General features: G+C 42.4%; 2 protein-coding genes, 1 long non-coding RNA gene and 5 pseudogenes across 3 annotated transcripts; all 8 read left to right on the top strand.

Annotated features, from left to right (window-relative positions):
* The first annotated feature begins 21,231 nt into the window (after window positions 1–21,231).
* On the top strand, window positions 21,232–22,476 carry LOC115180105 (fish-egg lectin-like; annotated as a pseudogene).
* An 8,379-nt stretch (window positions 22,477–30,855) lies between these two features.
* LOC115180268 (fish-egg lectin-like) lies at window positions 30,856–33,174 on the top strand. The gene is made up of 5 exons (XM_029742219.1): window positions 30,856–30,964; window positions 31,054–31,287; window positions 31,474–31,691; window positions 31,825–31,943; window positions 32,611–33,174. The coding sequence occupies exons 1-5, from the start codon at window positions 30,910–30,912 to the stop codon at window positions 32,750–32,752; spliced, it is 768 nt and encodes a 255-aa protein (XP_029598079.1). The 5' UTR covers window positions 30,856–30,909; the 3' UTR covers window positions 32,753–33,174.
* A 1,928-nt stretch (window positions 33,175–35,102) lies between these two features.
* On the top strand, window positions 35,103–35,834 carry LOC115180056 (uncharacterized). Its single transcript, XR_003873025.1, has 3 exons — window positions 35,103–35,166; window positions 35,364–35,581; window positions 35,713–35,834. It is a non-coding gene; the product is annotated as an uncharacterized LOC115180056 (long non-coding RNA).
* A 23,491-nt stretch (window positions 35,835–59,325) lies between these two features.
* LOC115180104 (fish-egg lectin-like) lies at window positions 59,326–60,570 on the top strand (annotated as a pseudogene).
* An 8,336-nt stretch (window positions 60,571–68,906) lies between these two features.
* LOC115180054 (fish-egg lectin-like) lies at window positions 68,907–71,268 on the top strand (annotated as a pseudogene).
* Window positions 71,269–73,234: 1,966 nt separating this feature from the next.
* LOC115180103 (fish-egg lectin-like) lies at window positions 73,235–90,152 on the top strand (annotated as a pseudogene).
* A 1,926-nt stretch (window positions 90,153–92,078) lies between these two features.
* Window positions 92,079–93,068, top strand: LOC115180055 (fish-egg lectin-like; annotated as a pseudogene).
* A 9,606-nt stretch (window positions 93,069–102,674) lies between these two features.
* On the top strand, window positions 102,675–105,011 carry LOC115180051 (fish-egg lectin-like). The gene is made up of 5 exons (XM_029741947.1): window positions 102,675–102,782; window positions 102,898–103,131; window positions 103,303–103,520; window positions 103,654–103,772; window positions 104,448–105,011. The coding sequence occupies exons 1-5, from the start codon at window positions 102,728–102,730 to the stop codon at window positions 104,587–104,589; spliced, it is 768 nt and encodes a 255-aa protein (XP_029597807.1). The 5' UTR covers window positions 102,675–102,727; the 3' UTR covers window positions 104,590–105,011.
* The last annotated feature ends 445 nt before the right edge of the window (window positions 105,012–105,456 follow it).

The raw sequence follows: 105,456 nt of genomic DNA, 5'->3' as shown, positions 1-105,456 counted from the left end.
GAGTTCGAATAACAGACTGGAAGCTTCAAAAGGAGGGTGGTGCTTGGAATCATTGTTCTTTCTCTGTAAATCATGGTTACCTGCAAGGAAACACATGCTGGCATCATTGCTTTGCACAAAAAGGGCTTCACAGGTGTCGTGTCTTTGGCTATGCCGGATTAAGTGATATGACATGCTAACTTATAAAATGATTTCTCTGTAATTAATATTACCTGATTAAGCTAATCATGTAAATGTAATTAACTAGAAAGTCGGGGCACCACGGAAGAACGTTTATAGAGCCGTTATCTTCCGAATAACCTCTTAAAATACTTAGTAATATTTTACATCGATAGCAGTCAATATTAACCCTTATCTTATGTTCAGTCTCATAATGAAAGTTGTAAATTCTTGGTTATCTTCACGAACCCTGGCTAACAAGTTGAATCAGCAATACAAAATTGGGTTTAATTATTTATTTACTAAATACCTAACTAATCACACAGAATTACAAATACACAGAACACCAATGATGTCATACAGAAAACGTCCCGGTGGACGGAACCTGGTTACACAAAGGAAAGGGGGTTGGGCTTGAATGAAGGAGCGGGAAGATTTAGGAACAAAGAAACAGCAGCTATGCTATCGTAAATACATTATCTTATGCATTCTAAATTACCGCCCATTTGGAAAAGGAAAATGCAATAAATATTTACTCTGAGCTGCGCTTCGGTAGATTGGTCGTAGATGCTGGCCGGGTTGGCCAACAGATCTTCCTGTAGTGGAAGAATGTCAATGGTGGTAAATTGGATACATGGTGGTATCTTCGTCTGTTTGTTAGACTGAATCCGTCGTCCGTCCTTTCCTAGCCCCCGTCGACAGCGGCTAGGAAGTATCACTTCTGTAGTGAATAAGCTCAAAGTTCATACCATTCGCCATCAAAGCTCACGCCGAGGTTGGCTTAGTTCTGTCCTTGATATGGTTTAGTTGACATGTGTGTCCTTCTAACGTAGAGGCTGCAGACCTCCCGCACTGGAACTCCTGAATGTCTTTTCGTCAAAGGCTTATATAGTGGAGAGGGGGGAAGGAGGTGTTTCATCGTTTATAACCCCTGTCTCTTCACAGGGTTGGGCCACTGATCGAGCAGGGCACTTTCCTTATGAAAACCCAATTCTCTCATTTGGAAGCTAAAATTACATTTAATCTCCTAACAAACAATTTCAATATCAAACATTTCAATTGCATAACAATTCCATGTGACTCTGATAACTAGAGGGTGTATACTTTCTCAGGTACAGTTTATGTCGTCCTGTCATCAATCATAATGTCCCAGATAAAATGAACTGACCTCCATACTCATTACGTTATCAAGCATTTTTCCAACTGGTTTTATTACCAAAATATGGTTCCTTTTCCCCATTTGTTTGATGTTCCCAGACTCTCTATATCTAACACAGGCTATTCAAGTCCTTCAGTAGGGTCAGAGAGAGAGGAGAAGGGAGAAAGGTATTTATGGGGGGGTCATAAACCTTACCCACAGGCCAACATCATGACACAGGCAAGGATATTGCTGCCAGTAAGATTGCACCTAAATCAACCATTTATCGGATCATCAAGAACTTCAAGGAGAGCGGTTCAATTGTTGTGAAGAAGGCTTCAGGGCGCCCAAGAAAGTCCAGCAAGCGCCAGGACCATCTCTTACAGTTGATTAAGCTGCGGGATCTGGGCACCACCAGTACAGAGCTTGCTCAGGAATGGCAGCAGGCAGGTGTGAGTGCATCTGCACGCACAGTGAGGTGAAGACTTTTGGAGGATGGCCTGGTGTCAAGAAGGGCAGCAAAGAAACCACTTCTCTCCAGGAAAAACATCAGGGATAGACTAACATTCTGCAAAAGGTTCAGGGATTGGACTGCTGAGGACTGGGGTAAAGTCATTTTCTCTGATGAATCCCCTTTCCGATTGTTTGGGGCATCCGGAAAAAAGCTTGTCTGGAGAAGACAAGGTGAGCGCTACCATCAGTCCTGTGTCATGCCAACAGTAAAGCATACTGAGACCATTCATGTTTGGGGTGTCTTCTCAGCCAAGGGAGTGGGCTCACTCACAATTTTGCCTAAGAACACAGCCATGAATAAAAAAAATGGTACCAACCACATCCTCCGAGAGCAACTTCTCCCAACCATCCAGGAACAGTTTGGTGACGAACAATGACTTTTCCAGCATGATGGAGCACCTTGCCATAAGGCAAAAGTGGTAACTAAGTGGCTCGGGGAACAAAACATCGATATTTTGGGACCATTGTCAGGAAACTCCCCAGACCTTAATCCCATTGAGAACTTGTGGTCAATCCTCAAGAGGCGGGTGGACAAATAAAAACCCACAAATTCTGACAAACTCCAAGCATTGATTATGCAAGAATGGGCTGCCATCAGTCAGGATGTGGCCCAGAAGTTAATTGACAGCATGCCAGGGTGGATTGCAGAGGTCTTGAAAAATAAGGGTCAACACTGCAAATATTGACTCTTTGCATCAACTTCATGTAATTGTCAATAAAAGCCTTTGACACTTATGAAATGATTTTTTTATACTTCAGTGTTCCATAGTAAGATCTGACAAAAATATCTAAAGACACTGAGGCAGCACACTTTGTGAAAATGTATATTTTTTGTCATTCTCAAAATGTTTGGCCACGACTGTACATGTTGGTGGGGCAAACTGAACAAATTGTTTTAGATACATTCCAGCAAAACCACCACACAACACAATATTAAACCAGTGGTGTAAAAAGTACTCAATTGTCATACTTGAGTAAAAGTAAAGATACCTTAATAGAAAATGACTCAAGTAAAAGTGAAAGTCACCAAGTAAAATACTACTTGATTAAAAGTCTAAGTATTAAAGGTAAAGTCTAAGTATTAAAAGTAAATGGAATTACTAAAAATGTACATAAGTATCAAAAGTAAAAGTACAAGTAAAGATTCCTTATTTTAAGCAAACCAGACGGCACAATAAAAAATTGACGGATCGTTAGGGTCACACTTTAACACTGAGACAACATTTACAAACGATGCATTTGTGTTTAGTGAGTCCACCAGTTCAGAGGCAGTAGGGATGACCAGGGATGTTCTCTGATAAGGGTGTGAATCGGACCATTTGCTTTTGGGTGTCAGGGAAAATGTATGGAGTAAAAGCACATTATTTTCTTTAGGAATGTAGTGAAGTAAAAGTACAAGTTGGCAAAAATATAAATAGTGAAGTAAAGTACAGATACCCCCAAAAATACTTAAGTAGTAATTTAAAGTATTTTTACTTAAGTACTTTACACCACTGCATTCAACAATCCATTAATTGCAGTATAAGGGTGACAGACGCTGCCCACAAACTAGGGCCTACATACAGCTATCCCGACAGCAGAGCTTTCCTTTCAGCACCGTGGAGTGAATCCTTACCACCAATACACTTGGCTATCAGCGGAGCCTGGCAACCTGGTCTCAGAGTAATTCGTATTATTCTGTACGTAAATCCGAGACCACTATTTAGTATGATATGTTACATTTCGTATGGGATGTATTCATTTGTGGATGTCCATTACCATTTTCACACAATATGTTATTAATTATAATTTGTATTATATGTTACGAACTTGCAAAGCGTACAATATGTTACATATTCTGGTAAGGTGGCTAACGTTAGCTAGCTGGCTAATGTTAGCTAGGCTAGGTTAGGGATTAAGTTTAGGAGTTAGGTTAAAGGGTTAAGGTTAGGGGAACGGTTAGCTAAAAGGTTTAAGGTTAGGGGAAGGGTTAGCTAACATGTTAAGTAGTTGTAAAGTACCTAATAAATAGTAAGTAGTTGAAGTTGCTAATTAGCTAAATTGCTAAAGCTAGCTGTGATGAGATTCAAACACGTTATACGCCCACCCATCCACCCAGACTTAAGTAATCATATGTCATACCAAACCTAAAATATCATACTAATTTGAGTGTCCCAGACTTACGTTTATGAGACCAGGCTGAGCCTCGTCTGGCAGCAATACAGTTCATTCGGCCTAATTTACTGCATTTTTAAAATCTTGGCTGATATGGCTGATTTGCTTAAATAAATATGGTTTCCATGGATTCTTTGTGGATTTGTGTAACTTGATAAGAATCACTATCTGCTTCAATAATAGTGAATGCCGACATGAGTTTAGACTTTGAACCATACACGAACATTATTACATTTATGTTCAGTAAATTAAGGTTTGTTCTTATCATTAGCAAACGAGCTACGACGAGGTAGGTCTATTCCTTCAGTACTTTCAAAATGGACACCGACAGAAATTCAGATGTTAGTTCAGATAAATTCAGCAATGTGTTGAGGCCTTAATACCTTTACTCTTCTTTTAATCACCACACACACAGAGAGAGAGAGAGAGACGGTTAGCCTACCATTTGAAGTATTTTATTAGGCCTTTGTGGTCTAAAAAGGAAGGAAAATACAATCACGAGGATGCACTTTTATAGGCAATATATTGACTCTCAGACAGCGCATTGAGCAAACAAAACAACCCTTGCTAAATCAACTGGAATTACATGGGTCTATAAACAAACTCTTTGTTGAAAATAAATATTTGAATGGAAAGAGACTGTCACTGGCAAACATGGTTACAGACCCAACAACATTGTATAGTGTCCCCTCCTCATGGAGAAAAACACCTGAGCTAATTATAATACACAAAGTAAGCAAAACAATTAAATGCATAAGTCAAAAATTACTTAAAATTATGAACAAGATACTAATGAGAAAGACCTATATAAGCAATATAACAATTGAGATGTACAAAATACGGCATAAGGGAACAATGAGCGGATAAGAGGGAAGCCATCATTTTGATTAAGACATTAATGAGCAAGTTTAAATGCCTATTTGTTTCAGCACTTTTGAAATGGACAGTAACAGAATGGGCCGTTCTTACAGTATTCTCCCTATACACCAAGTCAGAACCGTAGGATAAATAACAGGGGCATATAAGCAGACAATAAAAGCTCCTACAATATTCAATGATGACAGTTCTCTAAAACTGGCTATTGGCTACAGGTGCACCACCCGTCAGAACATTCAGCTACGTTTTGAGGGGGAGAGGGACCAAATTGTTATTGTGAGACACATGGGCTACCGGCTTACTACACAACATACATTTAGTGTTACTTTCTCAGCTACAGTTTACATATCTCCCTGGCATACTACATAATTTATGCAGCCGTTTACAATAAATATTTTTGGACTCACCATTGTTGTGCTGTGCTCACTTGAACAGGAAGGTGGCATGGCAGTCCCTCTTGTGGGCAAACTTTGTCATCATGAAACTTTGTCATCAAAGTCTGGCATTCTCTGGATGAAGTCATGCTGGATTGATGCATGGCCAATGATTTCAACCTTTTCTGGCCCATAGTGTTGCGTGTGAATGTTTATCCTTTTAAGCTTGATAATGAGACCCTTTCAGACAGATGTTTTCAAGCCTTAAACCCAGACTTGGACCACACACCCTCTCCACCGAATAGCAGGCAAAATAGTGATTGCTTTGCGGCACTTGCAGTTAGCCACTGATTCCTTCCAAACCACTCATTGTTGAATTTGTGATTTCCGACTTGTCGTGTAATGTTTATGTCCAGCGGCCGATGAGCACAGAGATGTTTTATTTATAATTTATCTTCATATGACAAGGATTGTAAAGTATTTCCCAGTAGATTGTCAATGTGATTCATGATGATGAATGCTTGTCTAGCTAGCTAGCATGCTTGCTAAGATTTGGAAGGTATGATGTTGACATGATCAGTCCAATCAAAGCTACGGTATAACGTGTTTTGACGTCATTTTATCTGAACCAAAGATAGACATCTATGAGTGGTTCAGATTTTGGTTTGGACCGGACTAAAAACCAATGTCCGTGGACATGGAAATCAAGACCAGTCCAGACAGGACAAAATAAAAGGCGTCCAAAAGGTGTCGGCATCGATCCGTGCTTATTGGGGTGTAGCCTACAGTGTCGCCTGAAACTGCATTTTATGAATGGCCATCTATATGGTAGGCCTACCATTGTGAAACACCCAAAAAAGAATGTCAGGTCCAACAGGACCAAAAAAAGACGTCCAGGGGACAATGGCGTCGGCCTGTGCTTACTGGGGTGTAGCGTACCATGTGGGCCATCAAATGAATTTGATAAATATTGTGTTTGGCCCACCATTTGTAAAACAGGCTGTTGTGTCATACATTATATCTCCTGCCTGTAGGCTACAGAAAAGGTTACATACTATTTCTACCATATGCTATATCCACGTACGGGATCAAGCACATGCACCAACATTTTTTATGGGTTTAATCATAGAATTACATATACAGTCCCTAAGGATCTCTGTGGGCCTAGTCATAAAGATTTTTTAACTTTTCAAATATGTTACCTTCTATTGTGGCATAAACACAACCAATCAAGATGTTTTCATCTGATTGTCAAACTATAATTTCAAAGGGCTCCTTCATAGGCCACCCACACATATTTATCCACTTGCAAGATATTTCCAGCTTCCAAATAGTGTTGAGTGGAAAGAGACATCTGTTACACAAAACACCAAAAAGTTTAATGTCAAACTTGGCTATTGTCAGTAGTGTAGATTGTATGCGTCCACTGCTGTTCCCGCGCATTTCGGTGCCGGCCACTCATCTCTGCCTTGTTAAAATATCAGTGTTCTCGTTGAACCACATCGCATTTGAGTGTAGGCTATACCATTGTTTTTCAAGTCCATTCGCTCATTTGTCATGCCTCTGACATGCAGTAATCAGAAAAAGGTGTGTAATAGCCTACAGTTTTTTGTGAATGGCTCATGTTTCACCTTGGCTCTATCTCCTACATGATCTATGTTTGTGGAGCGTCACAGCGAAGCTTTTAGCCAACAGAGGTGCCGCTGGGAATGAACAAGCAAAATATTTTGCACCCCTGCCTTATCACAGGGCGGCATCAGCGCTCATCTAAAAAGCCCATATGCCGCTGGTTGAGAGAAATTGTAATGGTTTTTGTGCAGAATTACGTGAGGTTTTATGGGTTGTTGTTGAAGGTGGGTCTTGGTCAGTTTAGCTCAGAAAATGCCGCCCTCGTCCATGTGCTTCCATAGACGGCCGCATAAGAGTTCTGTATTACTATCCAAGTCTGTACCCAAACATTTTGAGCTTCTACTTCTAAAAATGCCTCTTTCCAGAAACAAGTCTCTCACTGTTGCCGCTTGCTATAGACCACCCTCTGCCCCCAGCTGTGCCCTCAACACCATATGTGAATTGATTGCCCCCCATCTATCTTCTGAGCTCGTGCTACTAGGTGACCTAAACTGGGACATGCTTAACACCCCGGCCATCCTACAATCTAAGCTTGATGCCCTCAATCTCACAAAAATGATCAACGTACCTACCAGGTACAACGCCAAATCCGTAAACACGGGCACCCTCATAGATATCATTCTAACTAACTCGCCCTCCAAATACACCTCTGCTGTTTTCTATCTCAGCGATCACTGCCTCATTGCCTGCATCCGTAATGGGTCTGCAACCAAACGACCACCCCTCATCACTGTCAAACGCTCCCTAAAACACTTCTGCGAGCAGGCCTTTCCAATCGGCCTGGCCGGGGTATCCTGGAATGACATTGACCTCATCCCGTCAGTAGAGGATGCCTGGTTATTCTTTAAAAGTGCCTTCCTCACCATCTTAAATAAGCATTCCCCATTCAAAAAATGTAGAACTAGGAATAGATATAGTCCTTGGTTCACTCCAGACCTGTCTGCCCTTGACCAGCACAAAAGCATCCTGTGGCGTTCTGCATTAGCATCGAATAGCCCCCGTGAAATGCATCTTTTAAGGGAAGTTAGGAACAAATATACACAGGCAGTTAGGAATGCTAAGACTAGCTTTTTCAAACAGAAATTTGCATCCTGTAGTACAAACTCAAAAATGTTCTGTGACACTGTAAAGTCCATTGAGAATAAGAGCACCTCCTCCCAGCTGCTCACTGCTCTGAGGCTAGGAAACACTGTTACCACAGATAAATCAACAATAATTGAGAATTTCATCAAGCATTTCTCTACGGCTGGCCATGCTTTCCACCTGGCTACCGCTACCCCGGTCAACTGCCCGGTACCCTCCACAGCAACCCACCAAAGCCCCCACCATTTCTCCTTCACCCAAATCCAGATAGCTGATTTTCTGAAAGAGCTGCAAAATCTGGACCCCTACAAATCTGCCAGGCTTGTCACGTCCTGACCAGTAAAGGGGTTATTTGTTCTTGTAGTTTGGTCAGGACGTGGCAGGGCAGTATTTGTTTTATGTGGTTCAGGGTGTGTTTGTATATGTGTTCATGTAGAGGGGGTATTTGGTTTATAAGGTTTGGGGTGGTTGTTTATGTAGAGGGGTATTTGATTTATTAGTCCAGGGTTTTGGTTATTGTTCTATGTTAGTTTAGTTCTATGTTCAGTCTAGTCATTTGTATTTCTATGTTTAGTTAATTGGTGTTGGGGCCTTCAGTTGGAGGCAGCTGTCTATCGTTGCCTCTGAATGAAGGTCCTATAAATAGGTATGTGTTTTGACATGGGATTTTGTGGGAGATTGTTGCTGTGTATAGCTTTGTGCCTTACCGGCCTGTTCTTTGTCGTCGTGTATTTTTTTGTACATGTGTTTGTTTTGGTTTTCCTTCTTTATCCTTTAATAAAAGAAGATGAGTATACATTTTCCCGCTGCGTTTTGGTCTAAACCCTACGACACCCGTGACAAGGCTAGACAATCTGGACCCTCTCTTTCTAAAATTATCTGCCGAAATTGTTGCAACCCCTATTACTAGCCTGTTCAACCTCTCTTTCGTATCGTCTGAGATTCCCAAAGATTGGAAAGCTGCCACGGTCATCCCCCTCTTCAAAGTGGGTGACACTCTAGACCCAAACTGCTACAGACCTATATCTATCCTACCCTGTCTTTCTAAGGTCTTCGAAAGCCAAGTTAACAAACAGATTTCTGACCATTTCGAATCCCACTGTACCTTCTCCGCTATGTAATCTGGTTTGAGAGCTGGTCATGGGAGCACCTCAGCCATGCTCAAGGTCCTAAACGACATCATAACCGCCATCGATAAGAGACATTACTGTGCAGCCGTATTCATCGACCTGGCCAAGGCTTTCGACCCTGTCAATCATCACATTCTTATTGGCAGACTCGACAGCTTTAGTTTCTCAAATGATTGCCTCGCCTGGTTTAACAAACACTTTTCTGATAGAGTTCAGTGTGTCAAATTGGAGGGCCTGTTGTCTGGACCTCTGGCAATCTCTATGGGGGTGCCACAGGGTTCAATTCTCGGGCCGACTCTCTTCTCTGTATACATCAATGATTTCGCTCTTGCTGCTGGTGATGCTCTGATCCACCTCTACGCAGACGACACTATTCTGTATACTTCTGGCCCCTCTTTGGACACTGTGTTAACTAACCTCCAGACGAGCTTCAATGACATGCAACTCTCCTTCTGTGGCCTCCAACTGCTCTTAAATGCAAGTAAAACTAAATGCATGCTATTCAATCGATCACTGCCCGCACCTACCCGCCCGTCCAGCATCACTACTCTGGACGGCTCTGACTTAGAATACGTGGACAACTACAAATACCTGGGTGTCTGGTGAGACTGTAAACTCTCCTTCCAGACTCACATTAAGCAGCTCCAATCCAAAATTAAATCTAGAACCGGCTTCCTATATCACAACAAAGCATCCTTCACTCATGCTGCCAAACTTACCCTCGTAAAATTGACCATCCTACCGATCCTCGACTTCGGCGATGTCATCTATAAAATAGCCTCCAACACTCTACTCAACAAATTGGATGCAGTCTATCACAGTGCCATCCATTTTGTCACCAAAGCCCCATACACTACCCACCACTGCGACCTGTACGCTCTCGTTGGTTGGCCCTCGCTTCATACTCGTCGGCAAACCCACTGGCTACAGGTAATCTAGTCTCTGCTAGGTAAAGCCCCGCCCTATCTCAGCTCACTGGTCACCATAGCAGCACCCACTCGTAGCACGCACTCCAGCAGGTATATCTCACTGGTCACCCCCAAAGCCAATTCCTCCTTTGGTCGCCTTTCCTTCCAGTTCTCTGCTGCCAGTGACTGGAACGAACTGCAAAAATCACTGAAGCTGGAGACTCATATCTCCCTCACTAGCTTTAAGCACAAGCTGTCAGAGCAGCTCACAGATCACTGCACCTGTACATAGCCCATCTGTAAAGAGCCCATCTACAGTGGGGCAAAAAAGTATTTAGTCAGCCACCAATTGTGCAAGTTCTCCCACTTAAAAAGATGAGAGAGGCCTGTAATTTTCATCATAGGTACACGTCAACTATGACAGACAAAATGAGAAAAAATATCCAGAAAACCACATTGTAGGATTTTTAATGAATTGGAAAATAAGTATTTGGTCACCTACAAGCAAGCAAGATTTCTGGCTCTCACAGACCTGTAAGACCAAAGAGCTGTCAAAGGACACCAAAAACAAAATTGTAGACCTGCACCAGGCTGGGAAGACTGAATCTGCAATAGGTAAGCAGCTTGGTTTGAAGAAATCAACTGTGGGAGCAATTATTAGGAAATGGAAGACATACAAGACCACTGATAATCTCCCTCGATCTGGGGCTCCACGCAAGATCTCACCCCGTGGGGTCAAAATGATCACAAGAACGGTGAGCAAAAATCCCAGAACCACACGGGGGGACCTAGTGAATGACCTGCAGAGAGCTGGGACCAAAGTAACAAAGCATACCATCAGTAACACACTACGCCGCCAGGGACTCAAACCCTGCAGTGCCAGACCTGTCCCCCTGCTTAAGCCAGTACATGTCCAGGCCCGTCTGAAGTTTGCTAGAGAGCATTTGGATGATCCAGAAGAGGATTGGGAGAATGTCATATGGTCAGATGAAACCAAAATATAACTTTTTGGTAAAAACTCAACTCGTCGTGTTTGGAGGACAAAGAATGCTGAGTTGCATCCAAAGAACACCATACCTACTGTGAAGCATGGGGGTGGAAACATCATGCTTTGGGGCTGTTTTTCTGCAAAGTGACCAGGACGACTGATCCGTGTAAAGGAAAGAATGAATGGGGCCATGTATCGTGAGATATTGAGTGAAAACCTCCTTCCATCAGCAAGGGCATAGAAGATGAAACGTGGCTGGGTCTTTCAGCATGACAATGATACCAAACACACCGCCCGGGCAACGAAGGAGGGGCTTCATAAGAAGCATTTGAAGGTCCTGGAGTGGCCTAGCCAGTCTCCAGATCTCAACCCCATAGAAAATCTTTGGAGGGAGTTGAAAGTCCGTGTTGCCCAGCGACAGCCCCAAAACATCACTGCTCTAGAGGAGATCTGCATGGAGGAATGGGCCAAAATACCAGCAACAGTGTGTGAAAACCTTGTGAAGACTTACAGAAAACGTTTGACCTGTGTCATTGCCAACAAAGGATATATAACAAAGTATTGAGATAAACTTTTGCTATTGACCAAATACTTATTTTCCACCATAATTTGCAAATAAATTCATTAAAAATCCTACAATTATTTTTTTTCCTCATTTTGTCTGTCATAGTTGAAGTGTACCTATGATTACAGGCCTCTCTCATCTTTTTAAGTGGGAGAACCTGCACAATTGGTGGCTGACTAAATACTTTTTTGCCCCACTGTATCTACCTCATCCCCTTACTGTATTTATTTTATTTATCTTGCTCCTTTGTACCCCAGTATCTCTACTTGCACATTCATCTTCTGCACATCTGCCATTCCAGTGTTTAATTGCTATATTGTAATTACTTCGCCACCATGGCCTATTTATTGCCTTATCTCCCTTATCTTACCTCATTTGAACTCACTGTATTTAGACTTTTTGTTTTCTTATTTTCTACTGTATTATTGACTGTATGTTTTGTTTATTCCATGTGTAACTCTGTGTTGTTGTATGTGTCGAATTGCTATGCTTTATCTTTAACAGGTCGCAGTTGCTGTTGAGAACTTGTTCTCAACTAGCCTACCTGGTTAAATATAGGTGAAATTAAAAATTAAAAAATAATCCTTCCTAATGAGCGGGCCGGCCCTGCTTAGAGGGTAGGTACAGGGTACGACTGCAGTAAAATAAAGCTATACACAATTAAGACAAGCACACAACCCAGAATGGAGTCTATTTCATAAAAATAAAGCAGTAATCATTTGTCGCTCAAACCCTTCAGACTTTACAGACGTTTTTGTGAGAAGAACCGTTTTCAGGATCTGCCCTGGTCTCACAAGCACTGCTCTAGCTCAGCCCCCATTAGTCACACAGGCTAATGGTTGGTCTCAATGGATGCAGAATAAATAGACTCATGCAATGCAGCTCAAACACTCCATTTTTCAAAGGGGTTGGAAGCACTAAATCACGGAAATGATATTGTGGGATTCAAGGCATTTTGAACACATGAACCCCACCTCTTTCTTCAACACAGAGTCAGCATCACAGCCAGTAAACCAGAGGGCACTGGATGGAGCAATGTCTAAATGTGCAGGGATTGACGGTAAGGATTGTCCTATTGCCTCCTGGGGAAAGTGAACTGACCAGTCACGCAAGTTAAGCCTGCTCTGAGGTAGCCCCACTGCTCTGAAGTAGCATCATTGGGCCGGTGATATAAAACAGTGAATTCAAGCCAACTGAAACTAACTCCAGTAGTCCTAACCTAAAACTAATCTTTCTGGTTCCTCTACATTTAAGTGTAGTGAAAGACAGACAATGTATGGCAGTCAGGCTATTTGAGCCTGTTCTGAGATTTCTTTGACATAACAACCAAAATACATACGTCCACCCCTATGTGTAGTTAAAGGCACTTCTGAGTGTAAACAGCTCATTTACATTTTCAGGCAAGTGATCCAATCTTCAGGTAAACAAAAAAATACTCCTGACTTGCCCAATGGGCAGGTGCCTTTCAGACTTTAATGTAAATCCCTGATGTGCATGAAGCACGTGACCTACGACCTGTGTCGTCTTTGGGTCGTCTCCCCGTCTGGCTTCACCATGCAGTGCACACATTGAGAATAATTAGTAGTGGGCAAAAACATCCATCATTCTGTATGAGCAAGGCATTTGAGAATGCAATCCTTGTCATAGCTCATCATCTCTCATATTACATCATGATCATAGCCCAATCTACTATTCGTGTGCAATAACTAGGCACTCAGTCAAGGTTCAAATGTTCATAGTTCAATGCTAGATGAGCAATCAGCATCTCATAATTACGCAGCATAATAGGCATCCCATAACTAGTCATCAATCAATGCTCAAATAGTTAGGTTGTTGACACGACATAAACACCTTACCTAAATGTACACTTTAAAACATTTCACTTGGAAAAATTCCAGTGAGCTTCGATATGGCTGTACTTAAAATTGGGTAATTGTTCAGCTGACATGGAATACTCCATCAACCCAATGATTTCTGCTCAGTGTAAAACAATTTTCAAGTTAAATATTGAAGTTTGCCTTTGCAACACAGATAGCTGAGTTGATCAAACAAGGGAGTATAATTTGCTGAGACTGACAACTTTAGAATACTCTGTTGGCTGAAAATGCATGTCTCATTAACATATTTCGCAGTGTGCAACCACTGAAATAACAGCCAAGTCTTGTCAATGTTGATATACCCTGTATGGTTGTGATGTCACGCCCTGACCTTAGAGAGATGTTTATTTTCCTCTAGTTTGGTTAGGTCAGGGTGTGATGTGGGGTGGGCAATCTAGTTTGTCTATTTCTTTGTGTTGAGCTGAGTATGGTTCCTAATCAGAGGCAGCTGGCTATTGTTGTCTCTGATTAGGAATCATACTTAGGCAACCCTTTTTCCCCCACCTTTAGCTGTGGGATCTTGTTTTTTTGTAGCTGCCTTTGAGCAGCCCCAGAACGTCACGTTTTCGGTTTGCGCCTGTTTGTTGTTTTGGTGAGTTTCATTTTCATTAAAAAGGTGTGGAATTCCATGCACGCTGCGCCTTGGTTTATTTATGATCGGGAGTTCGAAGATAGAGATCGTGACATGTGATTCATTGTGGTTAAATAAAAAGCAACAGATTTGGTTTCCTTCCCTGTTTCGGCAGCCTCCCTGAATCTCCATCCGACACTCTAAAATGTAGATGACTGTCTTTAGCAAATTGTTAAACAAATGATTCACTAGGTTTGTCAGTTGTTTGATCTGATCAAATGCCACTTGTCAAAACAACAGGGTTCTTGGCGCATATGCAGTTGATAATGTGTAAAAAAAAATACAAGTAATTTGAGTACATTAGCTTTTCAATGGATCACAAACTGTTTGTGCATATTGATTATTGATTTTTTAATTTTTTTTGTACAATAAATGGAACTAACTAGAAATCGTGAAAACGGGTTTGCCATGTCTACACTAGTGAGATTGTTGTATCTGGTCTGTGGTTACTCAGGCCAGGTTTCATAGAAGCCACAGTCTTGTCGTGCGTGGAGAAATAGTTATAACATTGTTTCGTGAATTAAGGTATCAATGTTCTTAAACCGAACTTAAATTAAACTACTTAGTCTGCCCCCCAGAGTGTGTAAGATTCTGGTTGAATGAAGCAGACGGATAGCCAGCCTACAAGGGTCAAAACGTTTATTTATGAGACCTCTGAAAATCCTTACAATGTACAAAGCCTTTTAGATTAACACACACACACACACACACACACACACACACACCAGTAGAGAACTCCACCCCACTTTAGGCGGCTGTATTTTTTTTCCACAGTACACATACATTCCTTATCAACCTTGGTACCTGTCTTCTAATCTCTTGCCCACTAGCCGTTCCCAGGCCGTTGTTACTCCCCCTAACTTAGGGAGGCCTCTTCTCCTGTTTCTTTCCCAAGGTCGTCTTATCAACTCTGCCCTGCTCATTTTAAGTGTCTTATTCACACACATCATTGGAATATAGTTTTTAACCCATTATTATAGCCTTATTTTGAATTAATATCAAATCAAATGTATTTATATAGCCCTTCTTACATCAGCTGATATCTCAAAGTGCTGTACAGAAACCCAGCCTAAAACCCCAAACAGCAAGCAATGCAGGTGTAGAAGCACGGTGGCTAGGAAAAACTCCCTAGAAATGCCAAAACCTAGGAAGAAACCTAGAGAGGAACCAGGCTATGAGGGGTGGCCAGTCCTCTTCTGGCTGTGCCGGGTGGAGATTATAACAGCACATGGCCTAGATGTTCAAATGTTCATAAATGACCAGCATTGTCAAATAATAATAATCATAGTAGTTGTCGGAGGTGCAACAAGTCAGTAACACAAGAGTAAGTGTCAGCTGGCTTTTTCAAAGCCGATCTTTGAGAGTATCTCTACCGCTCCTGCTGTCTCTAGAGAGTTGAAAACAGCAGGTCTGGGACAGGTAGCACGTCCGGTGAACAGGTCAGGGTTCCAGCAGGTCTGGGACAACAGGTCTGGGACAGGTAGCACGTCCGGTGAACAGGTCAGGGTTCCATAGTTGCAGGCAGAACAGTTGGAACTGGAGCAGCAGCACGGCCAGGTGAACTGGGGACAGCAAGGAGTCATCAAGCCAGGTAGTCCTGAGGTATGGTCCTAGGGCTCAGGTCCTCCGAGAGAGAAAGAGAATTAGAGGGAGCATATTTAAATTCACACAGGACACCCGAAAAGACAAGAGAAATAATCCAGATGTGACAGACTGACCCTAGCCCCCCGACATATAAACTACTGCAGCATAAATACTGGAGGCTGAGACAGGAGGGGTCAGGAGACACTGTGGCCCCATCCGATGAAACCCCCGGACAGGGCCAAACAGGTAGGATATAACCCCACCCACTTTGCCAAAATACAGCCTCCACACCACTGGAGGGATATCTCCAACCACCAACATACCATCCCGGGACAAGGCTGAGTATAGCCTACAAATATCTCCGCCACGGCACAGCCCAAGGGGGGGGCGCCAACCCAGACAGGAAGACCACGTCAGTGACTCAACCCACTCAAGTGACGCACCCCTCCCAGGGACGGCATGGAAGAACACCAGTAAGCCAGTGACTCAGCCCCCGTAATAGGGGTAGAGGCAGAGAATCCCAGTGGAAAGAGGGGAAACCGGCCAGGCAGAGACAGCAAGGGCGGTTCGTTGCTCCAACCTTTCCGTTCACCTTCACACCCCTGGGCCAGACTACACTTAATCATAGGACCTACTGAAGAGATGTGTCTTCAGCAAAGACTTAAAGGTTGAGACTGAGTCTGCGTCTCTCACATGGGTAGGCAGACTATTCCATAAAAATGGAGCTCTATAGGAGAAAGCCCTGCCTCCAGCTGTTTGCTTAGAAACTCTAGGAACGATTAGGAGGCCCGCGTCTTGTGACCGTAGCGTAAGTGTAGGTATGTACGGCAGGACCAAATCGGAAAGATAGGTAGGAGCAAGCCCATGTAATGCTTTGTAGGTTAGCAGTAAAACCTTGAAATCAGCCCTTGCCTTAACAGTAAGCCAGTGTAGGGAGGCTAGCACTGGAGTAATATGATCAAATTCTTTTGTTCTAGTCAGGATTCTAGCAGCCGTATTTCGCACTAACTGAAGTTTATTTAGTGCTTTATCCGGGTAGCCGGAAAGTAGAGCATTGCAGTAGTCCAACCTAGAAGTAACAAAGGCATGGATGAATTTTTCTGTGTCATTTTTGGACAAAAAGTTTCTGATTTTTGCAATGTTACGTAGATGGAAAAAAGCTGTCCTTGAAACAGTCTTGATATGTTCTTCAAAAGAGAGATCAGGGTCCAGAGTAACGCCGAGGTCCTTCACAGTTTTAATTGAGACGACTGTACAACCATCCAGATTAATTGTCAGATTCAACAGAAGATCTCTTTGTTTCTTGGGACCTAGAACAAGCATCTCTGTTTTGTCCGAGTTTAAGAGTAGAAAGTTTGCAGCCATCCACTTCCTTATGTCTGAGACACAGGCTTCTAGCAAGGTTAATTTTGGGGCTTCACCATGTTTGATTTAAATGTACAGCTGTGTGTCATCCGCATAGCAGTGAAATTTAACATTATGTTTTCGAATGACATCCCCAAGAGGTAAAATATATAGTGAAAACAATAGTGGTCCTAAAACAGAACCTTGAGGAACACTGAAATTTACAGTTGATTTGTCAGAGGACAAACCATTCACAGAGACAAACTAATATCTTTCCGACAGATAAGACCTAAACCAGGCCAGAACTTGTCCATGTAGACCAATTTGGGTTTCCAATCTCTCCAAAAGAATGTGGTGATTGATGGTATCAAAAGCAGCACTAAGATCTAGGAGCACGAGGACAGACGCAGAACCTCGGTCTGACGTCATTAAAAGGTCATTTACCACCTTCACAAGTGCAGTCTCAGTGCTATGATGGGGTCTAAAACCAGACTGAAGCGTTTCGTGTACATTGTTTGTCTTCAGGAAGGCAGTGAGTTGTTGCGCAACAGCTTTTTCTAAAATGTTTGAGAGGAATGGAAGATTCGATATAGGCCGATAGTTTTTTATAATTTCTGGGTCAAGATTTGGCTTTTTCAAGAGAGGCTTTATTACTGCCACTTTTAGTGAGTTTGGTACACATCCGGTGGATAGAGAGCCATTTATTATGTTCAACATAGGAGGGCCAAGCACAGAAAGCAACTCTTTCAGCAGTTTAGTTGGAGTAGGGTCCAGTATGCAGCTTGAAGGTTTAGAGGCCATGATTATTTTCATCTTTGTGTCAAGAGATATAGTACTAAAACACTTTAGTGTCTCCCTTGATCCTAGGTCCTGGCAGGGTTGTGCAGACTCAGGACAACGGAGCTTTGGAGGAATACGCAGATTTAAAGGTTATAGGGTTTCTGAGTGAAATCATTTAGTCAAACCTTTAATCATATAATTTCCATTACAATCCACCCGATTGACTAAATATTTCACATACACTATAACACATCTATTTTTATTGGATTCAGAAATGTCACACAAAATCTAACTAATTTGGTAATGTTACACAAAATCTAAATAATTCAGAAATGTCACCCAAAATCAAACTAATTCAGAACATCATAGAAAACAAATGCATATACTGTCACAAAATCAAAGTAATTCAGAATATCAAGGAAAACAAATGCATATGCTGTCAACACATACTTATCGATGACTGTTCTAAGCCTATCTCCAATCATAACACTTCGGATTAGGATTTTCGTCATGATCTTCATTTAAAGAAACAGTCTTACTAAGCTTTAAAGATAGTCTCATCTAACATGGGCTCCTCATAATTGAATGAATCCTCCACCAGGCTCGGCGGTAAGTTTTTGTCATCCCACTGGTCTGAACTTGGAATCGGTCCGTATCTCACCATCTGCTCCGTTATCGATCTCTCCAGAACCCTGGAAATGAGACCTCTCGCACACGGGACCAAACAACAACCACACAATACGAACACACTCATACAGGTGAAAGCAGCCCACACCACAGTGATTTTTTAGACCGGCCAGGGCCTTGGTCACTGATCCATCTGGAGCTGTGTTATCGGGGATGAAAGTACAGCACTCAGGCCCAAATATCACACACACACCACCCTTCTCAGCCAGAAGCATATCTAAAGCTATTCTATTCTGTAATACCATCAAAGTAGTCGCAGCTGTCTGTTCTGCTAACCCTTGAATCGCATCTCTGGTATAGTTGATGAAACGCTGCTGGTTATAATAGATGTAATTTATTCAGTCCACATTCTTATTGATATTTGACCACCAAAAAATACTTGATTCCAATCCAGCCCATATCTGATTCCTAGCTTTGAACTCATCAGGAACTCCCCTTGGAATCCCAATGCTATCAATGTAAATTCTATCGTCGAAGGACCCTGACGGAGCACTCCTTCTCTCTCTTCTACCTGGCACTAGGTCTTTGTGTCTGATAAGGGTGAAGGGCATGCCGAACTGTACCAATGCACAAGTACCGGTCCAATTCGTAGGCAGGCTAGGCCACAGCTTCATACCCCCACACAACCACCAGACATCCACTCTAGGCCTCTTATCTCACTAAAATCCTCAGGACTCAACCACCCAGTCAGATCCCTCATAGTCTCCGTCGTCGTTACGTTCTCTGTCCTATTGCATGTTCTTACTTCCCCTACATCCCGTATGTGAGTGTTGTACCGGGCCAGACAATAATATTCTCCTCCCGCGACTGTGAAAGGTGGAAGTCTGGACCTGATGGGTACATGGGGATACAAATAATGCAGATCAGTACAACTGTCGTTGTCTGGCTTCTCTGCCTTCATAAACAGCTTTACCATACACGCCACACCCCTGGGTGAATTACTTCCATCGAGTGGAAAGGGAATGGTTGTCAACTGAGGTTTGGCTGTTGCGCAGGCATAGCATTCTTCCTTGACCACTGACCTAGCTGTATACTGAATCCATTCCAGCCATAGATTAGAATCCCCAAACCCGGTTTCTACCTCAATCCCTTCCTTGAGATCTTTTGTCTGAGTTATCCTTACTGGTCCTTGACTCTGGACAGCACCATGGGGGACATCAATGTCCTCAGGGGTAGTGCTTGTATTCTGGCTAGTCCTGGAACCATCTCCTACCTCGAGCCTTGCTACTCTGAATGGTACCACAGTGTCAACCGAAGTCTGGTCAAATCCAACATACCATAACCCTAAATCCTCTTTCTTCACACTTAATGGCTATTCGTACCTTTATCCAATACTTCCCTCGTTCCGGATTACAGTCCAAAACCCTGACATTTACGATGCTCCATCTGTTTCTATATTGGGTGTGTGGATTGACATAGCCCTCTCTTTCTGTGTGAGCTATGACCTGATTCCATGAGTTACACGGGGATTTACATAGGTATCTTCCCCATGAAGTCAGAGTCCTAGACTGCCAGGAGGTTAGGGACCCAATTTGGTCTACATAGAACTCTATTGAGACATCCTTCCCTAACTCTACCCTCACTTCCTTTTTATCCAGATCGAGTGACCTTTTATACTTAGGTAATACAAAATCCTCATCTTCTACACAATGGGTTAAGTTACCACCTTCTGACTTCTCGAGTGGTGCATGACGTATTAGGAATATGGCTCCCACAATCAGACAGCCCAGACCAACCAGCACCCCTGTAAAGCCCCCCCTTTTCCCGGAGAACATATCACTGGCTAGAGGCCAACCCACACTTTCACTTCTATGAACGCACACAGTGAGGATCAGGCGGGTTAGGGAATCTTCGTTAGAGAGGTAACCCCCGAACCTTATTGGTATTCGGTTCTTCTCCTAACTCTGTGATTGTTCGACAGTGTCAGTGTGTCTTACCCTCTTACAGTGTGTGATATGCACCCAGGTAGCTCATTCCGCAATTCTCACCGCGAAGGCTGTCACCAGAAGTACTTGGTATGGCCCCTCCCACCGTGGCTGCTTCCAGTCCTTTTTCTTTAGGGATTGGACCCAGACCCAGTCTCCCGGCCAAATCTTGTGTGTAACCTCCTTTTGTAGTTCTCCTGTTGGGCATAAAATCTTTGACATACGGGTGTGGTTACTAAACAACTTTCTCATGTGTTCTGTTATAGTATTTTCTGCTTCTACATCCCCTTGTTCCGGTCCTCCTAGTTCTGGCATTCTATAAGGCCTTCCAAACACCTTCTCAAATGGAGATAATCCATCTCTATCAGGGGTAATCCTTATGGTCATTAACACTATGGGTAAGCATTGTACCCACTGTTTACCTGTGCTTATGTGAGCGTTTCTTAACTGTGACTTATTCACACACAGTTTTGGAATATCGTTTTTAACCCATTATTATAGCCTTATTTCGAATACATTTCAACAGGTTATAGGGTTTCTGAGTGAAATCATTTAGTCAAACCTTTAATCATATCATTTCCATTACAAACATTCCATTCCATTTCAACATGATACTGATCTGAGAGATTGACAAAACAGCGTTGTGTTTCCCTTTAAGTTGCAGCAGTAGCAGTTAGGTAGCAGGGCAGTAGCAGTTAGGTAGCGGGGCTGAAGCAGTTAGGTAGCGGGGCTGCAGTAGCAGTTATGTAGCGGGGTCTTTCACTTATCCATAAATTGTCTGTATTTACCCTAACCATTAGAGAACCAGAAAAGCCTGTCTCGGTCCAGCCTCCCATCAACTCTTTGATATACAGGTGGAACAGGAAGCCATCATTGCTGTTAAAGCTATGAGCAGGGCGATTAAAGCGCAAAGCCCTGCAATGGGACGATTGAAGTCTGGTGTAAAATCTCAATTTATACTGTAGATCTACAGAGACATCATGAGAGCCACTGCAGCCGTCCTATTGGTCCTCTGTCTCCTGACCATCAATCACGGTAAGTTACCATCATCTGAAACATGCTTGATCAACTTGGAATTGATCAAGATTTTATTGGTGCAATCTACTCATATGTCTTTGTCTCTATAGCATGGGACTGTCAGGAGCTAGTGGACATCAAGAATCTGATGCAGATTGATGTAGGACTGGGCAAGTGGTTGCAACGGACACAAGTAAAATTTCCTACTACCCGGTAGGTGATAAATGGGTCTGCCTGTCTGGTTCCCTGAATCATATCACTGTAGGACCAGCATGGATCTGGGGTATCAACAAGGCAGACTCAATTCACAAGTGTGTGGCCGGTAACCGGGTGCAAGCTGCATGCAGGTAAGTGGAGAGCACTGCTCAATATTTATCCAGAGGACACCTGCTTCTTAGCTTTCCTGATACCATCAGGGTGTTGAAAAAATGATGAATGTTTTACAATTTTAACATGTAAGTCATTTGGCAGAATTCACAGATACGTGCTCCCGTTTGCTTGTCTGTCCGTCTGTCTTTGTTGTCTTCAGGCCTTCTGAAGCAGGTGGATGCTGGAGGTGTTCAGTTTGTTGTTGGACGATACTCCATACTGTCGGACACGCACAAGGGACCAGACACCCCTTCCAAGGACAAGAGTGCCAGGAAGTACTACAGTTGTGGACCCTTTGGGTGCTGGGCAGTCAACAAGAATGATGGTATCTACTTAATGAGTGTAAGATCTGGGAAAGAGTGTGAGAGCTGGAGTAGAGTAGTAGAGGATGGAGAGTCTCAGTTATTTTAAAACTGTTTCATATTATAACTGTTGAAATTGTCCTAAAACCCTGATTGAATCTGTTTGTTTCCAGCTGAATCAAGACTGCCTAAACAACGGGTGGAGTCCCATTGACGGCAAGCTTTATATGATTGAGGTGGCAACTGATGGTAGGGGGGTCAACTTTTTTTATACCAGTAAGGTTGTGTTAGGTTCTGAACAAACAGAGTAAAAACTCACGAAAAGCTCAAACTAAGTTAATTCACCCACTGGGTTAAACAACTGCAAAATACAAAAACATGATTGCACATACACATATATTTTTGTCCTCCCACTAGCCGGAATCAACTCCTTGCACATCTAGACAGCCAATACATCTCTGTTGCTTATCAAGAACTTGTTTGGTTCCACTCACTGGTGTAGTCATGGCCCCGCCTGACGCTAAACCTTTGGTCTGTTCCTTCTCACTCCATCTGACCTGTGACCTGGGCCGAATTCCTCTCTCCTCCTTAATCCACACCTGTCCTCCCTTATCTGTGACTGAAACCAGAAATTTGCCCTGTGCCTCCCCCCTTAGGATACATGAGATTCAACAATAACATGTTTGACAGAATGTAAACTTTCTTCATTCCCATGTCTCAGTCAACAATTTTCCATACACCTACAGTACCAGTCAAAAGTTAGGACACAACTACTCATTCAAGGGTTTTTCTTTAGTTTTACTATTTTCTACATTGTAGAATAATAGTGAAGACATCAAAACTGTGAAGTAACATATGGTATCGTGTAGTTACCAAAAAAGTGTTAAACAAATCAAAATATATTTTAGATTCTTCAAAGTAGCATCACATAGTGATCCAAGATGGCGTAGCAGTGCAGACGTGTTTGTCCTGTGTAAATTGTCTTTTTTCGTCGTCTTTTGTATATATTTCAATCTCTTTTTCCATTTTTAAATAAATATACCTTCCGGCAACCCGCCTCACCCAATGTGATACGGATCCGCAATTTTTGTTAGACCTTACAGCTAGAACCTCCATCAGAAGATAGCCATCAGATGCTAGCCAGCTAATTATCTACTAGCTATTTAGTCATTGTTAGCCACTGCTAGCGACCTTTACATCTAGCTCAGAGACCAGCCGCTTTTACCCTGGATAATACCCGCCAGTCTGCTCAGTGCAATATCAACCCTGAGAATATTGGACTGCTTTTCTCCACCATTACTCCATTACGGGACCATTACTCCAGATCACCACAGGCCCATCTCCCGGCCTGCTCAGTGGACCCTATGATCACTCGGCTACACAGCTGATGCCCCCCGGACTCTTCACTAGCACGACTAGAAGCCACTACATTGCCGGATTCCTGCCGTAAGCTCTGGACCTTTGCATCGGATCATCGCAACTAGCTAGCTGCTACCGAGTGGCTATTGTGGCTAATGCCCTTGTCCCGAAGCTAGCACAAGTTAGCCCCGAGCCATGCGCATCTCCCAGCTAGTAAACAAAATTACTCCAGCTACAATACCTCTTTTGCCAATTGACCTGGACCCTTTGTCGACACGGAGCCCTGCCGATCCATCTCGTCTGGTCTGCCGACGTAATTCAGTCCGATGTTCCCTCAACCGCCCTTTGTCGGATGTCGGTGAAGACGCTTCTGCTAGCACCGGCCTGCTAATCTTTATGAACGCTGTGTCTCCCGCTTGTTAGCGTAGTAACGACTTCCCTGTTTCATTTATTGCTGTTCACTGGACCCTATGATATCTGGCTTCATAGCTGATGCCTGCTGGACTGTTCATTAATTACGGTACTCCATTTTGTTTATCTGTCGGCCCCAGACTTCGAACTCAGGCCCTGTGTGTAGTTAACTGACCCTCTCTGCCCATTCATCGCCATTTTACCTGTTGTTGTTGTCTTAGCTGATTAGCTGTTGCTGTCTTACTCGTTGTTGTCTTAGCTAGCTCTCCCAATCAACACCTGTGATTGCTTTATGTCTCTCTCTAATGTCAATATGCCATGTATACTGTTTAGGGTAGTTATCATTGTTTTATTTTACTGCGGAGCCCCTAGCCCCACTCAACATGACTCAGATACTGCTTTTGCCCCACCTCCCACAAATAGCATAACTAGCGCCTTTAGAGATGCATCCTCTCTTATACATACTCAATGCCTAGGTTTACCTCCACTGTACCTGCACCCTACCAAACCCCTGTCTGTACATTATGCCCTGAATCTTTTCTACCACGCCCAGAAATCTGCTCCTTTTATTCTCTGTCCCCAATGCACTAGACCACCAGATTTGATAGCCTTTAGCTGTAAATCAAATCAAAATCAAATGTATTTATATAGCCCTTCTTACATCAGCTGATATCTCAAAGTGCTGTACAGAAACCCAGCCTAAAACCCCAAACAGCAAGCAATGCAGGTGTAGAAGCACGGTGGCTAGGAAAAACTCCCTAGAAAGGCCAAAACCTAGGAAGAAACCTAGAGAGGAACCAGGCTATGAGGGGTGGCCAGTTCTCTTCTGGCTGTGCCGGGTGGAGATTATAACAGAACAAGGCCAAGATGTTCAAATGTTCATAATTGACCAGCATGGTCAAATAATAATAATCACAGTAGTTGTCGAGGGTGCAACAAGTCAGCACCTCAAGAGTAAATGTCAGTTGGCTTTTCATAGCCGATCATTGAGAGTATCTCTACCGCTCCTGCTGTCTCTAGAGAGTTGAAAAAAATCAGGTCTGGGACAGGTAGCACGTCCGGTGAACAGGTCAGGGTTCCATAGCCGCAGGCAGAACAGTTGAAACTGGAGCAGCAGCACGGCCAGGTGGACGGGGACAGCAAGGAGTCATCATGCCAGGTAGTCCTGAGGCATGGTCCCAGGGCTCAGGTCCTCCGAGAGAGAGAATTAGAGAGAGCATACTTAAATTCACACAGGACACCGGATAAGACAGTGGAAATACTCCAGATAAAACAGACTGGCCCTAGCCCCGCGACACACAAACTACTGCAGCATAAATACTGGAGGCTGAGACAGGAGGGGTCAGGAGACACTGTGGCCCCATCCGATGATACCCCCGGACAGGGCCAAACAGGCAGGATATAACCCTACCCACTTTGCCAAAGCACAGCCCCCACACCACTAGAGGGATAACTTCAACCACCAACGTACCATCTTGAGAAAAGGCCGAGTATAGCCCACAAAGATCTCTGGCACGGCACAACCCAAAGGGGGGCGCCAACCCAGACAGGAAGACCACGTTAGTGACTCAACCCACTCAAGTGACGCACCCCTCCTAGGGACGGCATGGAAGAACACCAATAAGCCAGTGACTCAGCCCCTGTAATAGGGTTAGACGCAGAAAATCCCAGTGGAGAGAGGGGAACTGGCCAGGCAGAGACAGCAAGGGCGGTCCGTTGCTCCAGAGCGTTTCCGTTCACCTCACACTCCTGGGCCAGACTACACTCATTCATAGGACCTACTGAAGAGATTAGTCTTCAGTAAAGACTTAAAGGTTGAGACTGAGTCTGCGTCTCACATGGGTAGGCAGACCATTCCATAAAAATGGAGCTCTATAGGAGAAAGCCCTGCCTCCAGCTGTTTGCTTAGAAATTCTAGGAACGATTAGGAGGCCTGCGTCTTGTGACCGTAGCGTACATGTAGGTATGTACGGCAGGACCAAATCGGAAAGATAGGTAGGAGCAAGCCCATGTAATGCTTTGTAGGTTAGCAGTAAAACCTTAATCAGACCTTGCCTTAACAGGAAGCCAGTGTAGGGAGGCTAGCACTGGAGTAATATGATCAAATTTTTTGGTTCTAGTCAGGAATCTAGCAGCCGTATTTAGCACTAACTGAAGTTTATTTAGCCATATTACAACCTATGTGTTGTGATAGTTGAGTTGTTTGCTCTATTACATGTTAGTTCTAATGCCTTGACACCTTGACATGTATGTCTAAGGCCGAGGCAATAAGAATACACCGTGACAGAATAAATTCAACCACACCTTTGTTTCATCATTTTCAGACCACTAAGCCTGTTGGGGATCTTATCCCGGTATTGGGATTCATTGTCATGTGACCATGGCGGGGAATTCAAAACTGCAAGAGTCTAATCATTTCAAATACTCAAATAATCAACTATTTTCCTCCATTTGAAAGATACACATCTCCTAAATCTAACCACGTTGTCCGATTTTCAAAGAGGCTTTACGGAGAATGCATAAAGTTATGTTATGTTAGGAGAGTACATTGACAATAGCTGTGTGTAATGTTTAGCCAATATAAAGAAGGGCATCAACTGAGACAGAAAACCAGCTAGAATTATGCACTTACCTTTGACAATCTGCATCAGATGACACTCATAGGACATTATGTTATACAATACATGCATTTTTAGTTCCATCAAGTTCATATTTATATCCAAAAACAGCATTTACAGTCGCGGTGAAATTCAGAATTTTTTTCGGCTCGAATGCTCCCAGTGAATCCAGCGTTACAAATCACGGAATTACTATTCGAAAACATTGGTAAATTATAATATTGTCATTCAAAGAATAATATATTATCATCTCGTAATTGCTACCGAATGGCCAGATCTCAAAATAACTTTACTGGGAAATCACATTTTGCAATAAACGGGGTACTATGCTAAGAACAATAGGCTAGGCTATACAGGTTAGCAGCATCTAATATCATAATAACATTGTAAATATCCCCTTACCTTTGATTATCTCCATCAGAAGGCACTGCCAGGAATCCCAGGTCCAGAACAAATGTGGTTTCTTTTGACAAAGTTCATAATTTATGTCCAAATAACACCAAGTAGTTAGCGTTCAGTAGGCTCCCACAAAACGTGGGGGGGTGTAAAATCACGCCGAAAAGCTAAAAAAACTAGTAAATAATCTATTTACGTTCGTTCAAACATGTCAAACGTTGTTTAGCATCAATCTTTTGGTCCATTTTTAATGTGAAACATCAGTAAATATCAGTAATATTTTCACACGACCTATCCTTTGTCTAGAAAAACGATTATGACAAATTCACTCTTCTCAGATTTATGCGCAGGCGTGAAAAAATGAAGTGACGACATGTCAACTTCCCTGCATTCTAATTTGCTCCCTGTTAGTCATAGACGCTTCAAACAACTTTATAAAGATCGTTGACATCTAGTGGAAGCCGTAGGAGTTGTGAAATGAATCCTTTCTCACTGTGGTATCTATAAAACAATGACACTAAATAGTACAGTCACAAAATTCACATATTTTTTTAATCTATTTTTCACAGGTTTTTGCCTGCAATATGAGTTTTGTTATACTTACAGACACCATTCAAACTGTTTTAGAAAATTCAGAGTGTTTTCTATCCGAATGTGTTCATAATATGCATATCCTAGCTTCTGAGTTGGTGTAGGAGGCAGTTAAAAATGGGCACATATTTTTTTCAAAATTTCTCAATACTGCCCCCTAGCCCCAACAGGTTCTAAACAACTATTGATTTAGAACCACGTTACCCGCAAGTATAAAAAAATAATCAGGAGCAGCCTTCACTATTCCAGCACCATTTAATCTTCAACATTTTAACATCCAATCCCCTATGCTTAGTCTAATACAGTGACAACTAATATACCAAAATATACCAAAAACGATTTAGTCCAATCAATGTCCAATAAATGTAATCACACTGTGTTCTTTGGGACCTTCAATGCTGCAGAAATGTGTTGGTATCCTTCCCTAGATCTGTGCCTCGCCACAATCCTGTCTCAGAGCTCTACAGACAATTCCTTTGATATCATGAATTGGTTTTTGCTCTGACATGCACTGTCAACTGTGGGACCTGATATAGACAGGTTTGTACTTTTCCAAATCATGTCCAATCAATTGAATTTACAACAGGTGGATGATCAATGGAAACAGGATGCACCTGAGCTCAAAACGAGTCTCGTATCAAAGGGTCTGAAAACTTGCGTAATTAAGGTATTTATATTTTTTATATTCAACAAATTTGAAGAAAAAAATCTTGCTTTCTCGTTATGGGGTATTGTGTGTGCCTGTGTCGTTTTGTGCCATCTGCTTTGCATAATATAAGGAATGCAAAATGATTTGAACTTTTAAGTTTGATAGTATATTTAGTTTATTACTCAAAGACTATTTTACTGGGTGACTTTCACTTGTAGGTGTGGACTCATCTAGTGGGCTGGATACTTTACTTTTTTACCATCAGAAGCCAGAGGTTGAGGGTAAATGGGTGCCTGTCAGGGGAGCTGGCATCATCAACAGGCTCACCTCTGGGACTTCCTCTCGCCACTCCGATATATACTGTATATTCTGTCGTAGCCACTACAGTCTTAGAAAAAAGGGTTCCAAAAGGGTTGTTTGGCTGTCCCCATAGAATAACTATTTTTGATTCAAAGTAGAACCCTTTTTGGTTGCAGATAGAACTCTTTTGGGCTCCATGTTGGACCTCCCAAAAGGGTTCTCCTGGAACCAAAAAGGGTTCTTCAAAGGATTTTCCTATGGGGACAGCTGAAGAACCCTTTTCGGATCTAGATCTCACCTTTTTTTTCCCTAAGAGTGTACGAGAACCAACTCAACCTGTTTGTGGACGACTCAGTAATAGTCCTTCATGCAGTTAAAAATGATGATGATTTTGTACATTCATGCGACAGTTTATTCTTATTCTAGCTGGTCTGACTAGCATGGTGTAGCTGGTTTTGCTAGTGACAGGCCTTCAGTGTATTTTGGACAATGGTGACAAGACTTCATTCACTGTGTTTTCGACACAGGTGACAAACCTTCACTGGATTTTGGACACAGACAAGCTTACAATGGTGATGCTGTTATACTGGTGACGAAGCTGGTCAAGCTGGTCTGACCACGTCCAACAGTTTGGGTAGTCGTATTTAGTATTATTTCTAACCCTGGCAGTCATTCTGGATGCATATTGTGTGAGAAGAAAAGTTCCAAATTGTTGATATCCCCACTCTGGCTGGATTCTGATAGGAATTAAACATCCCTTTTCAAGCTAGCATGACGTGACTTGATTCTGGTGACTGGCTTATTTTGGTCACCATCAAAAACACACTGAAGTATGGTCATCACAAAAACACAGCAAAGAGACCACGGAAACACAGCGAAGGCTGGTCACCAGCATCGTCAACAGTCTCGTCCTGGTCTAGGCTGTTTTTCTCAGCAGAGGAGGCTGCCATCTTTATGCATGTGAATACTCTACACTTCAATTGTGTAGGTTGACACAGCAAACGTACAGGCCTAAAGAAAGTCTACACCTCCATTTTGTTGTGTTACAAAGTGGGATTGAAAAATATGTAATTGTATTGTTTTTGTCATTTATCTACACAAAATACTCCATGAATACTCCATAATGTCAAAGTAAAAAAAACTAATCTGAAATGTTTTACAATAAAATAACAATTAATGAACTGAAATATAGTTGTTGCGTAAGTAGTTCAAAAGTAAAATGTGGCTTAACAAATCACATAAGTTATATGGACTCACTCTGTGTGAAATAATAGGGGTTGACCCTTCCTCTGTCCCCCATACATACAGTGGCGGATTTAGGTATAGGCGACATGGGCAGCCGCCCAGGGAGGCATCTTGCCGGGGGCGGCACTCAGACAACACTAAGAGACATCTACATTGGTTGGTTACCAAGAAGACAGTGAATGTTCCTGAGTGGCCAAGTTACAGTTTTGAGTTAAGTCTGCTTGAAAATCTATGGCAACACTTGCAAATTGCAGTCTAGCCATGATCCACAACACCTTTACATACATTATATGACCTAGTGGGGCCTAACCCAAACCACGAAAACCACCCCCAGACCATTATTTCTCCTCCACCAAACTTTACAGTTGGCAATATGCATTCGGGCAGGTAGCGCTCTCCTGGCATCCGCCAACCCCAGATTCATCCGTCAGACTGCCACCTCAATTACCTCGACTAACCTGTGCTACATATTGACTATGTACCGGTACCCCCTCTATATAGCCTCACTACTGTTATTTTACTGCTGCTCTTTAATTATTAGTTATTTTTATTTTTTACTTATCCATTTTTTATTTATTACTTATTTATTTCAACTAGTTTGTTGGTTAAGGGCTTGTAAGTAAGCATTTCACTGTAAGGTGAACAGGAAGAACCACTGTGGACCGCCACGACATCCAGATACCCACTGGTCCAGTGTTTTAGAACCTGGACACGTTTAGAACCTGGACAAAAGTTTATTTGAAAAGCTTACGAAAGCTCTGCTCCTGTTTGTTGGTAAGTCCAGCAGACATGTAAAATACAACCATACAATACATTATTCAAAAAGGTACCAAAAAGTACAGTAAAAATAACACTTCCATCTCCATCTCATGGGGGTGAAAACTTATATAATCGAGGTACATTTGTGTTTTATTTTGCATTAATTTAAAAGTATATCAGTTTTCTTTCACTTTGACACTACAGAGTATTTTGTGTAGATGGTTGACAATAAAATTGCTATTATATTGCTATTATATCCGTTTTGATCCCACTTTGTGAATACAATTTGAAGAAATCCAAGGTGGGTGTGGACTTTCTATAGGCACTGTATTTCAAAATGTAAACAGAGAAGACGTGAGAAGAACAAAGGAACTCTCCTCTCTCCTCTCTCCCAGACATCGGACACCATCAAGTCTTCGCTAAACAGGTGGAACAGGAGTCATCATTGCTGACAGCTGTGTGCAGGGCTATAAAAGCGCAAAGTCTTCCAAGGGACAATTGAAGTCTGGTGTACAACCAAACTTATACTGTAGATCTACAGAGACATCATGAGAGCCACTGCAGCCGTTCTATTGGTCCTCTGTCTCCTGGCCGTCAGTCATGGTAAGTTACCATCATCTGAAACATGCTTGATCAACTTGGAGTTGAAGTTTTTCTTGGTGTACTCTACTCATATGTCTTTGTCTCCATAGCATGGGACTGTCGGGAGGTAGTAAACATCAAGAATCTGATGCAGATCGATGCAGGACTGGGGCAAGTGGTTGCAACGGACACAAGTCAAATCCCCTACTACCTCGTAGGTGATAAATGGATCCGCATGCCTGGTTACCTGAAGCATATCACTGTAGGACCAGCAGGGATCTGGGGTGTCAACAAGGACTATGCAATCTACAAGTATGTGGCCGGTAACTGGGTGCAAGCTGCAGGTAAGTGGAGAGCATTACTCAATATCTATCCAGAGGACACATGCTTCTTAGCTTTCCTGATACCATCAGGATGTTGAAAAAACGATTGAGATTTTAAATTGTAACTTGTAGGTAATTTGGCAGTACTCACAGATATGTGCTCCTTGTTTGCTTGTCCGTCCGTCTGTCTGTCTTTGTGGTCTTCAGGCCTTCTGAAACAGTTGGATGCTGGAGGTGACCAGTTTGTTGTGGGGGCTAACATGGACGATACTCCATACTGTCTGACAAGTAGTGCCACAGTTGGTTACAAGGGTCCAGGCTCACCCCTTCCATGGACAGGATTGCCAGGAGCTGTGAAGTACTACAGCTGTGGACCCTTTGGGTGCTGGGCAGTCAACAAGAATGATGATATCTTCTTAATGAGTGTAAGATCTGGGAAAGAGTGTGAGAGCTGGAGTAGAGTAGTAGAGGATGGAGAGTCTCAGTTATTTTAAAACTGTTTCATATTATAACTGGTGAAGTTGTCCTAAAACACTGATTGTATCTGTTTGTTTCCAGCTGAATCAAGACTGCCAAAACAAGGGGTGGAGTCACATTGACGGCAAGCTTTCCATGATTGAGGTGGCAACTGATGGTAGTGTCTTTGGGGTCAACTCTGCGGGTAGTGTTTATACCAGGTAAGGTTGCTACTGAACTATGTGTATGGTCCACCTCTCCCCCCAACAGTATTAACTTGAAAATGACTTGTAATAATAACTTAGAATAATGATGGTATACCTTTAATTATAACTCTTATCCTTACAGTACATGCCATGTGAATCTCTTTACACAAAAACAAAAATATTGTAGGTACATAAATAAAATCAGTTAAATTTAATCAGATCTAAACTTATAGGACTTATTAAGAAATGTGTAGCCAGTGTATGATAAAATATGTAAAAGTTGGATGTCCTGTAAAGCTACAGTTTGGGATAAAAAACAACAACTTCCCAGACACACCACCACTTGTTCTGGTAAACAGCTGAGGAATGTAGTTAGAGAAATGTAACCACTCTCACATTCATACATGGAGCTACGGATGCAAAGACACAACAATTTTTCTATTTTTTATTTTTAACATGTTTTTTAAAGCAATACATTGTTTGTTTACAATAACATTGTTTACAAACAATTGAGTAAAAGCTTATATTTTGGCTTCTAATGTGGTTGAATAAAGCTCAAGAGGCAGAAGTTATATTCTTCAAAAATCTATGGCTATATTTAATTATTAATGTCCAAAAATTGATGTACTTACAAAAATGGATAAGCTTTAAAACATGAACCCCAACCCTTTCTTCAACACAGAGACGGCATCACAGCCAGTAAACCAGAGGGCACCGGATGGAGCAATATCCCAATGGGCATGCTCATGGGCCACGTGACCTACGACCTGGGCCGTCTTTGGGTCGTCTCCAAGTCTGCCATCACCATGGTGTGCACACATTAGCCTCTTCTCTGCAGCTGAAGGCCGTTCGGGATCTGTCTAAAGTTCACTTGCTAACTCATTGATCTCTCTTTCAGGAAAAGCCTTTAGTTCATTAGTTCATAAAAATCCTTCATTTTAAAACCTATTGCTCTACCTATTATTTTCAGTTCTTCAATGATCTTATTGACATTTAAAAAAAATATCAATGAAGATTTTATATTTTCTTGACCACTCCTTGATTAATTCTTCAATAGATCTTTGCCATGGAGGCTATTTAAGTGTAGTGTATACTAGGGCACGGTCATGTTGCTCACAATCCACATGGGTTTTGCTGTGCTTCAGAGGTCATCAATAGGATTGGATGGAATCCTTGTCATTGTTTATTATCTCATTATATAATCATTTCCTGCAAAAATAAAGCATTCATTTTGAAACTATTGTAATTTCTGTGTTATTGTTTTTTTTAATGATATTGAACAGAGGGATTTTAGGTTGCTCTGCCAGTGGTGATTTTGCATCGAAATCTTGGTGGGGCAAACTCAACCATTTTTTTTTTTAGATACATGCCAGCAAAGCCACTGCACAACACAAACTGCCCACAAACTGTTAGGCCCTACATAAAGCTATCCCAACAGCAGAGCTTCCTTTCAGCACCATGGAGAGAATCCTTACCACCACTACACCTAGCTTTCAGCGGAGCCTGGCAACCTGGTCTCAGAGTATTTAGTATTATTCTGTACGTAAATCCGAGACACTCAATTTAGTATGACATGTTACATTTCATATGGGATGTATTCCTTTGTGGATGTCCATTACCATTTCGTATGATATGTTACGAATTACAATTGGTAGTATATGTTAAAAATGTGCAAGGCGTACAATATGTTACACATTCTGGCTAAATGTCTAACGTTAGCTAATTGTCTTTACTATTTTTAGTTAGGGGAATAACTTTTTCTTCCCTCCAAGCCTGAGGGCGCACACTTTCTAATGAAGATACGGCAAATAGGAGTAGCAATATCGTCCGCTATTATCCTAAGTAATTTTCCATCCAAGTTGTCAGACCTCGGTGACTTGTCATTGTTGATAGACAATAAAAAAAAAAAAATTGTTTCTGGCATGTCATGCCTAAGTTTGCTATTCTTGCCAATGAAAAATGCATTAAAGTAGTTGGCAATACCATTGGGTTTTGTGATGAACGAGCAATCTGATTCAATGAATGATGGAGAGGAGTTTGCTTTTTTGCCCAAACTTTCATTGAATGTACTCCAAAACATTTTACTATAATTCTTTATGCTATTTATCTTTGTTTCATAGTGTAGTTTCTTCTTCTTTCTATTCAGTTTAGTCACATGATTTCTCTATTTATGGTATGTTTGCCAATCGGTTGTACAGCCAGACCTATTTGCCATCTCTTTTGCCTCATCCCTCTCAACCATGCAACTTTTCAATTCCTCATGTGCCAGACTATAACACTTTGGTGCTTAGCAACCTTATCAAACAACTCTACAAATATACCACCTACCAAGTACAGTAGGTGGGTCACAAAGGAAAACAACGGAAGCTTTAAAATCACTTATCATGGCATCTTCGAATACTCGTTTTTAATTGTCTTGAAGGGCATTCTAGAGCGTGCATTATTTCTCTCTAACGAACGGTATATCAAAACATTACAATTCAATGGCAAGTTCATTCTTACTTGTTCTACATTTGAGCTGCTTTTGAACCTACAAAAGTTAAATTCAAAACATTATTGGCATTGTTGAATTTGATTATCATAATAGCAGGCCACGACTGATGGTTTGGTTAGCTAAACTGGTAAGTCTCTGTTTGGTTACCAAGACAACTATTGTAGCTATCTATACTGAACAAAAACATGCAACAATTTCAAAGATTTTACTGAGTTACAGTTCATTTTAGGAAATCATTAGGTCCTAATCTATGAATTTCACATGACTGGGAATACAGATATGAATCTGTTGGTCACAGATGCCATAAAAAAAGTGGGCCTCACAATGGGCCTCAGGATGTCATCATGGTATTTCTTTACATTGAAATTGCCATTGATAAAATGTACTTGTGTTCGCTGTCTGTAGCTTATGCCTGCGCATACTATAACCCTACCTGCACTCGTTTCACTGCAAACCGCTCGCCCACATAATGCCATACAGATGGACTGCATTAGGCCAGATTGACATACTGACAAATTCTCTAAAAAGACTTTGGAGGCGGCTTATGGTAGAGAAATTAACATAAAATGTCAGTCAGCTTGCCAAGTGCACGCTACCTCAAAACATGAGATATCTGTGACATTGTGTTGTGTGACAAAACTGACCTTTTATTCTCCCCAGCACCTGTGTAATGATGATGTTGTTTAATCAACAAGGCCAACTCAATCTACAAGTATGTGGCCGGTAACTGAGTGCAAGCTGCAGGTAAGTGGAGAGCATTACTCAATATTTATCCGGAGGACACATGCTTCTTAGTTTTCCTGATACCATCAGGGTGTTCTTGGAAAAATTATTCATGTTTCACAAGTTTAACATTGTTATTGCAAGTCATTTTTTAGTACTCACACATAAGTGCTACTTGTTTGATTGTCCGTCCGTCTGTCTGTCTTTGTGGTCTTCAGGCCTTCTGAAACAGTTGGATGCTGGAGGTGACCAGTTTGTTGTGGGGGCTAACATGGACGATACTCCATTCTGTCTGACAAGTAGTGCCACAGTTGGTTACAAGGGTCCAGGCTCACCCCTTCCATGGACAGGATTGCCAGGAGCTGTGAAGTACTACAGCTGTGGACCGTTTGGGTGCTGGGCAGTCAACAAGAATGATGATATCTACTTAATGAGTGTAAGATCTGGGAAAGAGTGTGAGAGCTGGAGTAGAGTAGTAGAGGATGGAGAGTCTCAGTTATTTTAAAACTGTTTCATATTATAACTGTTGAAATTGTCCTAAAACCCTGATTGAATCTGTTTTTCCAGTTGAATCAAGACTGCCAAAACAAGGGGTGGAGTCACATTGAAGGCAAGCTTTCCATGATTGAGGTGGCAACTGATGGTAGTGTCTTTGGGGTCAGCTCTGCGGGTAGTGTTTATACCAGGTAAGGTTGCTACTGAACTATGTGTATAGTTCCACCCTTTTTTCCCTCAAGTTGTAGTAATAACTTATACTTATTATTCTTTATGTATAAATCTTATCCTTACTGTACATGCTTTGTGAAGCTCTTTATAGAAACACTTAAATAGATACATTAATCAATTCCGGAAAGTGAAATCAGATCTAAACATATAATAGACTTATAAAGAAATGTGTAGACAGTGTAAGGTAAAATATGTAAAAGTTGGATGTCCTTTAAAGCTACAGTTTGTAGTACACAGACATCCCACCACTTGTTTTGGTAAACAGCTGAGGTATGTAGCGAGACAAATGTAACCACTCTCAAATTCATACATAGAGCTATGAATGCAAAGACAGACCCCACATGTTTTTTTGGGGAACATGTTTATCAAAGCTATACATTGTAAACAATGTTATTATAAACAAACAAACAAACAATTGAGTAAAAGCTTACATTTTGGCTTCTGATGCAGTTGTATTAATCTCAATAAGCATTTATAAGTTATATTGTTCAACAATCAATGGCTATATACAATTAATAAAGTCCAAAATTGGATGTACTTAAAAAATGCATAAGCTTTAAAACATGTGAACCTCATCCCTTTCTTCATCACAGAGATGGCATCACCACCAGTAAACCAGAGGGCACTGGATGGAGCAATATCCAATTGGGCATGCGCATGGGCCATGTGACCTATGACCTGAGCCGTCTTTGGGTCGTCTCCAAGTCTGGCGGCACCATGGTGTGCACACGTTAGCCTCTCCTCTGCATCTGATGGCCGTTCGGGAATTGTCTAAAGTTCACTTGCTAACCCATTGATCTCTCTTTCTGGAACAGCCTTCTGCTTGTGAATGCTCAACATTAGTTCATAAGAATCCTTCATTCTAAAACCTACTACTCTAACTATACTTTTCAGTACTTTATCTCTGTCAATAGTATTCACTGATCTTAATGATCTTGCTCACAAGCCACATGGGTTTTGCTGTGCTTCAGCGGTCATTCATAGAGATGGAGGGAATCCTTTTCAATGCTTATTATCTCATTATATAATCATTTCCCGCAAAAATAAATCATTCAGTTTGAAGCTATTGTAATTTCCGTTTTTCTTTTTTTTCTAATATTGAACAGGGGGGTTTTAGTTTGCTCTGCCAGTGGCGGTTTTAGCATGTACAGTCGTGGCCAAAAGTTTTGAGAATGACACCAATATTAATTTTCACAAAGTCTGTCACGTCCTGACCATAGTAAGTTGTTATTTTCTATGGTAGAGTAGGTCAGGGCGTGACAGGGGGTGTTTGTCTATGTTTTGTTTTTCTATGTTCAGTTTCTAGTTTTGTATTTCTATGTTGGTTTTGTTTGGTATGATCTCCAATTAGAGGCAGCCGGTTGTCTTTGTCTCTAATTGGAGGTCATATTTAAGTTGATGTTTGTCCCACCTGTTTTTGTGGGTGATTAATATTTGTGAGTAGTGTTTGTTTCTCCTCTGCGTCACGGTTTGTTGTTTTGTAATTTTCAGTTATTTGATGCATTGCATCATTTCACGGATTAAATAAATATGTGGAACGAAACACACGCTGCACTTTGGTCCGCTACTTTCGACAGCCGTGACAAAGTCTGCTGCCTCAGTTTGTATGATGGCAATTTGCATATACTCCAGAATGTTATGAAGAGTGATTAGATGAATTGCAATGAATTGCAAAGTCCCTCTTTGCCATGCAAATGAACTGAATGCCCCACATTTCCACTGCATTTCAGCCCTGCCACAAAAGGACCAGCTGACATCATGTCAGTGATTCTCTCATTAACACAGGTGTGAGTGTTGACGAGGACAAGGCCAGAGATCTCTCTGTCATGCTGATTGAGTTCGAATAACAGACTGGAAGCTTCAAAAGGAGGGTGGTGCTTGGAATCATTGTTCTTTCTCTGTAAATCATGGTTACCTGCAAGGAAACACATGCTGGCATCATTGCTTTGCACAAAAAGGGCTTCACAGGTGTCGTGTCTTTGGCTATGCCGGATTAAGTGATATGACATGCTAACTTATAAAATGATTTCTCTGTAATTAATATTACCTGATTAAGCTAATCATGTAAATGTAATTAACTAGAAAGTCGGGGCACCACGGAAGAACGTTTATAGAGCCGTTATCTTCCGAATAACCTCTTAAAATACTTAGTAATATTTTACATCGATAGCAGTCAATATTAACCCTTATCTTATGTTCAGTCTCATAATGAAAGTTGTAAATTCTTGGTTATCTTCACGAACCCTGGCTAACAAGTTGAATCAGCAATACAAAATTGGGTTTAATTATTTATTTACTAAATACCTAACTAATCACACAGAATTACAAATACACAGAACACCAATGATGTCATACAGAAAACGTCCCGGTGGACGGAACCTGGTTACACAAAGGAAAGGGGGTTGGGCTTGAATGAAAGAGCGGGAAGATTTAGGAACAAAGAAACAGCAGCTATGCTATCGTAAATACATTATCTTATGCATTCTAAATTACCGCCCATTTGGAAAAGGAAAATGCAATAAATATTTACTCTGAGCTGCGCTTCGGTAGATTGGTCGTAGATGCTGGCCGGGTTGGCCAACAGATCTTCCTGTAGTGGAAGAATGTCAATGGTGGTAAATTGGATACATGGTGGTATCTTCGTCTGTTTGTTAGACTGAATCCGTCGTCCGTCCTTTCCTAGCCCCCGTCGACAGCGGCTAGGAAGTATCACTTCTGTAGTGAATAAGCTCAAAGTTCATACCATTCGCCATCAAAGCTCACGCCGAGGTTGGCTTAGTTCTGTCCTTGATATGGTTTAGTTGACATGTGTGTCCTTCTAACGTAGAGGCTGCAGACCTCCCGCACTGGAACTCCTGAATGTCTTTTCGTCAAAGGCTTATATAGTGGAGAGGGGGGAAGGAGGTGTTTCATCGTTTATAACCCCTGTCTCTTCACAGGGTTGGGCCACTGATCGAGCAGGGCACTTTCCTTATGAAAACCCAATTCTCTCATTTGGAAGCTAAAATTACATTTAATCTCCTAACAAACAATTTCAATATCAAACATTTCAATTGCATAACAATTCCATGTGACTCTGATAACTAGAGGGTGTATACTTTCTCAGGTACAGTTTATGTCGTCCTGTCATCAATCATAATGTCCCAGATAAAATGAACTGACCTCCATACTCATTACGTTATCAAGCATTTTTCCAACTGGTTTTATTACCAAAATATGGTTCCTTTTCCCCATTTGTTTGATGTTCCCAGACTCTCTATATCTAACACAGGCTATTCAAGTCCTTCAGTAGGGTCAGAGAGAGAGGGGAAGGGAGAAAGGTATTTATGGGGGGGGTCATAAACCTTACCCACAGGCCAACATCATGACACAGGCAAGGATATTGCTGCCAGTAAGATTGCACCTAAATCAACCATTTATCGGATCATCAAGAACTTCAAGGAGAGCGGTTCAATTGTTGTGAAGAAGGCTTCAGGGCGCCCAAGAAAGTCCAGCAAGCGCCAGGACCATCTCTTACAGTTGATTAAGCTGCGGGATCTGGGCACCACCAGTACAGAGCTTGCTCAGGAATGGCAGCAGGCAGGTGTGAGTGCATCTGCACGCACAGTGAGGTGAAGACTTTTGGAGGATGGCCTGGTGTCAAGAAGGGCAGCAAAGAAACCACTTCTCTCCAGGAAAAACATCAGGGATAGACTAACATTCTGCAAAAGGTTCAGGGATTGGACTGCTGAGGACTGGGGTAAAGTCATTTTCTCTGATGAATCCCCTTTCCGATTGTTTGGGGCATCCGGAAAAAAGCTTGTCTGGAGAAGACAAGGTGAGCGCTACCATCAGTCCTGTGTCATGCCAACAGTAAAGCATACTGAGACCATTCATGTTTGGGGTGTCTTCTCAGCCAAGGGAGTGGGCTCACTCACAATTTTGCCTAAGAACACAGCCATGAATAAAAAAAATGGTACCAACCACATCCTCCGAGAGCAACTTCTCCCAACCATCCAGGAACAGTTTGGTGACGAACAATGACTTTTCCAGCATGATGGAGCACCTTGCCATAAGGCAAAAGTGGTAACTAAGTGGCTCGGGGAACAAAACATCGATATTTTGGGACCATTGTCAGGAAACTCCCCAGACCTTAATCCCATTGAGAACTTGTGGTCAATCCTCAAGAGGCGGGTGGACAAATAAAAACCCACAAATTCTGACAAACTCCAAGCATTGATTATGCAAGAATGGGCTGCCATCAGTCAGGATGTGGCCCAGAAGTTAATTGACAGCATGCCAGGGTGGATTGCAGAGGTCTTGAAAAATAAGGGTCAACACTGCAAATATTGACTCTTTGCATCAACTTCCTGTAATTGTCAATAAAAGCCTTTGACACTTATGAAATGATTTTTTTATACTTCAGTGTTCCATAGTACGATCTGACAAAAATATCTAAAGACACTGAGGCAGCACACTTTGTGAAAATGTATATTTTTTGTCATTCTCAAAATGTTTGGCCACGACTGTACATGTTGGTGGGGCAAACTGAACAAATTGTTTTAGATACATTCCAGCAAAACCACCACACAACACAACATTAAACCAGTGGTGTAAAAAGTACTCAATTGTCATACTTGAGTAAAAGTAAAGATACCTTAATAGAAAATGACTCAAGTAAAAGTGAAAGTCACCAAGTAAAATACTACTTGATTAAAAGTCTAAGTATTAAAGGTAAAGTCTAAGTATTAAAAGTAAATGGAATTACTAAAAATGTACATAAGTATCAAAAGTAAAAGTACAAGTAAAGATTCCTTATTTTAAGCAAACCAGACGGCACAATAAAAAATTGACGGATCGTTAGGGTCACACTTTAACACTGAGACAACATTTACAAACGATGCATTTGTGTTTAGTGAGTCCACCAGTTCAGAGGCAGTAGGGATGACCAGGGATGTTCTCTGATAAGGGTGTGAATCGGACCATTTGCTTTTGGGTGTCAGGGAAAATGTATGGAGTAAAAGCACATTATTTTCTTTAGGAATGTAGTGAAGTAAAAGTACAAGTTGGCAAAAATATAAATAGTAAAGTAAAGTACAGATACCCCCAAAAATACTTAAGTAGTAATTTAAAGTATTTTTACTTAAGTACTTTACACCACTGCATTCAACAATCCATTAATTGCAGTATAAGGGTGACAGACGCTGCCCACAAACTAGGGCCTACATACAGCTATCCCGACAGCAGAGCTTTCCTTTCAGCACCGTGGAGTGAATCCTTACCACCAATACACTTGGCTATCAGCGGAGCCTGGCAACCTGGTCTCAGAGTAATTCGTATTATTCTGTACGTAAATCCGAGACCACTATTTAGTATGATATGTTACATTTCGTATGGGATGTATTCATTTGTGGATGTCCATTACCATTTTCACACAATATGTTATTAATTATAATTTGTATTATATGTTACGAACTTGCAAAGCGTACAATATGTTACATATTCTGGTAAGGTGGCTAACGTTAGCTAGCTGGCTAATGTTAGCTAGGCTAGGTTAGGGATTAAGTTTAGGAGTTAGGTTAAAGGGTTAAGGTTAGGGGAACGGTTAGCTAAAAGGTTTAAGGTTAGGGGAAGGGTTAGCTAACATGTTAAGTAGTTGTAAAGTACCTAATAAATAGTAAGTAGTTGAAGTTGCTAATTAGCTAAATTGCTAAAGCTAGCTGTGATGAGATTCAAACACGTTATACGCCCACCCATCCACCCAGACTTAAGTAATCATATGTCATACCAAACCTAAAATATCATACTAATTTGAGTGTCCCAGACTTACGTTTATGAGACCAGGCTGAGCCTCGTCTGGCAGCAATACAGTTCATTCGGCCTAATTTACTGCATTTTTAAAATCTTGGCTGATATGGCTGATTTGCTTAAATAAATATGGTTTCCATGGATTCTTTGTGGATTTGTGTAACTTGATAAGAATCACTATCTGCTTCAATAATAGTGAATGCCGACATGAGTTTAGACTTTGAACCATACACGAACATTATTACATTTATGTTCAGTAAATTAAGGTTTGTTCTTATCATTAGCAAACGAGCTACGACGAGGTAGGTCTATTCCTACAGTACTTTCAAAATGGACACCGACAGAAATTCAGATGTTAGTTCAGATAAATTCAGCAATGTGTTGAGGCCTTAATACCTTTACTCTTCTTTTAATCACCACACACACAGAGAGAGAGAGAGAGACGGTTAGCCTACCATTTGAAGTATTTTATTAGGCCTTTGTGGTCTAAAAAGGAAGGAAAATACAATCACGAGGATGCACTTTTATAGGCAATATATTGACTCTCAGACAGCGCATTGAGCAAACAAAACAACCCTTGCTAAATCAACTGGAATTACATGGGTCTATAAACAAACTCTTTGTTGAAAATAAATATTTGAATGGAAAGAGACTGTCACTGGCAAACATGGTTACAGACCCAACAACATTGTATAGTGTCCCCTCCTCATGGAGAAAAACACCTGAGCTAATTATAATACACAAAGTAAGCAAAACAATTAAATGCATAAGTCAAAAATTACTTAAAATTATGAACAAGATACTAATGAGAAAGACCTATATAAGCAATATAACAATTGAGATGTACAAAATACGGCATAAGGGAACAATGAGCGGATAAGAGGGAAGCCATCATTTTGATTAAGACATTAATGAGCAAGTTTAAATGCCTATTTGTTTCAGCACTTTTGAAATGGACAGTAACAGAATGGGCCGTTCTTACAGTATTCTCCCTATACACCAAGTCAGAACCGTAGGATAAATAACAGGGGCATATAAGCAGACAATAAAAGCTCCTACAATATTCAATGATGACAGTTCTCTAAAACTGGCTATTGGCTACAGGTGCACCACCCGTCAGAACATTCAGCTACGTTTTGAGGGGGAGAGGGACCAAATTGTTATTGTGAGACACATGGGCTACCGGCTTACTACACAACATACAGTTAGTGTTACTTTCTCAGCTACAGTTTACATATCTCCCTGGCATACTACATAATTTATGCAGCCGTTTACAATAAATATTTTTGGACTCACCATTGTTGTGCTGTGCTCACTTGAACAGGAAGGTGGCATGGCAGTCCCTCTTGTGGGCAAACTTTGTCATCATGAAACTTTGTCATCAAAGTCTGGCATTCTCTGGATGAAGTCATGCTGGATTGATGCATGGCCAATGATTTCAACCTTTTCTGGCCCATAGTGTTGCGTGTGAATGTTTATCCTTTTAAGCTTGATAATGAGACCCTTTCAGACAGATGTTTTCAAGCCTTAAACCCAGACTTGGACCACACACCCTCTCCACCGAATAGCAGGCAAAATAGTGATTGCTTTGCGGCACTTGCAGTTAGCCACTGATTCCTTCCAAACCACTCATTGTTGAATTTGTGATTTCCGACTTGTCGTGTAATGTTTATGTCCAGCGGCCGATGAGCACAGAGATGTTTTATTTATAATTTATCTTCATATGACAAGGATTGTAAAGTATTTCCCAGTAGATTGTCAATGTGATTCATGATGATGAATGCTTGTCTAGCTAGCTAGCATGCTTGCTAAGATTTGGAAGGTATGATGTTGACATGATCAGTCCAATCAAAGCTACGGTATAACGTGTTTTGACGTCATTTTATCTGAACCAAAGATAGACATCTATGAGTGGTTCAGATTTTGGTTTGGACCGGACTAAAAACCAATGTCCGTGGACATGGAAATCAAGACCGGTCCAGACAGGACAAAATAAAAGACGTCCAAAAGGTGTCGGCATCGATCCGTGCTTATTGGGGTGTAGCCTACAGTGTCGCCTGAAACTGCATTTTATGAATGGCCATCTATATGGTAGGCCTACCATTGTGAAACACCCAAGAAAGAATGTCAGGTCCAACAGGACCAAAAAAAGACATCCAGTGGACAATGGCGTCGGCCTGTGCTTACTAGGGTGTAGCGTACCATGTGGGCCATCAAATGAATTTGATAAATATTGTGTTTGGCCCACCATTTGTAAAACAGGCTGTTGTGTCATACATTATATCTCCTGCCTGTAGGCTACAGAAAAGGTTACATACTATTTCTACCATATGCTATATCCACGTACGGGATCAAGCACATGCACCAACATTTTTTATGGGTTTAATCATAGAATTACATATACAGTCCCTAAGGATCTCTGTGGGCCTAGTCATAAAGATTTTTTAACTTTTCAAATATGTTACCTTCTATTGTGGCATAAACACAACCAATCAAGATGTTTTCATCTGATTGTCAAACTATAATTTCAAAGGGCTCCTTCATAGGCCACCCACACATATTTATCCACTTGCAAGATATTTCCAGCTTCCAAATAGTGTTGAGTGGAAAGAGACATCTGTTACACAAAACACCAAAAAGTTTAATGTCAAACTTGGCTATTGTCAGTAGGGTAGATTGTATGCGTCCACTGCTGTTCCCGCGCATTTCGGTGCCGGCCACTCATCTCTGCCTTGGCAAAATATCAGCCTTGGCAAAATATCAGGTCTCGTTGAACCACATCGCATTTGAGTGTAGGCTATACCATTGTTTTTCAAGTCCATTCGCTCATTTGTCATGCCTCTGACATGCAGTAATCAGAAAAAGGTGTGTAATAGCCTACAGTTTTTTGTGAATGGCTCATGTTTCACCTTGGCTCTATCTCCTACATGATATATGTTTGTGGAGCGTCACAGCGAAGCTTTTAGCCAACAGAGGTGCCGCTGGGAATGAACAAGCAAAATATTTTGCACCCCTGCCTTATCACAGGGCGGCATCAGCGCTCATCTAAAAAGCCCATATGCCGCTGGTTGAGAGAAATTGTAATGGTTTTTGTGCAGAATTACGTGAGGTTTTATGGGTTGTTGTTGAAGGTGGGTCTTGGTCAGTTTAGCTCAGAAAATGCCGCCCTCGTCCATGTGCTTCCATAGACGGCCGCATAAGAGTTCTGTATTACTATCCAAGTCTGTACCCAAACATTTTGAGCTTCTACTTCTAAAAATGCCTCTTTCCAGAAACAAGTCTCTAACTGTTGCCGCTTGCTATAGACCACCCTCTGCCCCCAGCTGTGCCCTCGACACCATATGTGAATTGATTGCCCCCCATCTATCTTCTGAGCTCGTGCTACTAGGTGACCTAAACTGGGATATGCTTAACACCCCGGCCATCCTACAATCTAAGCTTGATGCCCTCAATCTCACAAAAATGATCAACGTACCTACCAGGTACAACGCCAAATCCGTAAACACGGGCACCCTCATAGATATCATTCTAACTAACTCGCCCTCCAAATACACCTCTGCTGTTTTCTATCTCAGCGATCACTGCCTCATTGCCTGCATCCGTAATGGGTCTGCAACCAAACGACCACCCCTCATCACTGTCAAACGCTCCCTAAAACACTTCTGCGAGCAGGCCTTTCCAATCGGCCTGGCCGGGGTATCCTGGAATGACATTGACCTCATCCCGTCAGTAGAGGATGCCTGGTTATTCTTTAAAAGTGCCTTCCTCACCATCTTAAATAAGCATTCCCCATTCAAAAAATGTAGAACTAGGAATAGATATAGTCCTTGGTTCACTCCAGACCTGTCTGCCCTTGACCAGCACAAAAGCATCCTGTGGCGTTCTGCATTAGCATCGAATAGCCCCCGTGAAATGCAACTTTTAAGGGAAGTTAGGAACAAATATACACAGGCAGTTAGGAATGCTAAGACTAGCTTTTTAAAACAGAAATTTGCATCCTGTAGTACAAACTCAAAAATGTTCTGTGACACTGTAAAGTCCATTGAGAATATGAGCACCTCCTCCCAGCTGCTCACTGCTCTGAGGCTAGGAAACACTGTTACCACAGATAAATCAACTATAATTGAGAATTTCATCAAGCATTTCTCTACGGCTGGCCATGCTTTCCACCTGGCTACCGCTACCCCGGTCAACTGCCCGGTACCCTCCACAGCAACCCACCAAAGCCCCCACCATTTCTCCTTCACCCAAATCCAGATAGCTGATTTTCTGAAAGAGCTGCAAAATCTGGACCCCTACAAATCAGCCAGGCTTGTCACGTCCTGACCAGTAAAGGGGTTATTTGTTCTTGTAGTTTGGTCAGGACGTGGCAGGGGGTATTTGTTTTATGTGGTTCAGGGTGTGTTTGTAAATGTGTTCATGTAGAGGGGGTATTTGGTTTATAAGGTTTGGGGTGGTTGTTTATGTAGAGGGGTATTTGATTTATTAGTCCAGGGTTTTGGTTATTGTTCTATGTTAGTTTAGTTCTATGTTCAGTCTAGTCATTTGTATTTCTATGTTTAGTTAATTGGTGTTGGGGCCTTCAGTTGGAGGCAGCTGTCTATCGTTGCCTCTGAATGAAGGTCCTATAAATAGGTACAGTGCCTTGCGAAAGTATTCGGCCCCCTTGAACTTTTTGACCTTTTGCCACATTTTAGGCTTCTAACATAAAGATATAAAAATGTATTTTTTTGTGAAGAATCAACAACAAGTGGGACACAATTATGAAGTGGAACGAAATTTATTGGATATTTCAAACTTTTTTAACAAATAAAAAACAGAAAAATTGTCCGTGCAAAATTATTCAGCCCCTTTACTTTCAGTGCAGCAAACTCTCTCCAGAAGTTCAGTGAGGATCTCTGAATGATCCAATGTTGACCTAAATGACCTAAATGACTGAATGAAGGTCCTATAAATAGGTATGTGTTTTGACATGGGATTTTGTGGGAGATTGTTGCTGTGTATAGCTTTGTGCCTTACCGGCCTGTTCTTTGTCGTCGTGTATTTTTTTGTACATGTGTTTGTTTTGGTTTTCCTTCTTTATCCTTTAATAAAAGAAGATGAGTATACATTTTCCCGCTGCGTTTTGGTCTAAACCCTACGACACCCGTGACAAGGCTAGACAATCTGGACCCTCTCTTTCTAAAATTATCTGCCGAAATTGTTGCAACCCCTATTACTAGCCTGTTCAACCTCTCTTTCGTATCGTCTGAGATTCCCAAAGATTGGAAAGCTGCCACGGTCATCCCCCTCTTCAAAGTGGGTGACACTCTAGACCCAAACTGCTACAGACCTATATCTATCCTACCCTTTCTTTCTAAGGTCTTCGAAAGCCAAGTTAACAAACAGATTTCTGACCATTTCGAATCACATTGTACCTTCTCCGCTATGCAATCTGGTTTCAGAGCTGGTCATGGGAGCACCTCAGCCATGCTCAAGGTCCTAAACGACATCATAACCGCCATCGATAAGAGACATTACTGTGCAGCCGTATTCATCGACCTGGCCAAGGCTTTCGACCCTGTCAATCATCACAATCTTATTGGCAGACTCGACAGCTTTAGTTTCTCAAATGATTGCCTCACCTGGTTTAACAAACACTTTTCTGATAGAGTTCAGTGTGTCAAATTGGAGGGCCTGTTGTCTGGACCTCTGGCAATCTCTATGGGGGTGCCACAGGGTTCAATTCTCGGGCCGACTCTCTTCTCTGTATACATCAATGATTTCGCTCTTGCTGCTGGTGATGCTCTGATCCACCTCTACGCAGACGACACTATTCTGTATACTTCTGGCCCCTCTTTGGACACTGTGTTAACTAACCTCCAGACGAGCTTCAATGACATGCAACTCTCCTTCCGTGGCCTCCAACTGCTCTTAAATGCAAGTAAAACTAAATGCATGCTATTCAATCGATCACTGCCCGCACCTACCCGCCCATCCAGCATCACTACTCTGGACGGCTCTGACTTAGAATACGTGGACAACTACAAATACCTGGGTGTCTGGTGAGACTGTAAACTCTCCTTCCAGACTCACATTAAGCAGCTCCAATCCAAAATTAAATCTAGAACCGGCTTCCTATATCACAACAAAGCATCCTTCACTCATGCTGCCAAACTTACCCTCGTAAAATTGACCATCCTACCGATCCTCGACTTCGGCGATGTCATCTATAAAATAGCCTCCAACACTCTACTCAACAAATTGGATGCAGTCTATCACAGTGCCATCCATTTTGTCACCAAAGCCCCATACACTACCCACCACTGCGACCTGTACGCTCTCGTTGGTTGGCCCTCGCTTCATACTCGTCGGCAAACCCACTGGCTACAGGTAATCTAGTCTCTGCTAGGTAAAGCCCCGCCCTATCTCAGCTCACTGGTCACCATAGCAGCACCCACTCGTAGCACGCACTCCAGCAGGTATATCTCACTGGTCACCCCCAAAGCCAATTCCTCCTTTGGTCGCCTTTCCTTCCAGTTCTCTGCTGCCAGTGACTGGAACGAACTGCAAAAATCACTGAAGCTGGAGACTCATATCTCCCTCACTAGCTTTAAGCACAAGCTGTCAGAGCAGCTCACAGATCACTGCACCTGTACATAGCCCATCTGTAAAGAGCCCATCTACAGTGGGGCAAAAAAGTATTTAGTCAGCCACCAATTGTGCAAGTTCTCCCACTTAAAATAATGAGAGAGGCCTGTAATTTTCATCATAGGTACACGTCAACTATGACAGACAAAATGAGAAAAAATATCCAGAAAACCACATTGTAGGATTTTTAATGAATTGGAAAATAAGTATTTGGTCACCTACAAGCAAGCAAGATTTCTGGCTCTCACAGACCTGTAAGACCAAAGAGCTGTCAAAGGACACCAAAAACAAAATTGTAGACCAGCACCAGGCTGGGAAGACTGAATCTGCAATAGGTAAGCAGCTTGGTTTGAAGAAATCAACTGTGGGAGCAATTATTAGGAAATGGAAGACATACAAGACCACTGATAATCTCCCTCGATCTGGGGCTCCACGCAAGATCTCACCCCGTGTGGTCAAAATGATCACAAGAACGGTGAGCAAAAATCCCAGAACCACACGGGGGACCTAGTGAATGACCTGCAGAGAGCTGGGACCAAAGTAACAAAGCATACCATCAGTAACACACTACGCCGCCAGGGACTCAAACCCTGCAGTGCCAGACCTGTCCCCCTGCTTAAGCCAGTACATGTCCAGGCCCGTCTGAAGTTTGCTAGAGAGCATTTGGATGATCCAGAAGAGGATTGGGAGAATGTCATATGGTCAGATGAAACCAAAATATAACTTTTTGGTAAAAACTCAACTCGTCGTGTTTGGAGGACAAAGAATGCTGAGTTGCATCCAAAGAACACCATACCTACTGTGAAGCATGGGGGTGGAAACATCATGCTTTGGGGCTGTTTTTCTGCAAAGTGACCAGGACGACTGATCCGTGTAAAGGAAAGAATGAATGGGGCCATGTATCGTGAGATTTTGAGTGAAAACCTCCTTCCATCAGCAAGGGCATGGAAGATGAAACGTGCCTGGGTCTTTCAGCATGACAATGATACCAAACACACCGCCCGGGCAACGAAGGAGGGGCTTCATAAGAAGCATTTGAAGGTCCTGGAGTGGCCTAGCCAGTCTCCAGATCTCAACCCCATAGAAAATCTTTGGAGGGAGTTGAAAGTCCGTGTTGCCCAGCGACAGCCCCAAAACATCACTGCTCTAGAGGAGATCTGCATGGAGGAATGGGCCAAAATACCAGCAACAGTGTGTGAAAACCTTGTGAAGACTTACAGAAAACGTTTGACCTGTGTCATTGCCAACAAAGGATATATAACAAAGTATTGAGATAAACTTTTGCTATTGACCAAATACTTATTTTCCACCATAATTTGCAAATAAATTCATTAAAAATCCTACAATTATTTTTTCTTCCTCATTTTGTCTGTCATAGTTGAAGTGTACCTATGATTACAGGCCTCTCTCATCTTTTTAAGTGGGAGAACCTGCACAATTGGTGGCTGACTAAATACTTTTTTGCCCCACTGTATCTACCTCATCCCCTTACTGTATTTATTTTATTTATCTTGCTCCTTTGTACCCCAGTATCTCTACTTGCACATTCATCTTCTGCACATCTGCCATTCCAGTGTTTAATTGCTATATTGTAATTACTTCGCCACCATGGCCTATTTATTGCCTTATCTCCCTTATCTTACCTCATTTGAACTCACTGTATATAGACTTTTTGTTTTCTTATTTTCTACTGTATTATTGACTGTATGTTTTGTTTATTCCATGTGTAACTCTGTGTTGTTGTATGTGTCGAATTGCTATGCTTTATCTTTAACAGGTCGCAGTTGCTGTTGAGAACTTGTTCTCAACTAGCCTACCTGGTTAAATATAGGTGAAATTAAAAATTAAAAAATAATCCTTCCTAATGAGCGGGCCGGCCCTGCTTAGAGGGTAGGTACAGGGTACGACTGCAGTAAAATAAAGCTATACACAATTAAGACAAGCACACAACTCAGAATGGAGTCTATTTCATAAAAATAAAGCAGTAATCATTTGTCGCTCAAACCCTTCAGACTTTACAGACGTTTTTGTGAGAAGAACCGTTTTCAGGATCTGCCCTGGTCTCACAAGCACTGCTCTAGCTCAGCCCCCATTAGTCACACAGGCTAATGGTTGGTCTCAATGGATGCAGAATAAATAGACTCATGCAATGCAGCTCAAACACTCAATTTTTCAAAGGGGTTGGAAGCACTAAATCACGGAAATGATATTGTGGGATTCAAGGCATTTTGAACACATGAACCCCACCTCTTTCTTCAACACAGAGTCAGCATCACAGCCAGTAAACCAGAGGGCACTGGATGGAGCAATGTCTAAATGTGCAGGGATTGACGGTAAGGATTGTCCTATTGCCTCCTGGGGAAAGTGAACTGACCAGTCACGCAAGTTAAGCCTGCTCTGAGGTAGCCCCACTGCTCTGAGGTAGCATCATTGGGCCGGTGATATAAAACAGTGAATTCAAGCCAACTGAAACTAACTCCAGTAGTCCTAACCTAAAACTAATCTTTCTGGTTCCTCTACATTTAAGTGTAGTGAAAGACAGACAATGTATGGCAGTCAGGCTATTTGAGCCTGTTCTGAGATTTCTTTGACATAACAACCAAAATACATACGTCCACCCCTATGTGTAGTTAAAGGCACTTCTGAGTGTAAACAGCTCATTTACATTTTCAGGCAAGTGATCCAATCTTCAGGTAAACAAAAAAATACTCCTGACTTGCCCAATGGGCAGGTGCCTTTCAGACTTTAATGTAAATCCCTGATGTGCATGAAGCACGTGACCTACGACCTGTGTCGTCTTTGGGTCGTCTCCCCGTCTGGCTTCACCATGCAGTGCACACATTGAGAATAATTAGTAGTGGGCAAAAACATCCATCATTCTGTATGAGCAAGGCATTTGAGAATGCAATCCTTGTCATAGCTCATCATCTCTCATATTACATCATGATCATAGCCCAATCTACTATTTGTGTGCAATAACTAGGCACTCAGTCAAGGTTCAAATGTTCATAGTTCAATGCTAGATGAGCAATCAGCATCTCATAATTACGCAGCATAATAGGCATCCCATAACTAGTCATCAATCAATGCTCAAATAGTTAGGTTGTTGACACGACATAAACACCTTACCTAAATGTACACTTTAAAACATTTCACTTGGAAAAATTCCAGTGAGCTTCGATATGGCTGTACTTAAAATTGGGTAATTGTTCAGCTGACATGGAATACTCCATCAACCCAATGATTTCTGCTCAGTGTAAAACAATTTTCAAGTTAAATATTGAAGTTTGCCTTTGCAACACAGATAGCTGAGTTGATCAAACAAGGGAGTATAATTTGCTGAGACTGACAACTTTAGAATACTCTGTTGGCTGAAAATGCATGTCTCATTAACATATTTCGCAGTGTGCAACCACTGAAATAACAGGCAAGTCTTGTCAATGTTGATATACCCTGTATGGTTGTGATGTCACGCCCTGACCTTAGAGAGATGTTTATTTTCCTCTAGTTTGGTTAGGTCAGGGTGTGATGTGGCGTGGGCAATCTAGTTTGTCTATTTCTTTGTGTTGAGCTGAGTATGGTTCCTAATCAGAGGCAGCTGGCTATTGTTGTCTCTGATTAGGAATCATACTTAGGCAACCCTTTTTCCCCCACCTTTAGCTGTGGGATCTTGTTTTTTTGTAGCTGCCTTTGAGCAGCCCCAGAACGTCACGTTTTCGGTTTGCGCCTGTTTGTTGTTTTGGTGAGTTTCATTTTCATTAAAAAGGTGTGGAATTCCATGCACGCTGCGCCTTGGTTTATTTATGATTGGGAGTTCGAAGATAGAGATCGTGACATGTGATTCATTGTGGTTAAATAAAAAGCAACAGATTTGGTTTCCTTCCCTGTTTCGGCAGCCTCCCTGAATCTCCATCCGACACTCTAAAATGTAGATGACTGTCTTTAGCAAATTGTTAAACAAATGATTCACTAGGTTTGTCAGTTGTGTTTGATCTGATCAAATGCCACTTGTCAAAACAACAGGGTTCTTGGCGCATATGCAGTTGATAATGTGTAAAAAAAAATACAAGTAATTTGAGTACATTAGCTTTTCAATGGATCACAAACTGTTTGTGCATATTGATTATTGATTTTTTAAATTTTTTTGTACAATAAATGGAACTAACTAGAAATCGTGAAAACGGGTTTGCCCTGTCTACACTAGTGAGATTGTTGTATCTGGTCTGTGGTTACTCAGGCCAGGTTTCATAGAAGCCACAGTCTTGTCGTGCGTGGAGAAATAGTTATAACATTGTTTCGTGAATTAAGGTATCAATGTTCTTAAACCGAACTTCAATTAAACTACTCAGTCTGCCCCCCAGAGTGTGTAAGATTCTGGTTGAATGAAGCAGACGGATAGCCAGCCTACAAGGGTCAAAACGTTTATGAGACCTCTGAAAATCCTTACAATGTACAAAGCCTTTTAGATTAACACACACACACACACACACCAGTAGAGAACTCCACCCCACTTTAGGCGGCTGTATTTTTTTTCCACAGTACACATACATTCCTTATCAACCTTGGTACCTGTCTTCTAATCTCCTGCCCACTAGCCGTTCCCAGGCCGTTGTTACTCCCCCTAACTTAGGGAGGCCTCTTCTCCTGTTTCTTTCCCAAGGTCGTCTTATCAACTCTGCCCTGCTCATTTTAAGTGTCTTATTCACACACATCATTGGAATATAGTTTTTAACCCATTATTATAGCCTTATTTTGAATTAATATCAAATCAAATGTATTTATATAGCCCTTCTTACATCAGCTGATATCTCAAAGTGCTGTACAGAAACCCAGCCTAAAACCCCAAACAGCAAGCAATGCAGGTGTAGAAGCACGGTGGCTAGGAAAAACTCCCTAGAAATGCCAAAACCTAGGAAGAAACCTAGAGAGGAACCAGGCTATGAGGGGTGGCCAGTCCTCTTCTGGCTGTGCCGGGTGGAGATTATAACAGCACATGGCCTAGATGTTCAAATGTTCATAAATGACCAGCATTGTCAAATAATAATAATCATAGTAGTTGTCGGAGGTGCAACAAGTCAGTAACACAAGAGTAAGTGTCAGCTGGCTTTTTCAAAGCCGATCTTTGAGAGTATCTCTACCGCTCCTGCTGTCTCTAGAGAGTTGAAAACAGCAGGTCTGGGAGAGGTAGCACGTCCGGTGAACAGGTCAGGGTTCCAGCAGGTCTGGGACAACAGGTCTGGGACAGGTAGCACGTCCGGTGAACAGGTCAGGGTTCCATAGTTGCAGGCAGAACAGTTGGAACTGGAGCAGCAGCACGGCCAGGTGAACTGGGGACAGCAAGGAGTCATCAAGCCAGGTAGTCCTGAGGTATGGTCCTAGGGCTCAGGTCCTCCGAGAGAGAAAGAGAATTAGAGGGAGCATATTTAAATTCACACAGGACACCCGAAAAGACAAGAGAAATAATCCAGATGTGACAGACTGACCCTAGCCCCCCGACATATAAACTACTGCAGCATAAATACTGGAGGCTGAGACAGGAGGGGTCAGGAGACACTGTGGCCCCATCCGATGAAACCCCCGGACAGGGCCAAACAGGTAGGATATAACCCCACCCACTTTGCCAAAATACAGCCTCCACACCACTGGAGGGATATCTCCAACCACCAACATACCATCCCGGGACAAGGCTGAGTATAGCCCACAAAGATCTCCGCCACGGCACAGCCCAAGGGGGGGGCGCCAACCCAGACAGGAAGACCACGTCAGTGACTCAACCCACTCAAGTGACGCACCCCTCCCAGGGACGGCATGGAAGAACACCAGTAAGCCAGTGACTCAGCCCCCGTAATAGGGGTAGAGGCAGAGAATCCCAGTGGAAAGAGGGGAAACCGGCCAGGCAGAGACAGCAAGGGCGGTTCGTTGCTCCAACCTTTCCGTTCACCTTCACACCCCTGGGCCAGACTACACTTAATCATAGGACCTACTGAAGAGATGTGTCTTCAGCAAAGACTTAAAGGTTGAGACTGAGTCTGCGTCTCTCACATGGGTAGGCAGACTATTCCATAAAAATGGAGCTCTATAGGAGAAAGCCCTGCCTCCAGCTGTTTGCTTAGAAACTCTAGGAACGATTAGGAGGCCCGCGTCTTGTGACCGTAGCGTAAGTGTAGGTATGTACGGCAGGACCAAATCGGAAAGATAGGTAGGAGCAAGCCCATGTAATGCTTTGTAGGTTAGCAGTAAAACCTTGAAATCAGCCCTTGCCTTAACAGTAAGCCAGTGTAGGGAGGCTAGCACTGGAGTAATATGATCAAATTCTTTTGTTCTAGTCAGGATTCTAGCAGCCGTATTTCGCACTAACTGAAGTTTATTTAGTGCTTTATCCGGGTAGCCGGAAAGTAGAGCATTGCAGTAGTCCAACCTAGAAGTAACAAAGGCATGGATGAATTTTTCTGTGTCATTTTTGGACAAAAAGTTTCTGATTTTTGCAATGTTACGTAGATGGAAAAAAGCTGTCCTTGAAACAGTCTTGATATGTTCTTCAAAAGAGAGATCAGGGTCCAGAGTAACGCCGAGGTCCTTCACAGTTTTAATTGAGACGACTGTACAACCATCCAGATTAATTGTCAGATTCAACAGAAGATCTCTTTGTTTCTTGGGACCTAGAACAAGCATCTCTGTTTTGTCCGAGTTTAAGAGTAGAAAGTTTGCAGCCATCCACTTCCTTATGTCTGAGACACAGGCTTCTAGCAAGGTTAATTTTGGGGCTTCACCATGTTTGATTTAAATGTACAGCTGTGTGTCATCCGCATAGCAGTGAAATTTAACATTATGTTTTCGAATGACATCCCCAAGAGGTAAAATATATAGTGAAAACAATAGTGGTCCTAAAACAGAACCTTGAGGAACACTGAAATTTACAGTTGATTTGTCAGAGGACAAACCATTCACAGAGACAAACTAATATCTTTCCGACAGATAAGACCTAAACCAGGCCAGAACTTGTCCATGTAGACCAATTTGGGTTTCCAATCTCTCCAAAAGAATGTGGTGATTGATGGTATCAAAAGCAGCACTAAGATCTAGGAGCACGAGGACAGACGCAGAACCTCGGTCTGACGTCATTAAAAGGTCATTTACCACCTTCACAAGTGCAGTCTCAGTGCTATGATGGGGTCTAAAACCAGACTGAAGCGTTTCGTGTACATTGTTTGTCTTCAGGAAGGCAGTGAGTTGTTGCGCAACAGCTTTTTCTAAAATGTTTGAGAGGAATGGAAGATTCGATATAGGCCGATAGTTTTTTATAATTTCTGGGTCAAGATTTGGCTTTTTCAAGAGAGGCTTTATTACTGCCACTTTTAGTGAGTTTGGTACACATCCGGTGGATAGAGAGCCATTTATTATGTTCAACATAGGAGGGCCAAGCACAGAAAGCAACTCTTTCAGCAGTTTAGTTGGAGTAGGGTCCAGTATGCAGCTTGAAGGTTTAGAGGCCATGATTATTTTCATCTTTGTGTCAAGAGATATAGTACTAAAACACTTTAGTGTCTCCCTTGATCCTAGGTCCTGGCAGGGTTGTGCAGACTCAGGACAACGGAGCTTTGGAGGAATACGCAGATTTAAAGGTTATAGGGTTTCTGAGTGAAATCATTTAGTCAAACCTTTAATCATATAATTTCCATTACAATCCACCCGATTGACTAAATATTTCACATACACTATAACACATCTATTTTTATTGGATTCAGAAATGTCACACAAAATCTAACTAATTTGGTAATGTTACACAAAATCTAAATAATTCAGAAATGTCACCCAAAATCAAACTAATTCAGAACATCATAGAAAACAAATGCATATACTGTCACAAAATCAAAGTAATTCAGAATATCAAGGAAAACAAATGCATATGCTGTCAACACATACTTATCGATGACTGTTCTAAGCCTATCTCCAATCATAACACTTCGGATTAGGATTTTCGTCATGATCTTCATTTAAAGAAACAGTCTTACTAAGCTTTAAAGATAGTCTCATCTAACATGGGCTCCTCATAATTGAATGAATCCTCCACCAGGCTCGGCGGTAAGTTTTTGTCATCCCACTGGTCTGAACTTGGAATCGGTCCATATCTCACCATCTGCTCCGTTATCGATCTCTCCAGAACCCTGGAAATGAGACCTCTCGCACACGGGACCAAACAACAACCACACAATACGAACACACTCATACAGGTGAAAGCAGCCCACACCACAGTGATTTTTTAGACCGGCCAGGGCCTTGGTCACTGATCCATCTGGAGCTGTGTTATCGGGGATGAAAGTACAGCACTCAGGCCCAAATATCACACACACACCACCCTTCTCAGCCAGAAGCATATCTAAAGCTATTCTATTCTGTAATACCATCAAAGTAGTCGCAGCTGTCTGTTCTGCTAACCCTTGAATCGCATCTCTGGTATAGTTGATGAAACGCTGCTGGTTATAATAGATGTAATTTATTCAGTCCACATTCTTATTGATATTTGACCACCAAAAAATACTTGATTCCAATCCAGCCCATATCTGATTCCTAGCTTTGAACTCATCAGGAACTCCCCTTGGAACCCCAATGCTATCAATGTAAATTCTATCGTCGAAGGACCCTGACGGAGCACTCCTTCTCTCTCTTCTACCTGGCACTAGGTCTTTGTGTCTGATAAGGGTGAAGGGCATGCCGAACTGTACCAATGCACAAGTACCGGTCCAATTCGTAGGCAGGCTAGGCCACAGCTTCATACCCCCACACAACCACCAGACATCCACTCTAGGCCTCTTATCTCACTAAAATCCTCAGGACTCAACCACCCAGTCAGATCCCTCATAGTCTCCGTCGTCGTTACGTTCTCTGTCCTATTGCATGTTCTTACTTCCCCTACATCCCGTCTGTGAGTGTTGTACCGGGCCAGACAATAATATTCTCCTCCCGCGACTGTGAAAGGTGGAAGTCTGGACCTGATGGGTACATGGGGATACAAATAATGCAGATCAGTACAACTGTCGTTGTCTGGCTTCTCTGCCTTCATAAACAGCTTTACCATACACGCCACACCCCTGGGTGAATTACTTCCATCGAGTGGAAAGGGAATGGTTGTCAACTGAGGTTTGGCTGTTGCGCAGGCATAGCATTCTTCCTTGACCACTGACCTAGCTGTATACTGAATCCATTCCAGCCATAGATTAGAATCCCCAAACCCGGTTTCTACCTCAATCCCTTCCTTGAGATCTTTTGTCTGAGTTATCCTTACTGGTCCTTGACTCTGGACAGCACCATGGGGGACATCAATGTCCTCAGGGGTAGTGCTTGTATTCTGGCTAGTCCTGGAACCATCTCCTACCTCGAGCCTTGCTACTCTGAATGGTACCACAGTGTCAACCGAAGTCTGGTCAAATCCAACATACCATAACCCTAAATCCTCTTTCTTCACACTTAATGGCTATTCGTACCTTTATCCAATACTTCCCTCGTTCCGGATTACAGTCCAAAACCCTGACATTTACGATGCTCCATCTGTTTCTATATTGGGTGTGTGGATTGACATAGCCCTCTCTTTCTGTGTGAGCTATGACCTGATTCCATGAGTTACACGGGGATTTACATAGGTATCTTTCCCATGAAGTCAGAGTCCTAGACTGCCAGGAGGTTAGGGACCCAATTTGGTCTACATAGAACTCTATTGAGACATCCTTCCCTAACTCTACCCTCACTTCCTTTTTATCCAGATCGAGTGACCTTTTATACTTAGGTAATACAAAATCCTCATCTTCTACACAATGGGTTAAGTTACCACCTTCTGACTTCTCGAGTGGTGCATGACGTATTAGGAATATGGCTCCCACAATCAGACAGCCCAGACCAACCAGCACCCCTGTAAAGCCCCCCCTTTTCCCGGAGAACATATCACTGGCTAGAGGCCAACCCACACTTTCACTTCTATGAACGCACACAGTGAGGATCAGGCGGGTTAGGGAATCTTCGTTAGAGAGGTAACCCCCGAACCTTATTGGTATTCGGTTCTTCTCCTAACTCTGTGATTGTTCGACAGTGTCAGTGTGTCTTACCCTCTTACAGTGTGTGATATGCACCCAGGTAGCTCATTCCGCAATTCTCACCGCGAAGGCTGTCACCAGAAGTACTTGGTATGGCCCCTCCCACCGTGGCTGCTTCCAGTCCTTTTTCTTTAGGGATTGGACCCAGACCCAGTCTCCCGGCCAAATCTTGTGTGTAACCTCCTTTTGTAGTTCTCCTGTTGGGCATAAAATCTTTGACATACGGGTGTGGTTACTAAACAACTTTCTCATGTGTTCTGTTATAGTATTTTCTGCTTCTACATCCCCTTGTTCCGGTCCTCCTAGTTCTGGCATTCTATAAGGCCTTCCAAACACCTTCTCAAATGGAGATAATCCATCTCTATCAGGGGTAATCCTTATGGTCATTAACACTATGGGTAAGCATTGTACCCACTGTTTACCTGTGCTTATGTGAGCGTTTCTTAACTGTGACTTATTCACACACAGTTTTGGAATATCGTTTTTAACCCATTATTATAGCCTTATTTCGAATACATTTCAACAGGTTATAGGGTTTCTGAGTGAAATCATTTAGTCAAACCTTTAATCATATCATTTCCATTACAAACATTCCATTCCATTTCAACATGATACTGATCTGAGAGATTGACAAAACAGCGTTGTGTTTCCCTTTAAGTTGCAGCAGTAGCAGTTAGGTAGCAGGGCAGTAGCAGTTAGGTAGCAGGGCAGTAGCAGTTAGGTAGCGGGACAGTATCAGTTAGGTAGCAGGGCAGTAGCAGTTAGGTAGCGGGGCTGAAGCAGTTAGGTAGCGGGGCTGCAGTAGCAGTTATGTAGCGGGGTCTTTCACTTATCCATAAATTGTCTGTATTTACCCTAACCATTAGAGAACCAGAAAAGCCTGTCTCGGTCCAGCCTCCCATCAACTCTTTGATATACAGGTGGAACAGGAAGCCATCATTGCTGTTAAAGCTATGAGCAGGGCGATTAAAGCGCAAAGCCCTGCAATGGGACGATTGAAGTCTGGTGTAAAATCTCAATTTATACTGTAGATCTACAGAGACATCATGAGAGCCACTGCAGCCGTCCTATTGGTCCTCTGTCTCCTGACCATCAATCACGGTAAGTTACCATCATCTGAAACATGCTTGATCAACTTGGAATTGATCAAGATTTTATTGGTGCAATCTACTCATATGTCTTTGTCTCTATAGCATGGGACTGTCAGGAGCTAGTGGACATCAAGAATCTGATGCAGATTGATGTAGGACTGGGCAAGTGGTTGCAACGGACACAAGTAAAATTTCCTACTACCCGGTAGGTGATAAATGGGTGTGCCTGTCTGGTTCCCTGAATCATATCACTGTAGTACCAGCATGGATCTGGGGTATCAACAAGGCAGACTCAATTCACAAGTGTGTGGCCGGTAACCGGGTGCAAGCTGCATGCAGGTAAGTGGAGAGCACTGCTCAATATTTATCCAGAGGACACCTGCTTCTTAGCTTTCCTGATACCATCAGGGTGTTGAAAAAATGATGAATGTTTTACAATTTTAACATGTAAGTCATTTGGCAGAATTCACAGATACGTGCTCCCGTTTGCTTGTCTGTCCGTCTGTCTTTGTTGTCTTCAGGCCTTCTGAAGCAGGTGGATGCTGGAGGTGTTCAGTTTGTTGTTGGACGATACTCCATACTGTCGGACACGCACAAGGGACCAGACACCCCTTCCAAGGACAAGAGTGCCAGGAAGTACTACAGTTGTGGACCCTTTGGGTGCTGGGCAGTCAACAAGAATGATGATATCTACTTAATGAGTGTAAGATCTGGGAAAGAGTGTGAGAGCTGGAGTAGAGTAGTAGAGGATGGAGAGTCTCAGTTATTTTAAAACTGTTTCATATTATAACTGTTGAAATTGTCCTAAAACCCTGATTGAATCTGTTTGTTTCCAGCTGAATCAAGACTGCCTAAACAACGGGTGGAGTCCCATTGACGGCAAGCTTTATATGATTGAGGTGGCAACTGATGGTAGGGGGGTCAACTTTTTTTATACCAGTAAGGTTGTGTTAGGTTCTGAACAAACAGAGTAAAAACTCACGAAAAGCTCAAACTAAGTTAATTCACCCACTGGGTTAAACAACTGCAAAATACAAAAACATGATTGCACATACACATATATTTTTGTCCTCCCACTAGCCGGAATCAACTCCTTGCACATCTAGACAGCCAATACATCTCTGTTGCTTATCAAGAACTTGTTTGGTTCCACTCACTGGTGTAGTCATGGCCCCGCCTGACGCTAAACCTTTGGTCTGTTCCTTCTCACTCCATCTGACCTGTGACCTGGGCCGAATTCCTCTCTCCTCCTTAATCCACACCTGTCCTCCCTTATCTGTGACTGAAACCAGAAATTTGCCCTGTGCTTCCCCCCTTAGGATACATGAGATTCAACAATAACATGTTTGACAGAATGTAAACTTTCTTCATTCCCATGTCTCAGTCAACAATTTTCCATACACCTACAGTACCAGTCAAAAGTTAGGACACAACTACTCATTCAAGGGTTTTTCTTTAGTTTTACTATTTTCTACATTGTAGAATAATAGTGAAGACATCAAAACTGTGAAGTAACATATGGTATCGTGTAGTTACCAAAAAAGTGTTAAACAAATCAAAATATATTTTAGATTCTTCAAAGTAGCATCACATAGTGATCCAAGATGGCGTAGCAGTGCAGACGTGTTTGTCCTGTGTAAATTGTCTTTTTTCGTCGTCTTTTGTATATATTTCAATCTCTTTTTCCATTTTTAAATAAATATACCTTCCGGCAACCCGCCTCACCCAATGTGATACGGATCCGCAATTTTTGTTAGACCTTACAGCTAGAACCTCCATCAGAAGATAGCCATCAGATGCTAGCCAGCTAATTATCTACTAGCTATTTAGTCATTGTTAGCCACTGCTAGCGGCCTTTACATCTAGCTCAGAGACCAGCCGCTTTTACCCTGGATAATACCCGCCAGTCTGCTCAGTGCAATATCAACCCTGAGAATATTGGACTGCTTTTCTCCACCATTACTCCATTACGGGACCATTACTCCAGATCACCACAGGCCCATCTCCCGGCCTGCTCAGTGGACCCTATGATCACTCGGCTACACAGCTGATGCCCCCCGGACTCTTCACTAGCACGACTAGAAGCCACTACATTGCCGGATTCCTGCCGTAAGCTCTGGACCTTTGCATCGGATCATCGCAACTAGCTAGCTGCTACCGAGTGGCTATTGTGGCTAATGCCCTTGTCCCGAAGCTAGCACAAGTTAGCCCCGAGCCATGCGCATCTCCCAGCTAGTAAACAAAATTACTCCAGCTACAATACCTCTTTTGCCAATTGACCTGGACCCTTTGTCGACACGGAGCCCTGCCGATCCATCTCGTCTGGTCTGCCGACGTAATTCAGTCCGATGTTCCCTCAACCGCCCTTTGTCGGATGTCGGTGAAGACGCTTCTGCTAGCACCGGCCTGCTAATCTTTATGAACGCTGTGTCTCCCGCTTGTTAGCGTAGTAACGACTTCCCTGTTTCATTTATTGCTGTTCACTGGACCCTATGATATCTGGCTTCATAGCTGATGCCTGCTGGACTGTTCATTAATTACGGTACTCCATTTTGTTTATCTGTCGGCCCCAGACTTCGAACTCAGGCCCTGTGTGTAGTTAACTGACCCTCTCTGCCCATTCATCGCCATTTTACCTGTTGTTGTTGTCTTAGCTGATTAGCTGTTGCTGTCTTACTCGTTGTTGTCTTAGCTAGCTCTCCCAATCAACACCTGTGATTGCTTTATGTCTCTCTCTAATGTCAATATGCCATGTATACTGTTTAGGGTAGTTATCATTGTTTTATTTTACTGCGGAGCCCCTAGCCCCACTCAACATGAATCAGATACTGCTTTTGCCCCACCTCCCACAAATAGCATAACTAGCGCCTTTAGAGATGCATCCTCTCTTATACATACTCAATGCCTAGGTTTACCTCCACTGTACCTGCACCCTACCAAACCCCTGTCTGTACATTATGCCCTGAATCTTTTCTACCACGCCCAGAAATCTGCTCCTTTTATTCTCTGTCCCCAATGCACTAGACCACCAGATTTGATAGCTTTTAGCTGTAAATCAAATCAAAATCAAATGTATTTATATAGCCCTTCTTACATCAGCTGATATCTCAAAGTGCTGTACAGAAACCCAGCCTAAAACCCCAAACAGCAAGCAATGCAGGTGTAGAAGCACGGTGGCTAGGAAAAACTCCCTAGAAAGGCCAAAACCTAGGAAGAAACCTAGAGAGGAACCAGGCTATGAGGGTTGGCCAGTTCTCTTCTGGCTGTGCCGGGTGGAGATTATAACAGAACAAGGCCAAGATGTTCAAATGTTCATAATTGACCAGCATGGTCAAATAATAATAATCACAGTAGTTGTCGAGGGTGCAACAAGTCAGCACCTCAAGAGTAAATGTCAGTTGGCTTTTCATAGCCGATCATTGAGAGTATCTCTACCGCTCCTGCTGTCTCTAGAGAGTTGAAAAAAATCAGGTCTGGGACAGGTAGCACGTCCGGTGAACAGGTCAGGGTTCCATAGCCGCAGGCAGAACAGTTGAAACTGGAGCAGCAGCACGGCCAGGTGGACGGGGACAGCAAGGAGTCATCATGCCAGGTAGTCCTGAGGCATGGTCCCAGGGCTCAGGTCCTCCGAGAGAGAGAATTAGAGAGAGCATACTTAAATTCACACAGGACACCGGATAAGACAGGAGAAATACTCCAGATAAAACAGACTGGCCCTAGCCCCGCGACACACAAACTACTGCAGCATAAATACTGGAGGCTGAGACAGGAGGGGTCAGGAGACACTGTGGCCCCATCCGATGATACCCCCGGACAGGGCCAAACAGGCAGGATATAACCCTACCCACTTTGCCAAAGCACAGCCCCCACACCACTAGAGGGATAACTTCAACCACCAACGTACCATCTTGAGAAAAGGCCGAGTATAGCCCACAAAGATCTCTGGCACGGCACAACCCAAAGGGGGGCGCCAACCCAGACAGGAAGACCACGTTAGTGACTCAACCCACTCAAGTGACGCACCCCTCCTAGGGACGGCATGGAAGAACACCAATAAGCCAGTGACTCAGCCCCTGTAATAGGGTTAGACGCAGAAAATCCCAGTGGAGAGAGGGGAACTGGCCAGGCAGAGACAGCAAGGGCGGTCCGTTGCTCCAGAGCGTTTCCGTTCACCTCACACTCCTGGGCCAGACTACACTCATTCATAGGACCTACTGAAGAGATTAGTCTTCAGTAAAGACTTAAAGGTTGAGACTGAGTCTGCGTCTCACATGGGTAGGCAGACCATTCCATAAAAATGGAGCTCTATAGGAGAAAGCCCTGCCTCCAGCTGTTTGCTTAGAAATTCTAGGAACGATTAGGAGGCCTGCGTCTTGTGACCGTAGCGTACATGTAGGTATGTACGGCAGGACCAAATCGGAAAGATAGGTAGGAGCAAGCCCATGTAATGCTTTGTAGGTTAGCAGTAAAACCTTAATCAGACCTTGCCTTAACAGGAAGCCAGTGTAGGGAGGCTAGCACTGGAGTAATATGATCAAATTTTTTGGTTCTAGTCAGGAATCTAGCAGCCGTATTTAGCACTAACTGAAGTTTATTTAGCCATATTACAACCTATGTGTTGTGATAGTTGAGTTGTTTGCTCTATTACATGTTAGTTCTAATGCCTTGACACCTTGACATGTATGTCTAAGGCCGAGGCAATAAGAATACACCGTGACAGAATAAATTCAACCACACCTTTGTTTCATCATTTTCAGACCACTAAGCCTGTTGGGGATCTTATCCCGGTATTGGGATTCATTGTCATGTGACCATGGCGGGGAATTCAAAACTGCAAGAGTCTAATCATTTCAAATACTCAAATAATCAACTATTTTCCTCCATTTGAAAGATACACATCTCCTAAATCTAACCACGTTGTCCGATTTTCAAAGAGGCTTTACGGAGAATGCATAAAGTTATGTTATGTTAGGAGAGTACATTGACAATAGCTGTGTGTAATGTTTAGCCAATATAAAGAAGGGCATCAACTGAGACAGAAAACCAGCTAGAATTATGCACTTACCTTTGACAATCTGCATCAGATGACACTCATAGGACATTATGTTATACAATACATGCATTTTTAGTTCCATCAAGTTCATATTTATATCCAAAAACAGCATTTACAGTCGCGGTGAAATTCAGAATTTTTTTCGGCTCGAATGCTCCCAGTGAATCCAGCGTTACAAATCACGGAATTACTATTCGAAAACATTGGTAAATTATAATATTGTCATTCAAAGAATAATATATTATCATCTCGTAATTGCTACCGAATGGCCAGATCTCAAAATAACTTTACTGGGAAATCACATTTTGCAATAAACGGGGTACTATGCTAAGAACAATAGGCTAGGCTATACAGGTTAGCAGCATCTAATATCATAATAACATTGTAAATATCCCCTTACCTTTGATTATCTCCATCAGAAGGCACTGCCAGGAATCCCAGGTCCAGAACAAATGTGGTTTCTTTTGACAAAGTTCATAATTTATGTCCAAATAACACCAAGTAGTTAGCGTTCAGTAGGCTCCCACAAAACGTGGGGGGGTGTAAAATCACGCCGAAAAGCTAAAAAAACTAGTAAATAATCTATTTACGTTCGTTCAAACATGTCAAACGTTGTTTAGCATCAATCTTTTGGTCCATTTTTAATGTGAAACATCAGTAAACATCAGTAATATTTTCACACGACCTATCCTTTGTCTAGAAAAACGATTATGACAAAATCACTCTTCTCAGATTTATGCGCAGGCGTGAAAAAATGAAGTGACGACATGTCAACTTCCCTGCATTCTAATTTGCTCCCTGTTAGTCATAGACGCTTCAAACAACTTTATAAAGATCGTTGACATCTAGTGGAAGCCGTAGGAGTTGTGAAATGAATCCTTTCTCACTGTGGTATCTATAAAACAATGACACTAAATAGTACAGTCACAAAATTCACATATTTTTTTTAATCTATTTTTCACAGGTTTTTGCCTGCAATATGAGTTTTGTTATACTTACAGACACCATTCAAACTGTTTTAGAAAATTCAGAGTGTTTTCTATCCGAATGTGTTCATAATATGCATATCCTAGCTTCTGAGTTGGTGTAGGAGGCAGTTAAAAATGGGCACATATTTTTTTCAAAATTTCTCAATACTGCCCCCTAGCCCCAACAGGTTCTAAACAACTATTGATTTAGAACCACGTTACCCGCAAGTATAAAAAAATAATCAGGAGCAGCCTTCACTATTCCAGCACCATTTAATCTTCAACATTTTAACATCCAATCCCCTATGCTTAGTCTAATACAGTGACAACTAATATACCAAAATATACCAAAAACGATTTAGTCCAATCAATGTCCAATAAATGTAATCACACTGTGTTCTTTGGGACCTTCAATGCTGCAGAAATGTGTTGGTATCCTTCCCTAGATCTGTGCCTCGCCACAATCCTGTCTCAGAGCTCTACAGACAATTCCTTTGATATCATGAATTGGTTTTTGCTCTGACATGCACTGTCAACTGTGGGACCTGATATAGACAGGTTTGTACTTTTCCAAATCATGTCCAATCAATTGAATTTACAACAGGTGGATGATCAATGGAAACAGGATGCACCTGAGCTCAAAACGAGTCTCGTATCAAAGGGTCTGAAAACTTGCGTAATTAAGGTATTTATATTTTTTATATTCAACAAATTTGAAGAAAAAAATCTTGCTTTCTCTTTATGGGGTATTGTGTGTGCCTGTGTCGTTTTGTGCCATCTGCTTTGCATAATATAAGGAATGCAAAATGATTTGAACTTTTAAGTTTGATAGTATATTTAGTTTATTACTCAAAGACTATTTTACTGGGTGACTTTCACTTGTAGGTGTGGACTCATCTAGTGGGCTGGATACTTGACTTTTTTACCATCAGAAGCCAGAGGTTGAGGGTAAATGGGTGCCTGTCAGGGGAGCTGGCATCATCAACAGGCTCACCTCTGGGACTTCCTCTCGCCACTCCGATATATACTGTATATTCTGTCGTAGCCACTACAGTCTTAGAAAAAAGGGTTCCAAAAGGGTTGTTTGGCTGTCCCCATAGAATAACTATTTTTGATTCAAAGTAGAACCCTTTTTGGTTGCAGATAGAACTCTTTTGGGCTCCATGTTGGACCTCCCAAAAGGGTTCTCCTGGAACCAAAAAGGGTTCTTCAAAGGATTTTCCTATGGGGACAGCTGAAGAACCCTTTTCGGATCTAGATCTCACCTTTTTTTTCCCTAAGAGTGTACGAGAACCAACTCAACCTGTTTGTGGACGACTCAGTAATAGTCCTTCATGCAGTTAAAAATGATGATGATTTTGTACATTCATGCGACAGTTTATTCTTATTCTAGCTGGTCTGACTAGCATGGTGTAGCTGGTTTTGCTAGTGACAGGCCTTCAGTGTATTTTGGACAATGGTGACAAGACTTCATTCACTGTGTTTTCGACACAGGTGACAAACCTTCACTGGATTTTGGACACAGACAAGCTTACAATGGTGATGCTGTTATACTGGTGACGAAGCTGGTCAAGCTGGTCTGACCACGTCCAACAGTTTGGGTAGTCGTATTTAGTATTATTTCTAACCCTGGCAGTCATTCTGGATGCATATTGTGTGAGAAGAAAAGTTCCAAATTGTTGATATCCCCACTCTGGCTGGATTCTGATAGGAATTAAACATCCCTTTTCAAGCTAGCATGACGTGACTTGATTCTGGTGACTGGCTTATTTTGGTCACCATCAAAAACACACTGAAGTATGGTCATCACAAAAACACAGCAAAGAGACCACGGAAACACAGCGAAGGCTGGTCACCAGCATCGTCAACAGTCTCGTCCTGGTCTAGGCTGTTTTTCTCAGCAGAGGAGGCTGCCATCTTTATGCATGTGAATACTCTACACTTCAATTGTGTAGGTTGACACAGCAAACGTACAGGCCTAAAGAAAGTCTACACCTCCATTTTGTTGTGTTACAAAGTGGGATTGAAAAATATGTAATTGTATTGTTTTTGTCATTTATCTACACAAAATACTCCATGAATACTCCATAATGTCAAAGTAAAAAAAACTAATCTGAAATGTTTTACAATAAAATAACAATTAATGAACTGAAATATAGTTGTTGCGTAAGTAGTTCAAAAGTAAAATGTGGCTTAACAAATCACATAAGTTATATGGACTCACTCTGTGTGAAATAATAGGGGTTGACCCTTCCTCTGTCCCCCATACATACAGTGGCGGATTTAGGTATAGGCGACATGGGCAGCCGCCCAGGGAGGCATCTTGCCGGGGGCGGCACTCAGACAACACTAAGAGACATCTACATTGGTTGGTTACCAAGAAGACAGTGAATGTTCCTGAGTGGCCAAGTTACAGTTTTGAGTTAAGTCTGCTTGAAAATCTATGGCAACACTTGCAAATTGCAGTCTAGCCATGATCCACAACACCTTTACATACATTATATGACCTAGTGGGGCCTAACCCAAACCACGAAAACCACCCCCAGACCATTATTTCTCCTCCACCAAACTTTACAGTTGGCAATATGCATTCGGGCAGGTAGCGCTCTCCTGGCATCCGCCAACCCCAGATTCATCCGTCAGACTGCCACCTCAATTACCTCGACTAACCTGTGCTACATATTGACTATGTACCGGTACCCCCTCTATATAGCCTCACTACTGTTATTTTACTGCTGCTCTTTAATTATTAGTTATTTTTATTTTTTACTTATCCATTTTTTATTTATTACTTATTTATTTCAACTAGTTTGTTGGTTAAGGGCTTGTAAGTAAGCATTTCACTGTAAGGTGAACAGGAAGAACCACTGTGGACCGCCACGACATCCAGATACCCACTGGTCCAGTGTTTTAGAACCTGGACACGTTTAGAACCTGGACAAAAGTTTATTTGAAAAGCTTACGAAAGCTCTGCTCCTGTTTGTTGGTAAGTCCAGCAGACATGTAAAATACAACCATACAATACATTATTCAAAAAGGTACCAAAAAGTACAGTAAAAATAACACTTCCATCTCCATCTCATGGGGGTGAAAACTTATATAATCGAGGTACATTTGTGTTTTATTTTGCATTAATTTAAAAGTATATCAGTTTTCTTTCACTTTGACACTACAGAGTATTTTGTGTAGATGGTTGACAATAAAATTGCTATTATATTGCTATTATATCCGTTTTGATCCCACTTTGTGAATACAATTTGAAGAAATCCAAGGTGGGTGTGGACTTTCTATAGGCACTGTATTTCAAAATGTAAACAGAGAAGACGTGAGAAGAACAAAGGAACTCTCCTCTCTCCTCTCTCCCAGACATCGGACACCATCAAGTCTTCGCTAAACAGGTGGAACAGGAGTCATCATTGCTGACAGCTGTGTGCAGGGCTATAAAAGCGCAAAGTCTTCCAAGGGACAATTGAAGTCTGGTGTACAACCAAACTTATACTGTAGATCTACAGAGACATCATGAGAGCCACTGCAGCCGTTCTATTGGTCCTCTGTCTCCTGGCCGTCAGTCATGGTAAGTTACCATCATCTGAAACATGCTTGATCAACTTGGAGTTGAAGTTTTTCTTGGTGTACTCTACTCATATGTCTTTGTCTCCATAGCATGGGACTGTCGGGAGGTAGTAAACATCAAGAATCTGATGCAGATCGATGCAGGACTGGGGCAAGTGGTTGCAACGGACACAAGTCAAATCCCCTAATACCTCGTAGGTGATAAATGGATCCGCATGCCTGGTTACCTGAAGCATATCACTGTAGGACCAGCAGGGATCTGGGGTGTCAACAAGGACTATGCAATCTACAAGTATGTGGCCGGTAACTGGGTGCAAGCTGCAGGTAAGTGGAGAGCATTACTCAATATCTATCCAGAGGACACATGCTTCTTAGCTTTCCTGATACCATCAGGCTGTTGAAAAAACGATTGATATTTTAAATTGTAACTTGTAGGTAATTTGGCAGTACTCACAGATATGTGCTCCTTGTTTGCTTGTCCGTCCGTCTGTCTGTCTTTGTGGTCTTCAGGCTTTCTGAAACAGTTGGATGCTGGAGGTGACCAGTTTGTTGTGGGGGCTAACATGGACGATACTCCATTCTGTCTGACAAGTAGTGCCACAGTTGGCTACAAGGGTCCAGGCTCACCCCTTCCATGGACAGGATTGCCAGGAGCTGTGAAGTACTACAGCTGTGGGCCCTTTGGGTGCTGGGCAGTCAACAAGAATGATGATATCTACTTAATGAGTGTAAGATCTGGGAAAGAGTGTGAGAGCTGGAGTAGAGTAGTAGAGGATGGAGAGTCTCAGTTATTTTAAAACTGTTTCATATTATAACTGTTGAAATTGTCCTAAAACCCTGATTGTATCGTTTTGTTTCCAGCTGAATCAAGACTGCCAAAACAAGGGGTGGAGTCACATTGACGGCAAGCTTTCCATGATTGAGGTGGCAACTGATGGTAGTGTCTTTGGGGTCAACTCTGCGGGTAGTGTTTATACCAGGTAAGGTTGCTACTGAACTTTGTGTATGGTCCACCTCTCCCCCCAACAGTATTAACTTGAAAATGACTTGTAATAATAACTTAGAATAATGATGGTATACCTTTAATTATAACTCTTATCCTTACAGTACATGCCATGTGAATCTCTTTACACAAAAACAAAAATATTGTAGGTACATAAATAAAATCAGTTAAATATAATCAGATCTAAACTTATAGGACTTATAAAGAAATGTGTAGCCAGTGTATGATAAAATATGTAAAAGTTGGATGTCCTGTAAAGCTACAGTTTGGGATAAAAAACAACAACTTCCCAGACACACCACCACTTGTTCTGGTAAACAGCTGAGGAATGTAGTTAGAGAAATGTAACCACTCTCACATTCATACATGGAGCTACGGATGCAAAGACACAACAATTTTTCTATTTTTTATTTTTAACATGTTTTTTAAAGCAATACATTGTTTGTTTACAATAACATTGTTTACAAACAATTGAGTGAAAGCTTACATTTTGGCTTCTAATGTTGTTGAATAAAGCTCAAGATGCAGAAGTTATATTCTTCAAAAATCTATGGCTATATTTAATTATTAAAGTCCAAAAATTGATGTACTTACAAAAATGGATAAGCTTTAAAACATGAACCCCAACCCTTTCTTCAACACAGAGACGGCATCACAGCCAGTAAACCAGAGGGCACCGGATGGAGCAATATCCCAATGGGCATGCTCATGGGCCACGTGACCTACGACCTGGGCCGTCTTTGGGTCGTCTCCAAGTCTGCCGTCACCATGGTGTGCACACATTAGCCTCTTCTCTGTAGCTGAAGGCCGTTCGGGATCTGTCTAAAGTTCACTTGCTAACTCATTGATCTCTCTTTCAGGAAAAGCCTTTAGTTCATTAGTTCATAAAAATCCTTCATTTTAAAACCTATTGCTCTACCTATTATTTTCAGTTCTTCAATGATCTTATTGACATTTAAAAAAATATCAATGAAGATTTTATATTTTCTTGACCACTCCTTGATTAACTCTTCAATAGATCTTTGCCATGGAGGCTATTTAAGTGTAGTGTATACTAGGGCACGGTCATGTTGCTCACAATCCACATGGGTTTTGCTGTGCTTCAGAGGTCATCAATAGGATTGGGTGGAATCCTTGTAATTGTTTATTATCTCATTATATAATCATTTCCTGCAAAAATAAAGCACTCATTTTGAAACTATTGTAATTTCTGTGTTATTGCTTTTTTTAATGATATTGAACAGAGGGATTTTAGGTTGCTCTGCCAGTGGTGATTTTAGCATCGAAATCTTGGTGGGGCAAACTCAACCAATTTTATTTTTAGATACATGCCAGCAAAGTCACTGCACAACACAAACTGCCCACAAACTGTTAGGCCCTACATAAAGCTATCCCAACAGCAGAGCTTCCTTTCAGCACCATGGAGTGAATCCTTACCACCACTACACCTAGCTCTCAGCGGAGCCTGGCAACCTGGTCTCCGAGTATTTAGTATTATTCTGTATGTAAATCCGAGACACTCAATTTAATATGATATGTTACATTTCGTATGGGATGTATTCATTTGTGGATGTCCATTACCATTTCGTATGATATGTTACGAATTACAATTGGTAGTATATGTTAAAAATGTGCAAAGCGTACAATATGTTACACATTCTGGCTAAATGTCTAACGCTAGCTAATTGGCTTTACTATTTTTAGTTAGGGGAATAACTTCTTCTTCCCTCCAAGCCTGAGGGGGCACACTTTCTAATGAAGATACGGCAAATAGGAGTAGCAATATCGTCCGCTATTTTCCTAAGTCATTTTCCATCCAAGTTGTCAGGCCTCGGTGACTTGTCATTGTTGATAGACAATAAAAAATAAAAAAAATGTTTCTGGCATGTCATGCCTAAGTTTGCTATTCTTGCCAATGAAAAATGCATTAAAGTAGTTGGCAATACCAGTGGGTTTTGTGATGAATGAGCAATCTGATTCAATGAATGATGGAGAGGAGTTTGCCTTTTTGCCCAAATTTTCATTGAAGGTACTCCAAAACATTTTACTATAATTCTTTATGCTATTTATCTTTGTTTCATAGTGTAGTTTCTTCTTCTTTCTATTCAGTTTAGTCACATGATTTATCTATTTATGGTATGTTTGCCAATCGGTTGTACAGACAGACCTATTTGCCATCTCTTTTGCCTCATCACTCTCAACCATACAACTTTTCAATTCGTCATGTGCCAGACTATAACACTTTGGTGCTTAGCAACCTTATCAATCAACTCTACAAATATGCCACCTACCAAGTACAGTAGGTGGGTCACAAAGGAAAACAATGGAAGCTTTAAAATCACTTTTAACATGGCATCTTCGAATACTCGTTTTTAAATGTCTTGAAGGGCATTCAAGAGCGTGCATTATTTCTCTCTAACGAACGGTATATCAAAACATTACAATTCAATGGCAAGTTCATTCTTACATGCTCTACATTTGAGCTGCTTTTGTACCTGCAAAAGTTCAATTCAAAACATTATTGGCATTGTTGAATTTGATTATCATAATAGCAGGCCATGACTGATGGTTTGTTTAGCTAAACTGGTAAGTCTCTGTTTGGTTACCAAGACAACTATTGTAGCTATCTATACTGAACAAAAACATGCAACAATTTCAAAGATTTTACTGAGTTACAGTTCATTTTAGGAAATCATTAGGTCGTAATCTATGGATTTCACATGACTGGGAATACAGATATGAATCTGTTGATCACAGATGCCATAAAAAAAAGTGGGCCTCACAATGGGCCTCAGGATGTCATCATGGTATTTCTTTACATTGAAATTGCCATCGATAAAATGCACTTGTGTTTGTTGTCTGTAGCTTATGCCTGCACATACTATAACCCTACCTGCACTCTTTTCACTGCAAACCACTCGCACACAGAAAGCCATACAGATGGACTGCATTAGGCCAGATGGACATACTGACAAATTCTCTAAAAAGACTTGAGGCGGCTTATGATAGTGAAATTAACATAAAATGATCTTGCAGCAGCTCTGGTGAACATTACTGCAGTCAGCTTGCCAAGTGCACACTCCCTCAAAACATGAGATATCTGTGACATTGTGTTGTGTGACAAAACTGACATTTTATTCTCCCCAGCACCTGTGTAATGATTATGCTGTTTAATCAACAAGGCCAACTCAATCTACAAGTATGTCACCGGTAACTGAGTGCAAGCTGCAGGTAAGTGGAGAGCATTACTCAATATTTATCCAGAGGTGTCACGTCCTGACCAGCAGAGGGAGTAGTTGTTTAGTATTTTGGTCAGGACGTGGCAGAGGGATGTTTGTTTTGTATGGTGGGGGTTTTGTGTGTGTTGTAGAGGGGTGTTTGATTTATGTGTTCCTGGGTTTTGGGTGTATGTTCTAGGTTAGTATGTTCTAGGTTGTATTTCTGCATTCTATGTTTAGGTTTGGGTGCTGGACTCTCAATTGGAGGCAGGTGTTTCTCGTTGCCTCCGATTGAGAGTCCTATATATGGGTAATTGTTTGGTGTAGTGTTGTGGGAGATTGTTTCTTGTTTTGCGTGTGTGAGCATGACAAGACTGTTGTTCGTGAGTTCTTTGCTTGTTATTTTGGTGTTCTCTTGGTTGAAAATAAATACAAGATGAGCATCCACATTCCTGCTGCGTTTTGGTCCTCCATTCTCGACGACATCCATTACAAGAGGACACATGCTTCTTAACTTTCCTGATACCATCAGGGTGTTCTTGGCAAAATTATTCATGTTTTACAAGTTTAACATTGTTATTGCAAGTCATTTTGCAGTACTCACACATAAGTGCTACTTGTTTGATTGTCTGTGTGTCTGTCTGTCTTTGTGGTCTTCAGGCCTTCTGAGGCAGTTGGATGCTGGAGGTGACCAGTTTGTTGTGGGGGCTAACATGGACGATACTCCATACTGTCTGACAAGTAGTGCCACAGTTGGCTACAAGGGTCCAGGCTCACCCCTTCCATGGACAGGATTGCCAGGAGCTGTGAAGTACTACAGTTGTGGACCCTTTGGGTGCTGGGCAGTCAACAAGAATGATGATATCTACTTAATGAGTGTAAGATCTGGGAAAGAGTGTGAGAACTGAAGTAGAGTAGTAGAGGATGGAGAGTGTCAGTTATTTTAAAACTGTTTGATATTATAACTGTGGAAGTTGTCCTAAAACCCTGATTGAATCTGTTTGTTTCCAGCTGAATCAAGACTGCCAAAACAAGGGGTGGAGTCACATTGAAGGCAAGCTTTCCATGATTGAGGTGGCAACTGATGGTAGTGTCTTTGGGGTCAACTCTGCGGGTAGTGTTTATACCAGGTAAGGTTGCTACTGAACTATGTGTATAGTTCCACCCTTTTCCCCTCAAGTTGTAGTAATAACTTATACTTTTTATTCTTTATGTATAAATCTTATCCTTACTGTACATGCTTTGTGAAGCTCTTTACAGAAACACATAAATAGATACATTAATCAATTCTGGAAAGTGAAATCAGATCGAAACATATAATAGACTTATAAAGAAATGTGTAAACAGTGTAAGGTAAAATATGTAAAAGTTGGATGTCCTTTAAAGCTACAGTTTGTAGTACACAGACATCCCACCACTTGTTTTGGTAAACAGCTGAGGTATGTAGCTAGACAAATGTAACCACTCTCAAAGTCTGCTGACTCAGTTTGTATGATGGCAATTTGCATATACTCCAGAATGTTGTGAAGAGTGATCAGATGAATTGCAATTAATTGCAAAGTCCCTCTTTGCCATGCAAATGAACTGAATCCCCCACATTTCCACTGCATTTCAGTCCTGCCACAAAAGGACCAGCTGACATCATGTCAGTGATTCTCTCATTAACACAGGTGTGAGTGTTGACGAGGACAAGTCTGGAGATCACTCTGTCATGCTGATTGAGTTCGAATAACAGACTGGAAGCTTCAAAAGTAGGGTGGTGCTTGGAATCATTGTTCTTCCTCTGTCATTCATGGTTACCTGCAAGGAAACACGTGCTGGCATCACTGCTTTGCACAAAAAGGGCTTCACAGGCAAGGATATTGCTGCCAGTAAGATTGCACCTAAATCAACCATTTATCGGATCATCAAGAACTTCAAGCAGAGTGGTTCAATTGTTGTAAAGAAGGCTTCAGGGCGCCCAAGAAAGTCCAGCAAGCGCCAGGACCATCTCCTGAAGTTGATTCAGCTGAGGGATCTGGGCACCACCAGTACAGAGCTTGCTCAGGAATGGCAGCAGGCAGGTGTGAGTGCATCTGCACGCACAGTGAGGTGAAGACTTTTGGAGGATGGCCTGGTGTCAAGAAGGGCAGCAAAGAAACCACTTCTCTCCAAGAAAAACATCAGGGATAGACTAACATTCTGCAAAAGGTACAGGGATCGGACTGCTGAGGATTGGGGTAAAGTCATTTTCTTTGATGAATCCCCTTTCTGATTGTTTGGGGCATCCGGAAAAAAGCTTGTCCGGAGAAGACAAGGAGAGCGCTACCATCAGTCCTGTGTCATGCCAACAGTAAAGCATCCTGAGACCATTCATGTTTGGGGTTGCTTCTCAGCCAAGGGAGTGGGCTCACTCACAATTTTGCCTAAGAACACAGCCATGAATAAAAAATGGTATCTACCACATCCTCCGAGAGCAACTTCTTCTCCCAACCATCCAGGGACAGTTTGGTGACGAACAATGCCTTTTCCAGCATGATAGAGCACCTTGCCATAAGGCAAAAGTGGCAACTAAGTGGCTCGGGGAACAAAACATCAATATTTTGGGACCATTGCCAGGAAACTCCCCAGACCTTAATCCCATTGAGAACTTGTGGGCAATCCTCAAGAGGCAGGTGGAGAAACAAAAACCCACAAATTCTGACAAACTCCAAGCATTGATTATGCAAGAATGGGCTGCCATGAGTCAGGATGTGGCCCAGAAGTTAATTGACAGCATGCCAGGGTGGATTGCAGAGGTCTTGAAAAAGAAGGGTCAACACTGCAAATATTGACTCTTTGCATCAACTTAATGTAATTGTCAATAAAAGCCTTTGACACTTATGAAATGCTTTATTATACTTCAGTGTTCCATAGTAACATCTGACAAAAATATCTAAAGACACTGAGGCGGCAGACTTTGTGAAAATTTATATTTGTGTAATTCTCAAAATGTTTTGCCACGACTGTACATGTTGGTGGGGCAAACTGAACAAATTGTTTTTGATACATTCCAGCAAAGCCACCACACAACACAACATTAAACCAGTGGTGTAAAAAGTACTCAATTTTCATACTTGAGTAAAAGTAAAGATACCTTAATAGAAAATGACTCAAGTAAAAGTGAAAGTCACCAAGTAAAATACTACTTGATTAAAAGTCTAAAAGTATTTGGTTTGAAATATACTTAAGTATTAAAAGTAAATGGAATTGCTAAAATGTTGTCGTGTCTTTGGGGTACCATTAAACTGAAGACATGTTTATCAATTAACTCCCTGTAATTATTATCACGCGATTAAACTGATTAATCGTTTAATTGTAATTAACTAGGAGATCGGGGCACCAAGGAAAATATTCAGATTACAAAGTTATAATTTTCCTAATATAACTTTCCTATATTATAACATTATATATTATATTCTATTATAGTATAGGCAATTATCTTCTGGTTTAAATGGTGTATTTTACCTCTCGTCCAGTTTCCTTCCAAACCTTGTTAATTGTTGTATCTGCACGAACCCAGCCTTTACTAAGAGTCATCCATACATGAATTGTCTTAAAATCATTTATTTACTAAACTAAGTAATTCACAGAAATTATACAAACAGTAATTATCATCACAAAGAATTGGTAGAGTAATGTGCCCTAGTAGGCTAACAGGCAGGGCTGGTGTCTTGTAGAACAATGGGTCATAAAATGTTCAGCTGAGGATGCACACAGAGTTCATTAATATTAACAATTGATATGCTAATCCTTTGCACATGAAAGCTCACTCATTTGGGAACAATTGCAATCAATATATATTTACGCTCAGTGTGTCGTCGGGATCCTTGTTGAAGAGTCGTTCTGTTGGAGAGCTCTCTCTCTCTCTCTCTCTCTCTCTCTCTCTCTCGGTTAGAATGGATCTTTCAAAGCGACATTCATTAATGTCGTAATAGAATGGATGTTTCGTTGGTCTTCGCGTTCAATGATATAATTTCTAGCTGCAGACTATTAATTAATATCAAAGACTTGTTCTTATTCTGTCAATATCAATAGTCTAAAAGTTAACCACGTGGTATAGTTCACTTTCAGTAGAGTACTTGGATGGTCAAACCTATTGGCCAACTCGCAATGGAGTGGAGGCCTGGTCTAAAGAAATGTAAATCAGGGTGGGGTGTTATAGTGAACATAGAACAGGCTTGTCACATGACGCCTGGTCCTGTCTGTGTCCCTGGGGGCGTGCCGATGACTGAGTTAGAATTGTATTTCTGTACCAAGCCCATCACATTAACATCAGTACATAGCATCTCAATGTATTACAAATAGCTTTATCCTTATTCACTTCTTGGGGCTATGTGGGACGTTAGCGTGCCACCCGTGGCGCACCCTATCAACAGCAGGTGCATTTCAAGAGCGGCAAATTTGAAACCAAATAAATGTCAAAATTCAAATTTCTCAAACATACAACTAACTTACAGCCTTTGAAAGATAAACATCTCCTTAATCTAACCACATTTTCCGATTTCAAAAAGGTTTTACGGGGAAAGCATAAAGTTAGGTTATGTTAGGAGAGTACATTGACAATAGCTGTGTGTAGTGTATTGTCGATTCAAAGACAGGCGTCACCAAAACCATAAAATCAGCTAAAATTATGCACTAACCTTTTACAATCTCCATCAGATGACACTCCTAGGACATTATGTTAGACAATGCATGCATTTTTAGTTCTATCAAGTTCATATTTATATCTAAAAACAGTGTTTTACTATGGCGTTGATGTTCAGGAAATCGTTTCCCTCCAATACCGGCAGTCAAGTCATGACAACAAAATAATTAATTAATATTAGAAAACATTGGTAAAATATTATATTGTCATTCAAAGAATTATAGATTTACATCTCTTGAACGCAATGGACTTGCCAGATTTAAAATTAACCTTACTGGGAAATCACACTTTGCAATAATCTGAGCACTGCGCCAGAAAAATACGCATTGCAATACAGACTAACCGCCATGTTGGAGAGATCTAAAATCGAAAATACTATGTAAATAATCCATTACCTTTGATTCTCTTCATCAGATGTCACTTCCAAAGAATCCCAGGTCCATAACGAATGTAGTTTTGTTCAAAAAAGCTCATCATTTATGTCCAAAAACCTCCGTGTTGTAGCACATGATCTAAGCCAGCCGGACTTCACTTCACTTCAAGAACGGAAAAAATATATTTCCGTTCGTTCAAACATGTCAAACGTTGTATCGCATAAATCATTAGGGCCTTTTTTAACCAGAACATGAATAAAATTCAAGGCGGACCATTGGGTTCTCTTTTAAAACGTTTCGGAATGAGAGTACCCACCATCAACTCGCACGCCAGGTGTCTAATGGTCCATCACGTTCCAAGGCTCTTCTTCAATCAGATCTCACTGTAGAAGACTCAAAACACTTTGTAAAGGCTGGGGACATCTTGTGGAAGCAATAGGAAGTGCCAAAATATTCCTCAGCCCCTTTGTTTTTCAATGGTATAGGCTTAAAGTCAATTCAACACATCAGGTATCCACTTCCTGTCAGAATCTGTCTCAGGGTTTTGCCTGCCAAATGAGTTCTGTTATACTCAGACACCATTCAAGCAGTTTTTGAAACTTTAGGGTGTTTTCTATCCATATATAATAACTATATGCATATTGTAGTTACTGGGTAGGATTAGTAACCAGATTAAATCGGGTACATTTTTTTATCCAGCCGTGAAAATACTGCCCCCTATACCCTAACAGGTTAATACATTTTATACAACCATGTGGATGCAAGTCTCAAGGCTGAGGCTATTATATAAACCGTTTTATGGTAATATGGCTATATTGTCTCTTCTGAGTATTACAAAATTGTACCAAGCGGACCAGTTCGTAGCTGGATTCTTCACCAATCTTCCATACCTTCTCCAGAACACAAAGGTCACTTGGCTCCCCAATTCTGTGAGTTGGAAGAATTTCCTGTGTCTCTCTATGGGCCATGTGGCAAGAGATTCTCCTCTTAGAGTTTTTACAACTCCTTCACACAGGGACTGGGTGGGGGAAGGTAGGTTGGGGGATGGTGCAAGGGGGGAGGGGGTCAACTGTCCTCAAAGAGGCCAACGTCATGACAATGTACATAAGTATTAAAAGGAAAAGTACAAGTAAAAATTCCTTATTTTAAGCAAACCAGACGGCACAATAAATTGACGGATCGCTAGGGTCACACTTGAACACTGAGACAACATTTACAAACAATACATGTGTGTTTAGTGAGTCCACCAGTTCAGAGGCAGTAGGGATGACCAGGGATGTTCTCTGATAAGGGTGTGAATCAGACTATTTGCTTTTGGGTGTCAGTGAAAATGTATGGAGTAAAAGCACATTATTTTCTTTAGGAATGTAGTGAAGTAAAAGTACAAGTTGGCAAAAATATAAATAGTGAAGTAAAGTACAGATACCCCCAAAAATACTTAAGTAGTACTTTAAAGTATTTTTACTTAAGTACTTTACACCACTGCATTCAACAATCCATTAATTGCAGTATAAGGGTGACAGACGCTGCCCACAAACTAGGGCCTACATAAAGCTATCCCGACAGCAGAGCTTTCCTTTCAGCACCGTGGAGTGAATCCTTACCACCAATACACCTGGTTATCAGCGGAGCCTGGCAACCTGGTCTCAGAGTAATTAGTATTATTCTGTACGTAAATCCGAGACCACTATTTAGTACAATATGTTACATTTCATATGGGATTTATTCATTTGTGGATGTCCATTACCATTTTCACACGATATGTTACGAATTATAATTTGTATTATATGTTACAAACTTGCAAAGCGTACAATGTGTTACATATTCTGGTTAGGTGGCTAACGTTAGCTAGCTGGCTAATGTTAGCTAGGCTAGGTTAGAGATTAAGTTTAGGAGTTAGGTTAAAGGTTTAAGGTTAGGGGAATGGTTAGCTAAAAGATTGAAGGTTAGGCAAAGGGTTAGCTAACATGTTAAGTAGTTGGAATGTACCTAATAAATAGTAAGTAGTTGAAGTTGCTAATTAGCTAAATTGCTAAAGCTAGCCGTGATGAGATTCAAACGCGTTATACGCCCACCCATCCACCCAGACTTAAGTAATCATATGTTATACCAAACCTAACATATCATACTAATTTGAGTGTCCCAGACTTACGTTTATAAGACCAGGCTGAGCCTCGTCTGGCAGCAATACAGTTCATTCGGCCTAATTTACTGCATTTTTAAAAACATAGCTGATATGGCTGATTTACTTAAATTAATATGGTTTCCATGGATTCCTTGTGGATTTGTGTAACTTGATAAGAATCACTATCTGCTTCAATAATAGTGAATGCCGACATGAGTTTAGACTTTGAACCATACACGAACATTATTACATTTATGTTCAGTAAATTAATAATGTTTGTTCTGATCATTAGCAAACGAGCTGCGATGAGGTAGGCCTATTCCTTCAGTACTATCAAAATGGACACCGACAGAAATTCAGATGTTAGTTCAGATAAATTCAGCAATGTGTTGAGGCCTTAATACTTTTACTGTTCTTTAAATCACCACACACACACACACACACACACACAGAGAGAGAGAGACGGTTAGCCTACCATTTGAAGTCTTTCATTAGGCCTTTGTGGTCTAAAAAGGAAGGAAAATACAATCACGAGGATGCACTTTTATAGGCAATATACCGACTCTCAGACAGCGCATTGAGCAAACAAAACAACCCTTGCAAAATCAACTGGAATTACATGGGTCTATAAACAAACTTTTTGTTGAATATAAATATTTGAATGGAAAGAGACTGTCACTGGCAAACATGGTTACAGACCCAACAACATTTTATAGTGTCCCCCCCCATGGAGAAAAACACCAGAGCTAATTATAATACACAAAGTAAGCAAAACGATTAAACGCATAAGTCAAAAATGACCTAAAATTATGAACAATATACTAATGAGATAGACCTATATAAGCAATATAACAATTGAGATGTACAAAATACGGCATAAGGGAACAATGAGGGGATAAGAGGGAAGCCATCATTTTGATTAAGACATTAATGAGCGAGTTTAAATGGACATAGTTGATATGCCTATTTGTTTCAGCACTTTTGAAATGGACAGCATGTCACGCCCTGACCAGGTGAACTCTGCTATTTTGGTCAGGGTGTGGCATTTCTATGCTTTATTTTCTATGTTTTGGTTATAGCCTTTCTTTGTGTTTTATTTCTATGTTGGGCTCGGGGGTGATTTCCCAATCAGACAGCTGTCGCTTGTGAAGTCTGATTGGGAATCACATTTAAGTTCCTTTTCCCCCACGATGTTTGTGGGTTGTTGTCTCGTTATTTGAGCACGTAACGTATTGGCAGTTGTTCCTTGATTTTGTGTACATGTTTAATTCTAGTGTGTTAAATAAACATGTATTCGCTCCCAGCTGCGTTTTGGTCCGCTTCCTCGTCTCCCGACGACAAACGTTACAGAACAACCCACCGAACCAGGACCAAGCAGCGGGAGGAAAAGGAGCGCGAGAGATGGGCTCGCGAGGGAAAGGAGTTCTGGACCTGGGAGGAGATCATGTCGGGGAAAGGACCCTGGCGGACGGACTCCCAGGTCGAGGAGGAAAAGCCAGCCGGTAGACGGAGTCGCAGGCGGCGGTCGAGGAGGCCCGGAAAACAGCCCCAAGAAATTTTTTTGGGGGGGCTAATGGGGTGGTCCGGAAGGGCAGAGGAAGAGCCCAGACCACTGCTCTCGTGGGGGATGACGGCGGAGGAAGAGAAGGAGATGAGGCGTTTGATTGAGGACCTGCAGAGGGAAGATCTGGAGGAGGAGCCATGGTATGCTGAGTTGCGCGCTGTGTCGCCAGTGCGCCCGCACAGCCCAGTGCGTCCGGTGGACATGCCCAGCACATGCCGTGCTAGGATGGGCATCCAGCCAGGACGAGTGGCTAAACCGGCTCCACGCTTCAGGTCACCAGTGCGTGTTCACAGTCCTGTCTGGCCCGTTCCTGTTCACCGCACCAAGCCCACGGTGCGTGTCCCCAGTCCTGTCCGGCCCGTCCCTGCTTCCCGCACCAAGCCATGGTATGCAGAGTTGCGCGCTGTGTCGCCAGTGCGCCCGCACAGCCCAGTGCGTCCGGTGGACATGCCCAGCACATGCCGTGCTAGGATGGGCATCCAGCCAGGACGAGTGGCTAAACCGGCTCCACGCTTCAGGTCACCAGTACGTGTTCACAGTCCTGTCTGGCCCGTCCCTGCTCCCCGCACCAGGTTAGTGGTGCGTGTCCCCAGTCCTGTCTGGCCCGTCCCTGCTCCCCGCACCAAGTCAGTGGTGCGTGTCCCCAGTCCGGTCCGGCCCGTCCCTGCTCCCCGCACCAAGTCAGTGGTGCGTGTCCCCAGTCCTGTCCGGCCCGTCCCTGCTCCCCGCACCAGGTTAGTGGTGCGTGTCCCCAGTCCTGTCCGGCCCGTCCCTGCTCCCCGCACCAGGTTAGTGGTGCGTGTCCCCAGTCCGGCCCGGCCCGTCCCTGCTCCCCGCACCAGGTTAGTGGTGCGTGTCCCCAGTCCTGTCCGGCCCGTCCCTGCTCCCCACACCAGGTTAGTGGTGCGTGTCCCCAGTCCGGCCCGGCCCGTCCCTGCTCCCCGCACCAGGTTAGTGGTGCGTGTCCCCAGTCCTGTCCGGCCTGTCCCTGCTCCCCGCACCAGGTTAGTGGTGCGTGTCCCCAGTCCTGTCCGGCCCGTCCCTGCTCCCCGCACCAGGTTAGTGGTGCGTGTCCCCAGTCCTGTCCGGCCCATCCCTGTTCCCCGCACCAAGCCCACGGTGCGTGTCCACAGTCCTGTCCGGCCCGTCCCTGTTCCCCGCACCAAGCCCACGGTGCGTGTCCACAGTCCTGTCCGGCCCGTCCCTGTTCCCCGCACCAAGCCCACGGTGCGTGTCCACAGTCCTGTCCGGCCCGTTCCTGTTCCCCGCACCAAGCCCACGGTGCGTGTCCACAGTCCGGCACGGCCCGTGTCTGGTCCACCGGTGCCCAATCATGTTCCGGTCGACGGCTCCGCTCCGGAGCCTGAGCATGCCGCTCCACAGTGGTCCAGTCCGGGCCAGAGGGGTAGGGCTAGGGTGGAGGCAGGGGGAGAAACACGCCCGGGGCCAGAGCCTCCACCGAGGGTGAGGCGCCCACCCGGGTCCCCCCCCTAATAGACTTTAGTTTGGTGCGCCGGGAGTACGCACCGTTGGAGGGGGGGGTACTGTCACGCCCTGACCAGGTGAACTCTGCTATTTTGGTCAGGGTGTGGCATTTCTATGCTTTATTTTCTATGTTTTGGTTATAGCCTTTCTTTGTGTTTTATTTCTATGTTGGGCTCGGGGGTGATTTCCCAATCAGACAGCTGTCGCTTGTGAAGTCTGATTGGGAATCACATTTAAGTTCCTTTTCCCCCACGATGTTTGTGGGTTGTTGTCTCGTTATTTGAGCACGTAACGTATTGGCAGTTGTTCCTTGATTTTGAGTACATGTTTAATTCTAGTGTGTTAAATAAACATGTATTCGCTCCCAGCTGCGTTTTGGTCCGCTTCCTCGTCTCCCGACGACAAACGTTACACAGCAACAGAATGGGCCGTTCTTACAGTATTCTCCCTATACACCAAGTCAGAACCGTAGGATAAATAACAGGGGCATATAAGCAGACAATAAAAGCTCCTACAATATTCAATGATGACAGTTCTCTAAAACTGGCTATTGGCTACAGGTGCACCACCCGTCAGAATATTCAGCTAAGTTTTGAGGGGGAGAGGGACCAAATTCTTATGGTGAGACACATGGGCTACCGGCTTACTACACAACATACAGTAAGTGTTACTTTCTCAGCTACAGTTTACATATCTCCCTGACATACTACATAATTAATGCAGCAGTTTACAATAAATATTTTTGGACTCACCATTGTTGTGCTGTGCTCACTTGAACAGGAAGGTGGCATGGCAGTCCCTCTTGTGGGAAAACTTTGTCATCATCAAACTTTGTCATCAAAGTCTGGCATTCTCTGGATGAGGTCATGCTGGATTGATGCATGGCCAATGATTTCAACCTTTTCTGGCCCATAGTGTTGCGTGTGAATGTTTATCCTTTTAAGCTTGATAATGAGACCCTTTCAGACGGATGTTTTCAAACCTTAAACCAAGACTTGGACCACACACCCTCTCCACCGAATAGCAGGCAGGGAAAGCAAAATAGTGATTGCTTTGCAGCACTTGCAGTTAGCCACTGATTCCTTCCAAACCACTCATTGTTGAATTTGTGATTTTCGACTTGTCTTGTAATGTTTATGTCCAGTGGCCGATGAGCACAGAGATGTTTTATTTATAATTTATCTTCATATGACAAGGATTGCAAAGTATTTCCCAGTAGATTGTCAATGTGATTCATGATGATGAATGCTTGTCTAGCATGCTAGCTAAGATTTGGAAAGTATGATGTTGACATGATCAGTCCAATCAAAGCTACGGTATAACGTGTGTTGACGTCATTTTATCTGAACCAAAGATAGACATCTATGAGTGGTTCAGATTTTGGTTTGGACCGGACTAAAAACCAATGTCCGTGGACATGGAAATCAAGACCGGTCCAGACAGGACAAAAAAAAGACGTCCAAAATGTGTCGGCATCGATCCGTGCTTATTGTGGTGTAGCCTACAGTGTCGCCTGAAACGGCATTTTATGAATGGCCATCTATATGGTAGGCCTACCATTGTGAAACACCCAAAAAAAGAATGTCAGGTCCAACAGGACCAAAAAAAGACGTCCAGAGGACAATGGCGTCGGCCCGTGCTTACTGGGGTGTAGTGTACCATGTGGGCCATCAAATAAATTTTATAAATAATGTGTTAGGCACACCATTTGTAAAACAGGCTGTTGTGTCATACATTATATCTCCTCCCTGTAGGCTACAGAAAAGGTTACATACTATTTCTACCATTTGCTATATCCACGTACGGGATCAAGCACATGCACCAACATTTTTTATGGGTTTAATCATAGAATTACATATACAGTCCCTAAGGATCTCTGTGGGCCTAGTCATAAAGATTTTAACTTTTCAAATATGTTACCTTCTATTGTGGCATAAACACGACCAATCAAGATGTTTTCATCTGATTGTCAAACTATAATTTCAAAGGGCTCCTTCCACCCACACACATTTATCCACTTGCAAGATATTTCCAGCTTCCAAATAGTGTTGAGTGGAAAGAGACATCTGTTACACAAAACACCAAAATGTTTAATGTCAAATTTGGCTATTGTCAGTAGGGTAGATTTTATGCGCCCACTGCTGTTCCCGCGCATTTCGGTGCCGGCCACTCATCTCTGCCTTGGCAAAATATCATGTTCTCGTTGAACCACATCGCGTTTGAGTGTAGGCTATACCATTCTTTTTCAAGTCCATTCGCTCATTTGTCATGCCTCTGACATGCAGTAATCAGAAAAAGTTCTGTAATAGCCTACAGTTTTTTTTGACATTTTGTTTTAATTCTTGTGAATGGCTCATGTTTCACCTTGGCTCTATCTGCTACATGATCTATGTTTGTGGAGCGTCACAGCGAAGCTTTTAGCCAACAGAGGTGCCGCTGGGAATGAACAAGTAAAATATTTTGCACCCCTGCCTTATCACAGGGCGGCATCAGCGCTCATCTAAAAAGCCCATTTGCCACTGGTTGAGAGAAATTGTAATGGTTTTTGTGCAGAATTACATGAGGTTTTATGGGTTGTTGTTGAAGGTGGGTCTTGGTCAGTTTAGCTCAGAAAATGCCGCCCTCGTCCATGTGCTTCCATAGACGGCCGCATAAGAGTTCTGTATTACTATCCAAGTCTGTACCCAAACATTTCGAGCTTCTACTTCTAAAAATGCACCTTTCCAGAAACAAGTCTCTCACTGTTGCCGCTTGCTATAGACCACCCTCTGCCCCCAGCTGTGCCCTCGACACCATATGTGAATTGATTGCCCCCCATTTATCTTCTGAGCTCGTGCTACTAGGTGACCTAAACTGGGACATGCTTAACACCCCGGCCATCCTACAACCTAAGCTTGATGCCCTCAATCTCACACAAATTATCAATGAACCTACCAGGTACAACCTCAAATCCGTACACGGGCACCCTCATAGATATCACCCTAACTAACTCGCCCTCCAAATACACCTCTGCTGTTTTCTATCTCAGCGATCACTGCCTCATTGCCTGCAACCGTAATGGGTCTGCGACCAAACGACCACCCCTCATCACTGTCAAACGCTCCCTAAAACACTTCTGCGAGCAGGCCTTTCTAATCGGCCTGGCCGGGGTATACTGGAATGACATTGACCTCATCCCGTCAGTAGAGGATGCCTGGTTATTCTTTAAAAGTGCCTTCCTCACCATCTTAAATAAGCATGCCCCATTCAAAAAAATGTAGAACTAGGAATAGATAAAGTCGTTGGTTCACTCCAGACCTGTCTGCCCTTGACCAGCACAAAAGCATCCTGTGGCGTTCTGCATTAGCATCGAACAGCCCCTGTGATATGCAACTGTTCAGGGAAGTTAGGAACAAATATACACAGGCAGTTAGGAATGCTAAGACTAGCTTTTTCAAACAGAAATTTGCATCCTGTAGTACAAACTCAAAAAAGTTCTGGGACACTGTAAAGTCCATGGAGAATAAGAGCACCTCCTCCCAGCTGCCCACTGCTCTGAGGCTAGGAAACACTGTTACCACCGATAAATCCACTATAATTGAGAATTTCAACAAGCATTTCTCTACGGCTGGCCATGCTTTCCACCTGGCTATCGCTACCCCGGTCAACTGCCCGGCACCCTCCACAGCAACCCGCCAAAGCCCCCACCATTTCTCCTTCACCCAAATCCAGATAGCTGATGTTCTGAAAGAGCTGCAAAATCTGGACCCTACAAATCAGCCGGGCTAGACAATCTGGACAGTGTCTTTGCAAAATTATCTGCCGAAATTGTTGCAACCCCTATTACTAGCCTGTTCAACCTCTCTTTCGTATCGTCTGAGATTCCCAAAGATTGGAAAGCTGCCACGGTCATCCCCCTCTTCAAAGGTGGTGACACTCTAGACCCAAACTGCTACAGACCTATATCTATCCTACCCTGTCTTTCTAAGGTCTTCGAAAGCGAAGTTAACAAACAGATTACCGACCATTTCAAATCCCACCGTACCTTCTCCGCTATGCAATCTGGTTTCAGAGCTGGTCATGGGTGCACCTCAGCCACGCTCAAGGTCCTAAACGACATCATAACCGCCATCGATAAGAGACATTACTGTGCAGCCGTATTCATCGACCTGGCCAAGGCTTTCGACTCTGTCAATCACCACATTCTTATTGGCAGACTCGACAGCCTTGGTTTCTCAAATGATTGCCTCGCCTGGTTTACCAACTACTTCTCTGATAGAGTTCAGTGTGTCAAATTGGAGGGCCTGTTGTCCGGACCTCTGGCAGTCTCTATGGGGGTGCCGCAGGGTTCAATTCTCGGGCCGACTCTCTTCTCTGTATACATCAATGATTTCGCTCTTGCTGCTGGTGATTCTCTGATCCACCTCTACGCAGACGACACTATTCTGTATACTTCTGGCCCCTCTTTGGACACTGTGTTAACTAACCTCCAGACGAGCTTCAATGCCATGCAACTCTCCTTCCGTGGCCTCCAACTGCTCTTAAATGCAAGTAAAACTAAATGCATGCTATTCAATCGATCACTACCCGCCCGTCCAGCATCACTACTCCGGACGGCTCTGACTTAGAATACGTAGACAACTACAAATACCTGGGTGTCTGGTTAGACTGTAAACTCTCCTTCCAGACTCACATTAAGCATCTCCAATCCAAAATGAAATCTAGAATTGTCTTCCTATATCGCAACAAAGCATCCTTCACTCATGCTGCCAAACATACCCTCTTAAAACTGACCATCCTACCGATCCTCGACTTCGGCAATGTCATCTATAAAATAGCCTCCAACACTCTACTCAACAAATTGGATGCAGTCTATCACAGTGCCATCCGTTTTGTCACCAAAGCCCCATACACTACCCACCACTGCGACCTGTACACTCTCGTTGGTTGGCCCTCGCTTCATACACGTCGCCAAACCCACTGGCTACAGGTTATCTAGTCTCTGCAAGGTAAAGCCCCGCCTTATCTCAGCTCACTGGTCACCATAGCAGCACCCACTCGTAGCACGTGCTCCAGCAGGTATATCTCACTGGTCATCCCCAAAGCCAATTCCTCCTTTGGTCGCCTTTCTTTCCAGTTCTCTGCTGTCAGTGACTGGAACGAACTGCAAAAATCACTGAAGCTGGAGACTCATATCTCCCTCACTAGCTTTAAGCACCAGCTGTCAGAGCAGCTCACAGATCACTGCACCTGTACATAGCCCATCTGTAAACAGCCCATCTATCTACCTCATCCCCTTACTGTATTTATTTTATTTATCTTGCTCCTTTGCACCCCAGTATCTCTACTTGCACATTCATCTTCTGCACATCTACCATTCCAGTGTTTAATTGCTATATTGTAATTACTTCGCCACCATGGCCTATTTATTGCCTTATCTCCCTTATCTTACCTCATTTGCACTCACTGTATATAGACTTTTTGTTTTTCTTGTACTGTATTATTGACTGTGTTTTGTTTATTCCATGTGTAACTCTGTGTTGTTGTATGTGTCGAATTGCTATGCTTTATCTTGGCCAGGTCGCAGTTGCAAATGAGAACTTGTTCTCAACTAGCCTACCTGGTTAAATAAAGGTGAAATAAAAATATAAAAATATTCCTGCCTAATGAGCGGGCTGGCCCTGCTTAGAGGGTTGGTACAGGGTACGACTGCGGTAAAATAAAGCTATACATAATTAAGACAAGCACACAACTCAGAATGGAGTCTATCTCATAAAAATAAAACCCTTCAGACTTTATAGACGTTTTTGTGAGAAGAACCGTTTTCAGGATCTGCCCTGGTCTCACAAGCACTGCTCTAGCTCAGCCCCCGTTAGTCACACAGGCTAATGGTTGGTCTCAATGGATGCAGAATAAATAGACTCATGCAATGCAGCTCATACACTCCATTTTTCAAAGGGGTTGAAAGCACTAAATCACGGAATTGATATTGTGGGATTCAAGGCATTTTGAGCACATGAACCCCACCTCCTCCTTCAACACATAATCAGCATCACAGCCATTAAACCAGAGGGCACTGGATGGAGCTATGTCTAAATGTGTAGGGATTGACGTAAGGATTGTCCTATTGCCTCCTGGGGAAAGTGAACTGACCAGTCACGCAAGTTAAGCCTGCTCTGAGGTAGCCCCACTGCTCTGAGGTAGCCCCACTGCTCTGAGGTAGCCCCACTGCTCTGAGGTAGCCCCACTGCTCTGAGGTAGCATCATTGGGCCGGTGATATAAAAAAGTGAATTCAAGCCAACTGAAATTAACTCCAGTAGTCCTAACCTAAAACAAATCTTTCTGGTTCCTCTACATTTAAGTGTAGTGAAAGACAGACAATGTATGGCAGTCAGGCTAGTTGAGCCTGTTCTGAGATTTCTTTTACATAACAACCAAAATACATACGTCCACCCCTATGTGTAGTTAAAAGGCACTTCTGAGTATAAACAGCTCATTTACATTTTCAGGCAAGTGATCCAATCTTCAGGTAACCAACAAAATACTCCTGACTTGCCCGATGGCAGGTGCCTTTCAGACTTAATGTAAATCCCTGATGTGCATGAAGCACGTGACCTACGACCTGTGTCGTCTTTGGGTCGCCTCCACGTCTGGCTTCACCATGCAGTGCACACATTGAGAATAATTAGTAGCGGACAAAAACATCCATCATTCTGTATTAGCAAGGCATTTGAGAATGCAATCCTTGTAATAGCTCATCATCTCTCATATTACATCATGATCATAGCCCGATCTACCATCAGTGTCCAATAACTAGGTACTCAGTCAAGGTTCAAATGTTCATAGTTCAATCTTAGATGAGCAATCAGCATCCCATAACTAGGCAGCATAATAGGAATCCCATAACTAGTCATCAATCAATGTTCAAATAGTTAGGTCGCAGACACGACATAAACACCTTACCTAAATGTACACTTTAAAACGTTTCACTTGGAAAAAGTCCAGTGAGCTTCCATATTTGTAAGTCGCTCTGGATAAGAGCGTCTGCTAAATGACTTAAATGTTATGTAAATATGGCTGTACTTAAAATTGGTTAATTGTTCAGCTGACATGGACTACTCCATCAACCCAATGATTTCTGCTCAGTGTAAAACAATTTTGAACTTAAATATTGAAGTTTGCCTTTGCAACACAGATAGCTGAGTTGATCAAACAAGAGAGTATAATTTGCTGAGACTGACAACTTTAGAATACTCTGTTGGCTGAAAATACATGTCTAATTAACATATTTCCCAGTCTGCTACCACTGAAATAACAGCCAAGTCTTGTCAATGTTGATATACCCTGTATGGTTGTGATGTCACGCCCTGACCTTAGAGAGACGTTTATTTTCCTCTAGTTTGGTTAGGTCAGGGTGTGATGTGGGTTGGGCAATCTAGTTTGTCTATTTCTTTGTGTTGAGCCAAGTATGGTTCCTAATCAGAGGTAGCTGGCTATTGTTGTCTCCGATTAGGAATCATACTTAGGCAGCCCTTTTTTCCCCCCACCTTTAGTTGTGGGATCTTGTTTTTGTGTAGCTGAGCAGCCCCAGAACGTCACGTTTTCGGTTTGCTCCTGTTTGTTGTTTTGGTGAATTTCATTTTCATTAAAAGATGTGGAATTCCATGCACGCTGCGCCTTGGTTTATTTATGATCGGGAGTTCGAAGATAGCGATCGTGACATGTGGTTAAATAAAAAGCAACAGATTTGGTTTCGTTCCCTGTTTCGGCAGCCTCCCTGAATCTCCATCCGACACTCTAAAATGTAGATGACTGTCTTTAGCAAATTCTCTTCTTACCAGTGATAAACAAATGATTCACCAGATTTGTCAGTTGTGTTTGATCTGATGCGCCAACAACAGGGTTCTTAGCGCATATGCAGTTGATAATGTGTTAGTTAAAAAAGAATACAAGTAATCTGAGTACATTAGCTTTTCAATGGATCAAACTGTTTCTGCATATTGATAAAAAAAAAAAAAAATTGTACTATAAATGGAACTAACAGAAATTGTGAAAACGGGTTTGCCCTGTCTACACTAGTGAGATTGTTGTATCTGTTTATCTGGTCTGTGGTTACTCAGGCCAGGTTTCATAGAAGCCAGAGTCTTGTCGTGCCTGGAGAAATAGTTATAACATTCCATTTCAACATGATACTGATATGAGAGATTGACAAAACAGTGTTGCATTTCCCTTTAAGTTGCAGCAGTATCAGTTAGGTAGCAGGGCAGTAGCAGTTAGGTAGCGGGGCAGTATCAGTTAGGTAGATGGCCAGCAGCAGTTAGGTAGCGGGGCTGCAGCAGTTAGGTAGCGGGGCTGCAGTAGAAGGTAGGTAACGGGGTCTTTCACCTATCCATAAATTGTCTGTATTTACCCTAACCATTAAAGAAGAACCAGAAAAGCCTGTCTCGGTCCAGCCTCCCATCAACTCTTTGATATACAGGTGGAACAGGAAGCCATCATTGCTTTTAAAGCTATGTGCCGGGCTATTAAAGTGCAAAGCCCTGCAATGGGACGATTGAAGTCTGGTGTAAAATCTCACTTTATACTGTAGATCTACAGAGACATCATGAGAGCCGCTGCGGCCGTCCTATTGGTCCTCTGTCTCCTGACCATCAGTCACGGTAAGTTACCATCATCTGAAACATGCTTGATGAACTTGGAATTGATCAAGATTTTATTGGTGCAATCTACTCATATGTCTTTGTCCCTATAGCATGGGACTGTCAGGAGCTAGTGGACATCAAGAATCTGATGCAGATTGATGTAGGACTGGGCAAGTGGTTGCAACGGACACAAGTAAAATTTCCTACTACCCGGTAGGTGATAATTGGGTCTGCCTGTCTGGTTACCTGAATCATATTTCTGTAGGACCAGCAGGGATCTGGGGTATCAACAAGGCAGACTCAATTCACAAGTGTGTGGCCAGTAACTGGGTGCAAGCTGCAGGTAAGTGGAGAGCACTGCTCAATATTTATCCAGAGGACACCTGCATCTTAGCTTTCCTGATACCATCTGGGTGTTGAAAAAATTATTAATGTTTTACAATTTTAACATGTAAGTCATTTGGCAGAATTCACAGATACGTGCTCCCGTTTGCTTGTCTGTCTTTGTTGTCTTCAGGCCTTCTGAAGCAGGTGGATGCTGGAGGTGTTCAGTTTATTGTTGGACGATACTCCATACTGTCGGACACGCACAAGGGACCAGACACCCCTTCCATGGACAAGAGTGCCAGGAAGTATGAAGTACTACAGTTGTGGACCCTTTGGCTGCTGGGCAGTCAAGAATGATGATATCTACTTAATGAGTGTAAGATCTGGGAAAGAGTGTGAGAGCTGGAGTAGAGTAGTAGAGGATGGAGAGTCTCAGTTATTTTAAAACTGTTTCATATTATAACTGTTGAAATTGTCCTAAAACCCTGATTGTATCGTTTTGTTTCCAGCTGAATCAAGACTGCCAAAACAAGGGGTGGAGTCACATTGACGGCAAGCGTTTTATGATTGAGGTGGCAACTGATGGTAGTGGGGTCAACTTTTTGGGTGATGTTTATACTAGGTAACGTTGTGTTAGGTTCTGAACAAACAGAGTAAAAACTCACAAAAAGCTCAAACTAAGTTCATTCACCCACTGGGTTAAACAACTGCAAAATACAAAAACATGATTGCACATACACATATATTTTTGTCCTGCCACTAGCCGGAATCAACTCCTTGCACATCTAGACAGCCAATACATCTCTGTTGCTAGTCAAGAACTTGTTTGGTTCCACTCACTGGTGTAGTCATGGCCCCGCCTGACGCTAAACCTTTGGTCTGTTCCTTCTCACTCCATCTGACCTGTGACCTGGGCCGAATTCCTCTCTCCTCCTTAATCCACACCTGTCCTCCCTTATCTGTGACTGAAACCAGACATTTGCCCTGTGCTTCCCCCCTTAGGATACATGAGATTCAACAATAAAATGTTTGACAGAATGTAAACTTTCTTCATTCCCATGTCTCAGTCAACAATTTTCCATACACCTACAGTACCAGTCAAAAGTTAGGACACAACTACTCATTCAAGGGTTTTTCTTTAGTTTTACTATTTTCTACATTGTAGAATAATAGTGAAGACATCAAAACTGTGAAATAACACATATGGAATCATGTAGTTACCAAAAAAGTGTTAAACAAACCAAAATATATTTTAGATTCTTCAAAGTAGTATCACAGTGATCCAAGATGGCGTAGCAGTGCAGACGTGTTTGTTGTTGTCCCGTGTAAATTGTCTTTTTTCGTCTTTTGTATATATTTCAATCTCTTTTTCAATTTTTAAATAAATATACCTTCCGGCAACCCGCCTCACCCAATGTGATACGGATCTGCTATTTTTTTTAGACCTTACAGCTAGAACCTCCATCAGAAGATAGCCATCAGATGCTAGCCAGCTAATTAGCTACTAGCTATTTAGTCATTGTTAGCCACTGCTAGCGGCCTTTACCTCTAGCTCAGACACCAGCCGCTTTTACCCTGGATAAAACCCGCCAGTCTGCTCAGTGCAATATCAACCCTGAGAAAATTGGACTGCTTTTCTCCACCATTACTCCATTACCGGACCATTACTCCAGATCACCACAGCTAGCTAGCTGCTACCGAGTGGCCCAGCCCCGAAGCTAGCCTTTGAGCCAGGCCCATCTCCCGGCCTGCTCAGTGGACCCTATGATCACTCGGCTACACACTAGCACGACTAGAAGCCACTACATCGCCGTATTCCTGCCGTAAGCTCTGGACCTTTGCATCGGATCATCGCAACTAGCTAGCTGCTACCGAGTGGCTAACGCCCTTGTCCCGAAGCTAGCACAAGTTAGCCCCGAGCCAGGCGCATCTCCCGGCTAGCAAACAAAATTACTCCAGCTACAATACCTCTTTAGCCAATTGACCTGGACCCTTTGTCGACACCGAGCCCCGCCGATCCATCACGTCTGGTCTGCCGACGTAATTCAGTCCGATGTTCCCTCAACCACCCTTTGTCGGATGTCGGTGAAGAAGCTTCTGCTAGAACCGGCCTGCTAACCTTTATGAACGCCGTGTCTCCCGCTTGTTAGCGTAGTAACAACTTCTCTGTTTTATTTATTGCTGTTCACTGGACCCTATGATATCTGGCTTCATAGCTGATGCCTGCTGGACTGTTCATTAATTACGGTACTCCATTTTGTTTATCTGTCGGCCCCAGACTTCGAACTCAGGCCCTGTGTGTAGTTAACTGACCCTCTCTGCCCATTCATCGCCATTTTACCTGTTGTCTTAGCTGATTAGCTGTTGCTGTCTTACTCGTTGTTGTCTTAGCTAGCTTTCCCATTCAACACCTGTGATTGCTTTATGTCTCTCTCTATTGTCAATATGCCTTGTATACTGTTGTTTAGGGTAGTTATCATTGTTTTATTTTACTGTGGAGCCCCTAGCCCCACTCAACATGACTCAGATACCGCTTTTGCACCACCTCCCACAAATGGGGTGACCTCAACTAGAATAACTAGCGCCTCCAGAGATGCAACCTCTTATCGTCACTCAATGCCTAGGTTTACCTCCACTGTACCCGCACCCTACCAAACCCCTGTCTGTACATTATGCCCTGAATCTTTTCTACCACGCCCAGAAATCTGCTCCTTTTATTCTCTGTCCCCATTGCACTAGACGACCAGATTTGATAGCCTTTAGCTGTAAATCAAAATCAAATTTATATAGCCCTTCTTACATCAGCTGATATCTCAAAGTGCTGTACAGAAACCCAGCCTAAAACCCCAAACAGCAAGCAATGCAGGTGTAGAAGCACGGTGGCTAGGAAAAACTCCCTAGAAAGGCTAGAACCTAGGAAGAAACCTAGAGGAACCACAGGCTATGAGGGGTGGCCAGTCCTCTTCTGGCTGTGCCGGGTGATGATTATAACAGAACAAGGCCAAGATGTTCAAATGTTCATAAATGACCAGCATGGTCAAATAATAATCACAGTAGTTGTCGAGTGTGCAACAAGTCAGCACCTCAAGAGTAAATGTCAGTTGGCCTTTCATAGCTGATCATTGAGAGTATCTCTACCGCTCCTGCTGTCTCTAGCGAGTTGAGAACAGCAGGTCTGGGACAGGTAGCACGTCCGGTGAACAGGTCAGGGTTCCATAGCCGCAGGCAGAACAGTTGAAACTGGAGCAGCAGCACGGCCAGGTGGACTGGGGACAGCAAGGGGTCATCATGCCAGGAAGTCCTGAGGCATGGTCCTAGGGTTCAGGTCCTCCGAGTGAGAGAATTAGAGAGCATACTTAAATTCACACAGGACACCGGATAAGACAGGAGAAATACTCCAGATATAACAGACTGACCCTAGCCCCCCAACACACAAACTACTGCAGCTTAAATACTGGAGGCTGAGATAGGAGGGGTCAGGAGACACTGTGGTCCCATCCAATGATACCCCCGGACAGGGCCAAACAGGCAGGATATAACCCCACCCTCTTGCCAAAGCACAGCCCCCACACCACTAGAGGGATATCTTCAACCACCAATTTACCATCCTGAGACAAGGCCGAGTATAGCCCACAAAGATCTCCGCCACGGCACAACCCAAGGGGGTGTGCCAACCCAGACAGGAAGACCACGTCAGTGACTCAACCCACTCAAGTGACACACCCCTCCTAGGGACAGCATGGAAGAACACCAATAAGCCAGTGACTCTGCCCCTGTAATAGGGTTAGAGGCAGAGAATCCCAGTGGAGAGAGGGGAACCGGCCAGGCAGAGACAGCAAGGGCGGTTCGTTGCTCCAGAGCTTTTCCGTTCACCTTCACACTCCTGGGCCAGACTACACTCAATCATAGGACCTACTGAAGAGATGAGTCTTCAGTAAAGACTTAAAGGTTGAGACAGAGTCTGCGTCTCTCACATGGGTAGGCAGACCATTCCATAAAAATGGAGCTCTATAGGAGAAAGCCCTGCCTCCAGCTGTTTGCTTAGAAATTCTAGGGACAATTAGGAGGCCTGCGTCTTGTGACCGTAGCGTACGTGTAGGTATGTACGGCAGGACCAAATCGGAAAGATAGGTAGGAGCAAGTCCATGTAATGCTTTGTAGGTTAGCAGTAAAACCTTGAAATCAGCCCTTGCCTTAACAGGAAGCCAGTGTAGGGAGGCTAGCACTGGAGTAATATGATCAAATTCTTTGGTTCTAGTCAGGATTCTAGCAGCTGTATTTAGCACTAACTGAAGTTTATTTAGTGCTTTATCCGGGTAGCCGGAAAGTAGAGCATTCCAGTAGTCCAACCTAGAAGTAACAAAAGCAAAAAGGAGGAAACACAGTTAATCTACAAAAGAGTTCATCTGCCAAAATGAAGACAAAATGCTATGCATACATACTGTTTAAGTTTTTAGGACGTAGTAGAACAATTTACATGCAGTGGCTGTCAGCAGCAGCCGAAAGAGAGATAGATGCTCTGCCTCTGATAGTTCTGGGTTACTGCCAGACTGAGCAAAACATACAGTAGTGGTGCGTGGGTAAAATCACTGGGGAAGCCAGAAAAAAAGCCATATTACAACCTGTGTGTTGTGATAGTTGAGTTGTTTGCTCTATAACATGTTAGTTCATATGCCTTGACACCGTGACTGTCACTCCCTGACCTTAGAGAGACGTTTTGTTTTCCTCTAATTTGGTTAGGTCAGGGTGTGATATGGGGTGGGCAATCTAGGTTGATGTTTTCTATGTTCCATTCTATGTTTTCTATTTCTTTGTGTTCAGCCGAGTGTGGTTCCTAATCAGAGGCAGCTGTCTATCATTGTCTCTGATTAGGAATCATACTTAGGCAGGCCCTTTTTCCACCTTCAGTTGTGGGATCTTGTTTTTGTTCAGCTTAGTTAGCCTGCAGAACGTGACGTTTGTTTTCTCTTTTGTTTTAGTGTTCTGAGTTAAAATAAATTTATCATGAGCACTTTCCACGCTGCACCTTGGTCTACTCATTACGACGATCGTCACAGTGACAAATATGCCTAAGGCCGAGGCAATAAGAATACACCGTGACAGAATAAATTCAACCACACCATTGTTTCATCACGAAACCAGATAGCAACCTCAGTCCGGTGAAGTCCACAAAGCATATTTCATGTAACAAACAGTGACATGACATACAGCACGGTCAAGGAAGTACATTTTTCTGACATTTTCAGACCACTAAACTATTGATTTAGAACCACGTTACCCGCAAGTATAAAAAAATAAACAGGAGCTGCCTTCACTATTCCAGCACCATTTAATCTTCAACATTTTAACATCAAATCCCCTATGCTTAGTCTAATACAGTGACAACTAATATACCAAAATATACCAAAAGCGATTTAGTCCAATCAATGTAAGCTAAATATGATGTGGCTGTCCATGTTTCTGATTTCTGTGTGTGTGCGTGTTCGTGCAAGTAGAAAAAACATGTTGACTCACCCTACTTGTAAATAAACGCCAATGCCATCCTCTCTTTCATGTTGACAAAACGGTCTATCACTCTGTAATACAGTACATGCTTTTATTTTTTGTTGTCCTAGCTACCTACCTGGCTAAAATGCTTGCTCGCTAGCCTAATGTCCTTTCATGGGCAACGTTAGCTATTTAACATTAGCCTTCTACACGTAGCTACAGTGGGGGAAAAAAGTATTTAGTCAGCCACCAATTGTGCAAGTTCTCCCACTTAAAAAGATGAGAGAGGCCTGTAATTTTCATCATAGGTACACGTCAACAATGACAGACAAAATGAGAAAAAAAAATCCAGAAAATATCATTGTAGAATTTAATGAATTTATTTGCAAATTATGGTGGAAAATAAGTACAATAATAAAGGAAACACATATTATATACAGTATACAGTGCATTCAGAAAGTATTCAGACCCCTTGACCTTTTCCACATTTTGTTACGTTACAGCCTTATTCTAAAATGTATGAAATAAAACATTTTCCTCATCAACCTATACACAATACCCCATAATGACAAAGCAAAAACAGGTTTTTAGAAATGTTTGCCAATTCATAACCCACCGGAAATATCCTATTTACATAAGTATTCAGAGCCTTTATTCAGTACTTTGTTGAAGCATCTTTGGCAGCGATTACAGCCTCAAGTCTTCTTGAGTAGGTACCGTTCCCCAGATCTTTGCCTCGACACAATCCTGTCTCGGAGCTGTACAGACAATTCCTTCGACAACAAGGCTTGCTTTTTGCTCTGACATGCACTGTTAACTTTGGGACCTTTTACAGACAGGTATGTGCCTTTCCAAATCATGTGTAATCAATTGAATTTATCATAGGTGGACTCCAATCAAGTTGTAAAAACATCTCAAGGATGATCAATGGAAACAGGATGCACCTGAGCTCAATTTCGAGTCATAGCAAATGTCTGAATACTTATGTAAATAATGCTATTTCTGTATTTCTTTATACATTTGCAAACATTTCTAAAAACCTGTTTTTGCTTTGTCATGATGGGTTATTGTGTGTAGATTGCAAATAATTTTTATTTACTTAATCCATTTTAGAATAAGGCTGTAACCTAACAAAATGTGGAGAAAATCAAGGGGTCTGAATACTTTCTGAAGGCACTGTAGTTTGGAAATTTCAAATGAAATCAAATCATATTTGTCAAATGCGCAGAATACAACAGGTGTAGACCTTACAGTGAAATGCTTGCTTACAAGCCGTTTACCAGTAATGATTTCAGAATTTTAAAGAAAAAATGTGTTAAGTAAAAAAATAGAAAATAAAAGTAACAAATAATTAAACAGCAGCAGTAAAATAACAATAGCGAGGCTACATACAGGGGGTACTGGTACAGAGTCAACGTGCGGGGGCACCGGTTAGTTGAGGTAATATGTACATGTAGGTAGAGTTAAAGTAGCAATGCATAGATAATAAACAGAGAGTAGCAGCAGCGTAAAAGAGGGGCCTGGGTAGCCCTTTGATTAGCTGTTCAGGAGTCTTATGGCTTGGGGGTAGAAGCTGTTAAGAAGCCTTTTGGACCTTTTACTTGGCGCTCCGGTACCGCTTGCCATGCGGTAGCAGAGAGAACAGTCTATGACGAGGGTGGCTGGAGTCTTTGACAATTTTTAGGGTCTTCCTCTGACACCGCCTGGTATACAGGTGCTGGATGGCAGGAAGCTTGGTCCCGTGATGTACTGGGCCGTGCGCACTACCCTCTGTAGTGTCTTGCGGTCGGAGGCTGAGCAGTTGCCATACCAGGCAGTGATGCAACCAGTCAGGATGCTCTCGATGGTGCAGCTGTAGAACCTTTTGAGGAAACTTGATGATGGTGTTGGAGTTGTGCCCGGCCATGCAGTCATGAGTGAACAGGGAGTAGAGGAGGGAACTGAGCACGCACCCTTGAGGGGCCCCCGTGTTGAGGATCAGCGTGGCGGATGTGTTGTTACCTACCCTTACCACCTGTATAGTATATTTAGACTATTTCTCAAGGGCTATTTAACTGGGTGACTTTCACTTGTAGGTGTGGACTCATCTAGTGGGCTGGATACTTGACTTTTTTACCATCAGAAGCCAGAGGTTGAGGGTAAATGGGTGCCTGTCAGGGGAGCTGGCATCATCAACAGGCTCACCTCTGGGACTTCCTCTCGCCACTCCAATATATCCTGCATATTCTGTCGTAGCCACTACACTCTTAGAAAAAAGGGTTCCAAAAGGGTTGTTTGGCTGTCCCCATAGAATAACTATTTGATTTAAAGTAGAACCCTTAATGGTTCCAGATAGAACTCTTTTGGGCTCCATGTAGGACCTCCCAAAAGGGTTCTTCCTGGAACCAAAAAGGGTTCTTCAAAGGATTTTCCTATGGGGACAGCTGAAGAACCCTTTTCGGTTCTAGATCTCACCTTTTTTTCTAAGAGTGTATGAGAACCAACTCAACCTGTTGTTTGTGGACGACTCAGTAATAGTCCTTCATGCAGTTAAAACTGCTGATGATTTTGTACATTGATGTAACAGTTTATTCTTACAACTGAATGTGACAAACACTAAAGATATGTGTATAGATTTCAGGCATTAACCCCATACCGCTCAGAACACTATCATCAAGAGCCAGGTGGTAGACAGCAGGTGGTAGACATCATGTTCTAGCTGGTCTGACTAGCATGGTGTAGCTGGTTTTGCTAGTGACAAGCCTTCAGTGTATTTTGGACAATGGTGACAAGCCTTCATTCACTGTGTTTTCGACACAGGTGACAAACCTTCACTGGATTTTGGAAAAATGCAAGCTTATAATGGTGATGCTGTTATACTGGTGACGAAGCTGGTCAAGCTGGTCTGACCACGTCCAACAGTTTGGGTAGTCGTATTTAGTATTATTTCTAACCCTGGCAGTCATTCTGGATGCATATTGTGTGAGAAGAAAAGTTCCAAATTGTTGATATCCCCACTCTGGCTGGATTCTGATAGGAATTAAACATCCCTTTTCAAGCTAGCATGACGTGACTTGATTCTGGTGACTGGCTTATTTTGGTCACCATCAAAAACACACTGAAGTCTGGTCATCACAAAAACACAACAACGAGACCACGGAAACACAGTGAAGGCTGGTCACCAGCATCGTCAACAGTCTCGTCCTGGTCTAGGCTGTTTTTCTCAGCAGAGGAGGCAGCCATCTTTATGCATGTGAATACTCCACACTTCAATTCTGTAGGTTGACACAGCAAACGTACAGGCCTAAAGAAAGTCTACACCTCCATTTTGTTGTGTTACAAAGTGGGATTGAAAAATATGTAATTGTATTGTTTTTGTCATTTATCTACACAAAATACTCCATGAATACTCCATAATGTCAAAGTAAAAAAAACTAATGTGAAATGTTTTACAAATGAATAACAATTAATGAACTAACATATAGTTGTTGCGTAAGTAGTTCAAAAGTAAAATGTGGCTTAACAAATCACATAAGTTATATGGACTCACTCTGTGTGAAATAATAGGGGTTGACCCTTCCTCTGTCCCCCATACATACAGTGGCGGATTTAGGTATAGGCGACATGGGCAGCCGCCCAGGGAGGCATCTTGCCGGGGGCGGCACTAAGACAACACTAAGAGACATCTACATTGGTTGGTTACCAAGAAGACAGTGAATGTTCCTGAGTGGCCAAGTTACAGTTTTGAGTTAAGTCTGCTTGACAATCTATGGCAACACTTGCAAATTGCAGTCTAGCCATGATCCACAACACCTTTACATAAACTATATGACCTAGTGGGGCCAAACCCAAACCACGAAAACCACCCCCAGACCATTATTTCTCCTCCACCAAACTTTATAGTTGGCAATATGCATTCGGGCAGGTAGCGCTCTCCTGGCATCGCCAAACCCATATTCATCCGTCAGACTGCCACCTCAATTACCTCGACTAACCTGTGCTACATATTGACTATGTACCGGTACCCCCTCTATATAGCCTCACTACTGTTATTTTACTGCTACTCTTTAATTATTAGTTATTTTTATTTTTTACTTTATTTTTTACTTTATTTCAACTAGTTTGTTGGTTAAGGGCTTGTAAGTAAGCATTTCACTGTAAGGTGAACAGGAAGAACCACTGTGGACCGCCACGACATCCAGATACCCACTGGTCCAGTGTTTTAGAACCTGGACACGTTTAGAACCTGGACAAAAGTTTATTTGAAAAGCTTACGAAAGCTCTGCTCCTGTTTGTTGGTAAGTCCAGCAGACATGTAAAATACAACCATACAATACATTATTCAAAAAGGTACCAAAAAGTACAGTAAAAATAACACTTCCATCTCCATCTCAGGGGGGTGAAAACTTATATAATCGAGGTACACTTGTGTTTTATTTTGCATTAATTTAAAAGTATATCAGTTTTCTTTCACTTTGACACTACAGAGTATTTTGTGTAGATGGTTGACAATAAAATTGCTATTATATTGCTATTATATCCGTTTTGATCCCACTTTGTGAATACAATTTGAAGAAATCCAAGGTGGGTGTGGACTTTCTATAGGCACTGTATTTCAAAATACAGAGAAAACTTGAGAAGAACAAAGGAACTCTCCTCTCTCCCAGACACCGGACACCATCAAGTCTTCGGTAAACAGGTGGAACAGGAAGTAATCATTGCTGACAGCTGTGTGCAGGGCTATAAAAGCACAAAGTCTTCCAAGGGGACAATTGAAGTCTGGTGTACAACCAAACTTTTACTGTAGATCTACAGAGACATGAGAGCCACTGCAGCCGTCCTATTGGTCCTCTGTCTCCTGACCATCAGTCATGGTAAGTTACCATCATCTGAAACATGCTTGATCAACTTGGAGTTGATGAAGTTTGCTCCATAATGTCATCCTCCTTTTTCTTGGTGTACTCTACTCATATGTCTTTGTCTCCATAGCATGGGACTGTCGGGAGGTAGTAAACATCAAGAATCTGATGCAGATCGATGCAGGACTGGGGCAAGTGGTTGCAACGGACACAAGTCAAATCCCCTACTACCTGGTAGGTGATGAATGGATCCGCATGCCTGGTTACCTGAAGCATATCACTGTAGGACCAGCAGGGATCTGGGGTGTCAACAAGGACTATGCAATCTACAAGTATGTGGCCGGTAACTGGGTGCAAGCTGCAGGTAAGTGGAGAGCATTACTCATTATTTATCCAGAGGACAGCCATCAGCCATCAGGCTGTTGAAAAAGCAATTGATGTTTTAAATTGTAACTTGTAGGGAATTCGGCAGTACTCACAGATATGTGCTCCTTGTTTGCTTGTCCTTCCGTCTGTCTGTCTTTGTGGTCTTCAGGCCTTCTGAAACAGTTGGATGCTGGAGGTGACCAGTTTGTTGTGGGGGCTAACATGGACGATACTCCATTCTGTCTGCCAAGTAGTGCCACAGTTGGCTACAAGGGTCCAGGCTCACCCCTTCCATGGACAGGATTGCCAGGAGCTGTGAAGTACTACAGCTGCGGACCGTTTGGGTGCTGGGCAGTCAACAAGAATGATGATATCTTCTTAATGAGTGTAAGATCTGGGAAAGAGTGTGAGAGCTGGAGTAGAGTAGTAGAGGATGGAGAGTCTCAGTTATTTTAAAACTGTTTCATATTATAACTGTTGAAATTGTCCTAAAACCCTGATTGTATCGTTTTGTTTCCAGCTGAATCAAGACTGCCAAAACAAGGGGTGGAGTCCCATTGACGGCAAGCTTTCCATGATTGAGGTGGCAACTGATGGTAGTGTCTTTGGGGTCAACTCTGCGGGTAGTGTTTATACCAGGTAAGTTTGCTACTGAACTATGTGTATGGTCCACCACTACCCCCCCCTCCCAAAACGTATTAACTTGAAAATGACTTGTAATAATAACTTAGAATAATAATGGTGTACCTTTAATTATAACTCTTAACCTTACAGTACATGCTATATGAAGCTCTTTATACAAAAACTAAAATAATGTAGATACATAAATAAAATCTGTTAAATATAATCAGATATAAAGTTATAGGACTTATAAAGAAATGTGTAGCCAGTGTATGATAAAATATGTAAAAGTTGGATGTCCTGTAAAGCTACAGTTTGGGATAAAAAACAACAACTTCCCAGACACCCCACCACTTGTTCTGGTAAACAGCTGAGGAATGTAGTTAGAGAAATGTAACCACTCTCACATTCATACATGGAGCTACGGATGCAAAGACACAACAATTTTTTGTTTTTAATTTTTGAACATGTTTTTTAAAGCAATACATTGTTTGTTTACAATAACATTGTTTACAAACAATTGAGTAAAAGCTTACATTTTGGCTTCTGATGTGGTTGAATAAAGCTCAAGATGCAGAAGTTATATTCTTCAAAAATCTATGGCTATATTTAATGATTAAAGTCCAAAAATGGATGTACTTAAAAAAATGGATAAGCTTTAAAACATGAACCCCAACCCTTTCTTCAACACAGAGACGGCATCACAGCCAGTAAACCAGAGGGCACCGGATGGAGCAATATCCCAATGTGCATGCTCATGGGCCACGTGACCTACGACCTGGGCCATCTTTGGGTCGTCTCCAAGTCTGCCGTCACCATGGTGTGCACACAATAGCCTCTTCTCTGTAGCTGAAGGCTGTTAGGGATCTGTCTAAAGTTCACTTGCTAACTCATTGATCTCTCTTTCTGGAAAAGCCTTTAGTTCATTAGTTCATAAAAATCCTTCATTTTAAAACCTATTGCTCTACCGATTATTTTCAGTTCTTCAATGATCTTATTGACATTTAAAAAAAATATCAATGAAGATTTTATATTTTCTTGACAACTCCTTGATTAACTCTTCAATAGATCTTTGCCATGGAGGCTATTTAAGTGTAGTGTATACTAGGGCACGGTCATGTTGCTCACAATCCACATGGGTTTTGCTGTGCTTCAGAGGTCATCAATAGGATTGGATGGAATCCTTGTCATTGTTTATTATCTCATTATATAATCATTTCCTGCAAAAATAAAGCATTCATTTTGAAACTATTGTAATTTCTGTGTTATTGCTTTTTTTTTATGATATTGAACAGAGGGATTTTAGGTTGCTCTGCCAGTGGTGATTTTAGCATGGAAATCTTGGTGGGGCAAACTCAACCAATTTTATTTTTAGATACATGCCAGCAAAGCCATTGCACAACACAAACTGCCCACAAACTGTTAGGCCCTACATAAAGCTGTCCCAACAGCGGAGCTTTCCTTTCAGCACCATGGAGAGAATCCTTACCACCACTACACCTAGCTCTCAGCGGAGCCTGGCAACCTGGTCTCAGAGTATTTAGTATTATTCTGTACGTAAATCCGATACTCAATTTAATATGATATGTTACATTTCGTATGGGATGTATTCATTTGTGGATGTCCATTACCATTTCGTATGATATGTTACGAATTACAATTGGTATTATATGTTAATTTGCAAAGCGTACAATATGTTACA

This window comes from Salmo trutta, chromosome 40, assembly GCF_901001165.1.
Source record: "Salmo trutta chromosome 40, fSalTru1.1, whole genome shotgun sequence".
Taxonomy (NCBI): domain Eukaryota; kingdom Metazoa; phylum Chordata; class Actinopteri; order Salmoniformes; family Salmonidae; genus Salmo; species Salmo trutta.
This window is presented reverse-complemented; position numbering and strand designations above follow the sequence as displayed.

Bases quoted from the DNA above. Each gene is read 5' to 3' on its own strand.
- LOC115180051 (XM_029741947.1), top strand. From the start codon at position 102,728: ATGAGAGCCACTGCAGCCGTCCTATTGGTCCTCTGTCTCCTGACCATC. The intron at 102,783-102,897 runs GTAAGTTACCAT...TTGTCTCCATAG, and splicing joins TCTCCTGACCATCAGTCATG to CATGGGACTGTCGGGAGGTA. The intron at 103,132-103,302 runs GTAAGTGGAGAG...TGTGGTCTTCAG, and splicing joins TAACTGGGTGCAAGCTGCAG to GCCTTCTGAAACAGTTGGAT.
- LOC115180268 (XM_029742219.1), top strand. From the start codon at position 30,910: ATGAGAGCCACTGCAGCCGTTCTATTGGTCCTCTGTCTCCTGGCCGTC. The intron at 30,965-31,053 runs GTAAGTTACCAT...TTGTCTCCATAG, and splicing joins TCTCCTGGCCGTCAGTCATG to CATGGGACTGTCGGGAGGTA. The intron at 31,692-31,824 runs GTAAGATCTGGG...GTTTGTTTCCAG, and splicing joins ATGATATCTTCTTAATGAGT to CTGAATCAAGACTGCCAAAA.